General features: G+C 41.1%; 5 protein-coding genes and 2 long non-coding RNA genes across 44 annotated transcripts; all 7 read right to left on the bottom strand.

Annotated features, from left to right (window-relative positions):
• Window positions 1–4,730: 4,730 nt before the first annotated feature.
• LOC308672381 (uncharacterized protein) lies at window positions 4,731–19,971 on the bottom strand. 4 transcript variants are annotated; one of them, XM_081335271.1, is made up of 11 exons: window positions 19,609–19,971; window positions 18,356–18,370; window positions 17,334–17,360; window positions 14,656–14,706; window positions 8,323–8,379; window positions 7,824–7,915; window positions 7,574–7,624; window positions 7,026–7,076; window positions 6,576–6,611; window positions 5,754–5,794; window positions 4,731–5,017 (listed from the first exon to the last, which is right to left on the bottom strand). In XM_081335271.1, exons 2-11 carry the CDS (start codon window positions 18,362–18,364, stop codon window positions 4,920–4,922), a joined length of 513 nt encoding a protein of 170 aa, XP_081191397.1. In that variant the 5' UTR covers window positions 18,365–18,370; window positions 19,609–19,971; the 3' UTR covers window positions 4,731–4,919. The 4 variants fall into 4 exon arrangements, with proteins under 4 accessions (XP_081191397.1, XP_081191396.1, XP_081191399.1 ...); XM_081335270.1 differs by lacking the exon at window positions 14,656–14,706 and adding an exon at window positions 16,068–16,118 and having other exon boundaries at window positions 4,732–5,017; window positions 19,609–19,970; XM_081335273.1 differs by lacking the exons at window positions 7,824–7,915; window positions 14,656–14,706 and adding an exon at window positions 16,068–16,118 and having other exon boundaries at window positions 4,938–5,017; window positions 19,609–19,759.
• A 79-nt stretch (window positions 19,972–20,050) lies between these two features.
• LOC308672382 lies at window positions 20,051–25,611 on the bottom strand. Its single transcript, XR_014027408.1, has 3 exons — window positions 25,330–25,611; window positions 24,312–24,374; window positions 20,051–21,685 (listed from the first exon to the last, which is right to left on the bottom strand). It is a non-coding gene; the product is annotated as an uncharacterized lncRNA (long non-coding RNA).
• Window positions 25,612–33,143: 7,532 nt separating this feature from the next.
• LOC308672378 (uncharacterized protein) lies at window positions 33,144–44,154 on the bottom strand. Of its 4 annotated transcripts, XM_081335263.1 has the most exons (13): window positions 43,956–44,154; window positions 43,316–43,360; window positions 42,864–42,926; window positions 42,356–42,406; window positions 41,005–41,079; window positions 40,540–40,566; window positions 40,004–40,027; window positions 39,093–39,116; window positions 38,024–38,038; window positions 36,855–36,923; window positions 35,864–36,109; window positions 34,813–35,097; window positions 33,144–33,369 (listed from the first exon to the last, which is right to left on the bottom strand). In XM_081335263.1, the coding sequence occupies exons 1-12, from the start codon at window positions 44,013–44,015 to the stop codon at window positions 34,837–34,839; spliced, it is 960 nt and encodes a 319-aa protein (XP_081191389.1). In that variant the 5' UTR covers window positions 44,016–44,154; the 3' UTR covers window positions 33,144–33,369; window positions 34,813–34,836. The 4 variants fall into 4 exon arrangements, with proteins under 4 accessions (XP_081191389.1, XP_081191390.1, XP_081191391.1 ...); XM_081335264.1 differs by lacking the exon at window positions 38,024–38,038; XM_081335265.1 differs by lacking the exon at window positions 42,864–42,926 and having other exon boundaries at window positions 43,956–44,109.
• A 4,715-nt stretch (window positions 44,155–48,869) lies between these two features.
• On the bottom strand, window positions 48,870–57,228 carry LOC308672380 (uncharacterized protein; the record flags this gene model as incomplete). Of its 2 annotated transcripts, none has more annotated exons than XM_081335269.1 (3): window positions 57,069–57,228; window positions 51,405–51,467; window positions 48,870–49,545 (listed from the first exon to the last, which is right to left on the bottom strand). In XM_081335269.1, the coding sequence occupies exons 1-3, from the start codon at window positions 57,074–57,076 to the stop codon at window positions 48,870–48,872; spliced, it is 747 nt and encodes a 248-aa protein (XP_081191395.1). In that variant the 5' UTR covers window positions 57,077–57,228. The 2 variants fall into 2 exon arrangements, with proteins under 2 accessions (XP_081191395.1, XP_081191394.1); XM_081335268.1 differs by lacking the exon at window positions 57,069–57,228 and adding an exon at window positions 53,315–53,530.
• A 2,429-nt stretch (window positions 57,229–59,657) lies between these two features.
• Window positions 59,658–83,072, bottom strand: LOC308672376 (uncharacterized protein). 25 transcript variants are annotated; one of them, XM_081335237.1, is made up of 25 exons: window positions 82,889–83,072; window positions 82,410–82,436; window positions 81,891–81,917; window positions 80,362–80,424; window positions 79,179–79,205; window positions 78,471–78,497; window positions 78,029–78,055; window positions 77,816–77,842; window positions 77,546–77,572; window positions 75,377–75,403; window positions 75,111–75,137; window positions 73,770–73,832; window positions 72,144–72,206; window positions 70,865–70,891; window positions 70,410–70,436; window positions 69,934–69,957; window positions 68,929–68,943; window positions 67,864–67,911; window positions 66,548–66,616; window positions 66,062–66,280; window positions 64,133–64,621; window positions 62,196–62,228; window positions 61,900–61,923; window positions 60,102–60,141; window positions 59,658–59,899 (listed from the first exon to the last, which is right to left on the bottom strand). In XM_081335237.1, exons 1-24 carry the CDS (start codon window positions 82,946–82,948, stop codon window positions 60,133–60,135), a joined length of 1,476 nt encoding a protein of 491 aa, XP_081191363.1. In that variant the 5' UTR covers window positions 82,949–83,072; the 3' UTR covers window positions 59,658–59,899; window positions 60,102–60,132. The 25 variants fall into 25 exon arrangements, with proteins under 25 accessions (XP_081191363.1, XP_081191374.1, XP_081191384.1 ...); XM_081335248.1 differs by lacking the exon at window positions 68,929–68,943; XM_081335258.1 differs by lacking the exon at window positions 75,377–75,403.
• A 2,259-nt stretch (window positions 83,073–85,331) lies between these two features.
• LOC308672375 (uncharacterized protein) lies at window positions 85,332–97,762 on the bottom strand. Of its 7 annotated transcripts, XM_081335232.1 has the most exons (9): window positions 97,615–97,762; window positions 97,445–97,523; window positions 95,950–96,012; window positions 94,596–94,622; window positions 94,177–94,203; window positions 89,462–89,704; window positions 86,886–88,469; window positions 86,201–86,233; window positions 85,359–85,590 (listed from the first exon to the last, which is right to left on the bottom strand). In XM_081335232.1, the coding sequence occupies exons 2-8, from the start codon at window positions 97,502–97,504 to the stop codon at window positions 86,225–86,227; spliced, it is 2,013 nt and encodes a 670-aa protein (XP_081191358.1). In that variant the 5' UTR covers window positions 97,505–97,523; window positions 97,615–97,762; the 3' UTR covers window positions 85,359–85,590; window positions 86,201–86,224. The 7 variants fall into 7 exon arrangements, with proteins under 7 accessions (XP_081191357.1, XP_081191358.1, XP_081191356.1 ...); XM_081335231.1 differs by having other exon boundaries at window positions 85,332–85,526; window positions 97,445–97,629; XM_081335230.1 differs by having other exon boundaries at window positions 97,445–97,629.
• Window positions 97,763–104,914: 7,152 nt separating this feature from the next.
• LOC308672330 lies at window positions 104,915–107,498 on the bottom strand. Its single transcript, XR_014027391.1, has 3 exons — window positions 106,656–107,498; window positions 105,491–105,532; window positions 104,915–105,137 (listed from the first exon to the last, which is right to left on the bottom strand). It is a non-coding gene; the product is annotated as an uncharacterized lncRNA (long non-coding RNA).
• Between the last annotated feature and the right edge of the window lie 2,463 nt (window positions 107,499–109,961).

The following is a 109,961-nucleotide window of genomic DNA, read 5'->3' as shown; positions in this document are numbered from 1 at the left end:
TCCGGTTATCTTTTGGCTTCCTACTTTAGCATTCCAATCCCCCATGATGATAAGGACATCATTTTTTGGTGTTAGTTCTATAAGGTGCTGTAGGGCTTCATAGAACCGGTCAATTTCATCCTCTTCAGCACTGGTGGTTGGGGCATAGACTTGGACTACTGTGATATTGAATGGTTTGCCTTGGATTCGAACTGAGATCATTCTGTCATTTTGAGGATTGTATCCCAGTATTGATTTTCCTACTCTTTTATTGACTATGAAGGCTACTCCATTTCTTCTGAGGGATTCTTGCCCGCAGTAGTATACCTGGTGGTCATCTGAATTAAATTCACCCATTCCTGTCCATTTTAGTTCGCTGATACCTAAGATGTCGATGTTCAGTCTTGTCATCTCTTGTTTGACCACGTCCAGCTTTCCTTGATTCATGGATCTTACATTCCAGGTTCCTATGGAGAAAAAATCTTTACAGCATCGGACTTTCCTTTCACCACCAGACACATCCACAGCTGAGCGTCCTTTCGGCTTTGGCCCAGTCGCTTCATTCTTTCTGGCGCTACTAGTACTAGCCCTCTGCTCTTCCCCAGTAGCATATTGGACGCCTTCCGACCTGAGGGGCTCATCTTCCAGCGTCATATCGTTTTGCCTTTTGGTACTGTCCATAGGGTTTTCATGGCAAAGATACTGGAGTGGGTTGCCATTTCCTTCTCCAGTGGATCACGTTTTGTCAGAACTCTCAGCTATGACCTGTCCGTCTTGGGTGGCCCTGCACGGCATAGCTCATAGCTTCATTGAATTACGCAAGCCCCTTCGCCACGACAAGGCAGTAATCCATGAAGGGGGACGGAAAGGGAGGAGCAGGCAAATTTGCACATGCACAAACAGAGCCACGCACACTGTGGCAGCGCTAGCACCTGCACACCTGCACAAATGGAGTTGTACACACTTGTGGCAGTGCTAGTGCCTGTGCACATGCGTGAATGGGACGCTACAGCCTGCATGATGCTGGCGGTGGCACTAGCACCCCTGCGCATGCGCAAATAGGGCTGCTAGTGCCCTGTGCATTTACCAACAGGGATGCTAGCACCTGCGCTCATGGGCAAACAAGGACTCTAGCACAAGTGTGGGGAGGTGTGTCTATGTGCGTGCACTCGCCAGCCATTCCTGCAATCCGGTGGCCAATAGGCCACAGACCAGTACTGAGCCACAGTCCACAGGTTGGGGAGCCCTGTTCTAAACAGCTTCTCTTGAAGTTTTTTATGTGATGGAGAGAGATGTAACAAATGCTATTTCCATTAGTGACATAATATATCGCTATAGTATCAGCAAATCACATACTGAAAGATATACATTGCAAAAACAGAAGGTTTCTATAAAATGGTACATGATAGGCTAAATTACAGGTTATGTTTATTTATTATTTATTTATTTATTAATTTTTTATACCGCCCTTCTCCCGAAGGACTCAGGGCGGTGTACAGGGCAATAAATATCAAAATACAAAGTACAAAAGTTAAAAAGAATTAAATAATTATGCCCAATATAATACAATAGTTAAAAACCATGTTAAAACCCAAACCCCGAACCCATCAGACCAGGCCGGCTTGTTCAAATAAATAGGTTTTTAGATCCATGTTCATGATTAGCAGCCAAAAATCTTTAAGATACATACAAAAGTGTGCAGGAAAAAAAATCTATGTTATCTAAGGTAGTCAAAGTATATGAGTTGAACTGGAAAGACTCAAGTTGAGCTAGGGAACATGTTCCAATTTACCAGCTGACTCTGGTGCTTATTTAGTAATTTGTGGCCAATCCTTCTCCCTCTGGCCTACTTATCTTATGATGTTATGGTGATTAAATTAGGGGAGACCCATAGTTAAGCAGATTTGAATTGCCAGACAAATGTTGTGAGGATTATACCAATATTAATAACAATATATTCCTAAACATTAGTTCTTGCAGAACATTATACACCTCTAGGGATTCAAATATTAATTCAGTCCCACAAAAGTACAAGGAAAGAATATTATTAATATTAAGGTTAATAGAACCAACTTTCCCACCTTCAAATGAGTGAAGATCTTCAGGAGATCTTCACACATTTTCATACTCACTATGCCACTGTAGGCAGCTTTAGGTGCAATTAATCCAGTTTTAGTAGTGGTGGGAGACATCAAAGAATCTGTAGTAGGAGTTGGGTATGGCTGGATGTGGTTTAGCTTTCTGCAGAATGAAACAATCAGAACCCCCCACTCAAATAAAGTCACTGACATCATTTGTTTCCCACAATTCTGATTAAAAGACACCACCAATCACACTGAAGTCCATGGATGTATCTCCTTCCATTAGTTGTGCTACAGAGAAAAGTGACATGAGTTTTCCTCTGACCCAGGATGTTAAATAGCGGGTTCTTTGGCGCAGGAATGAAGACGCTGAACTGAGTACAGGGTAACTCATTGTTTATTTCTTGCTGGAACTGTACTGGAGAAATGTCTGTGACTTGCCACAATATATAGTCTAGCCCCTAGGTGGCAGCCAATAGGTTTGAATAAACCATTGCCACCTGGAGATAGTCAATTGCAGCACAGGAGATGTTATGTATTGGGCTTGTGGTGTTACACCACATGCGTTGCTGAAGGAGCTAACGGCTCTCCAGCAACCCAGACAGGCCATCTCCGGTCCTGCAATTGGTCAGCCCCAGGCAGCAAGTGTAGGTTCAAACCCATTGGCTGCCACCTAGGGGCTAGGCTATATATTGTGGCTGGTTGCAGCCCAAGCTCCAGTATGGTTCCAGCAAGAATAAAAGAATGAGTTTTCCTGTACTCAGCTTCATGTCATCATTCCTGCTCACCAGAGCCCACGACTTAACAGGAGACTTGTAGTCTGGGTTGCTGGAGAGCCGTTAGCTGCTCCAGCAACCCACGTGGTATTTCACAAGAACCCAGTACATAACACAGGACATATCTCTTTCTGCCATCCTACTGTGGTGGATAGAGTTCCTATCAGCTTTAGATCCATGGGCCGCCTGGCATTGGGATGGCAAAGATCTAAAGGTACAACTGACTTCCACAGCATATTGTAACAGTTCGGATTATTCCCAAATGACAAACATATAACTTGGAATTATCTAGGCTCTTATAAGCAAAAAAAAAAACCCACTAAGTGTGATACACTTATCACAGGTCTAATTGTGAAACACTTGAATTCATTTCATCACAGGATGAGTCATCTACAAGTGTTCAGATTTTGGCTGTTGATAGAGACAAATATGGATCTTGAGCCTTCTCTAACTACACTCCACCAAACAGATGCTTCCAACATTAGTTAAATTGACAGCAAAGGCCCTCGTGAGTGATTAGCTATGTTTGGCTAAACAAGATCAAGGTTGACTGTGGTTGTAGAGCCCACAGAAAATAATAGTTGTGATCTGCTCAATAAGTCAGACAAAATGGTTCAAAGTGCTAGGTAAGAGGGGAGCCAAATAATCCAAATAAATGTAAATTTCTATTTCTAGGATCTTCCTTGGGAAATAAAGACTGCATTCGATCACCCTGTCTGTGAGTGCTCATAGTGAGGTGGTTAAGGTGTTGGAGGATGATCAGGGACACCACTCTGTCCAGTTTTGGCACTAGAAACTCTCTAAGTGACTTTGGGCCTGTTATTCTTTCTCTGTTACAAATGAGTGATTGCAATTTCTACAGTTCCAAACCCATGTAGCCATCTCCTGGCCATGTTGAATGACTGCAGCCAGAACTGTACCCACACAGCAATTGAATTATTTCACTTAAGAGGAATGTAGTATAAATGCCTGTCATAAATGAGTGTGCAAAGATGAGGCTACGTTTTCATGAAAATGAGAGCCAGATTGTTAATCACTAAATTATCCAGTTATTCAAGGAAAAGAAAGAATATTAATCTTAAATATCCATCTCATTTTCTGTTACTGGTAATGTATATAGACTTTTCTTTACCTACGAATCTGGGATGAGCAATTGTCTTTTGGACATATTATAAGGATGTAATTATTCATTTCTAAGGGATTGGTAGGAGCAATGTACCAGGACCAAAAAAGCCCTTTTAGCATTTCTAAAGGAGAATAGAACAGAACAGAACAGAATAGAATAGAATAACAGAGATGGAAGGGATCTTGAAGGTTTTCTATCTAGTCCAACCCTCTGCTCAGGCAGGAAATCCTATACCATTTCAGACAAATTGTTGTCCAACCTCTTCTTAAAAACTTCCAGTGTTGGAGCATTCACAACTTCTGAAGGCAGCTTGTTCCACTGATTAATTGTTCTGACTGTCAGGAAATTTCTCCTTAGTTCTAGGTTGATTCTCTCCTTGATTAGTTTCCACCCTTTGCTTCTTGTCCAGCTTTCAGGTGCTTTGGAGAATAGCTTGACTCCCTCTTTTTTTGTGGCAGCCCCTGAGATATTGGTACACTATAATGTCACCCCTAGTCCTTTTCATTAAATTGGACAATTTCAGAAACTGTTCTTTGTGATTGAACTGTTCTTTAAGATTACATTGGGAAAGTCACTTAACATATTTATTAAGCCTAAAAAAGAAACATGGGGATAACTATGTTTGGGGCATTAAACTCAAAGTATGCTTAGATGATGGACTTGTAATCAGGTTTTCTTTTATCAGAATCAAAATAGTATTAAAATGGCCTGAACCCCACTACAATGATAATTTTCAAGCACAGTAATAAAGACAACACTCCATGATAATGCTGCATACGTATATGTATTTTCAATGTTTATTTTTGTAGACTAAACTGCATTCACAATGAAGAGAAACTACATTAATCAATAGAAAGAAATATAATTGCTGGAGCCTTCTGAAAAGAAAGTTGCAATTCCCTGTTTTTTTGTTGTTTTTTTAAAAATTCCATTTCTTTCCCGCCCTTCTCTGAAGACTCAGGGCGGCTTACAAACTTGATCTTTGATTAGGAAAAAAATATGGAAAGAGAAAATGTGGCTCTTCATTTTATTCTTAACACATGCAATTGGTGGATCTAGGGGAAAAAAAAATCCAAGATGAGTGAATATCCAATATTTAATTTAATTTAATTTAATTTAATAATTTGATTTCTATACCGCCCTTCTCCCGAAGGACTCAGGGCGGTGAACAGGGCAATACACAATAAAAATTAGATACAAAAATTAAAAAACCATTAAAAACCAATTAAACATCATGCCCATAAAATCAATACATATTAAGTTAAAAACTAATTTAAAAAAAAAACCCAACCCCACCCCGTCAGACCAGGCCAGCTTGTTCGAAAAAGAATGTTTTAAGATCGCGCCGGAAGGAGCGAAGGTCGGGGGCCGTCCGGAGCTCAACCGGTAAGCTGTTCCAAAGGTCTGGCGCGCCCACAGAGAACGCTCTCCCCCTGGGGGTCGCCAATCGGCATTCTTTGATCGGCGGCACCCTGAGGAGGCCCTCTCTGTGGGAGCGCACTGGACGGAGGGACGTTGACGCCGGTCGCAGGTGTTGCCGTAGGTAATCCGGACCCATGCCATGAAGGGCTTTGTACGTCATAACTAACACCTTTGGCATAAAAAGTTTGCCTCTCCCCCTTAAAGTATTTCCCCCTTAAATATTTCAGAATTTTGCCTTCAGTCTCCCCTTACCCTCAATTACAATGACCCCAAATAATCCACATATCCAAAAACAAGTAATTGTAAAGGGCTGAGAGAAATATACACAATGTAAATCTCTATTAAACCAAAAGTATCTTCCATACCCACCAGAGTCCATTTTCCCTGTAACGGGCTTTGATTTACATTGCCTGGAAAAATAAAAGTAGATAAGCAATTCAGCAAGAGTTAACAACAACAATTGGTGAAGAGGTGGTGATGGGCAATTAATCCATTTCTTTGGGGGGGGGGGGAAATAGTTGGAAAATTAAACAATAAACCTGAAATGACAAAGGTGTCCCTATATGGCACCTACTTGCAAGTTAGGATTCTCAAATACAGGTGGAACATTTGTTCCCAATGTGCATCTGCTAGATAATTTGTCTTTGCATTCTTTTTTTAAAGAAAGGTAAGTAGCATCAAGGGACGCGGTGGCTCAGTGGGTTAGGACGCTGAGCTTGTCGATCAGAAGGTTGGCAGTTTGGCGGGTCGAATCCCGAGTGCCGTGTAACAGAGTGAGCGCCTGTTACTCGTCCCAGCTTCTGCCAACCTAGCAGTTCGAAAGCACGTAAAAATGCAAGTAGAAAAATAGGGACCACTACGGTGGGAAGGTAACAGCGTTCCATGCGCCTTTGGCATCTAGTCAAGACCACGGAGATGTCCTCGGACAAGTGCTGGCTCTTCGGCTTTGAAACGGAGATGAGCACCTAGAGTTGGAAACGACTAGCACGCATGTGCGGGGGAACCTTTACTTTTAAGTAGCATCAACATGTGCTTATAATGTATATTACCCAATATACACTATATATGCAATATTACCCAGTGGATACTCAGATGTATAACAATCACAATTTCAAGGGAATCAAATTATAAAATTGAAGAAAGAGGGTAAGGAATGGTAAGTTAAAGAATGTTCTTAGAAGGCATACTCACATTTTGAGGTGGAACTGGCACCCTAACATTGTAAAGCTACATGAAAAAAAAGGGGAAAGAGAAAATATTGCTCAGCTTTCAAGTTAATGCAAAAACCTGCAGATTTATTGGTATAGATGGGAGTCATAAATTGGAAATCCTTAAAGAGACAGCAAGAGGGTGGGGGGAAGTATAGAATAAAATAAAAGGAAAAAAAGATGAAATTTGTGGAAGAATATTTCTCCAGCATGTTTATACTTTTAAAATATGGACACAAACAACTCTCTTTAGGAATGATTGCTATTATTGACTTGTTGAGATATTTTGAGAGACTGATCGTGAAGACAGTCATCAGGAACCCAACTGACATGGTGGAATCAACAGATTTTCCCCAACATGATGACTTCTTCTTGAGATGCTGTCCAAAGGAAGATACTGCAGAAGAAGTAAATCCGGTCTTACACAACTCACCTGGCTACTTGCAAGAGGAGGACCATTTTTACTGTCAGAGGCATCAGTAACCTAATAAAGAAGTAAATAAATTCTGTGAATGTTCCCACTAATTTTTAAAAAATAAACCTCATCAAAGACAACTATTTGAATCTGTGAATATATTAAGCATTAAGATACCTTGCAGAGTAAAATGCAGGAACATCCACAATTACTATCAGTATTTATTTATTTATTTATTTATTTATTTATTTATTTATTTATTTATTTATTTATTTATTTATTTATTTATTTATTTTTTAAATTTATATACCGCCCTATTCCCATAGGACTCAGGGCGGTTTACAGGGAAAAATTAAAATACATAACATACAAAGTTAAAATCAATTAAAACTGAGATTAAATTAAGTCCCTGAATTTAACTAAAACCCCATTAATTAAATAATGAAAACCCCTCAGTCTGGGCCAGACAGCTCGAAAAACCAGGTTTTCAAGTCCCTGCGAATTAGTTTAGACTTGCAGTCCAAAGCAAGATTTTAGGGAAGAATAATATATCTGATGGAACTCACCTGGATGCTGGCAAGGGGACGACCATTGTACTGATCGGAGGAAGCACCAATCTAATGAGGAAGTAAATCAATCCTATGAATGTTCCTTCAAATTATTTTAAAAACCACACTTCATGGAAACCAAGACCTTGGGTCTGCAAATGCATCAAACATTCAAGACGTATTACAGTTTAGTATACGTCAAGCAGAGCAACTTAACAGTTGCCCTAACAAATTAATGGAAAGTAGGAAGAAGAAATAAGTAGATTACCTGCTGGGCAGATTTATAGAAAAAGCCATTTTCCCACATTCGTGTTCCTTTGGCAAAGCTGGGGTCAGATGACTCTGGAAGATGTTGTAAATCTCCAGAGGTTAAAAAATGACACCAAGATATCAGAGTAGGGCAGAAATTGAGGTATCTGTGTATATTGACCTATGGAGATTTTTCTATTATGCTGTGCTTCTGAGAGACTGATCCTCAAGTCAGTCATGAGGAGCGCAACTGACATCTTAAATTAACAAATTTTCCTAAGCTCCTCTGATAAAGCTGGGGTTGGATGAATCTAAAAGATGCAGTAAATTTAAAAATGACACCAAGTTACCAGAGTAGGCCAGTGGTTGAGGGGGTCTGTATATATGTTGATCAACTGACATATTCTCAGTTGTCATCTTGGAATCCACAGATTTTTCCCATTACCGGTAAATGGTCTGGCCTTGCAGTGCAGAGGAAGATACTATAGAAGAAAAATATCAAATCTAATGGAACCCACGTGGCTGCTGACAAAATGAGAAGGAAGCCCAGTATAACGATTGGAGGGAGCACCAACCTGATAAATAAGTAAATCAATTCTGTGAATGTCCTTTCAGATTATTTTAAAAAGTAAACCTCATAGACGCCAAGCTTTTGGATCTGCAAATGCATTAACCATCCAGACATATCACAGGGTAACATACATTAAAATGAGCAACTTAATGTTATCCTAAACAAAGAAGGAGCAAGAAAGAAGTCTCTTGTGTGATGGAGAAATATCTAAGAAAGGCCATTTTCCCACTAGTGATGTATAACCTCTCCAAGCCATTGCGGAAGTTATGTAACAGCTCTCAACATTAATGTTCCTTTGGCAAAGCTGGGACGGAATTACTTTGGAAGATGCTGTAAGTGAGTGGATTTTAAAAATGGCACCAAGATACCAGAGTAGGGCAGCAGTTAAGGTATCTGTATATATTGACCGATTGAACTTTATTTTTATGCCCATCTTAAGAGAGACAGATTCTCAAGGCAGTCATTATCTGCTCAACTGACAACTTAGAGTCCATACATTTTGCCAGTATCAGGAATTAAGGATTGATTTGCAGTCCAAAGGAAGATACCAAGGAAGACGAAGCAACACAAAAATCATTATATATGAACATTAGATGATGGACGTTCTTATAAAAAAAATGCATGTTCCCATATTTTGTGAAAGGAAAGGGAAATAAAGTAGAGAAATGTCATATCCAAAAATTGTCCACTTTGTGAAAAATATCAGTCCATTTCAAATAATACAGCCGTTGCCAGCCAGCATGACCATTGCTGGAAGTATGAGAATTAAAGTCTGGATTTGTGGAAGGTTCCTAGATTGGTGAGATGGGAACACACAGTACAAAGAAAGACGTATCTCTACGTTTCGAAAAAAAGATGAAAGTTCTGGAAGGTCTTCATTATTTCCTCCTGCTCATCTACACTTTTGCAATTTGGGTGCAAACAGCTCTCTTTGGGAATGATTGCAATGTATTGACTTATAGAAGTATTTCTTTTAGGTCCAGCTTTCAAAAGACTGATCATCAAGGCGGTCATCGGGAGCTCATCTGATATCTTGGGAATCAACAGATTTTCCCCAAGAACAGGAATTCATCTTGAGATTCTGCCCAAAATAAGATGCTACAGAAGGAGGAGGACCACTGTTACGATCATAGGTGGTAGCATACTAATAACAAAGTAAATAAATCCTATCACGTCCCATCAGATTATTTCAAAATTTTAAATATCGTGGAAGCCAAACTCTTGGATCTATTGATGCATTAAGTATCAAGACACATTACAAAGTAACATATGTTAATAAGAGCAACTTAATGCCCTATGCCAGTGATGGCGAACCTTTTAGAGACCGAGTGCCCAAACTGCAACCCAAAACCCACTTATGTATTGTCAGGTGCTAGGTGGGCATGGCCCATTGGGTGGGCATGGCTCATTGGGTGGGTGTGGCTGCGGTGGTAACGGCAGACTGGGTGGAACTAAAAAGTTCAATCAATCAATTCCAACTTTGCGAGATCTTTTTTTTTCCTGTGAGAAGTTGAAATTGATTGACTGAAACTTTTTTTCCCTTGCACACGGCAGTGGAGGTCTAAAGTGAAAAGGTTTTATAAAACCCAGCTGAAGGCCTAGGACTGGGGCGATGGCGCATGTGCCCACAGAGAGGGCTCTGCGTGCCACCCGTGGCAAGCGTGCCATAAGTTTGCCACCACAGCCCTATGCTGACTGTAAACTGTAAAGGAGAGCTGTAAAACACTAGGAAGTGATACATAAGTCTAAGTGCTGTTGATATTGATATTGCTGAATAAATTTATGGGAAGAAGGAGCAAGAAAGCAGTATAATATATAATGGAGAGACATGTAAGAAATGCCATTAGCCCACCAGTGACATAGAACTTCTCCATAGCAGCGTTAAACCATTCTTAAAGTGATGTAAAATCTGTCCACATCTGTGTTCCTTTGTCAGAGCTGGATGACTCTGGAAGATGCTGTAAGTCACCACAGTTTGAAAAAGTCACCAAGTCAAGGTATCTGTATATATCGACCTACTGAATTATTTATTTTATGCCCTTCTTCTGGCAGATTGATTCTCAAGGCAGTTAGCATCAGCATAATTGACATCTTGGAATCAACAGTAGTAGGAATTAATCTTTCCCCAGTAGTAGGAATTAATCTTGACTTCCTCTCCAAAGGAAAATTATAGGGAAGAAGAAAATCCAGTCTTATAGAACTCATCTGCTTGTTGCCAGGTTGAAGTTGATGAGAGACAACAACCTAATAAATAAATAGACCTGTGAATGTGCCTTCATACTATTTTAAAAGGTGAATCTTGCAGAAGCTAAGCCGTTTTGTCGGTACACGCATGTATCATTACGATAGTTTGCAGAGTAACATATATGAAAAACAGCAAGTTAAACTTTGCCCTAAACAAATTTATGGGAAGAAGGAGCAAGTAGAAAGTCTGTTATGCAATGGAGAGATATATAAGAAAGGCCACTTCCCAACCAGTTATGTATAAAACAGTATATTCAAACTGTTGTTGAAGTGATTTAAAATCTGTCCACAATTGTGTTGGGGATGGATGAGTCAAGAACAGGGGTCCTCAAACTACGGCCTGTGGGCCGCATGCAGCCCACCCTGTCTTTTTATCCAGCCCACCTCAATCTCCCAGGCAAGCTGTCCAATAGCGAGGAGAAAGTAGGTGGATGGGGCAAGAGCCCCAGCCAATGGCGGGATGGAGAGTTGGTGGAAGGAGATGTTTTTTCCCAGTTTCTCCCACACATGCCCAAGTGCGCACTTGTGCTTTGGCCATGTCCCCTTCCTCTCCTCGCCTCTTTGCATTTTTACCTCAGGGCCAGGCTGACAGGTTTAGGCCTTGCTTGCAGCCTCGGCCTCACTTAGGGCAGCCAAGCTGGGCAATGACAATGCCACTGCTGCTGCTGATTCTGAGGTGGGTCTCTTGCTAGGCACTATGGAACATGACACTGCTGCCGCTGCCACCATACCAGCCAAGAGGAAACAGGTGCTGCCGGCCCTTAACATCACCCCCACCATCAGTGAGGGACCCAACCCCACCGGCAGTGGCAAGGGTGATGGCTCCAAGTAAGTGGCCTTGACCCCCGTGAGGGTCGGAGTGGGGCTGCTGGAGTGGGATGCCAGTTATGGGTTTGAGGGAAGCGAGCGAAGGGCAAGGTATTTGTGAGGGGTGGCCGGGATGAGCGAGTAAAAAGGAGGAGAATTTGTTCCTGAAAGGTTATTTCAGGGTTACGAAAGGTTGTGTGGAGCTGAGGCGATGAAAGGTCCGGAATGCCAATCAAAGAAAATGTTTCTGGCTCAGGGTTAAATTGAAGGGACCTGGGTGTGTGTGTGTGTCTGAGAATGGTGGTTTTCTTGCAGATGTTTCAGGACCCAAAGTGGGATAATAAGTGAACTGATGTTACCTCTGCAAGAAAGCCACCAAGGTCTCCATAGCCACCCTCCTTCTCCTCTTCTCCATTCCACAAACCCCCTCTCTTCTGGCATTGCTGATGTTACCTACTTTGGGTCATGAAACGTCTGCAATAAATGCTGAATGGAAATGGCACCTTGCCTTTCTGACAGATGTAGCAGAGCTACTCAACACTTTCAAAGTGCAACTTCAAGGAAAGGGGAAGCTCATCTGTGATATGCATTCACGGCTCACCTTGGAAGACCATATAGGAGCTGTGACTAGGGGGGCTTTCGCCCAGGTTCGCCTGGTGCGCCAGTTGCGGCCCTATCTTAGCCGGGATGATTTATGCACGGTCACTCATGCGCTCGTGGCCTCTCGTCTGGACTACTGCAACGCTCTCTACATGGGGCTGCCCTTGAGGACCACCCGGAAGCTCCAACTGGTACAGAATGCAGCCGCGAGAGTTGTGTTGGGAGTCTCCCGATACTCCCACGTTACACCTTTGCTCCGTGAGCTGCATTGGTTGCCAGTTGCCTTCCGGGTGAGATTCAAGGTACTGGTAATGGTGTTCAAAGCCCTTCATGGCATGGGGCCGGAGTACCTTAGGGAACATCTGCTGCCGGCATCAAGCTCCCTGCGCCCTGTGCGTTCCCACAGAGAGGGCCTCCTCAGGGTGCCACCGATCAGAGAATGTCGATTGGTGGCGCCCAGGGGGAGATCCTTCTCTGTGGGCGCTCCGGAGCTGTGGAATCAGTTGCCGGTAGAGCTCCGGATGGCGCCCGATCTTCGCTCCTTTCGTCGCGATCTCAAGACGTTTTTGTTTGTACAAGCCGGCCTAGCCTGATGGGGATTGGTGGGGTTTTTATTTTTTTGTATTCTTAATTTTATTTTTGGGGTTTTATTATTGTATTAATTGTTTTAACTTGGGCAATTATTTAATCTCTTTTTAATGTTTGTACTTTGTATTTGACTTTTGCCCTGTGAACCGCCCTGAGTCCTCAGGGAGAAGGGCGGTATATAAATATTATTAAATTAAATTAAATTAAATTAAATTCACATGTGAAAGCATTTGAAGTAAAATTGGACATACTCATTAAACAAGTGAGGGAGGAAAACTTCTGCCGTCTTCCCACAACTCCAAAACTATTTGCGGAAAAACCAGCAGTTGCATTCCCAAACAAAACATGTGTGGATTCACTGGAAATGTATATTTTCTTCACTTAAAAAAAAAACCTCATTCAAATAATTAACCAATTCGTTTTTCTTGTTTCGTTTTTTCATTTTATACTTGATTTTACATTGTTCTATAATCATTTTTTTTCCAAACTATAGTCCGCCTCCCCCCAACAGTCTGAGGGACAATGAACTGGTCCCCTGTTTAAAAAGTTTGAGGACCCCTGGTCTAGAAGATGCTATAAGTCACCTGAGTTTAAAAATGATGCTAAGATACAAGAGTAGAACAGTAGATGAGGAGGTCTGTATATATATTGACCTATTGAGATATTCTTTTTATGCCCTGTTTCTGGGAGATTGATCCACAAGGCAGTCATCAGGAGCATAATTGCCATCTTGCAATCTACTGATTTTCCCCATTACCAGTAAATAGTCTTTGCAGTGCAAAGGAAGATACTTGGGAAGAATATCAAATCTAATGGAACTCACCTAGCTGCTGGCAAAAGGAAAAGTAGGAGGAGGAGGAGGAAGATGAAGAGCCTTGGTGGAGCAGTAGGCTAATACCTCCTTAAGTAACACCAGCTGCCTGCAATTAGTGCAGGTTCGAGTCCCACCAGGCTCAAGGTTGACTCAGCCTTCCATCCTTCCGAGGTAGGTAAAATGAGGACCCAGATTGTTGGGGGCAATAAGCTGACTTTGTAATAATGCCGCTTGGGGGGCCCCGAAAGCCCTAATAAGCAGGCATATACATAGAATGAAGGCTATTGCTAAGCACATTGGTTTGTGCTTAAAATTGTAAGCCGCCCTGAGTCTTCGGAGAAGGGCGGGATATAAATGGGATTTTAAAAAAAGAAAGATGAGGCCCACTGTAATGATTAGAAAGAGCACCAGCCTGATAACTAAGGAAATCAATTCTGTGAATGTCCTTTCGGATTGTTTTAAAACATAAATGCATTAACCACCCAGATATATTACAGAGTAACATATGTTAAAATGAGCAACTTAATTTTTGCCCTAAACAATTTCTGAGAAGAAGGAGCAAGAAAGATGTTATGGGATGGAGAGATATGTAAGAAAGGCCATTTTCCCACCGGTGATGTATAACCTGTCTGAGCCATTGTGGAAGTTATGTAACAGCTCTCAACATGAATGTTCCTTTGGCAAAGCTGAGATGGGATGTCTTTGAAAGATGCTGTAGTGAAGGTGTCTGAATATATTGACCTATTGAAACTTTTCTTTTATACCCTTCTCAAGAGAGACAGATTCTCAAGGCAGTGATCATTAGCTCAACTAACAACTTGGAATCCATACATTTTGCCAGTAACTTAAATGCCATTTAAGAAATGCCATTTCCCACAAGTAACATAGAATCGATCCATAGTAGTATCAAGCCATGGTGGAAGTGATGCAAACTTTCCTTTGGCAAAGCTGAGGTTGGATGACTCTAGAAGATGTAATAATCACCAGAGTTTAAAAATGACACCAAGATACCAGAGCATTGTAGTAATCAAGATGCCTATATATATTGAATTCTTGAGATATTTCTTGTATGCCATGCTTCTGAAAGACTGATCTTCAAGGCATTCATCAGGAGCTCAGCTGGCATCTTTGAATCAACAGATTTTCCCCAATACCAAGAATTAGTCTTGACTTCCTCTCCAAAGGAACATAGCATGCAAGAAGAAAATCCAGTCTTATGCAACTCACCTGGCTGTTGTAAGGATAAGGACGGTTGTAAGGATCAGATGAAACACCAAACTAATAAAAAGTAAATAGAACATTTGAATATCACTTTAGACTATTTTAAAATGGAAGCCAAGCTCTTGGCTCTGTGAATGCAGTAAGCATAAAGGCATATTACAGTGTAAATATGTTATCTAAATGGCTAAACTGCTTCTTTCACGTGGGAGCAAAAAATCAGTCCATAATGCGATAGAGATACATGTAACAAAGATCCTTTTCTCACTAGTAATGTATAGCTTCTCCATAGCATCTCCAATAATAGAGTTACTAATCTCATTTGCTTCCCAAAATCCATGGTAAAGGAAGCCCAGCAGCCATATTGAAGCCACAAATGTAATTGGAAGTATTGCCAAATAATTCCACTTGTATTACTTTAAGCAACAACGTCTTTAGTGTAACCATAAAGAATGAGAGGCTTATAACCCTGACTGACTTGATTTGAAATCATCGCACAGAGCTAAATGCATAGCAAACATTGGGGAATTTTGTCCTCTTCAAGACAAAAGAAGAAGAAAATCCAGTCTTATGCAACTCACCTGGCTGTTGTAAGGATAAGGACGGTTGTAAGGATCAGATGAAACACCAAACTAATAAAAAGTAAATAGATCATTTGAATATCACTTCAGACTATTTTAAAATGGAAGCCAAGCTCTTGGCTCTGTGAATGCAGTAAGCATAAAGGCATATTACAGTGTAAATATGTTATCTAAATGGCTAAACTGCTTCTTTCACGTGGGAGCAAAAAATCAGTCCATAATGCGATAGAGATGCATGTAACAAAGATCCTTTTCTCACTAGTAATGTATAGCTTCTCCATAGTATCTCCAATATTATTTTTATTTTTATTTTATTTTAATTCCATTTATATCCCGCCCTTCTCCAAAGACTCAGGGCGGCTGACAAGCTTAGCAGTAGCCTTCATTCTATGTATATGCCTGCTTATTAGGGCTTTCACACACACCCCAAGCGGCATTATTACAAAGTCAGCTTAATTGCCCCCAACCATCTGGGTCCTCATTTTACCTACCTCGGAAGGATGGAAGGCTGAGTCAACCTTGAGCCTGGTGGGACTCGAACCTGCACTAATTGCAGGCAGCTGGTGTTACTTAAGGAGGCATTAGCCCACTGATCCACCAAGGCTCTTATTATTATTATATTATATTATTATATTAGAGTTACTAATCTCATTTGCTTCCCAAAATCCATGGTAAAGGAAGCCCAGCAGCCATATTGAAGCCCATGAATGTAATTGGAAGTATTGCCAAATAATTCCACTTGTATTACTTTAAGCAACAACGTCTTTAGTGTAACCATAAAGAATGACAGGCTTATAACCCTGACAAAAGAAGAAGAAAATCCAGTCTTATGCAACTCACCTGGCTGTTGTAAGGATAAGGACGGTTGTAAGGATCAGATGAAACACCAAACTAATAAAAAGTAAATAGATCATTTGAATATCACTTCAGACTATTTTAAAATGGAAGCCAAGCTCTTGGCTCTGTGAATGCAGTAAGCATAACGGCATATTACAGTGTAAATATGTTATCTAAATGGCTAAACTGCTTCTTTCACGTGGGAGCAAAAAATCAGTCCATAATGCGATAGAGATACATGTAACAAAGATCCTTTTCTCACTAGTAATGTATAGCTTCTCCATAGCATCTCCAATATTAGAGTTACTAATCTCATTTGCTTCCCAAAATCCATGGTAAAGGAAGCCCAGCAGCCATATTGAAGCCCACGAATGTAATTGGAAATATTGCCAAATAATTCCAGTTGTATTACTTTAAGCAACGTCTTTAGTGTAACCATAAAGAATGAGAGGCTTATAACCCTGACTGACTTGATTTGAAATCATCGCACAGAGCTAAATGCATAGCAAACATTGGGGAATTTTGTCCTCTTCAAGAGTTTCAGATTTGGGGCCTGTCAAAAGAAAAATCTGCATTTCCAACCTTCCTCATTCCTCCAGCCATCTGAACTGTCAAGAAAGGCTTTTATGAATGATTAGCTGCATTTGGCTAAACACAAATTAGGATCCAGTATGACTGTGGTTCTAGATTCTATGGGGAATCTAAATTGTAATCTAATGAAGTGATACATAATGGTTGAAATTAATATAGAAGGGGGAAGCGGTAATTGAAATCACTGTAACTTTCGTAACCAAGATTTTAGAGGAATAAAAACTGCATTTTGTCTATTCTATATGACTTGGGGATCTTCTCACTTTTGATGAGGTGAAGTAGCTCTTCCAGGAGGCAGGAAGGCCATTCTCTGCCTTTCCTGGTCCAGCCCCTTATGGTGGCTTCTTCACCTTAACAGTGGCATTCTTGATAGCGGCAGCAGATACAAATGTTTTGGGAAGGAGGGACACAGGGAGAAAAATAACATTGTGATTCCTGTATACCCTCTTGCTCCTGGACATTGCTTAACAAGTACTCCGAACTTTCTTTTAGTAGCCAAACCATGTTGGCTATTCCCAGAACTGTACACCTTTTTTATTCTTGAAATAAAAAAAAGCCACATGGCTTCTGAGTTCATTAATTTAGTTGCTAACAGTTCTTCTTCTCTAAAATGCTCTTCAGCATTCATCTGAACAAGCCAACCATTGCAATATGTTCAAAATTTCCCCTGAGACTTACCCTTTTCTTGACCATATCCAACATATCCTAATGTAAGAAAGAAAAACTTCCAGAGTTATTTAGAACTGTATTTTCCTCCACTTCTCCTTCAAATAGGAGAAATGAAGCCATTATTTCTATTACCTAATACTCCCTTATTTGTCTAGGAACCAATAAAAATTAAAGTTGTTCTTCAGGAAAATAACTACAGAGTCTACTTGGCAATATTATGGAAGAAACTTCCCAGTCTAGCATGCATCCCTGATATTCCCTGATCCTCACTCGTCCAAATTCTAACCAAGGCTAACCTTGCTTAGCTTAATATATGTTGTGGTTATTATTTTAAATCCTAGTAGGTTTTATATGGGTTCCCCCGCACATGCGTGCTAGTTGTTTCCAACTCTAGGGGCCGGTGCTCATCTCCGTTTCAAAGCCGAAGAACCAGCGCTTGTCCAAGGACGTTTCCGTGGTCATGTGGCCGGCATGACTAGATGCCAAATGCACATGGGACGCTGTTACCTTCCCACCGTAGTGGTCCCTATTTTTCTACTTGCATTTTTACGTGCTTTCGAACTGCTAGGTTGGCAGATACAGAGTGAGCGCCTGTTACTCGTCCCAGCTTCTGCTTTTAATATAAAGTCAAGAGAGCTGTTTACACCAGCTGTATTATAGCTCAATGCTATCTCTTCACTATGGGGCAATACTTGTTTAGGAATACATTATTTCAAATGTTCCGCTCGCATTTGTATTTAGTAAACTAAGGTAAGAGAGAAGGAATTACTCAGATTTCAACATGAATATCTCTGCAGCTCTATTGACATCCACTCTGCCAGAATGAATGAAAGCAAAAATTAATGAATGAACACTACTGTAGATAAAATGAAGCAGTGTTAAACTAAGCCAGACTAAAACAAAGACAGCAACACACAGCATCAATAGAAAAGTGATACAATAAGATTTGAACTGGATCTCTGCCCACCAAGTTTTTTGTCTGGTACAGAAAGCAGTACAGTAAATGATAATAAATATTTCCATATACTTACAGTCATCATATTTAACTACCAAAAAACAAACAAACATAATATTTAGAAATGATTTTTCACTCTTGTTTCATTGCTACAAGCTGAAAACAACTTTTTAAAGATGGAGGATTCCCAATCTTTTTAACACGTTTCATATTTCCACCTGAAATAGTTGCTAAATGATGTTTACTTGCATAGGCTTGTCTAAATTGAGCAACATCAAATACATTGAAGCAAATTTTCTTTGATAGCTAATTTCAGGAATGAGATCTGAAAAGGTCCTGGTGCTTCCAGAGAGAGAACTCTTAATGATGTGAAACAAAAAGGATGCCATACTCTTTTAATATTATTTTACACATACATGAGAAAAGATGAAAGAAATTATGAGAAAGCACCAGAGATGAATTATTGATGGAACCTCCATATAAGTTTGTAAATCAAGCAGAGCAATTGCTCAATGAAAACTTGAGCTGGATGTACTGACTCAATTCCTCTTGGCATCTTCCTTTTTTACCATCTACACAAAACTGCTAAGTGAGTTCTTTTAAAAAGCTGGAGATAGGCAGTATTAATGCAGTGACAATCGGTTTATTATTTCAGGCCAAAGTTCCCTCACAGTGCAATGAATGTTACACAGTACATATAAATAGTGGCAGAGAACACAATCCATATATATTACAGTGACCAGGAAGAGAACTTGTATCTTTTTACTTTTCAAAGCATAAATCACAACCTTGATCAAAATACATTAATCTACAATTTATTTTGTTATAGTATAGTATAGTATAGTATAGTATAGTATAGTATAGTATAGTATAGTATAGTATAGTATAGTATAGTATAGTATAGTATAGTATAGTATAGTATAGTATAGTATAGTATAGTATAGTATAGTAATCTCTTTATTTTACCTGCTACAAAATAATTGGATCCATCAAAATATTTCAAATATTTTTGGAAAAAAGCACTCTTTTAAATGCAGAGTCTGGGCAAATCCTTTTACAATTAAAATCTTTGCATTAACTGATTTATGTGAAGAAACCAGATACCTTTTAAATTTGAAAATTATTAGCTTTTAGGATAAAGGGTCCTTTTTTCCCAAGCACTTTTTTGTGATTTTACCCCTAGTAGTTTTTGTTTATTATTCTCCGTTTATTCATTGATATAATTCACTGCATCAGTTGTACCATGGAGGAGAACATGTAGCCCATTATTCATTTCTATAACCTCTTGTCTCACCATTGGTCACTGAATCAGGAAAAGAAAGGACTTACCGGTTTGCTTACTAATGAAGGCAACTATGAAAGAGAAGATACTGATTAATCAAAGAAAATCTCATCCAATTTAGTTTACTCAGTCCCAGTTACCTTGCTATGCTCAGATTAAGCAACTACATAATACCTCCCGGTCTGTGCCTAAAATCATCAAACCTGCTTCTTCTAACTAAAGACAGCAAGAGTCTCTCTCTCTCTCTCTCTCTCTCTCTCTCTCTCTCTCTCTCTCTCTCTCTCTCTCTCTCTCTCTCTCTCTCTCTCTCTGTCTCTCTCTCTCTCTCTCTCTCTGTCTCTCTCTCTGTCTCTCTCTCTCTCTCTCTCTCTCTCTCTCTGTCTCTCTCTCTGTCTCTCTCTCTCTCTCTCTCTCTCTCTCTCTCTCTCTCTCACACACACACACACACACACACACACACACACACACACCACTCCCATTCAGTCTAATTTCCCCTGTTCATCCTATCAGTCTTGCCTCAAAATCCAGGTTTTGCAAGATCTGGGGAGAGACTTCACCTGATAGCTAGACAAAGGGTTCACCTCTCTCTCTCTGGGACTTCCCTCAGAAGGATGTTCAGAAGGTTATGTGAATAATTAAAAACTTAAACCAATGAGAGCAAAATGAGTCCACCGGAGCTTGAGCAAGGGAGGCAGTTGAGAGAAAACTAGGCATTGCTGAAGTCAGACAGATTTTAGGAATTTGCAGGAAAAACAACAACAACGTGGCCTCACACTGCAATGAAGTCTGTCTTTGCAAATCTACAATTCTTTATTAGTTCACCTTTTGAGCACGTGATAAAAGAATGGATATCTGCAGGGAGAGGTTCAGAAGAGTCAGGATGTCAGCTGCTGTCAAGGCTTTACCTTTATGTCAGCCATGTCCACCATCCTGACTTTTTTTTTTTTTAGTTCTAATAGGGTTAATCTTTCTCCTGCTTTTTATGGTTTCCCTCGCATGCTTTGCTTCTTCTTTGTGCTACAGTTCTATATCCAGTGCCTACACTGGCTGGATTTCGAGATGTTTGATTTGGTTACTGCATTAACATATTTTCTGTTTTTTTTTAAAAAAAATAAACCTTTATTGTCAAAGTACAACATGTGTACATTGAGATTAGCTGAGCCTCCCCCCCCCCGTGCTCTCTCCCCCCAACACACAGTGACAACAAACCCTCCATCCCACCACACTATGTGAACCAGCTACACCACACACCGGCCTCCCAAGTCAATTCTGCATAAGATTATGTCCCATTTAAAAGCCTAACAGCCCACGGATAAAAGTTTTGTGCAATATGTTGAACAATGAAGCAAGCAATTGGATTGTGTTCACTCAAAGCACTAAATCATATAACGAAGAATGATAACTAGCCAATATTTAACCAAAAAAGCTTTTCACATCATACAGCTCAGCTTTTACCTGACCTGGTTAATCATGTTGTGTGAACTTAGTCTAATAAGACATGCATATGATTATACTCATTATGAGCACATACCCTTAAAGCCACGAGGCAAAAGAAATAAATATAAAGAAAAAAATGTATTATCATTTATGATAAAAATCTAAAAATATTATAATCTGCTTCTTCATGAGAAATGATAAACATCCAAACGCTATGCTTGGAAGCTGTTTTGTTTCAAATTTAAAATAATTTTCTTTCTGTCAACCTTAAACCTGAAAAAGCCTGGAAACTGCAGTTTTAAAATCACCTAATTTAGGAAAGGGCAAGGATGAATAACTTGCACAGCTTCACAACCACAGAAGTAGGTACACATGAAGAGTGTGATGCTGAAAGAAAAACCACACACAAACCCAATGCTACCATTTGAATTTGAAAGAATTATTCCATCTTTTGTAATGCAGTTAACCCATATCTCTGCCTATGTATCCCCAAAACCTCGATTTCCCCAACCCTCAAGGACTACTCTTCACAGAACACCTACCCCAGATTTGGGAACAGGACTGAATGGGACCCATTCATTTTCAGGGCCAGATAATTTGGGGGGGGGGGGAGGACTTCTTTCAAATGGGTATAATATAAGCAGGTAAAGGTATACTCACTGCTGAGAAAAAGTTACTGAAACTTGACTGTGGAAAGAAGAAAAACATGGATTTCTTTCTTGGTGAAATGGTTTTAACAGACATTTAAATGGTATAAAATGCAAACTTTCATTTTCTCTCTTATAAGCGTATACATGGGTCTATGTGCACTCAAATCTTTCTCATATTTCAGATATATTCATGTGTGTGTGTGTGTGTGTGTGTGTGTGTGTGTGTGTGTAAATTTTTGGATTGCTAACAAAGAATTAAAGGGAGACTGATATAGCTATTTCAAACTTATTTGTTATCATCAGTCAGCCACACCCTTCTGAGATTCGAACCTGGGCTGATTGCACATTTGAGCTCTCCGGCCCAGGCTGAGAATTTTTAACTGGGGTTTTTATTTTTAGGGATGATTTAATCTTTTTAAATTGTTTTTAACTTTTGTATTGATTTGGTTTTAAATACCCTGTAAACTGCCCTGAGTCCTTTGGGAAAGGGCGGTATATAAATCCAATAAAATAAAATAAAAAATAAAAAAATTAAAGGGAGACCGATATAGCTATTTCAAACTTATTTGTTATCATCAGTCAGCCACACCCTTCTGAGATTCGAACCTGGGCTGATTGCACATTAGGCAATTGTTCTAACCCTTAGGCCACAGGTTCTTTCTCGCTTTGTTAGCTGAGAAGCAAGGGAGATATGTGTTAAGTGGTGAGGCCCCTTCTCAAGAAGCCTGCCCTGGACCCAGCGATCTTAAACAACTATCGTCCTGTCTCCAACCTTCGCTTTTTGGCGAAGGTTGTTGAGAGTGTGGTGGCGCATCAGCTTCCTCTGTTCCTGGAGGAAACTGATTATCTGGACCCGTACCAATCAGGTTTCAGGCCCGGGTACAGCACGGAGACAACATTGGTCGCACTGGTGAATGATCTCTGGCGGGCTCGAGACAGGGGTTGCTCCTCTGTCCTAGTTCTATTAGATCTCTCAGCGGCTTTTGATACCATCGACCATGGTATCCTATTGCGACGTCTCAGGGGGTTGGGAGTGGGAGGCACTGTCTTGCAGTGGTTCTCCTCCTATCTCCTGGGCCACTCGCAATCGGTGTTAACCGGGAGGGCAGAGGTCTGTCCCGAGGCCTCTCGTTTGTGGAGTTCCTCAGGGGTTGGTTCTCTCTCCCCTCCTGTTCAACATCTATATGAAGCCGCTGGGTGAGATCATTCGTGATTTCGGGGTGGGGTATCATCAGTACGCTGATGATACCCAACTTTTTTTCTCTACCCCGAACCAACCCAGTGATGCCCTCGCCGTGATGTCCCGTTGCCTGGAGGCGGTCCAGGTCTGGATGGGGAGAAACAGCTTCGTCTCAATCCTGCCAAGACTGAGTGGCTGTGCATACCAGCATCTCGGGTTAACCAGACTATTCCATCTTTAACAATGGGCGGTGAGGTGTTACCCCCCATTGATAGGGCTCGCAACTTGGGCGTCCTCCTGGATTCATGGCTCAATTTTGAAGATCACATAGGAGCTGTGGCCAGTGGGGCTTTTGCTCAGGTTCGCCTAGTGTGCCAGTTGCGACCATACCTGGACCGAGATGCTCTATGCACAGTCACTCATGCGCTCGTGACCTCCCGTTTAGACTACTGCAACGCTCTCTACATGGGGCTGCCCTTGAGGACCACTCGGAGGCTTCAGCTGGTGCAGAATGTGGCCACGCGAGTTGTGATGGGAGTTTCCTGACACTCCCATGTAACACCTCTACTCCGCGAGCTGCATTGGCTTCCGGTTGCCCTCCGGGTGAGATTCAAGGTGCTGGTGATGACCTATAAAGCCCTTAATGGCTTGGGTCCGGGATATCTGAGGGAACACCTGCTGCCGGCATCAAGTTTCCTTCATCCAGTGCGCTCCCACAGGGAGGGTCTTCTCAGGATGCCGCCGGTAAAAGACTGCCGGCGGATAACACCCAGGGGGAGAGCCTTCTCTGTGGGTGCGCCTGCCCTGTGGAACCAGCTGTCCGCGGAGCTTAGGATCGCCCCGACCTTCGTTCATTTTGCCGGGACCTGAAGACCTGGCTCTTCGAGCTTTCCGGCCCAGGCTGAGAGTTTTTAATTGGGGTTTTTATATTTTTCAGGGATTAAATTTAATTCTTTTAATTGTTTTTAATTTTTGTATCAATGTTTTAAGTACCCTGTACACCGCCCTGAGTCCTTTGGGAAAGGGCGGTATATAAATTCAATAAAATAAATAAATAAATAAATAAATAAATAAATAAATAAATAAAATCAAGTTATCTTAGGTATCTGACTGAAATAGCGAATAACTGTGGAGTCGATTCCCTTCTTGTAATTTCACAAGACGTTGCTTGATTTCAGAATATGATACAATTTCTAAGTAAATATACAGAATGCCCTAAATAAATATACTTCCTCAGTAAATAAAATAGAGACCATCGACTTTAAAGTGGATGAAAGAATTGTTTTGAGTCATCCACTTGATCACTGGCTCTTCCAGACACAAGGGGGGGGGGGAATTTTGACCAGTTTTTCTAGCTGTTGTCTTAAACCAAGAGACCTCCTAAGTGAAAAATATTTAAAAATTTCTATTCTTCCAAAGGAAAAAAAAAGAGGGGGAGTAAAGAAGGAAGGAAGGAAAAATGAAAGGATCATACTGTACTTACAAGTCCAGGGAACTGTGGATTATTGTTTGCGGGAACATCGTAGCCCTGGTACCCAGGGTACTCCTATAGAAATGCAAAAATACATTGATACACCTGTTCTTTTTCAAACAGAGAGGGGGGAGTGTCTAGGAGGGGATTCAGAAAAGCCTACATATGGTTCCCCTCAATGTCATTTGTATGGGAGAGTGAAGTTCTGAAACTCTGGGCTGCTGTCTTTCTCCTAAAATGGTCAACGCATGGGTGAGACATCCCCATGAATAAAACTAATGATTTCCTTCAGGGTTAGTTCCAACAGTGATGGGCCTTTGGGTGAGCAAGGTGTGAGGCTTGGTTGTGCCACGTTGGAAGATGGATAAAATTTGCCCAACCAACTGCCTGTTTGTGAGTGTGTAATCTCATTGGCCAGTTTACTCAGATTCCTGACAGCAGTCAGAAATATCAAAATGCATTAAAACAAGAAGCTCTCTTACTTAGTGGAGGATTAAGAATATGATTCTGTAAGGGAAAAACAATAATCACCAATTAATTAATTCTGTTTTAGCCTGACACACACAGTCACACTGCAATAAATCTGTTGATGGAAGGAAACCAAGGGGTGGATGGGCTTGAAAACTATTAGAGGAAATCATGGCAAAACACATTTTTATACAACGTGTGACTAATTTATTTTGTTGGAAGTTAGAAAACTCATTATTAACTTATGCAAAAAAGCTTCCCATCAGAATAGAATCATTGATTTGAATTCAGTTAATTGGTCTAATTAAATACTTGAAATCACTTTAAAATTGTGGGATCCATGTAGACTGTCCAATTTGATTCCATTTAGATATGCATTCGAATAGGGTAAAACTAGATCTCCTCAGTAAAACTTTACCAAATCCCTATTTATTATGTCTAAGATTTTGGTAGGATCCAAGAGTGAGTAGTTTAGTCTCGGATTAACCCACAGGGTTTGAGACACAGAGGTATATTTACCACCTCACAAGTTACTTTTTCTAAAATTCTGGTTTCATCTCACCTGGGCATCTGTGTTGAGCACAGAAATCAACAAGACAGCACCCACGAAGGACAGCTTCATTGTTCTCAGCTTGAGGTTTCTTTGCTGAGATGAGAAAGTGTCCTAACTATGAATGCCGTGGATTGAGGATGGATCTTTATTGATATATCAGCACAAGCCAGACTACCCAAACTGAAAGCAACAATTGATGATGCCTTCAAATTATCTTATCAGTTGGGAAGGATTAGAAGGATTTGTTCATCACATGCAAAGTTCTAGTGCCAATTGAAACATTCCTCTATCCTCTATATCATTTTTCTAAGAATGACTTGATTTCAAAGAACATAATGATGAAATATCACCCTGTAATTTATCTAACGACAAGTGAAGTGGAAAGTTTCTGAAAGGTCATTTGTGGTTTAAAACCTTGTTCCTGTTTTGACATCTTTCAATTATCTTTCTTTAGTCATATGTAATCTGATTATCTCATCTTAGTTCCTTTGAGGTTTTTTTATTCTCTTGTGAGTGGAAGGGTTTGAAGGGAATGAGATGGCATCTCTTTTAAATAGCTGGACTACTATTACTATTCTGAGAAAATTAAGAACATTTAAAAGGGATATGAAAAGATTAACTGTACTGTTTCAAAAGGCAGATTCAGAGCTCTGATTGATTGATTGATTGATTGATTGATTGATTGATTATGTGCCATCAAGCAGCCATATAGGTAGATTTATCTCAGCCACATAGGCAGATTTATAGACTCCTCCAGGATAATTGTCCCTAACCTGGTTATTCAAGTCTTATAATGTGGCACTCATCAACACTGAAGGTCTATCCACCTTGGTGCTGGTCTCCTATTTTTCTTTCTTTTCACAATGCCCAGCACTATATGTAAATCTTCTCATATGCCTGAAGTAGAATAATTTGAATGTAATAATCTGTGCCTCAAATGAGAATTATGGTTTGATTTCTTGGGTAACCCATTTGTCTGTTTTCTTGGCTATCTATGGCATTTTCAGATTTTCTTCCAGGCCAAGCATCAAAAGTGTCAAGACTCTTCCTATCCTGATTTTTCAAAGTTCATTTTTTATTTCCATAGAATATCACACTGTCTGCATGGTTCTGATCCTTTGCAGGTATTACTATATCAAGTGCTAGGCTGTGGTATATTTCTTGAATGCTAATTTTTTTCTCTCCTTCTTATCTACTTTGCTTGAGACAGCATGCAAACATGGCTCCTGGGTTATAAAATACACAGAACAAACTTTGAACAAATAAAGTTCAAAAGGGAAATAACACCGGTGGAGAAATAAAAGTGAAATGGTTTAACTGACAGGATTTTTTTTTAAAAAAAATAGTTTATTAAATAGCTTTATGGCTCATTCTGATAACCGAATGAGGTCACTCTACAGAGTTACTAACTGAACTACTGTGTAATATTTTCACTTCTTATTTTTGCCTTTTAAAGTGGGACTTGAACTCAGAGTCTCTTCCTTTCCTCTCCTGGTGCCTTAATCACTAGACCAGGGGTAGGCAACCTTGCCTCTTTTATGACTCGTGGACTTCAACTCCCAGAATTCCTGAGCCAGCCGTGCTGAGGAGAAAGGGAGAGGTTTCCATGCTGAGCCATGCTGGCTCAGGAATTCTGGGAGTTGAAGTCCACGAGTCATAAAAGAGCCAAGGTTGCCTACCCCTGGCCTAGGCCGCTTTATGACTGGTGGACTTCAACTCCCAGAATTCCTGAGCCAGCCATGCTGAAGGGAAAGGGAGAGTTTTCCATGCTGAGCCATGCTGGCTTAGGAATTCTGGGAGTTGAAGTCCACGAGTCATAAAAGAGCCGAGGTTGCCTACCCCTGCACTAGACCAAACAGACTCTCACACCTGTTTTCTCTCAGATCGGTTTGCAAAATCCCACATCACATGACTTCTGGTAAAAAAAAAAGCTCATTGCAGAAAATAGAGTTGCTTTATGACCTTTTATGACCATTCATTTAACATTTGCTTTATAATACTGTATTCATTTAATGACCACCACAAAAAAATGTCATACAATCAAGCGTAGTCATTTGGTGACCCACCTAACAACTTGTAAATCCAAATTCAATTATTAGAGACATGTCTGTAACATACGGAAACAATTCCAGGTTTTGCCATTTTTGCCCTCTATGAGTTTAGGGAAAGAATATTTCTGATATTTAGGGGCAGCAGAACCTTCTGCCACTTTCATAGGAACAGGCCTTCAAGGGAACCTGTCATAGTTTTATACTCACTGTGCCAGAAGTGTGTGAGACAGTAGACCCAGGTGGTTGAGCAGGGAACGGCAAAGGTTGTTGAGCAGTACCTGCAACAGGATAGCCTTGGGGAGGACCAAAGTTAAGTTGGGAAGGACCAGAATAGCCTTGGGGAGAACCAAAATAGCCTTGGGGAGGACCAGAGTAGCTTTGGGGAGGACCAAAATAACCCTGGGGAGGACCAGAGTAGCTTTGGGGAGGACCAAAAATGCCTTGAGGTTGACCAGAGAAACCTTGGGGAGGACCAGGGTTGTCTAAAGGATCAAAAGCGTAGCTTCGGGGATGACCACACATGACCTTAATATCCTTCCTAACTGAAGCTTGCAAAGGTCCCGGATAGTAGTAATAAATAATGTTTAGATGCTGCATTTTCTCTGAAACCTGTTTTTGGCATACAGTGGGTTCTTGCCTAATATTATCCTTGCAGCAACTGTAAGAAAAGAGGATATAAGTACTCCTTGTTTAGCAACAGCCTCAGACAGAGAATTACAACAATGCTGAAAAAATAACTTTGCCACCAAGGGAAGCATCTTATAACCTCAACAGCATTTTATTCTCATTCACCTGTTCGCCATTACATTCAGTTAGCATGCATTGTCCTGTGGCAGATGCTAAGCATAGTCACAGTCATGTGGTTTTTCATTTAGCAACTGCTTTGCTTACTGGCTTCAACTGCAGTCACCGAGTGAGGATTACCTGTACCAATTTTCACATTATTATATACAGTAGTACATAATACAATATATTTCTTGGTTGTAAGATCCTGTGGTAGCAAGCGATAAAGTGGAGATATTCCCATATCTCTGCCTTCCCTCTCTTTCTGATGCATCTTTAACTCCACCTTACAACACAATCCCACAGGGCTATTCTTCACATTATACCTACCCCAGATTTTGGAGCACCTATCCCTGAATGGGACACTAGAATTTTCAGTTTCTTGGGTCAAATGGACTTCATAGGAACAGGCAAACATTATACTCACTGCTGAACCAAGGGTGCTAGAAGACCACTGCCAACAGCAGAAAAACTTGGACTTCTTCTATTGTGAAATAGTTTTAATAGACATTCAAATAGTATAAAAGGGAAACTTGCATTTTTTTTCCTCTCACATACACATATACATACACATCTGTGTGTGGTGCATAATATTCATTCCCTTCAATCTCTCTTACATTTCAGCTATATTATAACTTATATAAGCCAAGAGTAGCATTTAAGTGTGAGATGGGCAGCATATACAGTAAATTTAATAACCAGAATAATAAACATGCATATATAGACCCAAATATAAAGAGACAAAGTAGTGGAGCCCAGATAATTTCCTGTGGTTTTTTTTTCCTTCCAGATGGTAGCTTATGAACAGGCAAAGGTTATACTCACTTCTGGGCTAGAATAGCTGGCATGGGCAGAAACAGGGAAGCTATGAGGCCTCTGCAGAAAGAAGAAAAACATGAACTTTTCTTTTTTTCTTGCTATTGTCTTGAAGGACCCTCCTGGGTGAGAAATATTCAAAAAAAAAATGTAAAGAAGGAAAAAGGGGAAAATAAAAAGATCATACTGTACTTACAAGTCCAGGGAACTGTGGATTATAGTTTGCGGGAATACCGTAGCCCTGGGACCCAGGGTACCCCTATAGAAATGCGAAAATACATTGATACACCTGTTCTTTTTCAAACAAAGAGAGGGGAGTGTCTGAGAGGGGATTCAGAAAAGCCTACATATGGTTCCCCTCAATGTCATTTGTATGGGAGAGTGAAGTTCTGAAACTCTGGGCTGCTGTCTTTCTCCTAAAATGGTCAATGCATGGGTGAGACATCCCCTGTGAATTAAACTAATGATTTCCTTCAGGGTTAGTTCCAACAGTGATGGGCCTTTGGGTGAGCAAGGTGTGAGGCTTGGTTGTGCCACGTTGGAAGATGGATAAAATTTGCCCAACCAACTGCCTGTTTGTGAGTGTGTAATCTCATTGGCCTGTTTACTCAGATTCCTGACAGCAGTCAGAAATATCAAAATGCATTAAAGCAAGAAACTCTTTTACTTACTTCAGGTTGTGGTAGAGGTGGACCTGAAGGGTTTGGAATATTATTCTGTAAGGGGAGAAACAGTAATCACCAATTATTTAATCCTCTTTTAGCCTGACACACACACACACAGTCACACTGCAATAAATCTATTGATCAAAGGGAACCAAGGAATGGAAAATTTAACCTGGCAAAAAGGCCTGAAAACTATTGTTGGTAATCATGGCCTGGCTTTCCAGTTGACTGGAAGCCAAAACCAGACATTTTTACACAACGTGTAACTAATTTATTTTGTTGCAAGCTACAAAACTCGTTATTAACTTATGCAAAAAAGACAAGTTTCCCATCAGAGCAGAATCATTTATTTCAATTTACATAATCAGTCTAAGCAAATACTTGAAATCACTTTTACAAAGTTTTGGATCCAATTGGACTGTCTGATTCAATTTAAAAAAAATGGTTCCCTTTGGACATACATTTGAATAGAGCTTAAACTGGATCGTCTCACTGAAACTTTATAAAATCTGTATTTGTTATGCCTGAGATTTCAGTAAGACCTGAGTGTGACCAGTTTGGTCTGGGTTTAATCCACAGGATTTGAGTCACAGGAGTTTCTCTGCCAACCCGCAAGTTACCTTTCCTAAAATGTAGGTTTCGTCTCACCTGGGCAAATGTGCTGAGCACAGAAATCAACAAAGCAGCAACCACGAAGGAGAGCATCATTGTTCTCAGCTTGTGGTTTCCTTCCCCAAATGAGAAATTGTCCTAAGTATGAATGGGTGGGTTAAGGATGGATCTTTATTGATGTATCAGCACAAGCCAGACTGCCCACACTGAAAGCAGCAATTGATGATGTTTTCAAATTATCTGCTGAAGAAAGGTTACAAGGATTCATTCATGAGGAAAGATCTGGGGCCAACCGAAACATTCTTCTAACCTCTGTGTCATATTTTTTTTCTGAGAAGGAATTTGACTTGCAAGAAAATATTGGCGAAATGTCACCTGTAATTTATGTGATGCTAATGGAGACTTTCTGAAAGGCTATTTGTCGTTTAAAACCTTTTTTTGTGGTTTTGACTTAACGTTATCTTATCTTGCTCCTACCTTTCAATTATCTTTCTTAGTTCCTTTGATTTGGATCCTTCATTTAGGGACCGTTCGAAGTTACAACGGCACTGGAAAAGTTATTTATGACCATTTTTCACACTTATGACTGTTGTAGCATCCCGGCGGTCACACAATCAATATTCAGCCATTTGGCAACGGGGATATACTGTATTTATGATGCTAGCAGTGTCTCAGGGTCCTGTGTTTGGAACTGTGGATGGATGGAAGGAAAGCTTTTTGAAAGGGGTCCCACAGAAAATATCTGAAAGGGTCTTACAAGTGTCTTTTTGTGGAACCATGGGAAAAAAAGGAATTATTAGAAAAGAGTATTTCCATTATTTTCTGCTTGGGTTATCCCTTTTAAAGTTATAAGTGCATATCAATCAGTGTTTCTCAACCTTGGCAACTTTAAGATGTATGAAATTCAACTTCCAGAAATCCCCAGCCAGCATCGAAAATCTTAAAGTTGCCAAACGTGAGAAACACTGCTTTAGATGGTGAATCAGTAATTGATGGATTAATGTGAATTATTATTATTACTATTCCATTTACTGGAAATGAAATCAGAACAGCATAATGTATTTATCTCAAGACTCTTAATCTATAATGTCAGATGAGCCACAGATTAGTCTAAGGAGTTACAGCATCTGATTAGTTCACATGGTGTAATAAGATGGAGGTCTGTTGTCACTGTGAGTTGGGGGGTGGGAGCACGAAGAGAGGCTCAGCTAATCTCAATGTATACATGGTTGTACTTTGACAATAAAGGTTCGTTCATTATGCATGTTTCCCTCTGTGTTCAGTCCCTGCTTAATGGCATCTATACCAATGCCTGGGAAAATGTTTGACCAAAACAATAGAAACAATTAGTTAAGAAACAAAATTACTATTCCCCGATGTAAATTATTTTATCAGAAAGCCTGGATGGAAGCTGAAATTATGAATTATTTAAATCAGCTACTATATAATGACTATTTTAAGATTTCTCCTGACTTAAAACTGAATTTTGTGATCCCAATTCACAACACCATCTTCAACTTCAGTGTGTTGTAACAGATCACTATGGACCACATGCTTTGGCTGCCTCAAAGGAATCTGAGTTGTGTGTTTTTTTGCCTGATGGAGTCTATTATTGAAAGAAAACTTATACTGTATCTCTATCAAATCTCAAAATATTTTTAAAGAGGGCATTTTTGGATATTTCAGATATGCACCTAAGAAATGCAAGCTCCTATAAAAGCCACAGCGATGGCTCGTTGCCTTTTAAAATGTTACAGTGGTATTTAGATTTCAGATTAAACTTGGCACATCAAAAAATTGATGCTATTCAGGCTGTATGAGACTTCCCGGGGAATGTAATTCAATCTCAAATCATGGACTTCTAGACTTAGTGATTTAATATTTCTTAACATCACTCATTCCTTTAATCATACAAGACAAGAAACTGCAAAATACAATTTTAAATATGCCAGGCCTAAACTGCCCTTCTTTTTAGCATCACACAATCTCTTATTTTTAACTCTTGGGGTTTTTTTCCCCTTACCAGATAAATCTAAATATCTCTTTCTGCCATTGTTTAAAGGGCAGTTCTGAAGTCATGATAGCTGTTCTTTCAAATAGAAAGTGCATTTTTATGATGGACTTGTAATCATGTTTTGAATAACAGAATAAAAGAGTTGGAAGGGATCTTGGAGGTCTTCTAGTCCAGCCCCCTGCACAAGCAGGAGACCAGACATGTCAAACACAAGGCCTGGGGGCCGGATCCGGCCCGCGAAGTGGTTTCATGTGACCCCCGAAGCCATCCTGAAAACAGCGAGGGAACGGCCCCCACTGCCTTGGCCCTGGCCCAGAGACCCTCCTTCTGCCAGAGACCCTCAGATCTGTCCCACTCCTGCCCAGGCCCCCATAGGCACCCTTGATGCGAATGATGTAGAGCTGGCTAAGCCCACCCAGTAGGCCATACGCATTCCAGCCACGCCCACCCAGTAGGCCACGCCCACCCTGGCCATACCCACCCGGCCCCTTGAGGGCAACTGCAATGCTGTTGCAATCCTCAATGAAATTGAGTTTGACACCCCTGCCCTAGACCATTTCAGAAAAATGGCTGTCCAGTCTCTTCTTAGAAGTCTCCAGTGATGAAGCACCCACAACTTCTGAAGGCAAGTTCCACTGGTTAATTGTCCTCAATGTTGGGAAGTTTCTCATTAATTCCAGGTTACTTCTCTCCTTGATTAGTTTCCATGCATTGTTTGGTGTCTTGCCTTCTGGTGCAATTTCATTTTTATTCATTTTATTTATTATTTTCATTTATCGGAATCAACCAAGTATTGTTCTGGCCTGAATTTCACCATAATATTGGGGGGGGGGGAGGAAATGAGAATTTTCAGAGTACAATAATAAAGACAACACTCTGTGATAATGCTGAATATATTAATTTGTAAATATTTATTCTTGTAGAGAACGAAGAGCGTTAACAATCAAGAGAAAATGTCCCCAAATCTGCAGAAAGAACTCTGAATGCTGGGGCCCTTCTCAGAAGAAAGTTTCATTTTCCCTTTGATCTTTGATTAGGAAGAAATTATGGAAGCCAGAAAGAGAAAAGTGACTCTGGATTTTACTCTCAGCCAATGTAGCTAGTGGATCTAGAAAGAAACAAGAGTGAAAGTTAGATATTTGGCACAAAAAGAATATGAAACTGTCTCTCATGCTGATAGAAGGGAATATTTGTATCTCAGTGTTGAACTGGGGTCTTGGTGCTTCTCTGAGCTTGCTTGTTTTCTCGCAGAGGCTTCATTATCAAGCCAGGTAATGTCATTAGTGCTAATAGGGTTTGCTCTCATTTTACATACTAGTGGCTAGTGACTATTGGCATTTTATCCATCCATCATAATAGAAGGCAGCTAATATTTCAGAATATGGCCCCCAATAATCTATGTCAGTGTTTTTCAACCTTGGAAATTTGAAGATGTGTGGACTTCAGCTCTCAGAATTTTTATGCTGCCTGGGGAATTCTGGGAGCTGAAGTCCACATACCTTCAAGTTCCCAAGGTTGAGAAACACTGGCCTATGTATTTGAAAGGAAGTTATCATAAAGTCCTATGAAAAATCCGCAGAATATAAAGCTCTACTAAAGCAAAGAGTGTCTTCCGTACCCACTGGCATACATTCTCTTAGTGAGATCTTTTGATTTAAATTTAAATTTAAAACAGAAAAGGAATTCAGCACATGCTAAATACCCGGAGTAAGCATTCTACTGTGGATGTTACTAGGAAAAAAAATATTGCGTAATTCCTACAATAGATGTGATGGGGAGTAATTGTATTCCATTACTTGATGAATCGATTCAAATCCTGCAGAGCAGCTTTGGACAATTCCAAAAGGGGCAAGCAATATAAATGAGGCAATGCACAGTCTATATGATTCTTCCATCGTCTGCAATTGCAGATGATCCTATGCATAAGCACTCATGGAAAACCAGCATATGGGTATCAGCATATAAATCTTGAAAAACAAAACAGGCTCATCAATAGGCAGTCAGGATTTTTTGGTTGCAAATACTTATTTGAATCCTTGGCCATTAAGAGATTTAATTTAAAGGCACAGCATTCTAAACAACCTTTATTCAGGACAATCCATGGAACTTTTTAACTCATCTCTTTTGTCAAACTCTTGGCCACAAAAAATAGCAACACTGAAGTAATTAAGAAGCAATACTTAGCCATAACATGGGCCACAACGTCGGCAATTATTAGGAAGAATATCATTTAGACCACTGAAACAGACAGCTTACTAATACTTATGTTTTCTTGAAGGCCTTCTCTCAAACTTAATTTTCTGCGTGAGGTAATGGATAAAGCAGTGTGCTCAATCTTGCCAACTTTTAGATAAGTGAACTTCAACTCCCAGAATTCCCCAGGCAGAAAATATTTGAAGATGATATTGATGTTAAATAATACCAAACTGCTAATCGTAAGTTTGAACGAAAAACTAAGCAGTCTGGAACCTTCAGGTTTCGTTAACTTAATCCTACATGAAGGTAAGGAAATATATTCTTGATCCAAGAAGGGGCGCCCTTTGATACTTACCTGATCTTTGGAGGCAGGCAACTTTTAAGTAGAGCTACCAGAGGCAGGCCGGGTGGAATCACCAGGAAGTTTAACATCACCAGATGAAACAGAGGCAGCAGGGGCAGATTGTGGAGGGACAAATGGGGCAGGGCCAGCAGAATATTGAGAACTAGGAAGAGCAGAGGGGACTGGAACATTTTGTACATTGGGAGCAGGCAAAGATTGTCCAGGTTGTTGTTGTTGTGGAACTGAACCATGGTAGCTATATACAGCATTAGGTGGACTTCCATAGTTAGACTGTTGCTGCAGAAGAGAAGCAAAACAAAAATCCAAGATAGAGTCACCATTTTTTTTGTCATTAAAAGAAACCCACCAACCATATTGAAGCCCATGGGTGCATCTCCTTCCAAAGGCTATCCTTCAGACATGGATGATGCGGGTTTTCCTCTGTCCCAGAAAACTGGCTCTTTCTTCCTTCCTACTGTGGTGGGTTACGGTGCCCACCAGCACTGTGACGGATCCCAAAGGTGGCACTTTTGACTCGGGTTCAAAATTCCGACGATCTCCCCCTCCCACTGTCATGGGATCGTATTTTTAGCGCTCAGCCATTGGTCTGCTTTTACAATTGTTTGCGGTCTTCGCCATTGTTTCCATCATCCCATGACTGTTATTTATGACTTTTGGCAGAAACTGTCATTTACTTCCAGTTTTTAGCAAAACAACCCCCACTGGGAGCAAGAGGTTCACTTAATCAGCATGGCATTTACTTAATGAGCTGGGTATTGGCTTTATGACGGCTGCATTCACTTAGTGACTACAGCAAAAGGGATCATAAAATTGGGCACAGTCACTTGATGACCAAAGTTAACAACCAGCATTATTGATGACCATAATTCTAGGCTTGATTATTAGGGACACATCTATAGCAACTGAGGGGGGGGGAAACAATTCCAATTTTTGCCATCTGTATGTAGGGAAAGAATATTTTTGCTATTTAGGGCCAGCAGAACCTTCTCCGCTTTTTGTATGAATAGACCTTCAAGTGGATATGTCACACTTTCATACTCACTGTGCCAGAGGCGGGTGGAACAGCAGACTCAGATGGTTGAGCAGGGAAAGGTGAAGTTTGTTGAGCAGAGTAGCCTTGGGGAGGGCCAGGGTAGCCTTGGGGAGGGCCAGGGTAGCCTTGGGGAGAGCCAGGGTAGCCTTGGGGAAAACCAAAATTGGCTTGAGGCTGACCAGCATAGCTTTGGCGAGGACCAGCGTCGCCTTGGGGAGGAACAGGATAGTAAGGAGGTTGCCAATGATGCCTCTGCTGCAGAATGAAATAATCAGAACAAAAAAGCCAAAACACAGTTACTAATCACAATGGTTTTCCACAATCTTCATTAAATAGAACCCACCAACAATATTGAAGCCCACCGATGCTTCCAGTGGCTGTCTGTCTGACAAAGACAGATGACACGAGTTTTCCTGTCACAGGACACATCTCCTTCTGTCCTCCCACTGTAGTGGATTACAGTTCCCACTAGCATTACAGCCTGGATTTGCCTGGAACTTACACCCCAAGCATTTACCAAGTACAACTGACTTGCATAACATATTCAAAGAGTTGGGATTATTCCCAGTTTCCATCTAGGTTCCTGTAAACAATAAATCACTAAGTATAGCCTTAAAGAGTGACAGATTCACTATAATGCTAACTTGGATGGACTAGAATTAATTTCACTGCAGGGAGCTGAGTCCACAGAAGAATTTGGGAAATTAAATTCTCTGGAAGTGTTTGGATTCTGAGGTGTCCATGATGGAGGGGAGGGGGAGAAAAGGGCATTGTAATCTTGGGCCTGGATATTGCTGGATGATTATTCTAAAGTCTCTCTTCACGACCCAGCCATGTTGGCTGTTCCCAGAATTGTGTGCCCTTTTCTCTTCCTGTTTAAAAAAACTGCCACATGACTTCTAACTTTATTAATATAGCTGCTAACTATTCTTCTTCGCACACACACACGCAAATCCTTTTAATGTTCCTCTAACCAAACCAACCATTGGAATATACTCACATTTTTTCCCATGAAGCTCATCCAATGTTTCCTCCTGCCAGCTTTGTTTTTCCACATTTCCATCATTCTCTATTATAAAGAAAGAAAAACCATCAAGAGTTGCTTTGCTCTTCACTTTCCTCCACCTCTCCTACAAATAGGAGAAATGAAGCCATTATTTCTATTATCTGACACTCCCCTTTTGGCTCCAGGAACACAGAAAAATTAAAATTGTTCTTGGGTCAAATACCATGGCCACTGACTTCAGGGGAAGATCTACAAAGATTGCTTGCCAGCATGATGGAAATGACTTCCCAGTCTGAAATACATCCCTGGTATTCACTGGCCTTCACTCATCCAGATTCCAACCAAGCCCAACACAGCTTAGTTTATTATCATTTTATTGTTACTTTAAATCCTGGTGTGGTTTATAGATGCGTAATACAAAACTAAGAGATGCAGCTTCATATTTCACACCAGCTGCTTTATAGCACAGTGCTGTCTGTGAACTAGACCAATATATATTTAACTCTGGGGATTCAATCAGTTCAGGAATATATTGTTTCAGATGTTGTATTTGTAAACTGGGACAAGAAAGAAGAGAAAGACGTATGTAGAATTCACCATGAATCCCACCTCATTTGCTGCTCTATTGCCATCCACTCTGCCAGAGTGAATGAGTGATATATATACAGTATATATGAATGAACGGATTAATGAATGAAAATTATCATATACAAAATGCAGCAACATTAAATGAAGCCCAACTAAAACAGAGAGTATAGTCCGCAGCAACAATAGCAAAGTCACAGTAAATCAGATTCACTACGTGCTTAAAGTGATTACAAAGTGAATTCACTGGAATTCCTATGTGACAACACAGAATTTAACAACATGTAGTCTCTATCTGACAACTAAAGAGAAAGAGACCCCAGTCATCTAGAAGACCACCAATTACTTTAACTGATTAGTTTAACTACTTTAATTCAAATAGCAATCCTGTAATTAAGCTACTTTAATTCAAGTAGCAATCCTGTAATATGCAAATGAGTGCCATTTTCTTGAACAGACTTGGCTGAGAGAGGAAAAAGGAACTTTAAGGCTAACTGAAGATTTGAGCTGATTCTGTCTCCACCAAGTTTGTTATCTGGAACTGAAAGCAGTATGTGATAATATTTCCATATGCTTACCTCAAACATTTCCAACTACAAAGAAAAACAAACAGACACATAGTATTCAGAAAGGATCTTTCACACTTTTAAGATTACATTTCCCTTTCCATAAGCTACAAATAACTGTTTAGAGATATGGTCTTCCCAATCATTTTAAATTTAACACCTTTGATGCTTCTGTACAAGGGGTCCTCATTTAGCAGCCACAACTAAGAGCACCAACTCAGTCACATAAAATGTGATAGCAACTCTGCTTACAATTTTATTTCAGGTTTCCTTTATTTTACAGGGACAGAAGGATGCAATCCCAAACAATTAAAGGTAAAGGTAAAGGTTCCCCCGCACGTGAGTGCTAGTCGTTTCCAACTCTAGGGGCCGGTGCTCATCTCCATTTCAAAGCCGAAGAGCCAGCGCTTGTCCGAGGACGTCTCCGTGGTCATGTGGCCAGCATGACTAGACACCAAAGGCGCACGGACACCAAAGGCGCACGGAACCTTCCCACCAGAGTGGTCCCTATTTTTCTACTTGCGTTTTGACGTGCTTTCAAACTGCTAGGTTGTCAGAAGCTGGGACGAGGAACAGGCGCTCACTCTGTTACGCGGCACTCGGGATTCGACCCGCCAAACTGCCAACCTTCTGATCAACAAGCTCAGCGTCCTAACCCACTGAGCCACCGTGTCCCCCAAACAATTGGGTGAGCCCAAATATTGGGGAAGTTTTCCAGAACTCAACTCACTAGGAAGCTGATTTAAAAGCTTTTTTACACACACACATACACACACACACACACAAACACACAAAGACACCCTTTGGAATACTCATCCTTGCACTTGTAAACTGATCCTCAGATATTCTACCAGATCCCTAAATGTTAACATCATCTACCTTACAGGGTAGTCCTGCACATAATTACAAACAGATAAAACATGGATGCTCATCTAATTTTATACCATTAATTCATTGATATAATTCATTGCATCAGTTGTACCATAGAGGATGATCTGTAGTCCATTATTCATTTCTATAACTTCCTGTCTCAATACTGGACAGTGAATCGGAAAAAAGAAAGGGTTTTCCTTTTACTTACTGGCTTCTCGATGAATGAAGCAAACTATGAGAGAAAAGGCACTGATTAATCAAAACAAAACCCAATCCAATTTATTTTATTTTGCCAGTTACCTTGCAGCTTCCTAATTAAGCTATTGCATAACATATCTTGGTCTGTGTGCTGAAATCCCCAAAGCTGCTTCTTCCAAAGAAAGACAACTTCACAAGCTGAATCTTGCAGGATGGTTTATTGGGAAAGGGAATTTTCATCCCCTTCACACCCATCTAATTTCTCCTATTCCTCCTGCATTCTTGCCTTAAAATCCAGATTTTGCAAGATCAGGAGAGACGTGACCATAATATACATGCAGATAATTAACACCTTGTTACATCAAGACTGGTACTATATTGCTACTTGTTCTAATAGATCTATCTATAGTATACTTGTGTAAAGTAAGGTGAGCCAGTCTGAGATTGGACCCAAATCTTCATCCATTCCTAATCTAGCATTTACTTAGTTGTTTATACTTCATGTTTGAAGTTATTTATGAGCAAATAATTTGAGATACCATTTTCTTAAATTACAAAATATTCTGATAGCTAGAAAAAAGGGGTTCAGCTCATGGGATTTCAAGAGGTCATGGGAATAATCAAACACTTGAACCCAGGGCAGCAAAATGAGAGCCTGACCAAGGGAAGAGTTTGAGAGAAGACAGAGAGAAAACTAGGTATTGCTGAAGTCAAAAAGATTTTAGAAATTTCTAGGAAAAAACAACATGGCAAAATTGGTCATTTCATGCCCACGATTCTTTATCATGTCTGTGTTCTGCTTCTTTTAAATAGGTGATAAAAGAAGAGGTATCAGCAGGCAAGGTTTAAAAAGTCAGAATTTTACCTCTTTGTATATCTACCATGACCACTGACTTGACTTTTTTGGGTTAATATACTCACCAGCTTTTCAATTTCGTAAGGATACTATGGAAAAACCAAAGATCTGAGTGAGAAGGCAAATGCATTTCTTTCTGTCTCCATTAATTGTGAAAAAAACCTGGAAGCTGAAGCTTGTAACCCTCTAATTTGGGAAAGGGCAACTAAGGATGAGTTGCTAATTGCAGACTGCATGGGATCAGGACCACATGAGCAGGGGAAAAAATGAAGCATAACGTTTTGTCTTCTTAGCATGAACCTGCAGAAAAATGCACCCCATCTAATGCTATTTGCATGTGAAATGATTCTTTGATCTTTTGTAATGCAGAGTTATCCCAAATCTCTGCTTGGTCTCTGGGTCTTCTAAAAGTCTATGTCACCCCTCAATCCTCTACCAAGTCCCCTACCCAATCTATTCAATCCCCAGGGCTACTCTTCACAGTACACCTACCCCAGATTTGGGAGTGGGACTGAAAGGTACCCTATGATTTTCAGAACCAGATAGGGAATTTGGGGTGGGTGGGGTTTGTCTCAAATAAATAGGCAAAGGTTATACTCACTCGTTGGTCAAAGTCTCTAGGGAACCACTGCAGAAAGAAGAAAAATTTCTTTTTTGGCGACATATTTTTAATAGATATTCAGATGGTATGAAATGCAAGCTTGCGTTCTCTCTCATATAAATGTATATGTACACAGGGTATGTGTGCGTAATATTTGTGTCCACAAATCTTTCATTCATTTCAGTTGTCTTCATGTATGCATCCACTATAAAGAATCCAAGAGCTTTCACCTAAGTACATCATGCACGTAAAAAAGCAGGCAAAACTTTGATCACATCATCCTATGCCTTGTAGGTTCGCTTAATAATGACCAACCACTGATGACTTTTCCTAGCAGCTGTCTTAACCCACAATCCTTTTAGGTGGGAAGTAAATTAAAATAGCATTTGGTAACCCCGGACTGTGATTAAGATGCCTATTCCTCAACAACAAAGTGTATCAGACAGGGGAGAAGACTGTACTTACAGGTGGAGGTGGAGGTGGCGGATACTGTGGACTAGGATTTCCAACATAAGCATTGTTGCTGTAGCCAGGGTTCCCCTACAGAAATTCAAAGATATATCACAAACTTTTTTTTTTTGCATCAAAGACAAGGAAGAGTCTGGGAACGGATTCTAAGGAGACCCACAACTAAACCTGTGCATAGAAATGACTTTAATATCCTTCCTAAGAGAGGTTTACAAGCATCCCAGATAGTACCAATAAATAATGTTTAGATCCTGGATTTTCTCTGAAAGCTGTAAGTGGCATGCCCTGGGGTCTTGCCTAATGTTATCTTTGTGGCAACTGTAAGAAAAGAGACTACATGTGGTCCTTGTTTAGTGACTGCCTTATCAGATTAGAACAATGATGAAAAAATAACCTTGTGACCAATGTCATTACATTCAGTTAGCAGGCATTGCTCTGTGTCAAACGGTAAGGATAGTCACACACATGTATGTTTTTTTTTTTCATTTAGCAATTGCTTTGCTTACTGGTCCCAATTGGTCCCAAACTGAGGACTACCTATACCAGTTTTCATATAATTATATTTCGCTATATGTTATATATCTGTGTTATATCTTTCTTAATTTTTAATTTAATTTTTATTACATTTATATCCCGCCCTTCTCCGAAGACTCAGGGCGGCTTACAAGCTTAGCAGTAGCCTTCATTCTATGTATATGCCTGCTTGTTAGGGCTTTCACACACACCCCAAGCGGCATTATTACAAAGTCAGCTTAATTGCCCCCAACAATCTGGGTCCTCATTTTACCTACCTCGGAAGGATGGAAGGCTGAGTCAACCTTAGTTATAAGATCCTGTGGCCGCAAGAGATAAAGTGGAGATATCCCATATCTCTCTCTTCCCTTTCTCTACCTAAGAAGTCATGGTTTTCTCCAATCCCACAGCTATTCTTCACATTATGCCTACACCAGATTTGGAAGCATCTACCCTTGAATGGGACCTAGGATTTTCAGGGTGAAATAGTTTTGGGGGCTTTCTTGTAGCTTATTGAATGATTGGTCTTATAACCTTACCAGTGCAAGGCATTGTGGTGCAATACACTACACTACACTACACAACACTACACTACGATATATGGTCTAATTCCTGAATAAAATAAATAGGAGGAACTACAGTGATGAAATACGTACATGGTAATACAAGGAGTCAATAATCAGATAAATGAATCTCTTACAATATAACCCAGTTTGTTCATTCTTTTGTGTCTTAGGACTATCACCTTAATTATAAACTTAGCAGTTCTTTGAACCCAGGAAAAAAGGTTTCTTTAAAAATGGATATCCTACGAGCAGGCAAAGGTTATACTCACTGGTGGGCTAGAATAGCTGACTTGGGCAGAACCAGGAAAGCTCTGAGGCTTCTGCAGAAAGAAGAAAAACATGAACTTTTCTCTTGATTTAATTCTTTTGAGTAAGCGTAAGCTGCACTTTTGGATCAAGACCATGCAAGCCAGGACAAAGAAAAATGTTGTGTTCCCCCCACCACCATATTTCAAGAGAATAAATTATCTACAGTATCTATCTGCTCATACCCCTTTAGATGTGTGTGTGTGTGTGTGTGTGTGTGTGTGTGTGTGTACTTCCTCAGTAAATAAAATAGGGACTAGCAAAGTTGATGTGGATGAAAGGACTGTTTTGGGTCATGCCCTTGATCACCAGCTCCTTCAAATATAATGGGGTGAAATCTGACCAATTTTTTCCAGCTACTGTCTTAACCCAAGAACCCTCCTAGGTGACCAATATTTGAAACCTCCCATTCTTCAAAAAACAGTAAATAAGGAATGAAGGGAAAAGGGGAAAATAACATATTGTACTTACAGGATCAGAGACCTGTGGATTATAGTTTGTGGGAACTATGTAGCTTTGGGAGCCAGGGTACCCCTGTAGAAATGCAAAAATACATTGCTACACCTGTTCTTTTTCAAACAAAGAGGGGAGAGTGTCTGGCAGGGGATTCAGAGAAGCCCACATATGGTTCCCCTCAATTTCATTTGTATGGGGGAGAGTGAAGTTCTGAAACTCTGGGCTGCTGTCTTTCTCCTAAAATGGTCAATGCATAGGTGAGACATCCCCACGAATAAAACTAATGATTTCCTTCAGGGTTAGTTCCAACAGTGATGGGCCTTTGGGTGAGCAAAATTTGAGGGTTGGTTGTGCCACGTTGGAAGGCAGGAAGAATTTGACCAACCAACTGCCCCTTTGTGGGGGTGTGTAAGTTTGTCCAGATTTCTGACAGCAGTCAGAAATATCAAAGAAACTCTTTTACTTACTGGAGGTGGGGGTGGAGGTGGAGGTGGAAGATCTGGAATATTATTCTGTAAGAGAAAAATAATAATCACCAATTAATTAATTAATCCTGTTTTAGTCTGACACAGAAAGTCGTACTGCAATAAATCTGTTGATAGAAGGAAACCAAGGGATGGAAACATTTAACTTCGCTAAACATAACAAAAGGGCCTGAAAACTATTGCTGCCCTGGCTTCCCAATTGATTGGAAGCCAAAACCAGACCAAACATGTTTGAACACAATACAGGAGCCCAATCAATTTTTGTTGCAAGCTACAAAATTCAAATTTGTTATTAAAAGTGTGCAAAAAAACCCAAAACACGTTTCTGGTCAGAATAGAACCATTGATTTGATTGAGTTCATCAGTCTAGTTAATACTTGAAATCTGGAAAATGGTGGCATTCAATGAGATTGAAGAATTAGATTCAGAAAAATGATTCCACTTAGATATGGATTTGAATAAGACTGGATCTCCCCCGTGAACAAGCCCTATTTGCTAAGTCTAATAGTTCAGTAGGACAGAAGAATGACCAATTTAGTCTGGGATTAACCCTCAGGGTTTGAGCCACAGGGTCCATCCCACCCCACAAGTTACCTTTCCTAAAATGCAGGTTTTGTCTCACCTGGGCATCTGTGCTGAGCACAGAAATCAACAAAGCAGCAACCACGAAGGACAGCTTCATTGTTCTCAGCTTGAGGGTTCCTTCCCCAAATGAGAAAGTGTCCTAAATATGAATGGGTGGATTAAAGATGCCTCTATATTGATGTATCAGGAGAAGCCAGACTGCCCAAACTGAAAAGATCTATTGATGATGCCTTCAAATTACCTTATCAGTTGAGAAAGGTTAGAAGGATTTATTCATCATGTGGAAGGATCTAGTGCCAATTGAAACATTTCTCTAATGTCAAGGTCACTTATCCAATAATGAACTTGACTTCCAAGAAAATATTGATGAAATGTCATCTCTAATTTATGTGATGACAAGCCAGGATCTTGACAGACTTGAACATTGGGCGCTATCTAACAAAATGAAATTCAATGGTGAAAAAAGTAAGGCTCTACATTTACAGTAGGCAAGAAAAACCAAAGGCACAGGTATAGTATAGGTGGTACTTTGCTCAATAGTAGTAACTGTGAGTTGGATCTCGGATCCCCTGTGGACAATCACTTAAATATGAGCCAGCAGTGTGCTGCAGCTGCCAAAAAACCAACACAGTGCTAGGCTGCATTAACAGAGGGATAGAATCAAGATCTCGTGAAGTGTTTACAATGCCTTGGTAAGGCCACACTTGGAATACTGCATCCAGTTTTGTTCACCACAATGTAAAAAAGATGATGAGACTCTAGAAAGAGTACAGAGAAGAGCAACAAAGATGATCATGGGATTGGAAGCTAAAACATATAGGGAACGGTTGCTGGAATTGGGTATGTCTAGTTTAATGAAGAGAAGGATGAGGGGTGACATTATAACAGGATTCCAGTATCTCAGGGGTTGCCACAAAGAAGAGGGAGTCAAGCTATTCTTCAAAGCACCTGAAGGCAGGACAAGAAGCAACGGATGGAAACTAGTCAAGGAGAGAAGCAACCTAGAACTAAAGAGAAATTTCCTGACAGTTATAACAATTAATCAGTGGAACAACTTGCTTCCAGAAGTTGTCAATGCTCCAACACTGTAAGTTTTTAAGAAAAGACTGGACAGCCTGGACAGTCTGAAATGTTATCTGGTTTTCTGCCTGAGCCGGGAGTTGGACTAGATGACCTCCAAGGTCCCTTCCTACTTTATTATTTATTAATTATTATTATTATTATATAACTTTTATTCATTAAACATGAAACTCAGTCAACTGAACACTCAAATTGACTGGCACTAATGGTTGACACGGGTTGCTGCCACCATCCTAGGTATCAACCAGGTATCTCCTTAAAATGTAAGATATTTCGAGTAGTGCAGTTTTTTGTAGCTTTGCTGGAGTTATTGCAGGAAACTGCAATTTCTTGATGTATTTTGCAAAGTTTTTGGACATAGTTCCCAGTGCCTTGATGACAGTGGCTATCACTGTTACACGTTTCATCCATAATCGCACAGCTTTGATGGCCAGGTCACGGTATTTGAAACTGCACAATTATGGATGAAACGTGTAACAGACGTACCCATTGTCGTCGTCGTCATCATCATCATCATCATCATCATCATCATCATCATCATCATATTATTATTATTATTATTATTATTATTATTATTATTATTATTATTATTATTATTATTATAGTGCAGACTTTCTGAAAGGCCATTTGTGGTTTAAAAACTTTTCCTGGTTTTGCCTTATTTAATTATCTTATCTTAATCTTTTGATTATCTTAATTCCTTAGACTTCTTTTCATTCTCATTGTGGGAGGGAATTTGAGGGAAGAGAGATCTCTGTCCACCTTGCAAGGACCTCTTTTAAAGAGGTGAAGTGTAAAATGGATTACTGCTTTGAGAAAATTCAAAGCATTAAAAAAAAAAGAAACATGAAGCGACTACCTGGAGTGCTTCAAAAGCCAAAATTCAGAACACTGATTGATTGATTGATTGATTGTGTGTTATCAAGTCAATCTCAGCAGCCACAGAGGTAGACTTTCTCCAGAACAATTGTCCCAATCTGTTCCTCCAAATCTTACAAGGGGGCACTGATCACCCAATGAAACTATGTCCATCCACCTTGCTGCTGCTACTTTTTTTCCCTTTCATAATCCCCAGCACTAGGGGTAGGTGCTTGAAGTAGAATAATTTGAACCTAATAATTTGTGCCTTAAGAGAGAAGTCTGGTTTGATTTGTTAGTTCCCTGTCTGTTTTTCTTGGCTATCCGTGCTATTCTCAGGGTTTTCCTCCAATAACAAGCATCAAAATCCCTGCTCAAAATTGCCCACATCCTAGTCGTCTCTCCTTTTAACTATTGCCATGCGCTTTACATGGGGCTTCCCTTGAAAAGTATCTGGAACTGCCAAAACTGGTTCAAATTGCAGTGGCTCAGATGGCTTTGTGCAGGCCTAGATGTGCCTATGAGTCATATCTCCTGCAGGAGCAGCATTGCCTGCCATTTTGCTCCCTGTTTAAGTTGCTGGTTGTTATCTTCCAAGCCCTATCTGGCTTGGGACCTGGTTATTTGAAAGGCCACTCTTTTCCCAGTCACATCTATCCAAGTCACCGAAGTAGCAAGGCAAGGAAAATTACGGGACCGCTCTCCTAAGGAGATCCATGTAGCAGGACCAAGAAGAAGGGCCTTCTCCATGGCGGCTCCCTCCCTGCTTAACATTATCCCTGCAGAGATAAGATTGGCCCCCAATATGGCACCCTGTCATAAGGCAACATGAAGACATGATGTTATCAATGGTCCTGAGAACCCCAGAGTGGGATGGAATCCATCAACTGGCTTCTTTTGCTGTCAACAGGGGGTTGAGGGTTATTGTTTTTTATTGGTTAAAGGATAACCTGTTAATACACATCATAAATGATTAAGATTAGCATGCAGATGAAATTATAATTCCATGAAAACTGGAGTCAGATTATTAAAAATTAAATTATCCCACTATTCGGGAAAAGGAGAGAATATTAAAACCAAGGCATTTTACCTTCTCCTATTACTGGGAAGGTACACAAACTTTTCTTGACCAAGAATGGGCAATTGTCTTCTGGACATAGAATAAGAATGAAATCATTCACCTCTGAGATCACAGGAGGCCAAAGGGATTTTTATTTTGGAACTTCTTGAGGAAATCAGTATTGAGAACATTGTTAAAAATCTATTAAGTCTTTAAGAGACTGTGCTCTACAAAAAGATAATGAACATGCGAGATAAATATATTTGTAGCATGAAGCTCAAAGTATGCTTAGATGACGGGCTTGTAATCATGTTTTCGTTTATCAGAATCAAGCGTTGAAGTGGCCTGAACCTCACTATAATATTGAGAAAAGTACACTTTTCAGAGCACGATAATAAAGACAACTCTCTGTGATAATGCTGCACATGTTTATTTGCAAGTGTTTATTCCTGTAAAGTATCCAGTGTTCACAATTAAGAGAAATCAACAGAAAGAAATAGGATTGCTGGAGTCCTTCTCATAAGAGAATTGCAGTTTCCACTTTGATCCTTGATTAGGAAGAAGTTATGGAAGCCGGCAAGAAAAAGTATCCGGGCTGGCTCTGTTTTTTATTCTTGACAAACGCAGTGGGAGAGTCTAGAACAAAAAAGAACGAAAGTGAAATATTTGACATGAAAAGAGTATGCAACTGACTTGTACCCATCCATCGTACAAGGCAGCTAATATTTCCGAGTTTTGTCTTCAACTTCCCCCTTTTCTCAATGATAATGCCCCCCCCAACAATCTACATATTTGAAAGCAAGTTGTTGTGAAATCATAGGAAAAATCCACACCATGTGAAGCTCTACTAAAGAAAAGATATCTTCCACACTCACCGGCATACATTTTCCTAGTGAGGTGCTTTGATTTTTACTGCCTGGAAAAGTGAAAAGCAAAAAGTAATTCAGTGTGAAGTAACTGAAGTGTTCATTCTATTCTGGATATTACTCGTAAAAGTGTATGCTTTAATTGTTACAATAGACATGATGGGGATTAATTATACTGCATTGTCTGGTAAAGTGATGCAACTCAATTTACTCAATATCCTGTAGAGAAGCTTTAGAGTTCATTCCAACAGAGGTAAGAGATTTAAATGAGACAATGTGCAATCTACATGACTGTTCCATCCTCTGCAATTGCGGCCATACCAATCCTATGCATAAGCACTCATGGATAAATAAGCATATGGGTATCAGTATTTAATTCCTTAATAATTCTATCCTTATATTGCTTAGGAGACTTGACTAGCAATCCCTACAGAAAGCTGAAGGAAATTTTCAGATCATAACAATCACAGCAGTAATAGAGACTGTCCTCACTTATCAATGGTAATTGGGATGAGAAACTCTGATGCTAAACAATGCATGGTAACGCACACCATCATACTGTATGAGCACACAGACTTAAAACAGCAGTTGCAGCAGTTGTATTCTAAACAAAAGCTACTCATCTGTTTCTGCCCAGACTTTGGCCACAAAGAAATAACAATCTTGGAGTAATTAAAAACAATGCTAAGCTACAATGCAGAAAGAAGAACCTTCTTCCCACCTTCAAAGGAATAGACCTTCAAAAATTGACACACTTTCATACTTGCCTGATCTGTGGAGACAGAAGTCTTTTCACCAGAGTTACCAGGTGTTCCAGAGGCAGCAGACTCAGGTCCTTCAGAGGCAGGCAATGCAGATGTACCAGGGGATTTAGCACCAGATGAAAGAGAGGCTGCAGGGCCAAGATGTGGAAAGGCAGCACGGGTATACTGTGCAGAGGCAGCGGGGGCACGTTTTGCATGGGTATGCCGTCCTCCGTTGGTAGGGGCACGTGCTGCACAGGGACAAGGGCCACGTACACAGGCACAAGGGACACGTGGTGCACTGGCAGGAGAAGCATGTGATACCCTGGTGACAGTAACACGTGCTACACTGTTGGTGGGGGTACGTGCACAGGGACAAGGGGCCCGTGGTGCACCAGTGGCAGGGGCACGCGATGCGCAGGCACAAGGAGTGCGTGGTACACCAGTAGCAGGGGTACGTTGTGCACAGGGACAAGGGGCACGTGGTACACCAGTGGCAGGGGCACGTGCACAGGGACAAGGGGGACGTGGTACACCAGTGGCAGGGGTACGTGGTACACCAGTGGCAGGTGCACGTGGTGCACAAGGACAAGGGGCATGTGGTACACCAGTGGCAGGGGCATGTGCACAAGGACAAGGGGCACGTGGTGCACCTTTGGCAGGGGCACGTGCTGTGCAAGGACAAGGGGCATGTGGTGCACCATTGGCAGGGGCACGTGCTGCACAAGGACAAGGGGCACGTGGAACACCAGTGGCAGGAGCATGTGGTACACCAGCAGAAGGGGCATGTAGTGCAAGGGGAGGGCTGTCACTTTGTCCATGGGCAAAAGAGGAAGCTTGTGAAGGGGGAAATGATGCAGGGCCAGCAAAATATTGAGGACTAGAAGGAGCGGCGGGAACATACTGAGTTTGTAAACTATTGCCAGGCAAAGGTTTTGTAGACAAAGACTGTGCATGGGGAACTGAACCATAATAGCTCTCCATGATAGGATTAGATGGATTCTCATAGTTAGACTGTAGCTGCAGAACAGAAAAAGAATGAACCAAAGTACAAGATATAGCAATAGCACTTAGACTTATATACTGCTTCACAGTGCTTTACATCTCTCTCTAAGCAGTTTAAAGAGTCAGCATATTGCCTCCAACAATCTGGATCCAGATATTTCTTATATTTCATTTATATAATAACATATATGCCCAGAGTTGCTTTTCAGAATGAGATAGGCAGCTTATAATTAATATGTTTATATAGACCCAAATATAAAGAGACAAAGAATTTTAATCTATGTACATAACATTTTCCTCAAACAACTACACATATTTAGAAAGGAAGAGAGCAGAAACAGCTAAGTATACACAGAGGCAAGCAGACAATTTTTTAAAAATGCTAAATAAGGCTGCCATGTTGTTGTTAGCTGCGAAGTTGTGTCCGACCCATCGCGACCCTATGGACAATGTTCCTCCAGGCCTTCCTGTCCTTTACCATCTTCTGGAGTCTCTTTAAGCTCACGCCTGCCGCTTCAGTGACTCCATCCAGCCACCTCATTCTCTGTCATCCCCTTCTTCTCTTGCCCTCAACCTTTCCCAGCATTAGGCTCTTCTCTCACTGGAGAAGGCTGCCATAGAGTATAATTTATCACAGCCAACAATAGTAAGCAATTAAAGACAGATAAATAGAAAAAAATAAATAAAAGCAACATGTTTAAATTTTAGAACAACAAAATCTTCTCAAAATATGTCGCTTTGTTTCAGAATGCAGTACAGTATACTTTGCAATAGTGGCAAATATCTGTAGTTCAGGTGTAGGATGAGGGTGAAGTTTCATTCCCTGACCTTGTGGGTTGGTTTCTGAATGTTTTGTTACTATTAGCCTGGTAACGAAATGTTTCGGAAACCAAACCACAAGTTCAGAGAACAAAACTTCACCCTCACAGTATACTTTCTTAATAAACCAGTAAGTGAATAAATGCACCTAAATAATACCTAAATATGGTTTCTAAGGAACAAAAATATGGTGATCTCCAAATGGATGTAAACATTATTTTGGGTTGTAAGCTTGACAACCCCAACTGTTTTGCATGCTGTGGAGTGAATTGTAAACAGAATATGATTTTTTTAAAAAAGTCAAGATGGTGGTGGTGGCTACAGTGAGCAAAGCTCCATCCGCTTTTTATATGTGTTGCACAAACAATGTGCATAAAAAGCAGAGAAAGTTTTGACTACACCGTCATGGCCTCAATTGTGAGTTTTTTGCCCAACCTCTCAATAGTTTTCCTGGCAGCTGTCTTAACCCAATGGTACTGCTGGGTGGGTACAGGCAGTGGTGGGATTCAAATATGTGAACAACCAGTTCACTGTGTGGATGCCTCTTCCAGAAGTCCATTCTGGGCCTGGGCAACAAAAAATTAGCTGCCAAACTGGTGCGAACTGGCTGAATCCAGCTGAATCCCACCACTGGGTACAGGTAGTCCTCAACATAAGACCACAATTGAGTACAAAATTTCCATTGCTAAGCAACACAGATGTTACGTTTTGCCCTATTTTATGATCTTTCTTTCCACACTTGATAAGTGAATTACACAGTTGTTAAGTTAGTTACATTGTGGTTAAGTGAATCTGGCTTCTCCATTGATTCTGCTTGCCAAAAGGTCACAAAAGATGATTACATGAACCCGGGATATGTCATAAATACATGCCAGTTACCAAGGATTCAAATTTTGATCACGTGAATGGTCACGTCACTTTCTTCAGTTCCACTGAATTTCAAGCAGTCACTGAATAAATGGTTGCAAATTGAGGACTACCTGTACTTGGAAACAGAATTTTGATTTCCTCAACAGGCAAAGAAAAGAGGAAGGCCAAGGTAAAGTCATTCTTACATGTTGTTGGTATTGTGGATTAGAGTTTCCATAATCAAGATTCTCCCCGAAGCCAGGGTTCTCCTACAGAAATTCAAAGATTTATTTATTTTTATTTATTTTAATTCCATTTATATCCCGCCCTTCTCCGAAGACTCAGGGCGGCTTACAAGCTTAGCAGTAGCCTTCATTCTATGTATATGCCTGCTTATTAGGGCTTTCACACACACACAACCCAAGCGGCATTATTACAAAGTCAGCTTAATTGCCCCCAACAATCTGGGTTGTTACAAACCATTACAAACCAGCTCTTTCTGCAACAAAGGGAAGGAAGAGTTTGGGAGGGGATTTTAAGGAGACTCACAACTAAATCCGCACATATAGAGGTCCTTAATATCCTTCCTACAGATTTTATTTTCCTGGGCTCCAAGATCACTGCAGATGGGGACTGTAGCCAAGAAATTAAAAGACGCTTGCTCCTCGGGAGGAAAGCCATGACAAATCTAGACAGCACACTAAAAAGCAGAGACATCACCCTGTCAACAAAAGTGCGTATAGTCAAGGCTATGGTCTTCCCAGTTGCAATGTATGGCAGTGAAAGCTGGACCATAAGAAAGGCTGAGCACCACAGAATTGAAGCCTTTGAACTATGGTGCTGGAGAAGACTCCTGCGAGTTCCTTGGAGTGCAAGGCGATCAAACCAGTCAGTCCTAGAGGAGATCAACCCTGACTGCTCTTTAGAAGGCCAGATCCTGAAGCTAAAACTCAAATACTTTGGCCACCTAATGAGAAGGAAGGACTCACTGGAGAAGAGCCTAATGCTGGGAAAGATTGAGGGCAATAGAAGAAGTGGACGACAGAGAATGAGGTGGCTGGATGGAGTCATTGAAGCAGTAGGCGTGAGCTTAGATGGACTCCAGAAGATGGTAGAGGACAGGAAGGCCTGGAGGAACATTGTCAATAGGGTCGCGATGGGTCGGACACGACTTCGCAACTAACAACAACAAAATATCCTTCCTAGGCAAGACTTATAGGCATCCAGGATAATACTAATAAATAATGTTTACATTCCTCATTGCCTCTAAAAGATGGAAGTGGCATACACTGGAGTCTTGCCTAATTTTACCCTTACAAAAACTATAAGGAAAGATGCTATAGGTCATCAGACCGAGAGTGACAATAGTGAAGAAAAGATAGCTTTGTGACCATCACCTGCATATACAACTTTCGCAGCATCTTCACCACAAAGTCAGTACACATTATCCTGTATCAAATTGTAAGCATAGTCACAGTTCTGCGATTTTTCATTTAGCAATTGCTTTGCTAACTGATCCACAAAATGAGGACTACCTGTACTAGTGGCTCTTGGTTAAAAGATCCTGCAGCAGTAAGGAGTGAAGTGAGGATAATCCAGATGTCTGTCTTCCTTCTCTGTCCTCAAGCAGTGTCTGTCTCAACACAATCCCCCAGAGCTACCCTTGATAGTATACCTATCCCAGATTTGGGAGCACCTACTCCTGAATGGGACCCTAGGATTTTCAGGGCTGGGTAGTTCGTTCTATCATCTATCTATCTATCTATCTATCTATCTATCTATCTATCTATCTATCTATCTATCTATCTATCTATCTATCTATCTATCTAGTCCATCAGCCTAATTGAATACTTCAAATCACTTTGAAAAAATGTGGCATCTAATGGCACTGTCTAATTCGGTTTAGAAAAATCATTCCATTTAGACATGTATCTGAATAGAGTTTAAACTGGATCTCCTTAGTGAAACTTTATACAAGCCTATATGTTATGCCTAGGATTTCAGTAGGACCCAAAGGTTACCTGTTTAGCCTGGGATTAACCCACAGAGTTTGAGCAATAGAGGCTCCTCTGTCATCCCATATGTTACCTTTCCTAAAATGCAGGTTTCACCTCACCTGGGCATCTGTGCTGAGCACAAAAATCATTAAAGCAGCAACCATGAAGGACAGCTTCATTTTTCACAGCTTGAGGCTTCCTTCCCCAGATGAGAAAGTATGTATGAATACGCAGGTTAAGGATGGATCTTTATTGCTGTATCAGCACAAGCCAGACTGCCCAAACTGAAAGCAGCAATTGATGGTGCCTTCAAATTATCTTATCAGTTGAGAAAGGTTAGAAGGATTTGTTCTCCACAAGGAAAGATCTGGTGCCAACTGAAACATTCTTTCACACTGCACATAAATTTTCTGAGAGTGAACTTGATCTGCCACAAAATATTGACGAAATGTCACTCTCCAACATATCTGATGATAAGCAAAGCAGGAGAGTTTCTGAAAGGCCATTTGTAGCTCAGAACGTTTCTCTGGGTTTCTTGGGTCGTACAATTGACTTATCTTTTTATTACCTTATTTTAGTTCCTTGGGTTTCTTTTCATTCTCATTGGGGAGGGGGGGAGGGGTTTTAAGAGGGAGAGGTCTCTTGCCAGTTTTCAAGGACCTCTTTTAAATACCTGAACTGTAGTATGGACAACTACTGTAAGGAAATTCAGAAGATTAAAAAGGGATATGAAATGACTAACTGTACTGTTTCAAAAGCCTAATGCTGAGCTTTGATTGATTGATTATGTGCCATCAATACAGGATCAGTCTTATCAACCACATAGGTAGATTTATAGATCTCTGGGGGATAAGTCTCCTTAACTTGATCCTTCAAGTCTTATATTGGGGCACTCATGAAACCAAGTCCATCCACCGTGCTGCTGGTCTTGTCTTTCCTTTCACAATTCCCAACTTAGAGGCAAGTCTGGATGAGTTCCTGAAATGGAGTAATTTGAGCCTAATAGGTAGTTTATTGATTGATTAGGCTTGCAACCTTATCAATAAAATAGAATACCATACAGTACATTGTCTCATTTCAGAATATGATAGATTGGAAGAAATAAGGTGATAAAATACAACTGTATTAATATAAAGGGGTAGTAATGAGATAAATGAACTTCCTTTACAGCAGGGGTGTCAAACTGCCGGCCCGCGGGCCGGAGCGTCACAGAGAAACCGCACCCATCCCATTGCCGGCAATGGAAAAAAGTTCCGATACGTTGTGCGATGTCACGTGACGTCGCGAGTTTGACATGTCTGCTTTACGGGTTACCTCAATTTATTCAAAGCATCAGGTTATAATCCTGGGGTAGAAAGGAATAACAGAATATCAGATTTGGAAGGAACCTTGCCTGCAATTAGTGCAGGTTCGCATCCCACCAGGCTCAAGGTTGACTCAGCCTTCCATCCTTCCGAGGTGGGTAAAATGAGGACCCAGATTGTTGGGGGCAATTAAGCTGACTTTGTAATAATGCCGCTTGGGGTGTGTGTGAAAGCCCTAATAAGCAGGCATATACATAGAATGAAGGCTACTGCTAAGCTTGTAAGCCGCCCTGAGTCTTCGGAGAAGGGCGGGATATAAATGTAATAAAAATAAAATAAATAAATAAAAATAAATTGTTGTCCAGTCCCTTCTTAAAAGCCTCCAGTGTTGGTTCACCCACAACTTGGAAGGGATCTTGGAGGTCATCTAGTCCAACCCCCTGCTCAGGCAGGAAACCTGATACCATTTCAGACAAATGGCTGTCCAGTCTCTTCCTTAAAACTTCCAGTGTTGGAGCATTCACAACTTCTGGAGGCAGGTTGTTCCACTGGTTGATTGTTCTCACTGTCAGGAAGTTTCTTCTTAGTTCTAGGTTGCTTCTCTCCTTGATTAGTTTCCATCCGTTGCTTCTTGTCCTGCCTTCAGGTGCACTGGAGAATAGCTTGACTCCCTCTTCTTTGTGGCAGTCCCTCAAATGTTGGAAGACTGCTATCATGTCACCCCTAGTTCTTCTTTTCACTAGAATGAAGTGGAGGTAGCCCATATCTCTGCCTTTCCCTTCACTGAATCCCCCAGCACTTCCCTTCACACTATACCTACCACTGAATGTCATTCTAAGATTTTTCAGGACCAGTTAGTTTCTTGGGCTTACCAAAATCAGGAAACAAAGACAAATACGTAAAAAGTGGTGCTTTTTGTATATTTGAAGATTATTGATCGTCTATTATCTGTTCATATCTTTTAACCTTAAAGTTCAAGCTTTTTAAGGGGAAGGTCTGTTTAAATCCAGATTTGTGTAAATCTAGCCTCTCTTAGGTATCTTGACGAAATAGCAAACAACCGTGGAGTCATCCTCTGCTGTAATCTCAAAAGATGTTGACTTATTTCAGCACAGAATATATTTTCTAAGTAAATAAATCTCCTAAATAAGCAAATACACTTCCTCAGTAGATAAAACAGAGACAAGGAACTTTGACACAAGTGAAAAAAATGTTTTGGGAGGGGGGTTGTCATCTATTTGTTCACCAGCTCTTTGGACACAATGGAGTGAACGGTGACCAGCTTTTCCAGCCATAGCCATAGCCTTTCCCCCGCAGTTCTCCTTGGTGAGAAACATTTGAAAGGGTTGTTTGGAAATTACTGAGACTGAGTGTATGGGGCCTATCATTTTTTTTAAAAAAAGGCTGAAAAAAGAAAGAATGGGAAAGGAAAGGTTCATACTCTACTTACAGGATTGGGGAGCTGAGGATCATAGTTTCCGGAAACATTGTAGTTCTGGGATTCAGGGTTCCTCTACAGAAATTCAAAAATACATTTATAAACTTGTCCTTTCTCCAACAAAGAGAAGGATAGGCTTCAGAGGGGGTTCAGAGGAGCCCACATAGAGTTGCCCTAAATGTCATTTGTACTGGAGAATAAAGTTCTGAAATTCTGGGCAACTGCATTTCTTCTAAAATGATCAATGCATGGGTGAAAAATCCCCAAAGAATAAAACTAACAATTTCTCTGGGGGTCAGTTCTGACTGTGGTGGGCCTTTGGGTGGGCAAGGGAAGAGGCTGGGTTGTGCTACATTGGAAGATGGTCAGAATTTGGTGGGTTGCCCCTTTGTGACTGTGTGATCTTCCTGGCTTGTCCAGATGAGTTCTGACAACAGTCAAAAATATCAGAATACATTAAAACAAGAAATTTTCACTTATTGGAGGTGGAAGATCTGTGATATAATGCTGTACAGGAAAACAATACTCATCCATTACACAATCTTGTATTAGCTTGACAATCATGGTCACACTGAAACCATTATAAATGTAGCAGAAACAATAAATTTATTGATGGAAAGAAACCAAGGATGCAAACATTTAACCTCGCTACACATAACCAAAAGGCCTGAAAACTGTTGCTGGAAATCATGGTCTGGCTTTCCACTTGATAGGAAGTGTAAGCCAGACAAGACATATTTTAAGGTAATGTGTGACTGTAATTTTTGTTGCAAGCTACAAAACTCCAGTTTGTTATTAATTTGTGCAAAATGCTTCCGGTCAGAAGAGAATCATTGACTTGATTGAGATCATCAGTCTAATTGTAGACTTGAAATCACTTTGAAAAACTGTGGCATCCAACTGGACTTTCCAATTCAGTTCAGGAAAAGAATTCCATCTAGATATGCATTTGAATATGGCTAAACTGGATCTCCTCGGTGTAGCATTATGCAACTGAATTTTTTATGTCTAAGATTTCAGCCAAGTCCAAGAGTGACCCATTTACTTTGTGATTAATCTACAGAGTTTGAGCCACAGGGTTTCTCTGCCATCCCACACATTACCTTTCCTAAAATTCAGGTTTCACCTCACCTGGGCATCTGTGCTGAGCACAGAAATCATTAAAGCAGCAGCCACGAAGGACAGCTTCATTGTTCTCAGCTTGAGGTTTCCTTCACCAGATGAGAAAGTATCCTAAGTCTGAATGGGTGCATTAGGGTTGGCTCTCTGTTAACGTAACAGTACAAGCCAGACTGCCCAAACTGAAACCAGCAATTGATGATGCCTTCAAATTACCTTATCAGTTGAGAAAGGTTAGAAGGATTTACTCATCACAAAGAAGACTCTGGTGCCAACTGATGACACTCGGAGAGTTTCTAATGAGCTATTCGTGATTTAAAGCCTTTTTTTTTTGGCTTTGAGTTATCTTTCAAGTATTTTAATTCGGTCGCTTCTTTTGGTGATCTGATCTTAGTTCTTTTTATTGCTTTTCATTCTCAGTGGGGGGAGGCAGAGAATGCAGATCATAAGTTTTCTTCCCAGAGACACCTGCATTATTCCCTTTTTTTCCTGGCTCAGACAAATGGCCACTTTCCCCACAGTTATAACAACTACAGATCTGTCCGACCTCCAGATAGCTTCATTTGGTTTGGGTAAAAGCTAAAGACTCCTTTACTTCTTTTGCCTTCGTCTCTTCTAGCTTCTTAAAGGTCTTACGTTCTGGAACAGACTTTCTTCTTCTCTTCTCTCTCTCTGCATCTTCCTTTTTACTATCCTTTGCCTTTTGTGTTGCCGTATAGTCTTCAGCTAGTTCACCCGCCCTTTGACCAGACTCTGCATTGCTTTCCTATACCCAAACCTGTAATTTGGTACTTGTAGAAATGGCTCTAAAATTACTTCCTCTACTACCTTTTTGCATTTTTCATCTGGCCTCTACCATTTCCTGTTTAGGTCTCCCAACCTTGCCCATAATTCACGAAACCCTTCATATTTGTTGTAGGTGTAGTTCCTAAAACTCTGCCTTGTAGGGGTAGGAAGTGACATCATACCTTTTAAGATTAACTTTCACATTAGAGTAATCCACTACATCTTTTGCTGCAAGACTGCTATAAGCACTCAAAGCCTTTCCTGTTAAACAGATGGCTAGTCTGGTCACCCATTCACTTTCAGGCCATTTGAAGGAGGTAGACACTCTTTCAAACATAGTAAAATAGTAAAAGCCATCACTAAAGGCTTTCAAAAAGAGACTAGATAACCATTTGTCTGAAAGGATATAGGGCAGGGGTAGGCAACCTTGGCTCTTTTATGACTCGTGGACTTCAACTCCCAGAATTCCTGAGCCAACTGTGTTGAGGGGAAAGGGAGAGGTTTCCAAGCTGAGCCATTCTGGCTCAGGAATTCTGGGAGTTGAAGTCCATGAATCATAAAAGAGCCAAGTTCTCCTACCCTCCTGTTCCTTCATCACTTCTCTTTGGAGAACAGTAGCTTTCTATTTGTCTTAGGCTGCTTCAGGTGCTTTTATTTCCCAAATGAGAGCTTCCCTCTCAATGTCACATCAACACCAACACTGCCACACACAACTGCCCACATGTCACTAGGCTAGCTAGGGAGAGGTCTTAAAGGGATAGGACACCAGAAGTCCAGCTGCTGGCCATTTTGCAGGAAGCCTGTCCTTTCACAGTCGGGAACTTTGTTAAAAATCTGTGGACCAGCACCGGGCCGCGGCATGCCTGAAACCAGGCCGCGCAAACAAGCAAAGCCCCATCTGCAGGATGCAAGCAGTACATGAAACGATGTTTTCTCCGGTCCACAGAAAACCCTCTCTCCACAGAACCAGTCCCTGGTGCCCAAAAGGTTGGGGACCTCTGCTATAAGAGACTGTAGTCTGCAGAAAGGTAATAGAAAGTTGGGATATATATGATTGTGGCATTAAGCTCAAAGTATGCTTAGATTAAAGGGACGCGGTGGCTCAGTGGGTTAGGACGCTGAGCTTGTCGATCAGAAGGTCGGCAGTTTGGCGGGTCGAATCCCGAGTGCCGCGTAGCAGAGTGAGCGCCTGTTACTCGTCCCAGCTTCTGCCAACCTAGCAGTTCGAAAGCACGTAAAAATGCAAGTAGAAAAATAGGGACCGCTACGGTGGGAAGGTAACAGCATTCCGTGCGCCTTTGGTGTCTAGTCATGCCGGCCACATGACCACGGAGACGTCCTCGGACAAGCGCTGGCTCTTCGGCTTTGAAACGGAGATGAGCACCGGCCCCTAGAGTCGGAAACTAGCACACATGTGCAGGGGAACCTTTACCTTTACCTATGCTTAGATTATGGGCTTCTCGTTATGCTTTCATTTATCAGAATCAACCAAGTATCTATGGAGATTCTCAGTCATCCAGGTCATAGTTATCCCAAAGATGCTTTTTCACGAGGCAACTGGACTTTCTTGTTTTTGTTTGAAGACGTTTCGCTTCTCATCCAAGAAGCTTCTTCAGCTCTCCCCCACCATCCAGTCAGAGCTGAAGAAGCTTCTTGCCTGAGAAGCGAAACACCTTCCAAGAAAAACAAGAAAGTCCAGTTGCCTCGTGAAAAAGCATCTGGGATAATCAACTAAGTATTGACATGGCCTGAACCTCACTATAATATTGTAAAAATGACCATTTTCAGAGCACAATGATAAGAATAACACTGTGATAATGCTGCACGTACAGTATTTATTTGTAAATGTTTATTCTTGTAGGCTAACTAGTGTTCATAATTAAGAGAAAACGCCCCCAAATCAACACAACAGAAAGAAATGTGATTGCTGGAGTCCTTCTTAGAAGAAAGTTGCAGTTCCCCTCTGATCTTTGATTAGGAAGAAATTATGGAAGCTGGAAAGAGAAAGCATGCAAGGGGGCTCCAGGTTTCATTTTCAGCAAATGCAGTTGGTGGATCTAAAAATAACAAGATTGAAAGTGAAATATTTGGCATAAAAATTGTATGCAGATCGCTTTTACCAATAAAAGGCAGCTAATAGTTCAGAATTTTACCTTCAGCCTCCCCTTACCCTCAAAGAAAGCATGTTTTTGTAAAATACCAGGAGAAATCTGCACAATGTAAACCTATACTAAAGCAAAGAGTATCTGCCATACTCACTGTCATAAATTTTCATGAGAAATGCTTTGATTTAGATATCCTGGAAAAATAAAAAATGGAAAAGCAGTTCAGCACGGGCTAATTAACTGGATCAAAGATGGTAATACTGTAGGAAAAATGTATCATTTAACAGTACACAATAGATGAAATGGGGAAATAATTCCATTCCATGACTTGTTGAATTAATTCATTCCTAGAATATCCTGTAGTGCAGCCTTTGGATAATTCCCCAAAAGGTAAGAGATACAGTACAAATAATCAATGCACAATCTACATGATTCTTTCATCTTTTGCAGCTGCAGCCATGCTGGTCCTATGCATATGGACTCATGGAAAAATCACTATATAGGTGTCAGGATTTAATTCCTTAATAAATATACCCGTATGTTGTTCGGAAGAGCTGACTAGCAATTCCTACAGTAAGGTAAAAGGTAAAGGTTCCCCCGCACATGCACGCTAGTCGTTTCCAACTCTAGGGGCCGGTGCTCATCTCCCTTTCAAAGCCAAAGAGCCAGCGCTTGTCTGAGGACGTCTCTGTGGTCATGTGGCCGGCATGACTAGACGCCAAAGGCGCACGGAACGCTGTTACCTTCCCACCGTAGTGGTCCCTATTTTTCTACTTGCATTTTTCTACTTGCATTTTTACGTTTTACGTTTCGAACTGCTAGGTTGGCAGAAGCTGGGAGGAGTAACAGGCGCTCACTCTGTTACGCGGCACTCGGGATTCGACCCACCAAACTGCCAACCTTCTGATCAACAAACTCAGCGTCCTAACCCACTGAACCACCGCATCTCTTCTCCTACAGTAAACTGAAGGAATTTTTCAGAGCATAGGAATCCAAGCAGCAATACAGATTGTCCTCACTTTCCAACAGTAATGGGGAGTAGGAATTCTTACTAAATGCTGTGTCATAAGGGACATCATCAAAGAACACCCAAACTTACAATGGCAGTTCCAACTGCCATTGTTAGGTAAATCCATAAAGTTGCAGCACCCTGATACCACATGATTGCCATTTGCAATTCTGTGGGATTCACCTAACAACGGTTTGGTTTCCCCACCGACTTTGCTCGTCAGAATTTGGCAACAAAGGCCACAAATGGGGATCACATGCTACAATAGTTGCAACCATGTGGACCTTCAAACAATCACTGAGCAAGTGGACATGAAAAACAGATACCTTTTGTTTTCTACCTTCAAGTTTTGATTTCTGGAAATTGTCTGTACTAAGCCCTTCAGTTTTCGTGGCAAGGTTTTTCAGAAGTGGTTTGCCATTCCTTCCTTCCTAAGGCAGTGTGAGAGAGGGACTGGCTCAAAGTCACTCAGCTGGTGATTTTGCCCATGAATACCAGCTGGCTAGATGTCTAAGGTGGCACTGAAACAGTCTCCTGGTTTCTAGACCAGTACTCTAACCACTGCACCCAACTGGCCCTCTACTTGTATATGGATCCTGTTGTTCAACTAGACCAGGGCTCTTCAAACATGGTCCTTTTTTGACTTGTGGACTTCAACTCCCAGAATTCCTCAGCCAGGCACGCTGACTGAGGAATTCTGGGAGTTGAAGACCACAAGTCATAACAGGGCCAAGTTTGAAGACCCCTGAACTAGACCAAGGGTGTCAAATTCAATCACGTCACTTGACGTATCATGACATATCGTGATGTTTTGTACCTTTGCAGAGCTGGGGTGGGTGTGGCCTGTGTGTAACGTACCCAGCCCAGGGGCTGCCATTTTGACACCCCTGAACTAGACTAACTCAAAGATATTTCCCTGGGAATAGAAAGTAAAATTACTCACTAGCTCAGTTATTTCTTCCGTCGCCTAAAAGAAGAAGAACAGAGGTTACCAACATACTCTAAAAGATCATTTCATCTGAAATCATTTCTTATGAAGTCTTATATTGTGCCTGAGAAGGCTAATAAAGCCCGTCAATTACTTGGATTTTAAACAGTCTGTATTAAAAATGTTTCTAAAAGACATACTAGTAAAGGGAGCTTTCGGATTTGTATTTGAAGATTGGAAAGGAAAAAATGAGATGCTGCTCCTATATTAAAGTAATAAAACAGGCAAAACTGGACAAAAGGAATCCTCACCTGGGATTTGTTCCGTGAAGATTTCTGAGACCTCTGCAAAAAGAAAACCAAAAATTCTCATCAGCATTCAAGTGAATGTAAAAAGTTGGAAAGCTTGTTTGTTTTGGAGAGAACAAGTTTTTGGCTAAAAGAAAATGTTTAGGGCTGTTTGTATGAAAGGAATATTTGCCCAGGATTCCTATGCTGGCTTTGCCTGAGGAATCAGAACAAGAAAAGGAAGTAAATACTCCAGCATTGAAGTAATAAAAATGTTGGTAAATGTTAAATAGCGGGTTTTTTGATGCAGGAATGAAGACGCGGAACGGAGTACAGGGTAACTCATTGTTTATTTCATGCTGGAACTGTACCGAGGGAATGGCTGCAACTAGCTGCAATATATAGTCTAGCCCCTAGGTGGCAGCCAATAGGTTTGAATCAACCATTGCCGCCTGGCGATAGCCAATTGCAGCACAGGAGACTTGTAGTCTGGTTTGCTGGAGAGCCGTTAGCTGCTCCAGCAACCCACATGGTATTCCCTCCAGCAACCCACATGGTATTCCCTCAAAAGCCCAGTACATAACAGTAAAGATTTGTTAAAAGGAAATAAAGATTCATCTGGAATTACCCTGCAATATTTTTTCTCTCAATTGTGAAAGAGAATAGGCAGGGACTGCTTCCCTTTTTTTGAGAACGCCTGTACACTTATTTGTATGTTCCTCACTTTGGTATTATAAGATGGGGGTCAGAATACCACAGAAAGAAAGGAAGTAGAGGAGAAGAGTATATATAATTTTTGATTCCACTGTGTGACAGATGATGCAAAACCTGCTGGCTGGAAACATTCACTTAAACCTTACGGGCTAGCGTTCACATTTTCCAGAAAGAAGACAAATTATTATTGTTTGCCTGTTCCCAGAAAGCTCCCGGATAAAATGACATTTTGCATCTGCAAAGACCCTACTAGACACTCTCACTCTCTCTCTCTCTCTCTCTCTCTCTCTCTCTCTCTCTCTCTCTCTCTCTCTCTCTCTCTCTCTCTCTCTCTCTCTCTCTCTTGAAAAAAACTGCTCTGATGCAACCACTTTGCTCCCTGCCTTTTTCTCCCTGATGAAGAATAGTCAGAAAGAAAGAGATCTGTCATATTAGAAAAGGCTTTAACTAAACGTTTAGCATCATAACATCTTTTCAATGCCAAGAGATGGAGATTGTAACATCAGTTGATAAAATATTACTAATTCTTTGCAGTGAATGTTTGCATGAGACTCTAGAAATATATTCAACAGAGCAAATTGTGAATGCATATTAATCTTTGATTTATAACTTGACCAGTCTCAGGGAAGCTTATGTGACCAAATAGAAAAAAATATAAGGAGCAAGACCACCACAGATGTCATAGATATGTCCTCTTCCTTGAAATATTCTGACAGATGCCCAGGCCTGGTGCCCTGAGTATGTGAAGGGTCCTGTCTTCTGGTTGTGTTAACAACCATTGAGTGTAACATCTTTCTTGGCTGCTGTGTACTTTAATGCTTGTATTTCTGATTGAAATACGAGAAATCCTGTTCCCAAGCCATTTTTAAGGCTTTATTATTATTATCATTTTGCATGGCATAGCAAAATGTAGTATGATTGTATAAAAATTCACAGCAACAACAACTAAAATGTGTATCAAAATGTGAAACGCCAGAGTAGTGAATTATTTTAAAAACACCCAGTACGAGTGAGGAATAAAATTACGAATAAAATTAAATAATGTATCAGCAGTTACTGGAGTGACTAATCAGATGGCTGGATAGCTAAATAATTTTGCCCTTGAGAGGGTACGTATATTTCATGCAGGGATCCAAAGAACCTCCTAAGGGGGCATTCCATTGCAATATGATGTAAAGCTTGTGGGAGCTTCTTCCCCCACCTCCAAAGAACTAGCCCTTCAGTAATGGGCACATTTTCATACTTACCTGACCTTCCAAGGCAGAGGTCTTTTTGTCAGATTTAACAGGTGCTTTAGAGGCACCAGATTCCGCTTCTTCAGGCAATGTGGATGTATCAGGAGACAGAACAGCAGATGAAACCAAGGCAGCAGGGTCACGTTTTGTAGAAGCTGGATAGACACGTGCAGGGGCCGCAGGGGCACGTGCCAAAGCAGGATAGCTACGGAGCAGAGGGGGAGGACGGGCACTTGGTGGAGGGGGAGGATGGCCACGTAGTAGAGGGGCACGGTATGCAAAGGCAGAAGGGAGACGTGGTGCCAAGGGAGGAGTGACAAATCGTGGAGGGGGAGACAATGGGGCATCAGAAGAATATTGAGGAATATTGAGAGCAGAGGGAACAGAGCCAGTTTGTGGTTGGGCAGAAGACAAAGGTTGTGCAGGGAAAAGTTCTTGGGGAATTGAACTATGGTGGCGATTCATGATAAGATTAGATGGATCCCAATAGTTAGACTGTTGCTGCAGAACAGAAAAAAAAATGGAACAGAAACTCAAGATATAGTCACTGATCTCATTTGTTTCCTATAATCCTCATTAAAATAGATTAGACACTTATCTAATTACACGTGGCCAAATAAACTATTCTATTCTATTCTATTCTATTCTATTCTATTCTATTCTATTCTATTCTATTCTATTCTATTCTATTCTACTCTACTCTACTCTACTCTACTCTATTCTATTCTATTCTATTCTATTCTATTCTATTCTATTCTATTCTATTCTATTCTATTCTATTCTATTCACCAACCACATTGAGTTCATGGATGCATCTCCTTCTAGTGCTGTACTGCAGAGATAAGTGACATGAGTTTCCTCTATCCCAGGATATGTCTGTTTTTGCCCTGCTACTTTGGTGAATTAGCACCAAAGTTCCCACCAGCATTACTTCCTGGAGCTGCCTATAACTTTTATCCCAAAAATTTATCAAGTACAACTGACTTCCTCAGCATATTCTAAGAGGTGGGATTATTCCCAGTTTCCATCTGGGTTCCTGTAAACCACAAACCAATAACTGCAGCCTAAAAGAGGGACAGGCTTATCTCAACACTAACCCTGAATGAATTGAATCCATTTCATTACAGGGAGCTGAATGAGTAGAAAATATTGGGAAATTTAATCTTCTGCAAGAGTTTGGGTTTGGGGGCAGGACAGATCTGCATCTCCAGCCTTCCCCAATTTCCTCCCAGCAAACAGATGCTTCCAATGTCCCTGCTTTGGCAGGAAAAGCTCTTATGAATGATTAGCTGTGCTTGGCTAAACAAGAATCGGGATCCAGTACAACTGTGGTTCTAGATCTTAGGGAGTACCGTAGCTGTAGTAAAAAAAAATGGTTGTAATTACTAGATAAGAGAAGAGGGGAGCTGGATAAAATCACTGTAACTTTCATATCTAGGATCTTCCTAGAACAATGTTTCTCACATTGGCAATTATTAAGATGTATGAATATTAACTCCCAGAATTCCCTGGCTCAAGATTTCTGGGAGTTGAACATAAAATTGCCAAGGCTAAAAAACATTGCTCTAGGAAGATCCTAGATATGAAAGTTTGTCCTGGAGTAACAAATATTTTTTTTAGTTACACTGCTTATATTTGCTTACACAAAATTCAGAATAGGATGAATTGGAGAGTTATGTCCATGAAACAAGAACTATTTAAAACTTAAGCAAGATGCAGACCAACAAACAAAGCTTTCCTCACTTCCCTGCTTACTATAGCCAAGACACAATTATAACAACTCGGGGGGGGGGGGGGAGGGAAGCAACAATTCACTTTTTGACAGCTTTGCCCTCTATGACTGCAGGGGAAGAATATTTTTGATATTTAGGGATAGCTGAAACTTCTCCCATCTCCAAATAAATAGGCCTTCAAGAGGACTTGTCATGCTTTCATACTCACTGTGCCAAGGTAGCCAGGTGAAGCTATTCCAGGATAAACAAAAGGGGGTGGATGGTAATGAGGGAATGCAGACCCAAATGATTGCACAGGGACAGGTAAAGGTTGTTGAGCAGTGCTCATCAGAGGCACTTGAGGATAAAATGGGAAGCCTTGAGGATAAAAAGGGTAGCTTTGTGGAAAACCAGGATAGCCATATGTGGATAGAGAAGGTCGACGATACTGCAGAACGAAACAATCAGAACCGAAAAATCAAAATAAGAGTGACTAATCTCAATTGTTTCCAACAATCATCATTAAAGAAAACCCATCAACCTTACAGAAGCCCGTGGACGTATCTCCTCCCAGAGGCTGTCCTGCAGAGATGACTGACAAGACTTTTCCCCTGTCCCAGGACATGTCTCTTTCTGCCCTCCAACGGTGGTGGATTACAGTTCCCAGCAGCATTGCAGCCTGGAGGTGCCTGGAACTTGCATCCCAAATATTTACCAGGTCCAAAGGATTTCCGCAGCATATTTTAAACGTTGGCATTATTCTCAAATGGCTCCTTCTGGGCTCCTGTAAACAATAAACAACTATGTGTACACTTAGCAAGCGACAAAATTATCACAGTGGTAACCCAAATGGACTTGTGCGCAGAGCAGGGAGCTGAATGCATAGAAAAACATGGGAAATTAAAGGCTTGGATTTGGGGATTGTTGAGGAAAACAGATAAGAACCTCCAGCCTTTCCCAACAAATCTGCTTCCTCCCAGCAAATAGATACTCCTAACTTCCCTGCACTGACTTAAAAATTCCACTGCACTGTTATGAGTGATTAGTTGTGTTTGGTTTTAAAAAAAAGGTTCAAGATCCAGAATGGTTCCAGAATCTATGGAGAACCGTAGCTGTGGTCTGATGAAATCAAACAAAATGGGTAAGGGAAGAGAGGAGAAATAACTCTCTTATCTGGGGTCTTCTTAGGGCAACAAAAAGGCATTTAACTGTTTTGTATGGCTCAAGGAGCTTCTCACTTGGGACAAAGTAAAGCAGCAATTCCAGGAGCCAGAAGGTGAGAGCTTGCTGCCCATTCTCTGCCTTTCCTGGTTCATTGCTCTATAGGAGGCTTCTTTATCTTAACGGGGGCAGTGCCAACTGCATTCCTGTTAGTAGGTGGCAGATACAACGGTGTTCGGGGGACAGGCAGAGAGAGGACACTGCAGTGTCATGTCTACCATTTTGCCCCTGAACATTGTTGAATGAGGAGTCTAAAGTTTCTCTTAGCAGCTTAGCCCTGTTGGCTGTTCCCAGAACTGTGTGCCTTTTTTTTCTTCTTCCTGGGAAAAAAAACAGCCTGCCACATGGCTTCCAAATGTATTAATATAGCTGCTAGTGGGTCTTCGCTCAAAAGCCCTTCATTGTTCCTCTAACCCAGGGGTAGGCAACCTTGGCTCTTTTATGACTCGTAGACTTCAACTCCCAGAAATCCTGAGCCAGCCATGCTGAGGGGAAAGGGAGAGGTTTCCAAGCTGAGACATGCTGGCTCAGGAATTCTGGGAGTTGACGAGTCCACGAGTCATAAAAGAGCCAAGGTTGCCTACCCCTGGCCTAGGCCTAGGCCGCTTTATGACTCGTGGACTTCAACTCCCAGAAATCCTGAGCCAGCCATGCTGAGGGGAAAGGGAGAGGTTGCCAAGCTGAGCCGTGCTGTCTCAGGAATTCTGGGAGCTGAAGTCCATGAGTCATAAAAGAGCCAAGATTTCCTACCCCTGCTCTAACCAAACCAACCCTCAGAATATATTCACTTTTTTTCCCCATGAAGCTTACCCATTGCCTCCTCTGGTCAAAGAATTTTCTGCAGATTTCAAGTAATTCCTAATATAAAGAAGGAAAAAAAATGAGAGAGTTATTTTGGATTGCATTTCCCTTCACCTGTCCTTCAAATTGGAGAAATGAAGCCATTCCTTCTACTACCTAACGCTCCCTTTGGCCTCCGGGAACCAATAAAAATTAAAGCTGTTCTTGGGTCCAACGACCCTCCCATTGACTTCAAGGGAAGAACTACAGAGTTTGCTTGGCAGTGCTAGGCAAGTGACTTCCCTCTCAAGGGTGCTCTCCTGATGTCCCCTGATCCTCACCCATCCAAATTCTAACCAGGTCCAACACTGCTTAGCTTAATATCTTGCTATTGTTATTCTAAATCATGGTGGGTTTCATATGTCTATAATACAAAGCCAAGAGTGTGGCTGTCATATTTCACAACAGCTGCTTTAACACTTAATGCTATCCAAGCATCTGACCCATATCTCTTCAACCTGGGGGTGGGATGGGTGGGAATTAAACTTGATGCTTCTGTTCAGGAAAACATCATTTCAATTGTTCCCCTTGCATTTGTTTTTTGTAAACTAAGGTAAGAGAGAAGAGGAAAAATTATGCAGATTTGAACATGAATCTCTCTGTTCTATCTCATTTGCTCCTCTATCCACTCTGCCGGAATGAATGAATGAAAAAAAAAAACATGAATGAATGAGTTAATAAATGAAAATATTATAGAACAAATACAGCGACATTAAAACTGCTGCAAAGTCTTAATTTAGTTTTAAGACTAGCGCAACCTGCTTAAAGTAATTCACTGGACTTCATATGTTACAATACAGAATTTAATTGCATTTAGTTTCTACATGACAACAAAAAGGAGACCACCAGTTACTTTTACAACTACTTTAATTAATTCAAATAGCAAAGCTGTTTAATATGCAAATGAATGTCATTTTCTCAGGCAGACCTGGCTGAGGATGTTTGACACTAATTGGAGATTTGGATCTCTCTGCACCAAGTTTTTTGTCAAGTATTGAAAGCAGTACATGATAATAAATATTTCCATATACTTACACCCAACATATGGATCTAGAAAAAAAGGGCACAATATTCAGAAAGGATCCTTATCCTTAGATCCTCTTAATATGTTAGTTGCTTGTCTGTGAGATCTTTAAATTTTGTTTATTATTATTATTTTACTGCATATTTTGTTGTCTATTTTTCCTTACACTCTTTTAAACAACATAGTAATGTAGGGTTGTGTGCTTATAATAACATTTCTAATTTTCCATTTGAATTGTTTGAATTTGGTTGTTTGCATAATTTAAAAAAAAATACAACACTCTCTCAAAAGTTACACAATTCAACACTTATTTTCTCCTTCCGCTTTGAAACTGATCTTTAAATGTTCTACCAGGACCCCTAAACCATCATCTATCTTGCAGGGAAGTCCTGCAAAAAATTGAAAAACAGGAAAAAAAATCTGGACTCTAATTTTGTACCACATTTTTTTATCTATCCCTTTGCAGGCTGCAGGAATGTGGGTGGGGGAGAGTACGCCCAGTAATGCACACAGTAATGATTTGTGTCTGTGAACATTTTCATCTTTTTCTTTGGGTGAAAATCTGGACAATTCCTAGGGTACACTGTCATATAATGACCATTATTTCAAATGGGAAGCCCATCCACTCCCCCCTTTTTTTGACATCCAACATTCATGTTCTTTTTTGATCAAGGTGCTGATACATGAACATGTCACCTGGGTGCATAATCTTGGGAAAACATGGGATATATTGATTTCTCTGGGGAAGCCAAACTCAGGTCTTTTTTATACTCTGTTGTTTGACATGTTCTAATGTGCCCTTTGGGAACAGGGCCAAACGATAAAGTAAGAAGTAAAGAGGCACAATGACCTCACAGATGGGCACAAGGAAAGATTGCAGCTTGGGTTTTAACTGGGTTTAGCTTCTTTGACTTCAAAAGAAAGCTTCTTGAATTTCTGCAATGGGACACATCTGAGATTCCAGAGGCCAAGGGAACAAGCATCTAAAACTGGTAGAAGCAAGATAAGATACTCACCAGCTTTTCAGGTCTAATGCGATCCTATGGACAAACACCACACAGAGAAAGACACAGAGTGAGGGGACAAATGCTTATCTTTCTGTCCATTTTCCCATAAATAGTGAAAAAGCCTGCCAAGAGCATCTGATAATCCTCTAATCTGGGACAGGGCAGCTGAAGATGAGAGGTCAGTTGTAGCCTACACAGCATCAGGACCATAAGAATAGGAACAGATGAAGAGTAACACGCTTCCTCTCTTAAATAGATGCTGCAGAAGAAAAAAATGCCTCTTCCCCAATGCTGCTACTTGCACTGGAAAGAACTTCTCCATCTTTGGTAATGCAGAGTTGTCACATCTCTCTGCCTCCCTTTCACAATGTACCTATCCCAGATTTGGGAGCATTGAACCCTGAACGGGACCCTATTCCGAGGCCAGATAGTTTGGGGGGTTTTCTCAAATGGGTATAATATGAGCAGGCAAAGGTTATACTCACTGGTGAGTCAAAGTGTCTAAAAGGCCACTGCAGAAAGAAGAAAAAAACATGGCTTTCATTCTTGGCAAAATAGTTTTAATAGACATTCAATATATAAAATCCAAACTTGCATTCTCTTTCCTACATACACAAAGGCGGGTGTGCATAATATTTAGACCCTCAGATATATATTTTTTATATTTCAGCTATATAATAAACTATATAAGCCAAGAGTTGCTTTTAAGTATGAGATGAGTGGCATATAAATTTAGTCAATAAATAGCCATCTATAGACCCAAATGGAAAGAAATAAAGATCGCTAAAGGTTACTCTGCACGGTACATCTATCCCAGATTTAGGAGCAGGACTAAATAGGAGCCTACAATCTTCAGGGCCAGATCATTTGGGTGGGGGTGGGTGGGTGGGTGGGTTTCTCTCAAATGGGTATAGTATGAGCAGGCAAAGGTTATACTCACTGCTGAGCCAAAGGGCTTAGGAAACCACTGCAGGAAGAAGAAAAACATGGATTTCTTTCTTGATAATAGCATTAATAGACATTTAAATGGTATAAGTGCAAACTTGCATTCTCTCTCATATAAGCATGTACATACACCTGGGTGTATGTGTATGTGTGTATTTGTGTCTGTGTGCATTATACCCAGTGGTGGGAGTCAGCTGGTTTGCACCACTTTGGCAGAACCAGTAGCTAATTTTTTGTTGCCCAGGCCCAGAATGGACATCCGGAAGTGGCATCCACACAGAGAACCGGTTGTTCACATATTTGACTCCTACCACTGATCATACCTATGTCTGCAAAACATCTGATATTTAGGTTATATTAGACATAATCATTCTGTGTTAGAAAGATGGAGAGTAGAAACAGTAATTTGTGAATGCTAAACAAGACTTGCTTTACAAGACCAAGACATTCTCAAAAGACGTTGCTTTGTTTTGGAGTACAATACAGTATATTTTCTTAATCAATGAGTAAGTGAATAAATGTATAAATAAATGTATAAATAAATAACTAAATGTAATTTCTAAGTAAATAAAATATGGACAAGTGACCTCACAATGGATGAAAAACATTCTTTCCAGATGTTGGCCTGAAGCCCAACTGTTTTGGATCCATTGTGAGCAAAGGCATCCTTAGGATAGTGTCCAAAAAACCCAAGATGGTGGCCATGGTGATCAAAGCTCTATCCATTTGGTATGGTTGTTGCACAAAAAAAAATCATGTAAAAAACAGGCAAAACTTTCACCATACTGCCATGACCTCACTTTGCAGGTGTTTTTTTAATTATTATTAAACCTACTGCATACTCTTGATAGTAACCAATCTCTTAAATGTTTTTTCTAGCAACTGTTTAAACCACAGTCCTCCTAAGAGGGAAGTAATAGAAACAGAATTTAGGAACTATGCACTTTCTGGTGCATAGTTTGTAGAAAATTCAATTGTGTTCTTTTTGTAATTTTTTTGTACATACGATTTCTACCTTTTCAAACTTCCCATGGTTTTGTGATGTAACATTTGAGCTCATTTTAAAGTTTACAGGGAAATAATCATTGCTCAATTTTCGGGTTGTGCCATGGATAATCTTATGTGAATCCAGATCCAAAAGACTTATTTTAAAACAGAGAAAAATGTAGCAGGAAAAAGTTCATTCGGTTCCCAGACTGTAAGCAGAGAGTCTATAATAAATAAATATTCCTCAACCAAGAAAATGAGAAGGTGATGGAGAAGCTCATACTCACAAATGGAAGGAGCTGTGGAATAGAATTTCCAAAAGGAACACCATCCCAGTAGCCAGGATTCCCCTACAGAAATTGAAACATATATTACAGGCCTTTCTGCAACAAAGTGGAGGAAGAGTCTGGGAGGTGGTTCTAAGGAGACCCACAACTAAACCCAGACATTTGGAGGACCTTCATATCCTTTGTAGGGAAGGCCTACAGACATCCCGGATATAGTAATTAATAATGTTTATATTCAGCATTGCCTCTGAAAGATGTAAGTGGCATACACCGCAGTCTTGCTAATTTTATCCTTTTGCATCTGTAAGTAAAGATGCTACAGGTAGTCTTCATTTAGCGACTGATGTAGACCGTGAGTTACCACAGTGATAAAAAGTAGCTTTGCAACTGCTGCCCACGTATTCCACTGTCGCAGCATCTTTGCCTTGGTCATATATTCAAAATTACAGTCAGTTATTATTATTATACATTCTCCTGCTTCAAATTATAAGCCTAATCATGATAAATTATCATCAGGTAATATTTTACTTTGCTTGCTGGTCAGAGTTGGGCTCACTAAATGAGGACTACCTCATTTTTGTTTAAAAAAAGAGTCTCTTGGTTATAACTTCCTGCAACATCAAGGAATGACATGGGGATATCCCAGATGTCTGCCTTACCTCTCTGCCCCCAAAGATTCTGTCTCTCCCCTCCCCCCCCCCACACACACACTTCACTGCAGTTCCTCAGGGCTACACTTCGCAACACCCTTACCCCAGATCTGGGACCACCTATCCCTGAATTAGACTCCACAATTTTCAGGGCTAGCTAGTTGTGGGTTTCTCTCAAATGCAGGCAAAAGTTATACTCAGTGCTAAGCCAAGGTGTCTAAAAAGCCCCTGGAAAAAAGAAGAAAAACAAGGATTCCTTTCTTGGTGAAATAGACATTTAAATATATAAAATGCAAGCTTGCCTTCTCTCTCAGGTAAGCATATCCATACACATGGGCGTTTGTGTGCATTATCTTTCTGTTATTTCAGTTAGGTAATAACATATAAGCCAAGAGCTGCTTTTAAGTGTGAGATGATTTCACTCACAAATCTTTCTGATAGTCCAGTCATACTGGATATAATAATTCTATATTAGGAAGACATTAAGTAAATAAATGCACCAAATGAGTAAGTAAATAAATGCACCAAATAACCAAATGTAGTTTCTAAGTAAATAACATATAGACAAGTGACCTCAAAATGGGTGAAAAACATTCTTCTGGGTTGTCGACCTGAATCCCAACTGTTTTGGATGTAGTGGACTGAATTATGAGTAAACGTATCCTCAGGGTATAGTCCAAAAAACCAAGATGGTGGCAATGGTGATCAAAGTTCCATCCATTTGCACAAAATATTCATGTAAAAAGCAGAAAAAGTTTGATCAGTCACATCCTCCACCTTGACTTTTGTTTGACTGACTTGTGAATGAATACTCCTGATGGCAATCAACCTTTCCAGATTTCCCAGCAGCTGTCTTAACCCACATTCCGCCTAGGGGGAAGTAACTGGACTGGATTTTGGGAATCTCATAAGCAGGGACCCTGTGCCTCAACAAAGGAAAAGAAAATAAGAAGGCCAAGGAGAAGATTGTACTTACAAATATAGGATTCCGTAGAATAGATTTTAAAATATAAGCATCATCCCTGAAGCCAGGGTTCCCCTACAGAAAGTCAAGATTCAAATTACAAACTAGTTCTTTTGGCAACAAAGAGAAGGCAGAGTCTGTGAGGGGATTCTAAAAGATCCACAATTGAATTCAAACATATGGAGGACCTTAAAATCCTTCCTAAGGAGGGCTTAGAGGCATCCTGACTAATAGTAATAAATAATGTTTACTTTCTGCATTTTCTCTGAAAGCTGTAAACGGCACATACAAGGGTTTTGCCTAATGTTATCCTTACAACAGCTCTAAGGAAAGATGCTACAGGTAGACCCCATTTAGCTACTGCCACATACAATGAATTGCAACAGTGGTTAAAAAAGAAGTTTGCAACCAAGGCCCGCATTTACAAGCTCTGCAGCATCTTTCACTGGTTCCCATAATAGTCAGTTAATAGCTATTGTTCTGTTGCCAACGCTGCTAACATCGGATGTTTTTGCATCGACAACAGACGGAGATGTAGCCATTTTCTTCTTTTCCCTTTTAGAGTTAGATGATGCTTGGGTGGGGGGGAGGGAATGTGCACGAGAGTCCAGCTAGACATAATAACGCTGAACCTAGCGTGAGAACCAAGGTTGTTGAAATAAGAGATGATAAAGAATCGTAGGGCTGGAGAGCTGGAGAAGAAGCCCACGCTTCAAACTAATTGGGGAATGTGATTTATGACTGTTAATTGGAGGAGGGAATTGTGCTTTGATACTGTGTGCTCAGGGGAGGGGAATTCATTTTTTTGGCTTCGATTATGTTAGCGCTGATGACATGCTACTCGAATAAAAATTCTTTAAGGTAAACAATGCCTCGAAGTTCTTTGAAGAGTTCCATCTGTCGGAACCATGACATTAAGCCAAAAACTGAATTCCCCTCCCATGACATCTGTTTCAAATTGTTAGCACAGACCTGGTCCTGTGATTTTTCATGTAACAATCGGTTTCTTGCTGGTCCCAGTTACAGCCATAAATGAGGACTATAAATGAGGGCTACCTATATGGGTTTTCACATTGTTAGCATGATTTTTTTAAAGTATGTCTTGATAGTAAGATCCTGCAACAGCAAGGAATAAAGTGGGGATATCCCAGATGCCTGCCTTCCTTCTCTGTCTTCAAGGAGCTTTTGCCTTCCCCCATTCAACGCAATCCCCCAGGGCTACACCTTACCGAATGCCTACTCCAGATTTGGGAGCATCTACTCCTGAATGGGACCCCAGGAATTTCAGGGTTGGTTTGGGGGGCGGGTTTCTTTCAAATGAGTACAATATGAGCAGGCAAATGTTACACTCACTTCCGAGCCAAAGCGTCTGAAAGGCCACTGCAGAAAAAAGCGAAAAATGAATTTCTTTCTTAGAGAAATAGTTTTAATAGGCATTTGAAATATACAACTGAAACTTGCATTCTCTCTCCTTTAAGCACATATATGGGGGTGTGGGCATAATATTTACACCCTTAAATCTGTCTTATATTACAATCTTAAATCTGGGCTTTTTTCAGGGATAGTTAGTTCTGGGGGTTCTCTCAAATTGGTACAAAATGAGCAAAGGTTATACTCACTTCTGATCCGAAGCGTCTGAAAGGCCACTGCAGAAACATGGATTTTTTTTAATTAGAGAAATAGTTTTAACTCACTATTACTTGTATGTACACTGAGAGCTTATGCCCTGGAGACAAATTCCTTGTCTGTCCAACCACACTTGGCCAATAAAGATATTCCATTCCATTCCATTCCATTCCATTCCATTCCATTCTATTCTATTCTATTCTATTCTATTCTATTCTATTCTATTCTATTCTATTCTATTCTATTCTATTCTATTCATTCCTTATTCCTTATTCTATTCTATTCTATTCTATTCTATTCTATTCTATTCTATTCTATTCTATTCTATTCTATTCTATTCTATTCTATTCTATTCTATTCTAGTCATTCCTTATTCCTTATTCCTTATTCCTTATTCCCTATTCTATTCTATTCTATTCTATTCTATTCTATTCTATTCTATTCTATTCTATTCTATTCTATTCTATTCTATTCTATTTATTCCTTATTCCTTATTCCTTATTCCTTATTCTATTCTATTCCATTCCATTCCATTCCATTCCATTCCATTCCATTCCATTCCATTCTATTCTATTCTATTCTATTCTATTCTATTCTATTCTATTCTATTCTATTCTATTCTATTCTATTCTATATATTTTTGAATGGGACCCTAGAATTTTCAGTGCCTGTTGGTTTGGGGGATTCTCTCAAATGAGTACAATATGAGCAGGAAAACATTACACTCACTTCCGATCCGAAGCGTCTGAAAGGCCACTGCAGAAAAAAGGGAAAAATGAATTTCTTTCTTAGAGAAATAGTTTTAATAGGCATTTGAAATATACAACTGAAACTTGCATTCTCTCTCCTTTAAGCACATATATGGGGGTGTGGGCATAATATTTACACCCTTAAATCTGTCTTATATTACAATCTTAAATCTGGGCTTTTTTCAGGGATAGTTAGTTCTGGGGGTTCTCTCAAATTGGTACAAAATGAGCAAAGGTTATACTCACTTCTGATCCAAAGCGTCTGAAAGGCCACTGCAGAAACATGGATTTTTTTTAATTAGAGAAATAGTTTTAACTCACTATTACTTGTATGTACACTGAGAGCTTATGCCCTGGAGACAAATTCCTTGTCTGTCCAACCACACTTGGCCAATAAAGATATTCCATTCCATTCCATTCCATTCCATTCCATTCTATTCTATTCTATTCTATTCTATTCTATTCTATTCTATTCTATTCTATTCTATTCTATTCTATTCTATTCATTCCTTATTCCTTATTCTATTCTATTCTATTCTATTCTATTCATTCCTTATTCCTTATTCTATTCTATTCTATTCTATTCTATTCTATTCTATTCTATTCTATTCTATTCTATTCTATTATTCTATTCTATTCTATTCTATTCTATTCTATTCATTCCTTATTCCTTATTCCTTATTCCTTATTCTATTCTATTCTATTCTATTCTATTCTATTCTATTCTATTCTATTCTATTCTATTCTATTCATTCCTTATTCCTTATTCCTTATTCCTTATTCCTTATTCTATTCTATTCTATTCTATTCTATTCCATTCCATTCCATTCCATTCCATTCCATTCCATTCCATTCCATTCCATTCTATTCTATTCTATTCTATTCTATTCTATTCTATTCTATTCTATTCTATTCTATTCTATTCATTCCTTATTCCTTATTCCTTATTCCCTATTCTATTCTATTCTATTCTATTCTATTCTATTCTATTCTATTCTATTCTATTCTATTCATTCCTTATTCCTTATTCCTTATTCCTTATACCTTATTCTATTCTATTCTATTCTATTCTATTCTATTCTATTCTATTCTATTCTATTCTATTCTATTCTATTCTATTCTATTCTATTCATTCCTTATTCCTTATTCCTTATTCCTTATTCCTTATTCTATTCCATTCCATTCCATTCCATTCCATTCCATTCCATTCCATTCCATTCCATTCCATTCTATTCTATTCTATTCTATTCTATTCTATTCTATTCTATTCTATTCTATTCTATTCTATTCTATTCTATTCTATTCTATTCTATTCTATATATTTTTGAATGGGACCCTAGAATTTTCAGTGCCTGTTGGTTTGGGGGATTCTCTCAAATGAGTACAATATGAGCAGGAAAACATTACACTCACTTCTGATCCGAAGCGTCTGAAAGGCCACTGCAGAAAAAAGGGAAAAATGAATTTCTTTCTTAGAGAAATAGTTTTAATAGGCATTTGAAATATACAACTGAAACTTGCATTCTCTCTCCTTTAAGCATATACATGGGGGTGTGCGTATAATATTTACACCCTTAAAGCTGTCTTATATTACACTCTTAAATCTGGGCTTTTTTCAGGGATAGTTAGTTCTGGGGGTTCTCTCAGATGAGTACAATACGATCAGGCAAACATTATACTCACTTCCGAGCCAGAGCGTCTAAAAGGCCACTGCAGAAAAAAAGGAAAATATGGAATTTTTTTTATTAGAGAACTAGTTTTAATGGGCATTTAAAATATAAAATTGAAAGACTTGGGAGCAACTACCCTTGAATGGGGCCCTAGGATTTTCAGTGCCCATTACTTTTGGGGGTTCCCTGAAATGAATATAATACGAGCAGTAAAGGTTATACTCACTTGTGAGCCGAAGCGTCTGAAAGGCCACTGCAGAAAGAAGGATAATATGGATGTTTTATTAGAGAAATAGTTTTGATAGGCATTCAAAGTATAAAACTGAAAGTTGCATTCTCCTTTAGGCATATACATAGAGATGTGTGTGTGTGCATATTTACACCCTTAAATCTGTCTTATATTTCAGTTATACAATAACTTATATAAGCTGAGAGTTGCTTTTAAGTGTGATATGGTGGAATATAAATTGAATAAATAAGATAATAAACAGCCATATATAGACCCAAAAGTAAAAACAAGAAGATCCCCAAAGGCTACATTTCAGAGTACATCTACCCCAGATTTGGGAGCAACTACCCTTTAATGGGACCCTAGGAGTTTCAGGGCTAGTTAATTTTGGAGGTTCTCTCAAATGAATACAATACGAGCAGGCAAACATTATACTCACTTCCGAGCCAGAGCGTCTAAAAGGCCACTGCAGAAAAAAAGGAAAATGTGGATTTTTTTTAATTAGAAAAATAGTTTTAATAGGCATTTAAAGTATAAAATTGAAAACTTGCATTCTCTCTCCTTTAAGCATATAGATAGACATGGGGGTGTGTGCATAATATTTACACCCTTAAAGCTGTCTTATAGTTCAGTTATGCAATAGCTTATACAAACTGAGAGTGGCTTTTAAGTGTGATATGGGCAGAGTATAAACTGAATAAATAATATAATAAATAGCCATGCATTGACCCAAAAGTAAACACAAGATCTCCTAAAGCGTGCACTTCAGAGGGCACCTACCCCAGATTTGGCAGCAACTCACTATTACTTGTATGTACACTGAGAGCTTATGCACCGGAGACGAATTCCTTGTGTATACAACCACACTTGGCCAATAAAGAATTCTATTCTATTCTATTCTATTCTATTCTATTCTATTCTATTCTATTCTATTCTATTCCATTCCATTCCATTCCATTCCATTCCATTCCATTCCATTCCATTCCATTCTATTCTATTCTATTCTATTCTATTCTATTCTATTCTATTCTATTAATTCTCTCTTTGAATGGGACCCTAGGATTTTCAATGCCTGTTGGTTTTGGGGGTTCTCTCAAATATGAGAGAACATGAGCAGGCAATATGAGCAGGCAAACATTATACTCACTTTTGAGCCAAAGCGTCTAAAAGGCCACTGCAGAATAAAAGGAAAATATGAATTTTTTAAATGAGAGAAATAGTTTTAATAGGCATTTAAAGTATAAAATTGAAACTTGCATTCTCTCTCATTTAAGCATATACATAGATGTGTGTCTCTCTCTGTGTGTGTGTGCATAATATTTACACCCCTAAATCTGTTTTATGTTTCAATTGTACAATAACGTATACAAGGGGAGAGTTGCTTTAACGTGTGATATGGATGGGATATAAATTAAATAAATAGAATAATAAATAGCCATATATAGACCCAAAAGTAAAGACAAGATAGTTCCCCACTTCAGAGGGCACCTATCCCAGATTTGGGAGCAACTATCCTTGAATGGGACCCTAAGATTTTCAGTGCCTGTTGGTTTTAAGGGTTCCCTGAAATGAAGATAATATGAGCAGTAAAGATGTACTTCTGAGCCAAAGCATCTGAAAGGCCATTGCAGAAGGAAGAAAAATATGGTTTTCTTTCTTGGTGATATAGTTTTACTATTTTTAACATATTTAACTGGTCTTCTGATATTTAAGTTATATTAGATGTGATGATTCTATATTAGACAGACAGGGAGTAGAATCAGGAATTTTTGAATGCTAGACAAGGCTGCTTTAGAAGAGCAAGATATTCTCAAAAGAAGTTGCTTTCCGTTCAAGAGTACAGTGCACTATATTTTCTTAATGAGTAAGTAAATAGATGCATCAAATAACTAAGTATAATTTCTAAGTAAATAATAGGTGGACAAGTGATCTCACAATGGATGAAAAACATTCTTCCAAGCTGTCGGCCTGAAGCCCAACTGTTTTGGATGGAGTGGAGAGAATTGTGAGCATTCGTATCCTCAGGGTATGGTCCAAAAAGCCAAGGTGGTATCATCCATGTTTTATGGGTGTTCCACACAAAAAAAACGCACATAAAAAACAGGCAAAGCTTTGAACTCACGGTCATGGCCTCAATTTCAAGTTTTATTATGCCTTGGGGATACTCCTGATAGCAATCAACCTCTCCACAGTGTTCCTGTCCTAAGACACAATTCTCCTAGGTGAGAAGGAATTGAAGCTGAATTTGGGAATCTCAGTCTATAAGCAGCGAGCCTATTCCTCAACGAAGGCAAAGGAAATAGGAATCCCATGGAGAAGATCATACTTACAGATGGAGGAGGCTGTGGGATAGATTTTCCAAGAAAAGAATCATCCCTGAAGTCAGGGTTCCCCTACGGAAATTCAAAGATACGTTACAAAACAGTTATTTCTGCAACAAAGAAAAGGAAGGGTCCAGAAAGGGACTTTAAAGAGACCTACAACTAAATCCAGCCATATAAAGGTAAAACATTCCCCTTTCCAGCTGTGTCCAACTCTAAATGGCAGTGATCATTTCCGTTTCCTAGCCAAGTCTGAAGACACTCTTGTAGCATGACTACATGCCGAGACTCATGGAACACTCTTCCCTTCCCTTCAAAGTGATATTTATCTACTCGCATGTGCATGTTTTCCAACCGTTAGGTTGGCAGGAGCTGGAGCTAGAAATGGGAGTTCACCCCATTGTGTCATGCTCAGGTCTCAAACCCAGTCTGCCAGCTTTCCAGCTGACAAGCTCAATCTCTTTAACCACTGAGCCATTGCACCCCTTCTCCAAACATACGGACAATCTTAAAATCCTTCCTAGGTAAGGCTTACAGGCATCCTGGATAATACTCATAAATAACGTTTCCATTCTGCATTTTCTATGAAAGCTGCAAGTGACATATACAGGAGGTTTGCCAAATTTTATTCTTACAGCAACTATAATTTAGTGTAATACAAACTAATTGTTTGGATGCCTAAGACTGCTAGTCCATTCAGTTCACACTCACACAAAAGTAGCTCCCTACTTCATTCTGCAGGGCTTTTTCCCTCTACCAATGTCACCTCACATTGAGGTATCACCTTTGGGCAGGTCCAGAACCGGTTGGGTTCGTACATCCACACAAAACACCATTATTTTTCCCACCAAAGTGGTACCTATTTATCTACTTGCATGTAGTATGCTTTTGAACTGCTAGGTTGACAGAAGCCAAGGCAAGTGACGGGAGCTCACTCCATCACGCAGTGCTAGGACCTGAACCTTTGGAACACACAGAACATCTCAGGTGTCTTTAAGCTGCTGAGCCATGCAATTCTAAGGAAAGATACTGCAGGTGATCCTCATTTAGCAACTGCCTCAGTCAATGAATTTCAACAGAGATAAAAAAAATAACATTTACAAACTTTGCAGCATTTTTCTCTTGATCACCATAACATGTGCTTAGTACTCATTGTCCTGAATCAAAACATAAGCACAGTCATGGTCCTGTGATTTTCACTTGGCAATCACTTTGTTTGCTGGTCCCAAATGCAGTCACTGGATGAGGACAACCTGTACAACTTTCCATGTTACTTATTTTAAAGAGTCACTTGGCTATAAGATTCTGTAGCAGCAAGGAATGAATTGGAGATATCCCAGAGGTCTGCTTTAATTCTTTATCCTCGAGGACTCTCTGGCTTCCCCCTTCAACGCAATCACCAGGGCTGCACTTCACACTATATCTACCCCAGATTTGGGGGCACCTATCCTGAAAAGGATCCTAGGATTTTCAGGGCCATTTAGTTTGGGTGGTTCTCTCAAATGTGTATAATATGAGCAAGCAAAGGTTATACTCACTTCTGAGCCAAAACGTCTCAAAGGCCACTGCAGAAAGGTGAAAAATATGGTTTTCTTCTTGGTGAAAGAGTTGTAACGTTTTTAACAGTTTTAATTGGTATAAATGCAAGTTTGCAGTCTCTCCTATGTAAGCATATACAAAAATGGGGCTGTGTTTGGCTGGCTCAGGAATTCTGGGAGTTGAAGTCCACGAGTCATGAAAGAGCCAAGGTTGCCTACCCCTGCCATATACCCTTGTCCTTAATTTATTTAATCCCATTTAATCCCATTTAATCCCTTAATGTCATTTGTATGGGAAAATAAAGTTCTGAAACTAATGTTTTCTCTTGCAATCACCACCTTGGGCTTCTGGGTGAGCAAGGTATGAAACTTGGTTGTACCATGTTGGAAGATGGATGGAATTTGACCAACTGGCTGCCTCTTTGTGATTTTGTGATCTCATTTCCCAGTTTGTCTAGATGATTCTGAGAGCAGTCAGAAATATCAGAATACATTAAAACAAGAAAGTATTTTACTTACTGGAGGTGGAAGGTCTGGAATATAATGCTGTAGGGGAAAAACAATAATCATCCATTCTGTTATCTTGTTTTAGCCTATCATCACTAAAACCATATAAAAACTAATAAGGTAAAGGTAAAGTTGTGTCCATTTCTAGGGGGTGGTGCTCTTCTCTGTTTCTGAGCCAGCGTTGTCTGAAAACACTTCTGTGGTCATGTAGCCAGCATGACTATATTCTGAAGTGCACGGAATTGTTGTTACCTTCCTACCAAAGTGGTACCTATTTAATCTACTCGCACTTTCATGCAGTGCCGTTTCGAATAGGGTTTCAGCAAGATCTCCTCCGTGTAGCATTACACAACTATATTTGTTATGTCTAGAATTTCAGTAGGACCTGAGAGTGACCAATTTAGTCTGGGATTAACTCACAGAGTTTGAGCCAAGTGGGTTTCTCTGCCCTCCCACATGTTACCTTTCCTAAAGTGCAGGTTTCATCTTACCTGAGCATCTGTGCTGAGCACAGAAATCAACAAGGTTGCACCCACGAAGGACAGCTTCATCTTTCTCAGCTCGAGGATTCCTTCCCCAGCTGAGAAATGAATGGGTGGGTTGAGGATGGATCTTTATTGATATATCAGTACGAGCCAGACTGCCCAAACTGAAAGCAGCAATTAATTGATGATGCTTTCAACTTATCTTATCAGTGGAGAAAGGTCAGAAGGATTAATTTATCAATGGAAGCATCTAGTGCCAACTGAAACATTCATCTGCCCTCTATATTATTTTTCTGATAATGAACTTGACTTGCAGGAAAATATTGATGAAATGTCACCTTCTAATTTATCTGATGACAAGCAAAGTGGAGAGATTTCTGAAAGGCCATTTGTGACCTTTCAAAACCTTTTTCCTGGTTTGTCCTATGCTTCAATTTTCTTATCTTTGTCCCATCTTTTTATTATCTTGCATTAGGTCCTGGGTTTATTTTCATTCTCTGCAGTGTACTTTACATTCTCAATGGGGGTAAAGATTTGAGGAGGCCTATACACAGCGGTGGGATAGCTGGACTGCTTTTAAAGTCAGATTCAGAGCTCTGATTGATTGATTGATTCATTGTCATCAAATCAGTGTCAACCAGTTGTGGGATTCAAATATGTGAACAACCAGTTCTCTGTGGATGCTGCTTCTGGAAGTCCATTCTGGGCCCGGGCAACAAAAAATTAGCTACCGGTTCTGCCGAAGTGGTGTGAACCGGCTGAATCCCACCACTGGTGTCAACCTTAAGCAGCCACATAGACAGACTTTTTCTAGGACAATTGTTGCTAACCTGGTCCTTGGAACCTTACACTCAAATCAAGTGCAACCCCCTTGCTGCTGATCATCTTTCCTCTCTGGATTCCTAGTATTAGAGAGAGGTCTTCACATGGGTCCCAGGTAGAAGAATTTGAGCATTTGTGCCTCAAGTGAGAACTCTGGTTTGATTTTTTTGGTGAGGGGGGGGATTATTTTCTGAGCTGCCCATAGTCTTCTTGGGCATTTTTTACAACACCAAAGCTCAAAAGTGACAAGACTCCTTTTATTCTGATTCTTCAAAGTCCTTTTTTTTTCTTCCTTCCATAGAGTGTCACAGGAAATACCATTTCTTGCACTAATCTGATCTTTGTCAGAAAAGACACTTCATAGGATCCAAATATCTATTCAATGGCCTTCATTGCTTCCCTACCAAGTGCTAGGCTGTGTTAGATCTCTTGAATGCTTGTTCATCATACTGTTGATTGGTGGTCATAAGGCACACAAGCTATTCCCCATTTCAGTATTTTCATGGTCAGTGTTAAGGCTGGCTTTTGAAACTGTTTTCTTGAAACAGAAATTATCAAACCACTACCTCTGTAGTTCAGTATAGATTTAGTGCAGGGGTAGGCAACCTCGGCTCTTTTATGACTCGTGGACTTCAATTCCCAGAATTCCTGAGTCAGCATAGCCGACTCAGGAATTCTGGGAGTTGAAGTCCACGAGTCATAAAAGAGCCAAGGTTGCCTACCCCTGATTTAAATTACACTCTAACCTTTTTATTTTTAGTAATTAAAAAGGATACCATTTGAAGGAGAATTACCCCTGTGAGAGGGCAAAGCAGGCTAAATTTAAAGGAATTGATGTATGATTTTAGAGCAATGTTCCTCTCAAATGTTAAATCTAAACAGGAATATGCAGTGGAGGTAGATCATTATGAGACAGCATTTCTGAGTGACACATTTTTTTTTAAAAAAAAAGAAACTGTTTTACTTCTTATAGGCTTTGTTTGCAAAAAAATAGCACCTGTGGTATCGAAATACAAAGAATAAATCTGAATACATGAAGTTCAAAAGGGAAGCGATGCCGGTGGAGGAATAAAGGCACTCCTTTCCAAATGCTCTGATTTTTCAGGGATTGAAGGTACATTGAAATATCAGAGATGGTCATCCTGTGGAGTCATCAAAAAAAGGAATAACGATAGGAGAGGACTTTCATTATTTTCTGCTTGGATTCTCCCTCTAAAATAATAAGTCTCTATAAACCAATGTTTCTCAACCCTTTAAGGTTTGTGGACTTCAGCTCTACAGAAATGCCACAGAAATATGGGATAAGTATGTTTTTGTGGCATTAAGCTCAAAGTACATTTGGACGAAAGAGCCGAATGCTGGGAAAGATTGAGGGCAAGAGAAGAAGGGGACGACAGAGAATGAGGTGGCTGGATGGAGTCACTGAAGCAGGAGGCATGAGCTTAAATGAACTCCAGAAGATGGTAGAGGACAGGAAGGCCTGCTGGAATCTTGTCCATGGGGTCGCGATGGGTCGGACACGACTTCGCAGCTAACAACATTTGGACGATGGATTTGTCATTAGGTTTTCATTTATCAGAATCAACCAAGCTTGAACATCAATCACTATAATCTTGGGGAAATGTTACTGTTCAAAGCACAATGATAAAGACGATACTCTGTGATAACGCTACACATGTTTATTTGTAAATGTTTATTCTGTAGCGGGTCCAGTGTTCACAATTAAGAGGAAATGCCCCCGAATCAGTATAATTGCTGGAGTCCTTTGAAGAAATCTGCAGTTCCCCATTTGAACCTCGATTGGGAAGAAAAATTATGGAAGCTGGAAAGACAAAGTGTTATGGGGTGCCCTCTGGATTTTCTTCTCACAAATGTAGTTGCTGGATCTAGTAAAAAAAATGTGTGAAAATTAAATCCTTGGCCAAAAAAGAGTATGCAGTCGGCTTTTACCCATCCATCATAAAGGTAAAGGTAAAGGTTCCCCCGCACATGCGTGCTAGTCATTTCCAACTCTAGGGGCCGGTGCTCATCTCCGTTTCAAAGCCGAAGAGCCAGCGCTTGTCCGAGGACGTCTCCGTGGTCATGTGGCCGGCATGACTAGACGCCAAAGGCGCACGGAACGCTGTTACCTTCCCACCGCAGTGGTCCCTATTTTTCTACTTGCATTTTTACCTGCTTTCGAACTGCTAGGTTGGCAGAAGCTGGGACGAGTAACAGGTGCTCACTCTGTTACGCGGCACTCGGGATTCGACCCGCCAAACTGCCGACCTTCTGATCGACAAGCTCAGCGTCCCTAACCCACTGAGCCACCGCGTCCCTTCCATCATAGCAGGCAGCTAATATTTCAAAATGTTGCCTTCAACCTCCCCTTACCCTCAGTGTCAATGACCCCAAATAATCCACATATCAGAAAGCAAATAATTATAAATCCTGGGAGAAATCGGCACAATGTATCTTTACTAAAGCAAAGAGTACCTTCCATTCTCACCGGCGTACCTTTGCGTAGGGGGATGCTTTGATTCAGATTTCCTGGAAAAATTAAAACAGAAAAGCAATTTGGCACATGCTAAATCACTGCAGCGTTCATTCTCTTGTGGATGTTACTAGGAAAAATGTATTGTTTAATTGCTGCAATAGGTGAAACGGGGAAGAATTGTAATTGTATTCCAGTACTGGCTAAACTGATTCATCCCTAGAATATTCTGCAGAGAAGCCTGATTCTCTACCTGTACACATATTAACCTGTTTCTCTGAAAATAAGATCCAACCAAAAAATAAGCCCTAGCATGATTTTTTAGGATGCTCGTAATATAAGTGTTACCCCAAAAATAAGCCCCAGTTAAGATCGTTAGACAGTCAGACTCATTTAGAACTGTATTTCCCTGAAAATAAGCCCTAATGCATCTTTTGGAGCAAAAATTAATATAAGACATGGGTTTATACCTATTGTTCAACTACACTAGCCCAAAGATATTTCCCTAGGAACAGAAGTGATATTACTCACTAGCTCAGTTGTATCTTTAGGAGACTAAAAGAAGAACAGATGTTACCTGTATACCAACATAGCCCAAAAGATATTTCCATCAGAAATAATTTGTTGCAGAAGTCTTAAATTGTGCTGGGGATGGCTAAGAATAAAGCCCAGCAATAAAGCTCAGAATTGCCAAATTTACATACTTACCTGAACTTTGGAGGCAGAAGTTTCTTTGCCAGGGTTACCAGTTGTTCCAGAGGCAGCAGATTCGGGTTCTCCAGAGGCAGGCAATGTGGATGTATTAGGAGACTGAGCAGCAGATGAAACAGAGGAAGCAGGGCCAGGTTGCACCAAGGCAGCAGGGCTACCTTTTGCTGAGGGAGCAGGGGTAGGTTGTGCTGAGTCAGTATAGGCATGTTGTGTCAAGACATCAGGGTCAGGTTGTGCGAAGGCAGCAGGGGTATGTTTTGCCAAGGAAGCAGGGGTAGATTGTGCCAAAGGAGCAGGGGTAGGTTGTGCTGAATTAAATGAGGTATGTTGTGTCAAGGGAGCAGGAGTATGTTTTGCCAAGGCAGCAGGGGTATGTTTTGCTAAGGGAGCAGGGGTAAGTTGTGTAGAGGCAGCCAGGTTAGATTTCACAACAGCAGTGGGTGCAGCTTGTGCAGAGCCAGGATGGACACTTTGTGCAGAGTTAAGATGGACACGTCGTCTAGTGGCAGCACGGTTATGTTGTGTCCTGGTAGTACGGTTACGTTGTGCCACAAAACCATGGGTATGTTTTGCTAAGGGAGCAGGGGTAGGTTGTGCTGAGTGAGAAGAAGCATGTTGTGCAGAGGCAGCAGTGTCAGACTGTGCAGAAGCAGCAGGCGCACGTTTTGCTAAAGGAGCAGGGGTAGGTTGTGCTGAGTCAGAAGAAACATGTTGTATCAAGGGAGCAGGGTCAGGTTGTACAGAGGCAGCAACGTTAGGTTGTGTGGAGGCAGCCATGTTGGGTTGTACAGCAGCAGTAGGGGATGGTTGTGCAGAGGCAGGATGGACACTTTGTGCAGAGGTAGGACGGACACGTCGTTTAGAGGCTGCACGGTTACGTTGTGTCCTGGCAGTACGGTTACGTTGTGCCACAGAAACATGGGTATGTTTTGCTGAGGGAGCAGGGGTAGGTTGTGCTGAGTCAGCAGAAGCATGTTGTGTCAAGGCATCAGGGGTCTGTTTTGCCAAGGGAGCAGAAGTAGGTTGTGCTGAGTCAGCAGAAGCATTTTGTGCAGAGGTGCCAGTGTCAGATTGTGCAGAGGCAGTAGTATCAGATTGTTCAGTGGTAGCAGGGTCAGATTGTGCAGAAGCTACCAGGTTAGGTTGTATAGCAGCGGCAGTGTCAGATTGTGTAGAGGGAGTAATGTTAGGTTGTGCAGAGGCAGCAGGCTCAGGTTTTGTAAAGACAGCAGGGTCCGGTTGCACAAAAATGGAATGGGCATGTTGTGCAGAGGCAACATGGCCATGTGGTCCAGAAGTAGAAACAATCTGTTCTCCAAAAGCACCAGAGGTACGCTTTATCAAGGCACCAGTGGCACGCTGTGCAAAGAGAGCAGGAGAACGTTGTGCAAAGGCAGGAGGGGCAGATTGAGTAGGGAGAGACAATGCAGAACCACCAGAATACTGAGCACTATGAAGAGCAGGAGGAATAGACCCAGTTTGTAGTTGGGCAGCAGAGAGAGATTGTGCAAGGAAAGGTTCTTGGGGACAGGAACTATGATAGTTATCAATGACAGATGGATTCCAGTGTTTAGACTGTTGCTGCAGAACAGAAATAAAGGGAATAAAACCGCAAGATATAGTAGTTGACGTCAATTGTTTTCTATAAAGCTCATTTAAAAAAATCCACCAACCATATTGAAGCCTGTGAATGTTTCTCCTTCCAGTGGCTGTCCAGCAAAGATGGGTTACATAAATTTTCCTCTACCTCTTTTTCTACCGTTCTACAGTGGTGGGTTAACATTACTTCCTGGAACTACCGGGAACTTGTATCCTAAACATTTACCAGTACAACTGACTTCCACCGCATATTCTAACAGTTGGGACTATCCCCAAATGATTCCATCTGGGCTCCCGTAAATAACAAACCACCAAGTGTAGCTTTAAAGAGGGACAGGCTTATCACAACACTAACTCTGAAGGACTTAAATCTGCTTCATTGAAGGGAGATGAATATATAGAAAACATAGGGAAATTTAGTCTTCTGCAAGAGTTTGGATTTTGGGACTGTCAAGGAGGACAGATCTGCCTCTCCAGCCTTTCCCAATTTCCTTCCAGCTAACAGATGCTTCCAACCTCCCTGCTCTGGCAGGAAAAGCTCTTATGAATGATTAGCTGTGCTTGGCTAAATAGGATTCAGAATCTAATACTACTGTGGTTCTAGAATCTATGGAGTACCGTAGCTGTGGTGTGGTGGAGAAGTTAAAAAAATGGTTGTAATTATTAGATAAGAGAAGAGGGGAGCTGCATAATTCCCTTTGTAGCTGGGGAATTTGGGGAGTTGAAGTCCACATATCTTAAAGTTGTCAAGGTTGAGTATTACTATCTCAAAGCAACAAAATTCCTTTCAATTTCACTGCTCATGTCTGCTTATACAAAATTCAAAATTGCATACATTGGAAGTGATGTCCATGACATAGGAAATACTTAAAACTTAAGCAAGATGCAGACCAACAAACAAAGCTTTCCTCACTTCCCTGCTCACTATAACCTAGGACACAACTATAACAATTTGGGGGGAAAAACATACTCACTATTCCAGAATAGTCAGGTGAAGCTATTCCAGGATACATAGAAGAGAGTGGATAGTAATGAGGGACAGCAGACCCAAATGGTTGTGTGGCGACAGGTAAAGATTGTTGAGCAGTGCCTACATCAGAGTAGTCTTGAAGATAACTAAGGTAGCCTTGGGGATAAAATGGGAAGCCTTGAGGATAAAAAGGGTAGCCTTGTAGTAAACCAAGATAGCCATATGTGGGTACAGAAGGTCGGCGATACTGCAGAACAAAACAATCAGAACAGAAAAAATCCAAATCGAGTCACCAATCTCAATTGTTTCCAACAATCATCATTAAAGAAAACCCATCAACCTTACAGAAGCCCATGGACGTATCTCCTCCCAGAGGTTGTCCTGCAGAGATGAGGGACAGGACTTTTCCCCTGTCCCAGGACATGTCTCTTTCTGCCCTCCAACGGTGGTGGATTACAGTTCCCAGCAGCATTGCATCCTGGAGGTGCCTGGAACTTGCATCCCAAATATTTACCAGGTCCAAAGAATTTCTGCAGCATATTTTAAATGTTGGCCTTACTCTCAAATGGTTCCTTCTGGCCTCCTGTAAACAATACATACCTAAGAGTGAACTTAAAAAGTGTCAAACTGATCACAGAGCTAACCTGGATATGACTGGATAGAAAAAGTTGAGAAATTAAATCCTTTTCAAGAGTTTGGATTTGGGGGCTATTGAGGGAAACAGAAGTGGACCTCCAGCCTTCCCCAACTATTCTCCAACAAACAGATACTTCAAATTCTCCTGCCCTGATAGAAAAGACTGTTATGAGCTATATTTGGCTAAGTAAGAATGAAGGCCCCAGAATGGCGGAGATTCTGGAACATATTGTGAACCATAATTCTGGTCAATGGTTGAAATTACTAAATAAGGAAAGAGGGGAGGGGTAAATCTTGTGTCTCATGTTCTGGGGCAATAAAACTGTGCGTATACCCTATGCAGCTTAGGGAGTTTCTCACTTTTGAAAAAGTGAAGCAGTGGTCCCAGGAGGCAGGAGGAGAAGGCTTGCTGCCCATGTTTTTCGTGGTTCACCATCCTAAGACGGCTTCTTCATCTTAACAGTTGCAGTGCCAACTCCATTATGCTTGTTGTTGTTAGCTGTGAAGTTGTGTCCAACCCATCGTGACCCTATGGACAACGTTCCTCCAGGCCTTCCTATCCTCTACGATCTTCTGGAGTCCATTTAAGCTCATGCCTCCTGCTTCAGTGACTCCATCCAGCCACCTCATTCTCTGTCGTCCCCTTCTTCTATTGCCCTCAATCTTTCCCAGCATTAGGCTCTTCTCCAGTGAGTCCTTCCTTCTCATTAGGTGGCCAAAGTATTTGACTTTTAGCTTTAGGATCTGGCCCTCTAAAGAGCAGTCAGGGTTGATCTCCTCTAGGACTGACCGGTTTGATCGCCTTGCAGTCCAAGGGACTCGCAGGAGTCTTCTCCAACACCATAGTTCAAAGGCTTCAATTCTTTGGCGCTCAGCCTTTCTTATGGTCCAGCTTTCACTGCCATACATTGCAACTGGAAAGGCCATAGCCTTGACTATACGCACTTTTGTTGGCAGGGTGATGTCTCTGCTTTTTAGTGTGCTGTCTAGATTTGTCATGGCTTTCCTCCCAAGGAGCAAGCGTCTTTTAATTTCTTGGCTACAGTCCCCATCTGCAGTGATCTTGGAGCCCAGGAAAATAAAATCTGTCACTACCTCCATTTCTTCCCCATCTATTTGCCAGGAATTGAGAGGGCTGGATCTTGGTTTTCTTAATGTTAAGTTTCAACCCAACTTTTGCACTCTCCTTCTTCACCCGCAACAAGAGGCTCTTTAGTTCTTCTTCAGTTTCTTCACCATTTCTTCACTTCACTTCTTCACCATTTCTGCTAGCAAGCAACAGAACCAAAGGGGGGTTTTTTGGGGGGGAGGAAGAAAAAGGGCATTGTGATGCCATGTGTACCATCTTGCTCCTGGACATTGTTGAATCAGTACTCTATGGCCACGGTCCAGTACCGGTTCATGGGTTCTGGCTGCACAGCTGGAGGTGAGCAGCAGGTGAGTGGGCAAATGTAATGCACTTGAATCATCCTGAAACCATTCCCCCCATGGAAAAAATGTCTTCCATGAAACCGGTCCCAGCTGCTCTAAAGTTTCTCTTAGGAGCCCAGCTGTTCCCAGGATTGTGTGCTTTTTTTTCTTCTTCCTGAAATAAAAAAAACTACCATACGGCTTCCAAGTTTAATAATATAGCTGCTAGTGGTTCTTCACTCAAAAGCCCTTCATTGTTCCTCTAACCCAAGGGTAGGCAACCTTGGCGCTTTTATGACTCGTAGACTTCAACTCCCAGAATTCCTGAACCAGCCACACTGAGGGGAAAGGGAGAGGTTTCCAAGCTGAGCCATGCTGGCTCAGGAATTCTGGGAGTTGAAGTCCATGAGTCATAAAAGAGCCAAGGTTGTCTACCCCTGCTCTAACCAAACCAATCTTGGAATATATTCATATTTTTCCCCCGTATAGCTTACCCATTGCCTCCTCTGCTCAAAGACTTTTCTGCAGATTTCCTAATATAAAGAAGGAAAAACAGAGTGAGTTACTTTGCATTGCATTTTCCTTCACCTGTCCTTCAAACTGGAGAAATGAAGCCATTCCTTCTACTACCTAACGCTCCCTTTGGCCTCCGGGAACCAATAAAAATTAAAGCTGTGCTTGGGTCCAACGGCCCTCCCACTGACTTCAAGGGAAGAACTACAGAGTTTGCTTGGCAGTGCTAGGCAAGTGACTTCCCACTCAAGGATGCTCCCCTGATGTCCCCTGATCCTCACCCATCCAAATTCTAACCAGGTCCAACACTGCTTAGCTTAATATCTTGCTATTGTTATTCTAAATCATGGTGGGTTTCATGTGTCTATAATACAAAGCCAAGAGTGTGGCTGTCATATTTCACAACAGCTTTAACACTTAATGCTATCCATGCATCTGACCCATATCTCTTCAACTTGGGGGTGGGGGGTGGGGGTAGGAATTAAACTTGATGCTTCTGTTCAGGAATACATCATTTCAATTGTTCCACCTGAAGGTTGTGGTCTGACATAGAAAGCAGTAAATGATCATAAGTATTTCCATATACTTACACCCATCAAATGGATCTAGCAAACAAAAAGAGAGAGACACAGTACTTAGAAAGAACCTTTCACTCTTGTTTCATGGGAAAGCATAGAGACACACTGATGGAACATCCACAAATGCTTATGAATCAGGCAAAGTAATTGAAGTTTATTTTCATATTTGATTATACTTATCATCTGTGTATTTTTGCCTGACATGAGAGAAAATGACTGGATCCCTCCATCGTCTCAAATATTGAACTTATATTTTGGAAAGAGGTCTCTGTGCAAAACCTTTTGCAGTGAAAGTCTTTGCATTATTTGATTTATGTAAATAAACCAGACATCTTTCAAATATACAGACAAATTCTGCTTGCTGCATGGTTGGCTAGAGCACAATTTTGGAAAAAAATTAGAGCCTCCATTGTTAGATGTGTAATATGAATAATGATATTTTTATATTTTTTTAATCTGTTATTACTTTTATCGTAGATTTTTTATCTATTTTTATACAGTGTAGTAATGTATACTTTTAATAACACTCCCATTTGAATTGTTTGAATTTGGTTCTTTAAATAATCTTTTTGAAAGCAAATATATATTTATATTTATATTTATTAAATTTACACTAACCATACACTTATATTATTCAATGTTTATCTTCTCCTTCTGCTTGGAAGGTGATTGATCGTTAAATGTTCTACCTGATTCCTAAATGCTTCTTTTAGTTTGAAAGAAAGCTTCTTGAATTTTTGCAATGGGGCACATCTGAGATTCCAGAGCAAGCAGAAGCAAAGGGAACAAGCAAGCAAATTGGTAGAAGCAAGATAAGATACTCACCAGCTTTTTGGGTCTAAAGTAATCCTATGGACAAACACCACACACATAAAGACATAGAGTGAGGGGACAAATACTTTTCTTTCTGTCAATTTTTCCATAAAAAGTGAAAAAGCCTGCAAAGAGCATCTGAAAATCCTCTAATCTGGGAAAGGGCAGCTAAAGATGATGATGATGATGATGATGATGATGATGATGATGATGATGATGATGATGACGACAACAACAACAACAATAACAACAACTACAATGAATTTGGAAGTGACCTTGGAGATCATCTAGTCCAACCCCCCTGCTCAGGCAGGAAACCCTACACCATTTCAGACAATTGGCTGTCCAGTCTCTTCTTAAAAACTTCCAGTGTTGGAGCATTCCTAGGTTCTGAAGGTAGGTTGTTCCACTGATTAATTGTTCTGTCAGGAAGTTTCCCCTCAGTTCTAGGTCACTTCTCTCTTTGGTCAGTTTCCATCCATTGCTTCTTGTCCTGCCTACAGGTGCTTTGGAGAATAGCTTGACTCCCTCTTCTTTGGGGCAGCCCCTGAGATACTGGAACACTGCTATCATGTCCCCCCTAGTCCTTCTCTTCAGTAAACTCGACATACCCAATTCCAGCAATCCACAAGGCAATGCTTCACAAAGCACCTACCTACCCCAGATTTGTGACCACCTAACCTTGAATGAGACCCTAATATTTTCATGGCCAGATTGTTTGGGGGAGGGGTTTCTCAGTATAATACGAGCAGGCAAATGTTATACTCACTGCTGAATCCAAGTGTCTAAAAGGCCACTGCAGAAAGAAGAAAAACATGGCTTTCATTCTGGGCAAAATAGTTTTAATAGACATTTAAATGTATAAAAGGCAAACATCCATTCTCTCTGTCTCTCATATAAGCCTATACATGCACATGGGGCACATGGTGTGTGTGTGTGTGTGTGTGCATAATATTTAGGCCTGCAGATCTTTTTTATGTTTCAGCTATACAATAAGCTACATAAGCTCATAGTTACTTTTAAGTGTGAAATGGGCGGCTTATAAATTAAATAATAAATATCTCTATACACACCCAAATGATTTGGGAGCAGGACTGAATGGGGTCCTAGGATTTTCAGGGCCACATATTTGTGTGTGTGTGTGGGTCTCTAATGGGTACAATGGGAGCAAGCAAAGGTTATACTCACTGCTGAGTCAAAGTGCCTAGGAAACCACTGCAGGAAGAAGAACAACATGGATAAATAGTTTTTATAGTTCTTTATATAGGCATTTACAGTAAATGGTATAAAATGCAAACTTGCAGTCTCTCTCTCTCTCTCTCTCTCTCTCTCTCTCTCTCTCTCTCTCTCTCTCTCTCTCTCATAAGAATATACATATACATAGATGTATGACCATAATATTTATGCCACCAAATCTTTCTTATATTCCAGCAATTCAAACTTGTTTTTAATGGTGAGATAGGCAGGATATAAATTTAATAAATAGAATAATAAATTTGCATTTAAGACCCAAAGATAAAGAGACAAAGAACTTTAACAAATACATAAGATTTTCACAAACAATTACACATATTTAGAAAGACGCAGAGTGAAAACAGCAAAATATATAACGAGGCAAGCAGAAATTTCTTCAAATGCTAAACAAGGCTGCCAACTCTAAGAGCACACTTTATCCCCCCCCCCAAAAAAACCCAATATTAAGTTGCTAAAGAAAAAGAAAAAAAATAGAACCAAAATGTTCAAGTTTTAAAAGACCAAGATCTCCTCAAAAGGTAGTACTTTGTTTCAGAGTACAGTACAGTATAACCTCTTTATAAATGAGGAAGTAACTAAATATAGTAAACAAATATGGAGATGTGACTTCAAAATGGATAAAAACAGTATTTTGGGTTGTGGATCTGAAACCCCAATGGTTTGGGATGCAGCGGAGAGAAATGTGAGCAAAGGTATGGTCAAATAGTCAAGATGGCGGCTATAGTGATCAAAACACCATCCATTATTTTATCTCTGTGAGCGTGTGTGTTTTATTATGCTTTGTGGGTTCTCTTGATAGTCACCAAACTCTCAACAGTGATCTTAATCCCACAGTAGTTCTAGGTAGGAAGTAATTGAAACAAAATTTGGGAACTTCAGACTATAAGAGCCTTGGTGGAGCAGTGGGCTAATGCCTCCTTAAGTAACACCAGCTGCCTGCAATTAGTGCAGGTTCGCGTCCCACCAGGCTCAAGGTTGACTCAGCCTTCCATCCTTCCAAGGTAGGTAAAATGAGGACCCAGATTGTTGGGGGCAATTAAGCTGACTTTGTAATAATGCCACTGGGGGGGGGAAAAGCCCTAATAAGCAGGCATATACATAGAATGAAGGCTATTGCTAAGCACATTTGATTTGTGCTTAGATTGTAAGCCGCCCTGAGTCTTCGGAGAAGGGCGGGATATAAATGGGATTAAAATAAAAATAAAAAATAAATAAAATAAATAAGCAGAGAGCCTATTCTTCAACAAAGGCAAAGAAAATAAAAGGGCATGCAAAAGCTCATACTTACAAATGGAGGGTGCCGTAGAACAGAGTTTCCAATATAAGCATCATCCCTGAAGCCAGGATTCCCCTACAGAAATTGAAAGATACATTACAACATTCTTTTGGCAACAAAGAGAAGGAAAAATCTGGGATGGGATTCTAAGGAGACTCACAACTAAATCCACTCTTATGGAGGACCTTAATCTCCTTCCTAGGCAAGGCTTATATTATAGGCATCCAGAATAATCCTAATAAAACAATGTTTACATTCTGCATTTTCTCTGAAAGCCTCTAAACAGTACATACAGAGGTTTGGCATGATTTTATCCTTACAACAACTCTAGGAAAGATTGCTACAGGTGGCCCTTGGTCAGCAACTGCCTCGATGAATTATAGGAGTGATTTAAAAAAAAAAACAACAATCTGAGACCAGTGTCTGTAGTTGCAATTTTCATCGCATTTTTCCCCCAGTCACAGATTTGCCATTATATGTGGTCAGTAATCACTGTCCTGTATCAAATTGTAATCACGGCCATGTGATTTTTTTTTTCCACTTAGCAATTGCTTTACTTGCAATTGGTCCCAATTACGGTCGCTAAATCAGGACTACCTGTGGTAGTTTTCACATTATTTTTATTTTAAGTAAACTCTGTTATAAGATCCTGCAGCAGTAAGGAGTGAAGTAGGGATATTCCAGATGTGTCTTCCTTCTCCGTCCTCAAGCAGTGTCTGTCTCAACACAATCCCCCAGAGCTACCCTTGATAATATACCTATCCCAGATGTGGGAGCACCTACTCCTGACTGGGACCTTAGGATTTTCAGAGCCAGATAGTTTTGGGGAGGTTCTCTTAAATGGGTACAATAGGAACAGGCATAGGTTATACTCACTGTTAAGTGGTCTAACAGACCACTACAGAAGGGGGGGGAAAAACCCACAAACATTTAAACTCATAAAATACAAACTTATATTTTCTCTTTTATATATGCATAGACACACATGTGCATATACAGCTTTCCTATATGCATACGCATACATACAATAAATCTTTCCAATTCATGCCAAATCCTTCTGATATTTCAGTTATATAATAAATTATCCTTATTAAATTGTGCAAAAAGTAATAATAATAATCTTCTGGTCGTAATAGAATCATTGATGTGAATAAATGATTCACATCAATAAAATTCATATGTAATTGGATAAACCCACTAGATCCCACATTTTTTCAAAGGGATTTCAAATATTCAATTAGACCAATGATCTGTCATCAGTCTAATTGAATATTTGAAATCCCTTTGGAAAAATGTGGGATCTAACGGGCTTATCCAATTACATATGAATTTTATTGAGGTTAAACTGGATCTCCTTGGAGAAACTTTACCTGATCTCTATTGGTTATGTCTAAGATTTTAGTAGGATCCAAGAGTGAGCAATTTAGTCTTGGATTAACCCACACAAATGGGTTACCACTTTACCACCTCACAAGTTCCTTTTCCTAAAATTCTGGTTTCATCTCACCTGGGCATCTGTGCTGAGCACAGAAATCAACAAGGCAGCACCCACGAAGGACAGCTTCATTTCTCTCAGCTTGAAGCCCTTGATGAGAAAGTATGGATCTTGACTTGATGTATCAGCACAACCCAGTCCGCCCAAACTGAAAGGAGCAATTAACGATGCCTTCAAATTACCTGTAGAGAAAGGGTTGAAAGGTTCATTCACAAGGAAAGAGCTGGTGCCAAGTGAAACATTCCTCCACCTTCTCTCTCTCTTTTTTTTTTTAGTATGATCTTGACTTGCGAGAAAATATTGATGCAATGTCACCCTCTAATTTATCTGATAGCAAGTGGAGAGATTCTGAAAGTTCATGTGTGACCTTTCAAAACCTTTATCTTATCTTTGTCTCATCTTTTGATTATCTTATCTTAGTTCCCGTGATTTATTTTTGTTCTTGGGGGGGGGAAGAGAGAGAGAGAGAGACAGAGATTCTTTTACCAACTTTCAGGTTTCTGAATTGTAGGATGGATAACTAGGTTGAGGAAATTCTGAACCTTAAAAAGGGGATAGGAAAACACTACCTGGATTGCTTTAAAAGCCATGTTCAGAGCTCTGATTGATTGATTGATTGACTGATTGATTGATTAGTTGCTATCAAGTCAGTGTCAACTTTTAGATGCAACATAGATAGACTTTCTTCAGGACAATTGTCCCTAACCTGGTCCTTGAAACCTTCAATGTGGCATTAATCAGCCCAGAAACCAAGTCCATCCATGTTGCTAAAGGTAAAGGTAAAGGTTCCCCTGCATATGCGTGCTAGTCGTTTCCAACTCTACGGGCTGGTGCTCATCTCTGTTTCAAAGCTGCCAGTGCTTGTCCGAGGACGTCTCCGTGGTCATGTGGCCGGCATGACTAGACGCCAAAGGCGCCCGGAATGCTGTTACCTTCCCACCGTAGTGGTCCCTATTTTTCTACTTGCATTTTTACGTGCTTTCGAACTGCTAGGTTGGCAGAAGCTGGGACGAGTAACAGGCGCTCACTCTGTTACGCGGCACTCGGGATTCGACCCGCCAAACTGCCGACCATCTGATCGACAAGGTCAGCGTCCTAACCCACTGAGCCACCGCGTCCCTTCCATGTTGCTACTGGTCTTTAGCTTGTCTTTCCTTTCCTGATTAATAGAGCAGTCTTCACATGGGTCCAAGGAAGAATAATTTTAGCCTAATCATCTGTGCCTCAAGTGAGAACTCTCTTTTGATTTTTTAATTTTTTTTTGGATAATCTGTTTGTTTGTTTGTTTGTTTTTCTTAGCTGCCCATAGTCTTCTCAAGCATTTTCTCCAACACCAAAGCTCAAAAGTGTCAAAACTCCTTTTTTTCCTGCTTCTTCGAAGTCCTTTTTTCCCCCTTCCTTCTATAGAGTGTCACAGGAAATACCATTTCTTACACTAAACTGATCTTTGTCGGAATAGACACATCACAGGATCCAAATATGTTTCCGTTGCCCTTCACTGCTTCCATACTAAGTGCTAGGCTGTGGTAGATCTCTTGAATGCTTGTTCAACAAAGGATCATACCATTGATGGATAGTCATAAGGCACATGGATAGCACATAAGGCAAATTTAATAAACCTAAACCTAAACCTAAACAGAGGCTATTCACCATTTCAATATTTCATGGTTAGTGGCATGGCTTTTTTTGCCATAGAACGCTCAGAACGTAGTTCCGGCATCTTTTTGGGATGGAACCTTGTAGGATAGGCAAGGCGGGTTGTATGACATGTGTGAGTTCCAGCACAGAATGCTCTAGAAATGATCAAATTCTCTGCTTTTCAGGCACCTCTATCTCTGCACTTTGGTATAGATTTGATATAAATAAATTCCACTTTCCCACTCTACCCCTAACTCATGGGTTAAACAATGAAGCTGAACAGTTATAACCTTCTTTTTTATTTATTTTTTATTTTTGTAATTAAAAAGGATACCACATGAAGGAAAGTTAGAGCCCTGTGAGAGAGTAAAGCATGCTAAATTTCAAAGGAATTGATGTTTGGTTTTAGAATTTTGTTCCTTTAAAATGTTAAATTTAAAGAGGATGAGCTTTGCAGTAGAGAGAGATCATTATGAGACAGAATTTCTAAGTAACATTTTTTTAAAAAAACTATTTTACTCCTTATGAAAAAAAATGGCACCTGTGGAATGAAATACACAGAACAAACTTTGAATAAATAAAGTTCAAAAAGGGAGTGATGCTGGTGGAGAAATAAATATGCTCCTTTCCAAATGCATTGATTTTCAGGGAATGAAGATACAATCTTCCAAGATTGCCAAATCTTATTTCAAACTCTCATGATGACTTAGCACCCTCCCAGGTGTTTGGGACCATTTAATTTAATTTAATAATTTAATTTAATTTAATTTAATATTTGCATTTGTATACCGCCCTTTCCCTGAGGACTCAGGGCGGTTTACAGGGAATTAAAAATCAAAACATACAAAAGTTAAAACCAATTTAAAAAGCATTAAATTCACCCTGTACATTAAAACCCCAGTTAAAATTTTCCCCTCAGCCTGGGCCCGAGAGCTCAAAGAGCCAGGTCTTCAGGCCCCGGCGGAATGATCGGAGGTCGGGAGCAGTCCTCAGCTCTACTGGCAGCTGGTTCCAGAGGGCAGGCGCTCCCACTGAGAAGGCCCTATCCCTGGGTGTCACCCGCCGGCAATCTCTCACCGGCGGAACCCTGAGCAGACCCTCCCTGTGGGAGCGCACTGGGCGAAGGGCGTTTGATGCCGGCAGCAGGTGTTCCCTCAAATAACCCGGACCCAGGCCATGTAGGGCTTTATAGGTGATAACCAGCACCTTGAATTTCACCCGGAGGGCAACCGGAAGCCAATGCAGCTCGCGGAGTAGAGGTGTTACATGGGAGTATCGGGAAACCCCCATTACAACTCGCGCGGCCGCATTCTGCACCAGTTGAAGCCTCCGAGTGGTCTTCAAGGGCAGCCCCATGTAGAGAGCGTTACAGTAGTCCAAACGGGAGGTCACAAGCGCATGAGTGACTGTGCGTAGGGCGTCTCGGTCCAGATAGGGACGCAACTGGCGCACCAGGCGAACCTGTGCAAAAGCCCCCCTGGTCACGGCTCCTATGTGATCTTCAAAATTGAGCCGTGAATCCAGGAGGACGCCCAAATTGCGAGCCCTATCAACGGGGGGTAACACCTCACCCCCCATCATTAGAGGTGGAATAACTTGGTTAACCCGAGACGCCGATATGCACAGCCACTCAGTCTTGGCGGGATTGAGACGAAGCCTGTTTCTCCCCATCCAGACCTGGACCGCCTCCAGGCACCGGGACATCACGGAGAGGGCATCACTGGGTTGGTTCGGGGTGGAAAGAAAAAGTTGGGTATCATCAGCGTACTGGTGATACCCCACCCCAAAACCACGAATGATCTCGCCCAGCGGCTTCATGTAGATGTTGAACAGGAGGGGCGAGAGAACCGACCCCTGAGGGACTCCACAAATGAGAGACCTCGGGGCGGATCTCTGCCCTCCTGTCAACACCGACTGCGAGCGGCCCTGGAGGTAGGAGGAGAACCACCGTAGGATGGTGCCTCCCACTCCCAACCCCCTGAGACGCCGCAGCAGGATACCATGGTCGATGGTATCGAAAGCCGCTGAGAGATCTAATAGGACCAGGACAGAGGAGCAACCCCTGTCCCTAGCCCTCCAGAGATCATTCACCAGCGCGACCAATGCCGTCTCCGTGCTGTGTCCGGGCCTGAAGCCCGAATGGTACGGGTCCAGATAATCAGTTTCCTCCAGGAACAGAGGGAGCTGATGCGCCACCACACTCTCAACAACCTTCGCCAGGAAGCGAAGGTTGGAGACTGGACGATAGTTGTTTAAAACAGCCGGGTCCAAAGCAGGCTTCTTGAGGAGGGGTCTCACCACCGCCTCCTTCAAGGCGGCAGGGAAGACACCCTCCTTCAAAGAAGCAGTTATCACTGCATGGAACCAGCCTCGTGTTCCCTCCCGAGCCGCATAAGCTAGCCAGGAGGGGCACGGATCCAACAAACAGGTGGTGGAGCTCAGTCTCCCCATGATCCTGTCCACATCATCAGGGGAAACAGGGTCGAACTCAGTCCAGATAACGTGCTCAAGACCGCCTGATTCCTCCACATCAGACTCTGCCCAGTCAGAGTCCAAGCCGGTCCGGATCCGAGCGATTTTGTCCGTCAGATGATGACTAAACTCCTCGGCTCGTCCCTGCAAGGGATCCTCCCTCACCTCCTGGTTAAGGAGGGAGCGAGTCACCCTAAACAGGGCGGCCGGGCGATTATCTGCGGACGCGATAAGGGCGGCAAAGTAATTAGACTTCGCCGTCCTTATCGCCGCAAGATAAGACCTTATGAAGGTTCTTAACTGCAATCGGTCGGATTCGGATCGGCTGGATCTCCAACCGCTCTCTAGACCTCGTCTCCGACGCTTCATCTCCCGGAGCTCCACAGAGAACCATGGAGCCCAACGGGATCTGCGCCGAGTCAGAGGTCGCATGGGTACAACACAGTCGAGTGCCCTGGTGGCAGCCGTTTCCCAGGCCTCCACCAGAGCATCGACTGGGCTGTGGGTAAGGGTGATAGGTATCGGCCCAAGCGCCCTCTGGAACCGATCCGGGTCCATTAGGCGCCTGGGGCGGAACCACCTGGTCGGTTCCGCCGCCCAGCGGCGGGGGATGGCATGACGGAAAACCAGCCTCAGGAGGTGATGATCTGACCATGACAGAGGGGTGATGGACGGAGAACCCCCTCCCAGATCATCCAACCACTGTCCAGACAGGAACACCAGGTCGAGAGTATGATCCCCCTCGTGAGTAGGGCCCTCAATAACCTGGGTCAGGCCCATGGCTGTCATGGAAGCCATGAACTCCCGAGCTAACTCCGACGACCCCCCCAGTGATGGCAGGTTGAAGTCACCCAGGACTATAAGCCTGGGGAACTCCACCGCCAACCCTGAGAGGGTGTCGAGCAGCTCAGGCAGGGCTGTTGCCACACAGCTGGGCGCCAGGTATGTGAGCAACAAGCCCAACTGAACCTGAGGACCACATCTCAAGAGGAGGGATTCACTCCCGGCCATCTGGACAATGGTGGCCTCCCGGGGACACAAAGTCTCCCGAATAACCACTGCCACCCCACCACCCCTGCCCTGAGCCCGTGGCTGGTGCAGCACCCGGAAACCTGGCGGGCATAACTCGGTGAGAGGCACCCCTCCCTCCGAACCCAACCAAGTTTCCGTGATGCACGCTAGATCCGCACATTCCTCCTCGATCAGATCACGGATGAGGGGAGCTTTGTTAACTACGGATCTAGCGTTAAAATAGACCAACCTGAGCTCAGGGGCCTGATCACCCTCATCCCCGGGTAGGAGGGTGCTAACCGGAGGGTCGGAGCGCGCCACCGCTCGGAGATAGCGGGGGCGCGATCCCAGATGTTGATATGGCCCTCCGCGCAAACACCTGCTGCCATACCCTATCGCCGTGGGGATTCGATGCCCCACCCCCACATTCCCAGCGCCAGCAGCCACCTCCCCCGACCCCATCCCGTCGGGACCTCTAACAGGTCCAGACTGAGTGCCGGTTACAGATTCCTTCCCCACCCTCCCCTTCCTCCCCCTCCCTAACCTCTTAAAATAACCGGCTAAGAATCTTATCAGGGGCCTCTTAGCGCGTCTTAACTCGAGGCCCCTGTCCAAGCCCAACCATGGGTGGATGGAAAGAAGACTTTTTGAAAGGGGTGTCGTGGACAATATCTGAAAGGGTCAAGTGTCTGCAAAGGTGAGGCTACATTTCCCTGAAAACTGCAGTCAGATCATTATCCAGTTATTCAAGAAAAGGGGAGGCTTCCAGTTTGCGCTCGCGGCACTGGCAGACGTGTGAGAGAGAGCGCTCTCCCTGCCGTCCCATTTTTCTCTGTTGAAAGACCCTGAAAAGGGTCAAAAGTCATCCTGGAGGGGCGACGACTATGAGGAGGCCCTCCGAGTTATCCCAGAAGGGTGGCAGCCCTCCATTTGATCCGAAGCAGCTCCTTTGAACCGACGAAGAAAAGATCCGCCATTAACATGACCGATCATCAAGCCGTTTCCTGCCGAAAGCCAAAATTACTACCAAGCACAACAAAAGCAAAAAGGAGGATTTGGGTGAGATCTTACCTTTCTCATTTCCCTAACTACTTTCCTGTGGGAGCATCCTGAAAATTTCTTCCCCCCTTTTTTTTGGAAGAGCGGCGTCTGCTTACTTGGGGAATTAAAGCCTTAAAAGAAATGAGAAAACATAACTAAACTAAACTAAGTAACTAAACAACTGGATTTACACCTTTGGAATATCTGGGGTACCAAAAAGTTCTTATTGCTACGTGGCCCTATTATCCTATTTACTCTTCAAGCTGGAAAAAGAAAAAAAGAAAAAAATTCAAACTGAATAAAAGCCTTATTTGAGTATGGAAAGGATTTTACATGCTATTGAGGACATCTTGTGGTGAATCCTGGTATAGCAAGGAAACTTTCCTTTTATTGTGAGATCTGGCTGTAGCCCAGATTTGTCCTTGGATTATTTTTAAAGATAAGAATTTGAAACACCTGGTGGCGAAAACAACTTTTAGGAATAGTGGAGGTGGACATTTGTATTTAAACAAACAATATATGTATTTTTATATATGACAACTATTATATAATGAAATAGGGGAATTTTGGGTTACCCGAAAACTGAATATTATGGATACTAAAGGCTAATCCAGAGCACTGTAACTGAAATTAGGCAAAATTTAAAAACAGGACATGGATAAATATAAGTTAAAATATTTTGATAACTGTCTCAAACTGACCATGCTATAACTAGAAATGTATTAATTTGATTGTGATATTGTAATTAAGGGAATTGGAGAGGGAATTCTTACTGATATAACCTGGAATATGTACAAAAAGATTTTCTTATTGGACTTTTGATTACCCAACCACCAAGTTGCTTCATAAATATCTGGATGTAAAATTGGAAAATTAATAAATCTTGTTTAAAAAAGGGGGGTGGGGAGACTGTTGAACTCAGGGCACGTCCTCTTCTCCTATTATTGATAAGGTACAATTACTTTTCTTGATCTATGAATCAAGAACGAGCAAGTCTCTCCTGGACATCAAATAAGAATGTAATTATTCACTTCTGCGATCAAAGGAGACAAAAGAGTTTTATATTCTGGAACTTCTTAAGTAGTTCAAAGTAATGTTGGGAATGCCACAAAACATGTTACGCCTATAAGAAACTCTGGTCTGTAGAAAGGTAACAGAAATGTGGGATAAATATGCTTGTGGCATTAAGCTCAAAGGATACTTAGATAGTGGGCTTATTTCATTTACCAGAATCTACTAAGCATTGATGTGGCCTGAACTTCATTACAATATTGAAAAAAATGATAATTTTCACAGGACAATGATAAAGACAACATTCCATAATAATGCTGAACATATTTATTTGTTTTGGTTTTTTTGGAAGAGAAAACCAGTGTTAACAGTATTTACAATTAAGAGAAAGTGTCCTCAAATCAACAAAAAGAAATATTGCTGGAACCCTTCTCAGAAAAAAGTAGCATTTTCCCTTTGATATGGAAGCCAGAAAGAGAAAGTGTTGGAGGGATGCTGTGGATTTGATTTTTGACAAATGCAGTCGATGAATCTATTAAAAAAAAACCAAGAGTGAAAGTGAAAAATTGGCACAAAAAGGGCATGATCAAGGCAACTAATATTCCAGACTTTTGCCTTCAACCTCCCCTTTACCCTCCATGATAATAGCGCCAATAATCTACATCATCAGCCCCCAAACCTTTGGGGACCAGGGACCGGTTCCGTGGAGGCCAGTTTTTCCATGGACTGGAGGGTTCCTGGAGGGCTGTGGACCATTGCTGGTCCACAGCACAGGTGTTGGGGACCCCTAATCTAAGTATTTGAAAGCAACTTGTTGTAAAGTCCCAGGGAGACATCTGCACACTGAACATCTCTATCAAAGCAAAGAGTATCTGTCATACTCACTGGCGTACATCTTCATACTTGAGATGCTTTGATTTACTTTAGCTGGAAAAATAAAATCAGAAAATCAATTCAGTGCAAAAATCACTAGAGTGTTCGTTCTATTGTGGACGTTCCTAGGAATTAGTATTGCTTAATTGCTGCCATAGACACAATGGAAGGTAGTTGTAATTGTGTTTCAATAGTTGCTGAATTGATTCCTCCCTAAAATATTCCGCAGAGCAGCCTTTGGTTGATTTCAAATGGAGCAAGAGATATAAGCAAGGCAAAGCACAGTCTACATGACTCTTCCATCCTCTGCAATTGCAGCCATATCAATCCTACACATAAGCACTTGTGGAGAAGCCATCATGTGGGTATTGGCATTTAACTCCTGAAAAGCAAAACTTCCTGGTGCTGTTTGGAAGAGATAAGCTGGCAAAGTCATTCCGAGTAGTAATTCCTAAGACAAACTGAGTGAAATTTTCAGAGCTCGGGAATCAAAGCAGCAATATAGATTACCCTCACTTACCAACGGTAACTGGGATCAGATGCTCTGTTGCTAAACAACACGGTGGTAATGCACACGATCACGTGGCCATGCCAACTTATCACTGCGGTTGCAACAGTTCAAGTTGCCATCGGGTCCCATGATCACATGATCATCATTGGGGACCACCTGCCTGCATTGTTCCTAAGATAACAGCAAAGAGGGTTCACATAACTGTGGGATGCTGAAACAGCTGCAGTGGTGGGGATCCGTGATATGTAGTCCTCATTCAGTGCTGCCCTAACTTCAAAGATGCGTGAATCTGTTGACCTTAAATGAGGAGTACCTTTTTTTTATTACCCACTGAAACAGACAGCTTACTAACAGTTATGTTCTCTGAAGGACTTCCTCCAAAACTTGTTATTTTTCTGCAGGGAGTAATGGATAGGCTAAAGCAATGTTTTTTCAATCTTGATGACTTTTAAGATGTAGGTGTGTCAACTCCTAGAATTCCTCAGACAGAATAATGCCAAGCATTAGTTCTAGCGAAAGCTGAGCAGCCTAGAACCTTCTGTTTTGGCTAGCTTAATCCTACCGGTAAGTAGGGAAAAACATTCTTGATTTTTAGGGCCAGCAGAACTTTCTTCACTTGCCCTCAAAGGAACAGGCCTTCAGAAATTGGCATACTTTCATACTTACATGAGATTTAGAGGCAGAAGTTGTTTTGTATCAGCTGTATCAGAGGGTTGAGCACTGGATGGAACTGATGAAGCAGAAGGGGCTTGTGCAAAGGGACCAGGTGTTCCAGATGCAGACAGAGACAATCCAGCTGTATCAGGGGGTTGAGCACTGGATGGAACTGAGGAAGCAGAAGGGGCTTGTGCAAAGGGACCAGGTGTTCCAGATGCAGACAGAGACAATCCAGCTGTATCAGGGGGTTGAGCACTGGATGGAACTGAGGAAGCAGAAGGGGCTTGTGCAAAGGGACCAGGTGTTCCAGATGCAGACAGAGACAATCCAGCTGTATCAGGGGGTTGAGCACTGGATGGAACTGAGGAAGCAGAAGGGGCTTGTGCAAAGGGACCAGGTGTTCCAGATGCAGACAGAGACAATCCAGCTGTATCAGGGGGTTGATCACTGGATGGAACTGAGGAAGCAGAAGGGGCTTGTGCAAAGGGACCAGGTGTTCCAGATGCAGACAGAGACAATCCAGCTGTATCAGGGGGTTGAGCACTGGATGGAACTGAGGAAGCAGAAGGGGCTTGTGCAAAGGGACCAGGTGTTCCAGATGCAGACAGAGACAATCCAGCTGTATCAGGGGGTTGATCACTGGATGGAACTGAGGAAGCAGAAGGGGCTTGTGCAAAGGGACCAGGTGTTCCAGATGCAGACAGAGACAATCCAGCTGTATCAGGGGGTTGAGCACTGGATGGAACTGAGGAAGCAGAAGGGACTTGTGCAAAGGGACCAGGTGTTCCAGATGCAGACAGAGACAATCCAGCTGTATCAGAGGGTGGAGCATTGTATGAAAGAGGGGAAGGTGGTGCAAAAGCACCAGGTGTTCCAGATGGTGCAGGGAAAAATCCTTGGGGAACTGAATTAGGGAAGCTATATGAAGTAGGTGGATTCGCATTGTTAGGCTGCAGAAAAGAAAAGAAAAATGGAAGAGAAATTGAAGACATAGTCACTGGTCTGATTTGTTTCCTACATGCCTCATTAAAAACACAAACCAACCACCAACCATATGAAAGCCCATGAGTGCATCTCCTTCAGTGGCTGTCCAGCAGGGATGAATTACATGAGTTTCCCCCTGTCCCAGGACACGTCTCTTTCTGCCCTCCTACATTGGTGGATTACAGTTCCCACCAGCATTACTTCCTGGCGCTGCCTGGAACTTGCATCCCAAACATTTTCCAGTACACCTGACTTCCACTGCAGATTCTAAGAGTTGGGACTATCCCCAAATGATTCCCTCTGGGCTCCCGTAAATAACAAGCCACTAAGTGAAGCTTTAAAGAGGGACAGGCTTATCACAACTCTGAAGGACGCAAATGTACGAAGGGAGCTGAATGCATAGAAAACCCCGGGAAATTTAGTTTTCTGTAAGAGTTTGGGTTTAGGGGCTGTTCAGAGAGCCAGATCTGCCTCTCCAGCCTTCCCCAACTTCCTTCCAGCAAAGAGATGCTTCCAACCTCCCTGCTCTGGCAGGAAAAGCCCTTATGAATGATCAGCTGTGCTAGGCTAAACAAGATTCGGGATCCAAGTATGACTGTGGTTCTAGATCATGTGGAGAACCATAGCTGTGGTCCAACGAAGAAGTCAAAAAATGGTTGAAATTACTAAATAAGAGGAGAAGGAAGCTGGATAGTCCAAATCACTGTAACTGTCATATCTAGGATCTTTCTAGAGCAGGATTACTCATTTTGGCAACTTTAAGATGTATGGACCTCAACTCGCAGAATTCCCCAGCCAGCCATGTGGCTGGGGAATTCTGGGAGAAGTTTGGAGTTGAAGTCTACACATCTTAAAGTTGCCAAGGTTGAGAATTAATGTCCTAGAGACCCAGGGGTAGGCAACCTTGGCTCTTTTATGACTCATGCACTTCAACTCCCAGAATTCCTGAGCCAGCACGGCTCAGCTTGGAAACCTCTCCCTTTTCCCTCAGTGTGGCTGGCTCAGGAATTCTGGGAGTTGAAGTCCACGAGTCATAAAAGAGCCAAGTTTGCCTACCCCATCCTAGAGCAACTAAAATCATATTCAGTTACATGACACATATCTGGTTATATAAAATTCAGATAAAATACACCAGAGAGTTAAAACCATGAAACAGAGGCATATTTTTTAAGAGAATACACCATCTTGGAGCCAGAGCTATGTAGAACTGTAGTAAGTTAGGGAGCAATAAATAAATCTTTCCTACAGGTAATCCTCAATGTAGAACCAGTAAGCAGCATCAAATCTCAAAAAAAAAAAAAATAGGGCCTAGATCCCAAGTTCCATGGCCACTGTCTCCCGGCCCCAGAGTCACATCCTTACATTTTAGACGCTCAGCAACTGTGACTGTTTGAAACATCTCGCAGTCACATGAACCTGTTTTACAACAGTTTTGCTAGAAACTGGGATTATTTCAAGTTTCTGGGCCAAAAAAAAGCCCACTGCAAACAACCTGTTTGCTTAAATGACTGCAGTGTTTGCAACCTGAAGATGTGCTGTATGACTGTTGCATTTGGTTAAAAATCGCTGCAAAAAGGCAGCGTCAAGTCAGGCCTGATCCACATGATGAATGACCAGCATGAATCATGACTTTGAATCCATGCTCAATGATGGTCCTATGTCAAGGACGACCTGCCTAGCTAGGATGCATCTGTAACAATTGGAGAGGTGAAAGGAAACAATAATTCCAGGTTTTGCCTTGGGTCTCTGTGAATGTAAGGAAAGAATATTTCGATATTTGAGGCCAGCAGGACCTTCTGCCACTTCCATATGAACAGGCCTTCAAGGGAACCTGTCTCACTTTCATACTCACTGTGCTGGAGGCAAGTGGGGCAGCAGGCCAAGGTGATTGAGCAAGGATAGGTGAAGGTTGTTGAGGAATACTTGCAACATTGTTGCTTTGTGAAGGAAGAGCGTAAGATTGTGGAGCAGGAGGATCAGTGAGTTGTGATGGTAGAGGAGCACTGTAGGGTGGTGGTGGAGCACTGTAGAGTTGTGGAGCAAGAGGACCATAGGGTTGTTGTGGTGGTGGAAGAGCACCCTGGGGTTGTGGAGCAGGAGCACTGTAGGGTTGTGGAGCAGGAGCACTTGTAGAGTTGTTGTGGTGGGAAAGAGCACCCTGGGGTGGTGGAGCAGGAGGACTGTAGGGTTGTTGTTGTTGTGGAAGAGCACCCTGGGGTTGTGGAACAGGAGCACTGTAGGGTTGTTGTGGTTGGGAAGCACTGTAGGGTTGTGGAGCAGGAGCACTGTAGAGTTGTTTGTTGTTGTTGTTGTGGAAGAGCACCCTGGGGT

Source organism: Vipera berus (genome assembly GCF_964194415.1).
Source record: "Vipera berus genome assembly, chromosome: 9".
Classification (NCBI taxonomy): Eukaryota; Metazoa; Chordata; class Lepidosauria; order Squamata; family Viperidae; genus Vipera; species Vipera berus.
This window is presented reverse-complemented; position numbering and strand designations above follow the sequence as displayed.

Excerpts from the sequence above, each read along its gene's own strand:
- LOC308672381 (XM_081335271.1), bottom strand. Across the intron at positions 7,077-7,573 it reads GTCCCCTTGCCAGCATCCAG|GTTACTGATGCCTCTGACAG; the intron begins GTGAGTTCCATC and ends CTTCTTTATTAG. Across the intron at positions 5,018-5,753 it reads TACAGGGAAAATGGACTCTG|ATCCACCAATTGCATGTGTT; the intron begins GTGGGTATGGAA and ends TTTTTCCCCTAG.
- LOC308672376 (XM_081335237.1), bottom strand. The coding sequence starts at position 82,948 with ATGAAGCTGTCCTTCGTGGGTGCAACCTTGTTGATTTCTGTGCTCAGC. Across the intron at positions 78,498-79,178 it reads TTAGACGCTTTGGCTCAAAA|TGGCCTTTTAGACGCTCTGG; the intron begins GTGAGTATAATG and ends TTTTTTCTGCAG. Across the intron at positions 78,056-78,470 it reads TTAGACGCTCTGGCTCGGAA|TGGCCTTTCAGACGCTTCGG; the intron begins GTGAGTATAATG and ends TTCTTTCTGCAG.
- LOC308672378 (XM_081335263.1), bottom strand. The coding sequence starts at position 44,015 with ATGAAGCTGTCCTTCGTGGTTGCTGCTTTGTTGATTTCTGTGCTCAGC. Across the intron at positions 41,080-42,355 it reads TCAGCTATTCTAGCCCACCA|GGGAACCCTGGCTACAGCAA; the intron begins GTGAGTATAACC and ends GAATTTCTGTAG. Across the intron at positions 35,098-35,863 it reads TTCCACCCGCCTCTGGCACA|CAACAGTCTAACTATGGAAG; the intron begins GTGAGTATGAAA and ends TCTCTTCTGCAG.
- LOC308672375 (XM_081335232.1), bottom strand. The coding sequence starts at position 97,504 with ATGAAGCTGTCCTTCGTGGGTGCTGCCTTGTTGATTTCTGTGCTCAGC. Across the intron at positions 94,623-95,949 it reads TTCTACGGCACCCTCCATTT|TGGTTTCCTAGGCACTTTGA; the intron begins GTAAGTATGAGC and ends TTCTTCCTGCAG. Across the intron at positions 89,705-94,176 it reads TTAGACACTTGGATTCAGCA|TATCGCCGACCTTCTGTACC; the intron begins GTGAGTATAACA and ends TTTGTTCTGCAG.